The sequence below is a fragment of the Cucurbita pepo genome, chromosome 15, assembly GCF_057944985.1.
Source record: "Cucurbita pepo subsp. pepo isolate OVF chromosome 15, ASM5794498v1, whole genome shotgun sequence".
Lineage (NCBI taxonomy): Eukaryota > Viridiplantae > Streptophyta > Magnoliopsida > Cucurbitales > Cucurbitaceae > Cucurbita > Cucurbita pepo.
In genome coordinates this window covers 10,403,640-10,519,515 of record NC_141812.1, presented here as the reverse complement: position 1 = coordinate 10,519,515, position 115,876 = coordinate 10,403,640, and the positions used below count along the sequence as shown (strand labels likewise).

At 35.8% G+C, this 115,876-nt stretch overlaps 15 protein-coding genes and 3 pseudogenes across 20 annotated transcripts; 11 read left to right on the top strand and 7 right to left on the bottom strand.

The window, feature by feature from the left end:
* Positions 1 to 18,490: 18,490 nt before the first annotated feature.
* LOC147789348 (putative pectinesterase/pectinesterase inhibitor 7 pseudogene) lies at positions 18,491 to 18,910 on the bottom strand (annotated as a pseudogene).
* A 5,975-nt stretch (positions 18,911 to 24,885) lies between these two features.
* On the top strand, positions 24,886 to 25,451 carry LOC111776469 (auxin-responsive protein SAUR62 pseudogene; annotated as a pseudogene).
* A 2,917-nt stretch (positions 25,452 to 28,368) lies between these two features.
* Positions 28,369 to 32,057, top strand: LOC111776230 (lysine histidine transporter-like 8). The gene is made up of 5 exons (XM_023655627.2): positions 28,369 to 28,831; positions 28,911 to 29,047; positions 30,080 to 30,507; positions 31,142 to 31,273; positions 31,366 to 32,057. Exons 1-5 carry the CDS (start codon positions 28,488 to 28,490, stop codon positions 31,852 to 31,854), a joined length of 1,530 nt encoding a protein of 509 aa, XP_023511395.2. The 5' UTR covers positions 28,369 to 28,487; the 3' UTR covers positions 31,855 to 32,057.
* A 940-nt stretch (positions 32,058 to 32,997) lies between these two features.
* Positions 32,998 to 34,798, bottom strand: LOC111776236 (uncharacterized). The gene is made up of 3 exons (XM_023655633.2): positions 34,350 to 34,798; positions 33,621 to 33,806; positions 32,998 to 33,448 (listed from the first exon to the last, which is right to left on the bottom strand). Exons 1-3 carry the CDS (start codon positions 34,764 to 34,766, stop codon positions 33,146 to 33,148), a joined length of 906 nt encoding a protein of 301 aa, XP_023511401.2. The 5' UTR covers positions 34,767 to 34,798; the 3' UTR covers positions 32,998 to 33,145.
* Positions 34,799 to 36,646: 1,848 nt separating this feature from the next.
* LOC111776423 (signal recognition particle 43 kDa protein, chloroplastic pseudogene) lies at positions 36,647 to 37,988 on the bottom strand (annotated as a pseudogene).
* Positions 37,989 to 41,614: 3,626 nt separating this feature from the next.
* On the top strand, positions 41,615 to 45,232 carry LOC111811874 (L-ascorbate oxidase homolog). Its single transcript, XM_023698912.2, has 8 exons — positions 41,615 to 41,886; positions 41,978 to 42,087; positions 42,838 to 43,108; positions 43,198 to 43,300; positions 43,387 to 43,732; positions 43,852 to 44,217; positions 44,360 to 44,438; positions 44,548 to 45,232. Exons 1-8 carry the CDS (start codon positions 41,740 to 41,742, stop codon positions 44,758 to 44,760), a joined length of 1,635 nt encoding a protein of 544 aa, XP_023554680.2. The 5' UTR covers positions 41,615 to 41,739; the 3' UTR covers positions 44,761 to 45,232.
* Positions 45,233 to 45,287: 55 nt separating this feature from the next.
* On the bottom strand, positions 45,288 to 47,996 carry LOC111811875 (putative serine/threonine-protein kinase PBL21). Its single transcript, XM_023698914.2, has 6 exons — positions 47,560 to 47,996; positions 47,367 to 47,476; positions 46,485 to 47,241; positions 46,190 to 46,411; positions 45,944 to 46,093; positions 45,288 to 45,871 (listed from the first exon to the last, which is right to left on the bottom strand). The coding sequence occupies exons 1-6, from the start codon at positions 47,776 to 47,778 to the stop codon at positions 45,689 to 45,691; spliced, it is 1,641 nt and encodes a 546-aa protein (XP_023554682.2). The 5' UTR covers positions 47,779 to 47,996; the 3' UTR covers positions 45,288 to 45,688.
* Positions 47,997 to 49,161: 1,165 nt separating this feature from the next.
* LOC111811485 (uncharacterized) lies at positions 49,162 to 51,990 on the bottom strand. The gene is made up of 3 exons (XM_023698355.2): positions 51,353 to 51,990; positions 49,505 to 49,624; positions 49,162 to 49,413 (listed from the first exon to the last, which is right to left on the bottom strand). Exons 1-3 carry the CDS (start codon positions 51,908 to 51,910, stop codon positions 49,399 to 49,401), a joined length of 693 nt encoding a protein of 230 aa, XP_023554123.2. The 5' UTR covers positions 51,911 to 51,990; the 3' UTR covers positions 49,162 to 49,398.
* Positions 51,991 to 53,156: 1,166 nt separating this feature from the next.
* Positions 53,157 to 55,572, bottom strand: LOC111811482 (acetylserotonin O-methyltransferase-like). Its single transcript, XM_087117867.1, has 2 exons — positions 54,777 to 55,572; positions 53,157 to 53,661 (listed from the first exon to the last, which is right to left on the bottom strand). Exons 1-2 carry the CDS (start codon positions 55,539 to 55,541, stop codon positions 53,374 to 53,376), a joined length of 1,053 nt encoding a protein of 350 aa, XP_086973993.1. The 5' UTR covers positions 55,542 to 55,572; the 3' UTR covers positions 53,157 to 53,373.
* Positions 55,573 to 58,380: 2,808 nt separating this feature from the next.
* LOC111811483 (acetylserotonin O-methyltransferase-like) lies at positions 58,381 to 60,772 on the top strand. Its single transcript, XM_087117877.1, has 2 exons — positions 58,381 to 59,167; positions 60,229 to 60,772. Exons 1-2 carry the CDS (start codon positions 58,403 to 58,405, stop codon positions 60,523 to 60,525), a joined length of 1,062 nt encoding a protein of 353 aa, XP_086974003.1. The 5' UTR covers positions 58,381 to 58,402; the 3' UTR covers positions 60,526 to 60,772.
* Positions 60,773 to 63,540: 2,768 nt separating this feature from the next.
* On the top strand, positions 63,541 to 66,614 carry LOC147789347 (acetylserotonin O-methyltransferase-like). Its single transcript, XM_087117858.1, has 2 exons — positions 63,541 to 64,347; positions 66,121 to 66,614. The coding sequence occupies exons 1-2, from the start codon at positions 63,580 to 63,582 to the stop codon at positions 66,415 to 66,417; spliced, it is 1,065 nt and encodes a 354-aa protein (XP_086973984.1). The 5' UTR covers positions 63,541 to 63,579; the 3' UTR covers positions 66,418 to 66,614.
* Positions 66,615 to 68,000: 1,386 nt separating this feature from the next.
* LOC111776419 (acetylserotonin O-methyltransferase-like) lies at positions 68,001 to 74,635 on the top strand. Its single transcript, XM_087117869.1, has 2 exons — positions 68,001 to 68,645; positions 74,339 to 74,635. The coding sequence occupies exons 1-2, from the start codon at positions 68,037 to 68,039 to the stop codon at positions 74,633 to 74,635; spliced, it is 906 nt and encodes a 301-aa protein (XP_086973995.1). The 5' UTR covers positions 68,001 to 68,036.
* A 4,879-nt stretch (positions 74,636 to 79,514) lies between these two features.
* On the top strand, positions 79,515 to 82,021 carry LOC111811481 (acetylserotonin O-methyltransferase-like). Its single transcript, XM_023698352.2, has 2 exons — positions 79,515 to 80,361; positions 81,210 to 82,021. Exons 1-2 carry the CDS (start codon positions 79,606 to 79,608, stop codon positions 81,504 to 81,506), a joined length of 1,053 nt encoding a protein of 350 aa, XP_023554120.2. The 5' UTR covers positions 79,515 to 79,605; the 3' UTR covers positions 81,507 to 82,021.
* A 2,464-nt stretch (positions 82,022 to 84,485) lies between these two features.
* Positions 84,486 to 87,239, top strand: LOC111811480 (acetylserotonin O-methyltransferase). Its single transcript, XM_087117857.1, has 2 exons — positions 84,486 to 85,311; positions 86,781 to 87,239. Exons 1-2 carry the CDS (start codon positions 84,544 to 84,546, stop codon positions 87,075 to 87,077), a joined length of 1,065 nt encoding a protein of 354 aa, XP_086973983.1. The 5' UTR covers positions 84,486 to 84,543; the 3' UTR covers positions 87,078 to 87,239.
* A 2,869-nt stretch (positions 87,240 to 90,108) lies between these two features.
* LOC111811490 (acetylserotonin O-methyltransferase-like) lies at positions 90,109 to 92,829 on the top strand. The gene is made up of 2 exons (XM_087117814.1): positions 90,109 to 90,925; positions 92,309 to 92,829. Exons 1-2 carry the CDS (start codon positions 90,158 to 90,160, stop codon positions 92,603 to 92,605), a joined length of 1,065 nt encoding a protein of 354 aa, XP_086973940.1. The 5' UTR covers positions 90,109 to 90,157; the 3' UTR covers positions 92,606 to 92,829.
* A 1,844-nt stretch (positions 92,830 to 94,673) lies between these two features.
* Positions 94,674 to 97,082, top strand: LOC111811489 (acetylserotonin O-methyltransferase-like). The gene is made up of 2 exons (XM_023698362.2): positions 94,674 to 95,457; positions 96,539 to 97,082. The coding sequence occupies exons 1-2, from the start codon at positions 94,687 to 94,689 to the stop codon at positions 96,833 to 96,835; spliced, it is 1,068 nt and encodes a 355-aa protein (XP_023554130.2). The 5' UTR covers positions 94,674 to 94,686; the 3' UTR covers positions 96,836 to 97,082.
* Positions 97,083 to 99,611: 2,529 nt separating this feature from the next.
* On the bottom strand, positions 99,612 to 104,946 carry LOC111811487 (GPI mannosyltransferase 1). Of its 6 annotated transcripts, none has more exons than XR_015411973.1 (6): positions 104,640 to 104,946; positions 104,378 to 104,560; positions 102,809 to 103,356; positions 102,321 to 102,644; positions 102,195 to 102,241; positions 99,612 to 101,751 (listed from the first exon to the last, which is right to left on the bottom strand). XR_015411973.1 is itself a non-coding variant. In XM_087118127.1 (5 exons), the coding sequence occupies exons 1-4, from the start codon at positions 104,908 to 104,910 to the stop codon at positions 102,333 to 102,335; spliced, it is 1,314 nt and encodes a 437-aa protein (XP_086974253.1). In that variant the 5' UTR covers positions 104,911 to 104,946; the 3' UTR covers positions 99,612 to 102,241; positions 102,321 to 102,332. The 6 variants fall into 6 exon arrangements, 3 of the variants coding, with proteins under 3 accessions (XP_086974253.1, XP_023554127.2, XP_023554128.2); XR_002817549.2 differs by having other exon boundaries at positions 102,325 to 102,644; XR_002817550.2 differs by having other exon boundaries at positions 102,195 to 102,236; positions 102,325 to 102,644.
* Positions 99,673 to 101,446, top strand: LOC111811488 (acetylserotonin O-methyltransferase-like). Its single transcript, XM_023698361.2, has 2 exons — positions 99,673 to 100,431; positions 101,043 to 101,446. The coding sequence occupies exons 1-2, from the start codon at positions 99,673 to 99,675 to the stop codon at positions 101,346 to 101,348; spliced, it is 1,065 nt and encodes a 354-aa protein (XP_023554129.2). The 3' UTR covers positions 101,349 to 101,446.
* Positions 104,947 to 115,876: the final 10,930 nt, after the last annotated feature.

Sequence of the window (115,876 nt, the reverse complement as noted above, 5' to 3'; positions counted from 1 at the left end):
TTTTTTTTTTTTTTTCTTCATTTACCAACTGATGATAGCCTTAAATATTTTCTTTACTGGCATAATCTTCGATTTGAAAGATGAATTAAAAGTTATATATGGACAAAAACAGATCAAACAGTTCTAATATTGACAAAAACAGATCAAACGAGTCGAATGTCATTAAAAATAAAATTTAGTTTTAAAAGGTACAGTAGTTTCGATGTTTTGTGTTAGCACCAAGACCTCTATGGTTGAACTCAGCATAAAAGAGCTTGTTTACTGGCACTCCTTGCCAAAACATCCATCCCTTTGGTTGCACGTTGTCATCTAAAAACGACTCCATGAACACAACACTTGAGTATTGTCTCTATGGTCGAACACAATAGATTTTAATTTTCTAAATGCATCATCTCATTAATGAAACTAAGATGACCAAGATGGGCGGCGATGGGTAGCATGTCAGCTTGGAGGATCATGAAATAGGGAGAGTGGGGTGTGTGGATGCTTCATCCCTAACCTCTCCTATATCAAAAAGGAAGCTAAGGTTCTTACCTAAACACTCTTAAAAAATATTCTAAACACTTTTAGTCCATATTAATTAGGATTAGGGTTGTGGCCCTCTTCATCATAGTTGTCATTTGTCAAAAAATTATTACTACATTTACTCGAAAATTGAAAGGTTTGTTATAAAAAAAAAAAAATTGTATAATCTTTTTTTAGTGTTTTTAGTGTCATTAATTGTTGTTATATACTTGCGAACCTCTTAAATATATGCAATAGCTTACCAATTTTTTTTGGTTGTATTTGTTAAACTCAAGATAGAGAAATACATGTGGTGGCATTATCACACCTACACCTATAATTTTGAGACTCCATCCATCACTTCATGCTAATCCCTAATTACAAATACAAGATATGATGTATATTATCAATTAATTTTGATTTATAAGAATGTTGAATAATCTAATTAATTTTGATCTTCACTCTTCTCGAAAATCAGGAGTAAGATAGTCACTATAAAAAATAATAAATACGATAAGAATAATGATACTTTTAATTAATTACGGTGCTTGTAGTATATGCCTATCCCCGTTTGGGCATGTAGTATATGCATTATTTCCTCTTTTAAAATCATCCAAACACCTATCTAACATAGTTAGGGTGCATAGTTTGGGCATGTCTTTAAAGTTGCTGATGCTATGATTCACCAATATAATTAGAACACTTGTCAAATTTGACTTCAAATCTTTACGAAGATCCGAATCAATCTTGAGAATGCAAATCTTATACAATTCATCATATGTAAATCTGTTGCAAGTATCTTGGACAAATTCTTTTTGTTGGTGCTTCTATTCTCTTCTTCCGACGAACATAGAAGGGTTGAAAATGGATAGCAAAAGAAGGATAAACACACCCAAAAGTGGGAGGGAAGAAGAAATGTTCTTATCTTTGTCAATAATCATACGTACACACGAGGATATTTATAATGAAAACAAATTAATTTCGCAACAAAGTTAATGCATTGTTTTTATCCATTGATTAAATTCAGAAATTTACTCTTATTTTTTTGTCTTAAATACTTTTAAATTCTTTTAGAGGTTAAAAAAAGTGTGGCGTAAATATATTCAAATTTGGGACGTTTTGTTGGATGACATATGTCTTAAAACTCTACCTCTAAATGTATAAAAGAATAAATAAATAATTTTTTTAATCATATATATATATTTTTTTAAGTAGAATTGTGTATGTTTCAAATGAATATCATATCAAAATTATTCTTCATTTCGATTTTGATTTTCTAATTCGTTTTGAAAATAACTATTTTTACAAAATTTCATTAGATGTGACGGTGTAGTCTCATATATCGATTATTATCTATGTTCTTATTGCAAATGAATTTGTTCGTTTGATTGATTCTTGTCCATATGAATTTGGTTTTTTAATGTGTTTTTCAAGATCAAATAAAAGTTTTCTATTGACAATAATAAACCAAAGGCAATTTCATTAGGGTACACCGGTTCGGGGCAACCAATGAGTCCCATTAATAAAGTTATCTACGGTAAATTTTTTAGCTAATTGTTTGTTAATTACATGAAAACCTGGCCAATTAACTCGATGTTTTGTGTTAGCACCAGGACCTCGGTTATTGAACTCAGCATAAAAGAGGTGGTTTACAGGTACCCCTTGCCAAAACCTCCATCCCTCCGGTTGCACGTTGTTATCCAAAAACGACTCCATGAACACAACACTTGAATATTGTCCCCATGGCCGACCAAGATAGATTTTAACTTTGACCTTATTTGCTCTTATCTATGGTGAAACTATGACGGTACAGTTTTGAAAGGAGAAGTCACTATGGAGCAATGGTTTTTCTTTGGACCGTGTTGCGACTACAATTTTATTCCTCGATAACCGATCATATATATATGTTACAATCTAGGAACATAGCAAGTCCATGTCAAAAAATAAAGTCAATAGTTTCATAGATGTCAGCACTTCTTAAAAAATATCTTTTTTTTTAGGTGTCTTGAAAATCCAGGAATCTACATTTGTAATAAACAATGTATTCGGCCTTGTGTAGGACGGCCATAACTTGATTGTTTTGAAATCGTGCAGAGCTCAAATGTTGGGTCATAAAATTACATTTCACCTTTGAATAAAATAAAAATGAAGAGTTAGAGGTCTTGAATCTAGTATCTTGCTTCTATTATCGATAATAATGGTTGTGAATGCATTATCACCAATCAAAGCAATAAATTTCTTAGGAGATGGAATTTGAAAATGTTCATGGTAAGTGAAATTGTGTTTTGGAGTTATCTAGAACGTCTGTGGTTGCATCACTAATACTTTTGTAGTCTCCGATCCGTCTAATGATACTATTACATTAAAACTGACGGAGACAACCAGCGCCAGAAAGTTGAAGAAACAGAAGGAAAGAAAAAAAACACATAAACAACATTCAAATGGACAAATTTATTGTGACGAAGAACATGAGTAATAATCAAGGAATACAAGCCAACTCACGATTACATTTCATGAGATTACACGTACCTAAAATGAGTTCTAATAATTTATTTGAAGTGTTATAACGAGACTGCCATTCTGGTGGTTTAGGGACACCTTCAAAGTCGTCCACGCATTCAGTTACATAGCTAGCAACACTGAGAGCTGGCAAGCCATAAATGTCTTTCCCCGTTTCGGTTAGCAATACGTGCATTGATTGTTGCAAGTCAGTAGTTCCTCTTTCAAAATTTTCCAAACACCTATCATACATCTCTTTCGTTTCACCATTTAACTTTCCCAACTTTATCTCTCTTTGAAGGAACATAACGTTATCTTTGAAATTGCTGATAGTATGATTCACGAATATAATTAGAATACCTGTTAAATTTGACTTCAAATCTTCACGAGGATCCGAATCAACCTCAGGAATGCACAACTTATACAATTGTTCAAATTGAAATCTGTTGCACGTATCATGTGCAAAATTATTGTTGGTGCTTCTATTCACTTCCGCCATGACGAATCTAGAGGAATTGACAAAAGATAGCAAAAGAAGAGTAAAAGCACCCACAAGTAGGAGGGAAGGAGACATGCTCTTCATCTTTGACAACAATCATATCTACCAGCTGAACGAATTTATAGTAGAAAACTAATGAATTCCATAACTTTTTCTTTTTTTTTGTTAATAAGTTAATGTGTATTTAATTAGGAATCCTTTATATATCCATTCCTAACGGAAAATTTAATAAACAGAAAAGGACCGTTATCATTTTCTACATACATATTATAACCTTAAATTCTAATATCTCAATTGTTTTAACTTAGTCGAGTGCAAAATGAGATAGGCTCCTTTTAGCATACATCAAAATAGTTTTAAAAAAATTATACAATAATGTAGTTGATATATTTGGAAAAAGTAAATGATTAAACAAAAGACCCTATTCCAAAAACCTTAAAAAAAAAAAAAGAATAAGTGATTCATAACGGTAAATGCACATGGTACTAACTCGAATGTGGTAGACGTGTACTAGTTGTGGACGGTCAATATTAGTAACTATTTGAGTAAGCGAAAGATTTTAAAGGTATCACGAGTGCCACTCTCATTAAATGTAAGAACAAATTTGTCCGTTTGGTTCTTGACTATATGCATTTGTTTCAGTACTTTTAAGATAAGTTAAAAGTTATGTATTGACGAAAACAAAACAAACCAAGCTAATATCATTAGGAATGAAGTCCAACTCTAAAGGGTACACCTATTTTATGCAACTCGTTAGTTCGATTAATAAACTTTTCTACCGTAATTTTTTTTTTTTTGCTAATTGTCTGTCAATTACATAAAATCCTGACCAATTAACTCGGTTGGCTGTGTTAGCACCAGAACATAGTAGGAATTTGCTATAACTTTAAAAGTTCACCGTAATATTGACCTTAATTGTCTATTTAGTTTGACCACATGGAAATGTTTAAAATCAAACCATATTTTAAATTACCATTCTGCCCATTGTGTTCTTTTTGTAATTGCAGTAAAAGAAAGAAAAAAAAGGAAAATGAAACAAGAATGATAGATACGATGAGGATGGTTTATAACTATGGTAAATAATCTTATTAGTTTTGATATGCATTTGCTTTTTTATGTGCTTTTTAGATCCATTAAAAGTTATGTATTAATAAAAACAAACCGAACCAAGCCAATTTTATTAGGAATGAAGTCCAATTCTAAAAGGGATATCTGTTTCGGGCAACCAATCAGTCCTGTTGATGAAGTTTTCTACAGTAAAAGTTCTCGCTAATTTTTTGTGAATTAAATGAAAACCTGACCAATTAACACGGTGGGCTGTGTTAGCACCAGGACCTCGGTTTTTGAACTCAACATAAAAAAGTTTGTTTATTGGTACTCCATCCCAAAACATCCATCCCTTTGGTTGCACGTTCTTATCCAAAAATGACTCCATGAACACAACAGTTGAATATTGTCTCATGGCCGAACAAGATAGATCTAAATGTTTGCCTTATTGGCTGCTATCTCCGGCGAAACTGTGACGATACAGTTTTGAAAGGAGAAGCCGCTTTGGGACCTCGGTTGTTCTTTGGATTGGGCGGTGACTACAATGTCAGGACTCGGTAACCAAGCATATATGATGGGTGTTTGAAAGATTTTGAAAGAAGAAATGGTGATTTGCAAGAAACAATGTATATACTACTTACCCAAACGGTGATATATATCGTGGTCAGGCTCACGGTTCTAAAATGGATCTGCTAAAAAAAAGGTTTCCACATTCTTCTAAAAATGTTTCGTTTCCTTCTTTAATTTTTTATTTTATTTTTTTTTTATACATTTTGAGGGAGGAAATATATTTTTTATGACTTGAGAGTTACACCAACACTTAAATATCTCAATGTATAAAAGAATAAATAATTAATTTTTTAATCATATATATATATATTTTTTTTTTTTTGGGAGTAGAATCATACGTCATTTTCTATCGTGTATATGTTTAAAATGTATCACATAAGAATTAATTATTAAGAAAAAAGCATATTGAAATTAATTCTTCCTAAATATGATAAATTTAGTTATTTAATTTGTTGTGAAAAATAACTATTTTTACCTAAATTTCTACCACATATTTGATAAACATTTAAAACAAATAGAAAAATAAAAAAGTGCAACTATTACCAATTTTTTCCTATAGTAAATTTTTTGGATAATTAATTGTCGATTACATGAAAACTTGACCAGCTAATTCGTATGTTGTGTTAGCATCAAGACCTTGGTGAAATCAGCATAAAAGAGATTGTTTACTCGTACCTGACCACATTGTCCATCCCTTTGATTGCACATGTTCTAGATTAGAATTAAGATTGAGAATCAACACATGTCGTTGTAGCATGTTTTATCTATCTTAAAAGTATCATTTAATATAGGATTATCTAACTTCTTTGACTTTAAAATTCATGTAATTTAACCAACGAAAAAGATGATATACCCACGAGAAAAAAAGAATTAAAGGGGTTTTTTTTTTTTTTTTTTTTTTTTTTTTTTTTTTTGTGAACATAATTAGGAATGAGTACCCATCGAGTTGGGCCAAGTGTTTGAAACAAATGAACCCTTGGACTTTCAACCCTAATAGAATAGTTCGAGAATAGCTTGATTTGTGTCGATAAAAACCTTCCACTAATATTCAAAACATAGAGAAAACAAATACATATAGTGGATAAACTTATTCTTAATATGATCACGAGTAATAATCAAGGGATACATGAGGCTTCACGGTTACATTTAATGATATTAGACATTGATAAAATGAGAGACAATAAGTTCCATGAATTGTTATAACGAGTCTGCCAAACTGGTGGAATAGGGTCACCTTCAAAATCAAGAACACATAAATCTAAGTAGGCATCAATATTGATTGTCGGCAAATCATACACATCGATACCTGTTTGTGTCAGTAATATGTGCAATGACTCTTGCAAATCAGTATTTCCTCTTTCAAAATTTTCCAAACATTTGTTGAACATCAATTTCGTTTCGTTATTTAGCTTTCCTGATTTTAACTCCCTTTGAAGGAACACAATGTTTCCTTTGAAATTGTTGATGCTATGACTTATGAATATAATCAGAAGACCTGTCAAATTTGACTTCAAATCTTCTCGAGGATCTGAATCAATCTCGAAATTGCATACCTTTTGCAGTTTCTGTTCTGAAATTTTGTTACAAGTATCATGGACAAGGATATGGTTGGTGCTCCTATTCTCATCTGCCTTGACTAATACAGAGGAGTTGAAAATGGATAACAAAAGAAGGGTAAAAGTACCCAGAAGTGGGAGGGAAGGAGACGTGTTCTTCATCTTTGACAATAATCATATCTACAGATAGCACGAATTTATAGGAAAAAACTAATGAATTCTGTAACGTTCTTTTAGAAATTAGTTAATGCGATTTTAATTAGGAATTCTTATATATCAATTCATAACGTCATTTGTTTTTTTAACAAATTCAGAAATTGACCGTTTTTTTTTTTTTTTTTTCACATTTACCAACGATCATAGCCTTAAATATTTTATTTAATTAAAAAAATATTTTTGTATATTTTCATACCCTCATTGTGGCAGTTCAACGATAGTTCTTGCACGTCAATTTGGAGAGGCTCATTTGAGCATAAAGAATCGCATATATTATTTTTTGGAGTAGAATCATATGTATCATCTTCTTTTAATTGTGTATATTTTAAATGAATGTAAAATCGCGTTTTTGAGTTGTCTGGAGCAGCTGCTATTGCATCACTAATTCTTTTGTAGTGTCCCGATCCGTCTAATGCTACAATTGCATTAAAACGGACGGAATCAAGACATGCCAAAAAGTTGATGAAACAGACAAAGAAACATGCAACAAAGGAGAAAGATGCCATCTTGAAAGTTGGTTGGAGAAGCAGAGAACAAGAACAAGCAAGTCGAGAGGACAAACGAGAATTGTGTGAACGGAAAAGAACAAGGAAGAGGTGAGTAACTTGGTGTGTTTTTCACCGTGTGATGGAGGCAACATTTTATAGAGGGAGGTGTCATTTTCAATCTTGGGGAGATTAAGACAGTAATGGTAGAAAAAATTGGTAATCTCTCATAATGGCCTGTGTGTATGCTTCATCCCTAACCTCTCCTATATCTAAAAGGAAGCTAAGGTTCTTACCCTAAACACTCTTAAAAATAAAATATTCTAAATGCATCATCTCATTAATCAAACCAAGATGATGGATTATTATTAATCAACTTCAAAATATTTTCTCTAAATAGTTAAATATTTGTTTATTTATTCTCTTTTTTATTTTTTTTTCTTTTTTTTTTTCTTTATCAGATCACCTTATGAAAGTTCATCTTCCTAACTATCTTAACTCTCAACTCTCGTATAATTAAGTAAGTTGAATATTTTATTAAACTTAATTAACTCTGATTGACTAAAATAGTCTCTTAGTCTATATTAATTAGGATTAGGATTGTGGCCTAAAGGCATAGCTGATCATCATAATTGTCATTGTCAAAAGATTATTACTACATTTGCTTGAAAATTGAAAGGTTTGTTAAAAAAAAAAAAAAAAAAATTGTATAATCTTTTTTTAGTGTTTTTAGTGTAATAGTTGTTAAATACATTTGAACGTCTTAAATATATGCAACAGCTTACCAATTTTTTTTGGGTTGTATTTGTTAAACTGAAGATAGAGAAATACATGCTACACCTATAATTTTGAGACTCCATCCATCCCTTCATGCTAATCCCTAATTACAAATACACGATATGATGTATATTATGAATTAATTTTGATTTATAAGAATGTTGAATAATCTAATTAATTTTGATCTTCACTCTTCTCGAAAATCAAGAGTAAGATAGATAAGAATAATAGTACTTTTAATCAATTACAATGCTTGTTGTGAAGGCCATGGCAACCATTTTCTTGGTTTAATCAATTTTTTTAAAATTCTTGTTTAACAAGTTTTATTTGACATTTGAAATTTGGTTTCTGAGTTGGTTGGGATGCACAAAGGTTCCTAATTATTTGCGCATGAACTAATTGTTTTTCGAGAATTCATCTATTTTCCGCTCTAAATTCTTATTCTATATAATCCTATATAGATTGCTTCGGGCCAAACATATTTAATTTTAAATTTCTTATAGTTGAATCAACTAATAAGATGTTAGGACCCAAAATAATAATAATTCTTTGTGAATTTTTTTAATTTAAAAGTTTAATTATTTAACAGTTGACCAAAAAGTTGATTTGAATGAGTGAGGAGGGCAAGAGGTGGTTTTTTAAGGAGAGGGAGGATCACTCATAGACTATAAGAAAAAGGAAAGTCTTTACAATAAACACACTTGCAAATATTCTAAATGTGTTGGTCATTAATGAAGGACATAATAACGATGTGGATGGTTCATTAATGAATATTATCACCTTCTCCCTTAAATATTTTAAATTAATTGCTATATTTACCACATCTACTTAGTTTAAGATAATGAATCGTTTTTAAATACGTATAAACGATTTAAATATATGAAAAAATTTATATGGTTCGATTTGTTAAGCTAATGACAGAGAAATATTTTTGGTTGTGTTATCAAACGTTAACAGTAAGCTTGAAAACCCCGTTGAACACAATTATTTTGTAGAAAATGCTCACACTTACTAATGGAGAAGAGATTACCAGACATTCTATAGAAACTATTGCACTTTGTTTTACTTAGAATTGCTCAATATTTCTTGCGATGAAAAATTCAATAGGGTATTTATAGTGGAGGCGTGATAGTGTATATCAGATTTTTTCATAAAATATTTTTCTAAAATATGTAGATACGTTCATTCTAAATATCTAGATATTTATTCTTAAAATATATAGACAATTGACCCATAAAATTATTCAACATGGATGATATTTCAACAAATTCATCTTTGAGACAATTCTGCAGTTACCACAACTCCAAACAACTCTAATACACGATTTTACATTCGTGTAACCCCTGGTACTTACCATGAACATCTTGAACTTCCATCAGCCAAGAAGTTCATTACTTTGATTAATAAATTTGTTAATATTTAACTAAGGAACTTGAACTCACGTGACAATTATTTTCTCCTTTTCAATTAGTCTTTCTGTAGCACAATTTATAATATTGTTTAAATCCTTACTAATTTCTTCATTTTTATTTCTTGGTAAAGAGGACAAGGGTGCGAACCGCAGCACATCAAAACGGCGAAGCAGTTGCTGTCCTTGACCGTACATACTTCACTACCTATTACAAGTGTAGATTTTTTAGTTTCTAAGACACCTTAAATACAAAGAGCTGGTTCCAATTTTTTAAGGAGTGCAACATCTATAGAACCGTGGACTTCATTTTTGGAGATAGACTGGCTATGTTCCAAGATTGTAACATATATGCTCGGTTACCGAGCAATGAAACTACAGTCACCGGGCAGTCCAACAAAGAACCACGGTTGAAAATTGTACCGTCACAATTTCTCCGGAGATAGCTTCTAGTAAGGCTTTAGTTAAAATCTATCTTGGTCGGCCATGGAAACAATATTCAACCATTGTGTTCATGGAGTCATTTTTGGATCACAATGTGGTTGTACACGGATTGATATTGTGGTCAAGGGTACCAATAAACAACCTCTTTTATGCGGAATTCAATAATAGAGGTCCTGGTGCTGATACAACTCACCGAGTTAATTGGCCAGGTTTTCATGTAATCAATTTCAATACTCTTCCACCACCCTCTGTACCTACTAAGGTTCAAACGTGAGCACATAGAGTTGTTCTTGTTCTTGCAATCAGTTCATCCTCTTGGCCGGCAAAGCTACCACACCGTTTTGGTAGTAATTGCTCGTGTGTATCAAGGTGATCACTGGCTCGTTAGTCCGGCGTTGTACTATTGAAGGAAGCGGGTTTTTGTCTCACCGGAGTTTATATCTGACGAAGTAAACCGTTCGTATTCCATCACTTCTTAATGTCCGACGTCATTTTATCTCTTCTTCTTTACTCTCTCATTTATTTTAATTGTAAATAGAAGACTTATGAGAGCATGACCTTGAATTTTTTTTCATACCACTAATTTCTCAAACACTAAAGATCGAAGTTATAAAAAATTCAAAGAGATTGTCACAGTGTAAATATTGGACGTGGTTTCAAAAGGTCACTTTTGTAATTTCTCTTCTATACACCAAACGGTAAAATTAAAATGAGTAATAGTAGTTATCAAATCATTATAAACCATTCTATATATGAATGTGATTAGAGTAAAATCAAAATTGAGAATTAGGAGTAACAAAGATGAACTTTTTGAACTTCTACCTATTTAGAGTGCGAGAGAATAATATGAATTTTGAATATTATGTATTATGCAGCTTGTTAATAATGATCTGTCCTCATCACTCCTCTGCAGTTCATTAATGAACTGCTGTATTTGGAATATTATGTTGTGTTTTTATGGCAAAATCTTTCCCTTTTTAATTGTGATCTTGTGCATTCAAATAAACTTACTCCATTTTTAAATTAAAAAAACTTTGAAGAACTCATGCTAATTCCCTCTATAAAATCACCACCATCAAGCTCTGAAAACCACATCCTCTTGCTTGTTCTTTTAGTTTACACAGTTCTTGTTTGTTCTCTCAATTTGCTTGCTCTTATATTTTGCTTTTCAATTTTAAAGATGGCATTTTTCAGCTTGTTGCATGTTTCTTTCTCTACTTTCTCAACTTTCTTGTATTTGTTGATTCCATCCGTTTTAATGCGATAGTAGCATTAGATGGATCGGGAGACTACAAAAGCATTAATGATGCAATAGCAGCCGCTCCAGACACGAATGTTTACTGTAAGTGTTAGAAGTTACACGAATGTAAAATCGTGTATTGGAATTGTCTAGACCGGCTGCTATTGCATCATTAGTACTTTTGTAGTCTCCTTATCCATCTAATGATACAATTGCATTAAAATGGATGGACTCAACAAGTGTCAAAAAGTTGACAAAACAGAAAAAGAAACATGCAACAAGCTGTAAAAATGCCATCTTTAAAGTTGGAGAAGCATAGAAGAGCAAACAAATTGAGAGGACAAGCATGAACTAATCTTAGGTGCCTGCTGCTGTGTCAAACATAGGTTTTGGGGCAGAGTGGTAGAATGTAACGACCCGAAATTTTTAATTATTTTCTACTTAATTAAAGATTGCTATCGTTAGTATCAGAATAGAAAATTTTCTACTTCACTGTAACGATTTTAAATTAAGTAGAAAATTTTGAGTCGTTACAGTGCTCTGATACCAACTGCAACGACCTTAAATTAAGTATGAAAATTTCGAGTCGTTACATAGAAACTTTGCTGCTGTGTCAAACACAGCTTTGGCGAGCGGGCAGAATGGTGAGTTGTTACCTGTCGGCGAGGGCGCCAATGGGTAGCATGTCAGCTTGGTCGGTTTTATTATTATTATTATTATTATTATTATTATTATTTTGCCATAAACATGGTAAAGAGTATCAACTCATTAATTAAAAGAAGATATGGATGATGATGGGTTATATCATTAATGAACAGTATTAGTCTTTATCATAATTGTCATCGTTACAAATCATGTGCTACTGTTCTCTTCATTAATTTAAGCTTTAATTACTGTATTTACTTGACAAAACTCAAAATTTTATTATTAAAAAAAAACATTGAACAATTCATCCATCTTTAAATACGTATAAACACATATAAACGATTTAAATATATGTAAATTTTAATGGTTGTATTTATCAAGCGGTGGCGTTATTAGACCTGTAGTTATAAGCTTAAGAACCCATCTTTGAGTTCTTGATCGTCTGTAATTACCGATGCAAAAATATGTTGTACATAACAAAAGAAAAAATAAATCTATCAATATGAAAATAGAACGTTTTATAAAGACCGTAAATATTCCTATTAGTTTTGATTTCACTATAATTTTACTTGTAATGACTTTGAGAATGATTTTAATTCGTACCATGTGGTTAAATAGACCATTATGGTCAATTTTTAAGCTGATTTTGCTTTTTATTTTATTTTATAGAATACTATATAAGGTAATTTGTTTGGACAAACATTCAAAAAGAAAAAAGAACTATAGGGGTTTTAAGAGATTACTCTATGAATTTTTTTTTTTTTTTTTTTTTGTTTTTTCTATTAAAGTTTAGGTTAATAGAGAAAACGAACGCATATAGTCAATACTTAAGCAGACAAATTTATTATAAATAAGAATTAAGGGATACATGCAATGTCACGATTACATTTTATGAGATTAGACGTTGTTAAAATGAGCAACGATAAGTTCCATGAAGTGTTGTAACGAGACTGCCACTCAGGTGAAATAGGAACTCCTTCATAATAATCTACACAGTCGCTTACATAACTAGCAACATTCATCGTCGGCAACATATACACATCTATCCCCTTTTGTGTGAGCAATATGTGCATTCCCTCTTGCAATGCATTATTTCCTCTTTTAAAATCATCCAAACACGAATCATACATCTCTTTTGTTTTACCAATTAACTTTCCTGACTTTATCTCTATTTTAAGGAACGCAATGTTGTCATTGAAATTACTGATGCTATGATTCACAAATATAATTAAAATACCTGTCAAATTTGACTTCAAATCTTCACGAGGATCCGAATCAATCTCAGGAATGCACAACTTATACAATTGCTTATATTGAAATCTGTTGCAAGTATCGTGTACAAAGGTGCTTCTATTGACTTCTGCCTTAGCTAACATGGAGGGGTTGAAAATGGATAGCAAAATAAGGGTAAAAGCACCCAGAAATGGGAGGGAAGAAGACGTGTTCTTCATCTTTGACAATAATCATACTTAGACATAATAGAAATTTATAGTGAATTCCTCGACCATTTTTGGAAACTAGTTCATATACATTAAAATTAGGAATTCTTGTGCATATCAATTCATAAGGTCAAATAGAAATCTTAATAAAATAAGTAATCAACCCTTATTATTTTCTATATACCAACTGTAGCCTTAAATATTTTTTTTATTTGACCTTCTGTCCAACATGAGCTATGTTAAAACTAGTTTTCAAAGAATGAAAAATGAGATGTTAGAGATCATTTTTTCGATTCTTTCTGGTTTTTCTTATGATATTTGGTTTTGAAATGAGAAGCCGCTTTTCAACAAAGCTTGTTTCTTGGACTGTGTGGTGACTGTGGTTTCATTGCTCGGTAACCAAACGTATATGTTACAGTCTTAGAACATAACAAGTCCATCTCCAAAAATATAGCACAAGGGGCAAAATGGTAATTTAAAATATGGTTACCATGTTGTCAAACTAGATAGACAATTATGGTGAATATTTAAGCTGATTTTGTTTCTTTAGAATACTATATAAGGTAATTTGTTTACTTAATCATCCATGGTTACTTAATCTTTAAGAAATTTATTTGTGAACCTTTTTTTTTTTTTTTTTTCTATTAAAGTTCGGGTTAATAGAGAAAACAAACGCACGTAGTCAATACTTAAGCAGACAAATTTATTATAAATAAGAATTAAGGGATACATGCAATGTCACGATTACATTTCATGAGATTAGACGTTGCTAAAATGAGATACAATAAGTTCTCTAAAGTGTTGTAACGAGACTGCCACTCAGGTGATATAGGGTCACCTTCATAAAAGTCGACGTATTCACTTAAATAGCTATCAATATTGATTGTTGGCAAATTATACGCGTCTATTCCCGTTTAAGTAAATAGTATATGCATTGTTTCTTGCAAATCATCATTTCCATTTTCAAAATCTTTCAAACACCCATCGTACATCTCTTTTGTTTCACTATTTAGTTTTCCTGACTTTATCTCTCTTTGAAGGAATGCAATATTATCGTTGAAATTACTATACTATGATTCACCAATATAATTAAAATATCTATCAAATTTTACTTCAAATCTTCACGAGGATCTGAATCAATCTTACGAATGCATAACTTATACAATTGATTATATTTAAATCTGTTGCAAGTATCATGAGCAAACGTGCTTCTATTCACTTCTGCCTTAGCTAACATGAAAGGGTTGAAAATGGATTGCAAAAGAAGGGTAAAAGCACCCAGAAATGGGAGGGAAGAATGCGTGTTCTTCATCTTTGGCAATAATCATAATTAGACAGTAGAAATGTATAGTGAAAACTAATGAATTTCCCGACCCTTTTTTGGGATTTAGTTCATATACATAGTCAATTCATGCACATTTAATTAGGTATGTATATGTCAATTCATAAGGTCAAATAGGAATCTTAATTTTAGCCTTAAATATTTTTTAATTAATAATATTTTTTATTTTTCATAAGGTCAGATGTCATTCTATCTCTTCTCATTTACTCTCTTATTTATTTTAATTCTAAATAGAAGACTTATGAGACCGGACCTCCAATTTTTTCTCATATGATTAATTTCTCGAACACTAAAATTCGAAGTTATAAAAAAATTCAATAACTCAATGGATTTGTCACATCGTGGCTGCATCTTAATAACTATTGGATGTGAATTAAAAACTTTCACGTCCATAGTTTTTTTTTTTTTTTTTTTTTTTTTTTTATTTTGTTACAAACATATTTTTTGTATTGATATTTATGGATTGGCATAAACTTAAAGGTGGACTATCAAGTTTATAACATATTTTTTGTATTGATATTTATGGATTGGCATAAGCTTAAAGATGGACTATCAAGTTTATAACTATGAGTCTAATAACGTCACCAAAGATACCTCTAATCTTTATAGTAAATTTCTGAATTTATTAAAATTTCTATTTTATCGATATATACGAGGGTTCCTATGTTTTTCTTCTCCTCCCGCTTTAGTACTTGACCCGACTCACTTAGTATCGAAAATAAATACACTTTTCAAAGTTGGACTTCATTCGAAGAAATTGTTAAAGTTTGGGTTAATAGAGAAAACAAACGCATATAGGCAAATACTTAAAGCACACAAATTTATTATAAATAAGAACATGAGTAATAATTAAGGGATACATGAACATTCACGATTACATTTCATAATATTACACATCTCTGCAATGAGAGCAATTAAGTTCCATAAAGTATTGTAACGAGAGTGCCACTCAGGTGGAATAGGGACTCCTTCATAATCGTATACGCAGTCTTCTACGTAATTAGCAATACCAATCGTCGGCAACATAGTCACATCTATCCCCGTTTGAGTGAGCAATATGTGCATTCCCTCTTGCAAATCACTATTTCCTCTTTTAAAATCATCCAAACACGAAGCATATACCTTTTTTGTTTCACCATTTAGCTTTCCTTACTTTATCTCTTTTTGAAGGAACGCAATGTTGTCGTTAAAATTACTGATACTATGATTCACAAATATAATTAAAATACCTGTCAAATTTGATTCAAATCTTCACGAGGATCCAAATGCACACTTTATACAATTGATCATATTGAAATCTATGACAAGTATCACGTGCAAAGGTGCTTCTATTCTCTTCGGCCTTCGCTAACACGGAGGAGTTGAAAATGGATAGCAAAAGAAGGGTAAAAGCACCCATAAATGGGAGGGAAATAGAAATTTAGAGGGGAAACTAATAAATTCCCCGACCTTCTTTGAAAATTAATTCATGTAGGAAATTATTTCAAACGCATTTAATTAGGAATTCTTGTGTATATCAATTTATAACGTCAAATAGGAATTTTAATAAATTCAGAAATAGAATGTTTTTATTTTCCATATACCAACCATAGCCTTTGTGTATTAATAAATTCTTAGTTCTTTATGTATTAAAGTTTTCATCCTCTCGACTCAAAAAAAATAAATAAATAAAATAAAATAAAATCCAATTTTGAAGGATACACATGTTTCGAGCAACCAATCAGTCCCATTGATAAAATTTTCTACGGTAAAAATTTTAGCTAATTTTCTTTCGATTACATGGAAATTTGGCCAATTAACTCGGTGTGTTGTGTCAGCCCCAGAACCACAATTATTGAATTCAGCATAAAAGAGGTTGTTTATCGATACCCCTGACCACAATATCCATCCCTGTAGTTGCACGTTATCATCCAAAAACGACTACTATGTTAGCCACCACAAAAGAGAATAAAAGCACCAACAATCACTATGCCCATAATATCTACCCTTCTTTTTCATTTGCTAATTTTTATTTTCTTTTCCTACCATTACAAAGAGAGCACAATGGGCAGAATGGTAATTTACATTAAATCCCATAAAAGGTAATTAGTTTACAATTTTTTATTTTTTATTTTTTAAATGTTTTTCTTCTCCTTCACAGCTTTAGTACTCGACTCGACCGACTTAAGTATCTGAAATAAGTAAAATTAGACTTCATTCTTAAAGAAACTATTAAAATCTGAGTAGTCAAAATTTATTATAAATAAGAACATGAGTAACAATTAAGGGATACATGCAATGTCACGATTACATTTCATGAGATTAGACGTTGCTAAAATGAGAGATAATAAGTTCATTGAAGTGTCGTAACGAGACTGCCACTCAGGAGGTATAGGTTCACCTTCATAAAAGTCTACACAATCTTCTACATAATTAATAATACTCATCGTCGGTAACATAGTCGCATCTATCCCCATTTGAGTGAGCAATATATGCATTCCCTCATGCAATGCATCACTTCCTCTTTCAAAATCATCCAAACACCCATCAAACATCTCTTTTGTTTCATTATTTAGCTTTCCTGACTTTATCTCTCTTTGAAGGAACGCAATGTTGTTGTTGAAATTACTGATGCTATGATTCACAAATATAATTAAAATACCTGTCAAATTTGACTTCAAATCTTCACGAGGATTTGAATCAATCTCAAGAATGCACAACTTATACAACTGATCATATTGAAATTTGTTGCAAGTATCATGTACAAAAGTGGTTGAATTCACTTCCGCCTTGGCTAACATGGAGGGGTTGAAAATGGATAGTAAAAGAAGGGTAAAAGCACCCAGAAATGGGAGGGAAGAAGTCATATTCATCTTTGGCACTAACATATTTAGACATAATAGAAATTTATAGTGAAAATTAATGAATTTCCGAACCTTTTTTGGGAATTAGTTCAAATATATTTAATTAGGAAATTAGTTCATACACATTCATTAGGAATTGTTGTGTATATCAATTCATAAAGTCAAATAGGAATCTTAATAAAGTAAAAATCGATGTTATTATTTTTTTATATAGCAACTGTAATTAAATAATATTTTTTATTGGACGTATGCTCCTTTTAGCATACATAAAAATAGTTTAAAAGAAAATTATACAAAATCATAAAATTCATATAGTTTTATTATTATTTATATTGAAATCGTAAGAATTAGCAAAAGATAAATTTATTAGAAAAATAATTTTTAATTAACTTATGAATATTAGAAAAAAACAATCCTCTTAAATATTGGCCACAAAAATGTCGTTCGATGCTATGAACACATGATAATATTATTATGAGCGACTATCAAATTATGTGTCGTGAATATATTCAGATTACACCAACACTCAAACATGTAAATACATGTAAATGTATATAAAAATAATTCATTCACTTTTTTACTTATATATATAATTAATTCACTTTTTTAATTTATATATTAGTTTATTTTTGGCTTATTTTAGTTTAGTTAGGCTGAAATTAGCAAAATATAAGTTATATTCTAACAATTAGGTATTTTTTAAATTTAATCCCTAATTTTGATAGAAATTTTAATTTAATTTCTTATCTATTAAATTTTTTGGTAGTCACAACTCAAAAAAAAAAAAAAAAAAAAAAAAAAAAAAAAAAAATCAATCAAAATAAGGCAATTTCATTAAGAGTAAAGTCCGGTTTTGAACAATACACCGGTTTCAGGCAACCAATCAGTCCCATTGATAAAATTTTCTACAGTAAATTTTTTAGCTGTTTGCCTATCGATTACATGAAAACCTGGCCAATTAACTCGGTGTGTTGTGTCAGCACATTATCCATCCTTGTGGTTGCACGTTGCCATCCAAAAATGACTCCATGAACACAACGGTTGAATATTGTCTCCATGGCCGACCAAGATAGATTTTACTAGAAGCTATCTTCGGAGAAACTGTGACGGTACAGTTCTGGAAGGAGAAGCCACTTCGAATCGATGGTTTGTTCTTGGACTGTGCGGTGACTGTAGTTTCATTGCTCCGTAACCGAGCATATATGTTACAGTCTTGAAACATAGCAAGTCCATCTCCAAAAATAAAATCAACGGTTCCATAGATGTCGCACTCCTTAAAAAACATAGCAACGTCCCTTTGCATATAATAGGTAGTGAAGTCCGCACGGTCAAGGACAGCAACTGCTTGTCCATTTTGATTTCCGGCCGAATTTTCGAAACTCAAATGTTGAGCCATAAAATGGTCACCTTTGACCTCTTTTATCAAATAAAAATGAAGAACAATATTATATATATAAAAAAAAAAAAAAAAAAGCCTAATTGAATAGGAGAAAATAATTATCAGAACAAGTACGATGATGTGATTTTGAGAGCTTGATGGTGGTGATTTTATAGAGGGAATTAGCATGAGTTCTTCAAAGTTTTTTTAATTTAAAAATGGAGTAAGTTTATTTGAATGAATAAGGATCATAATTAAAACAAAACATAATATTCAATTAATGAAGAACTGCAGGGATGATTATGAAATAAATGGCACAATATTCTAAATCCATATTATTCTCTCATACTCTAAATACCAAAAAGTTCATAAGGGGATTGTTCATTTATTCACTCTCATCTCCATTTTTAGCTTCGGAGGTTTTATTTATTTCCCTTTTCCAACTTCATGGTTTTCTATCACTATCTAATGTCTTCTTTAATGGGACTCTCATCACATTCATATAATTCTCACCCAAGTTTTATTTATTTTAATTTTATCAATGCCTTTTACTTAGTAAAAAGATAACCTCTCAATCCAAAATAATTAGAAATGGGGTTGTGGCATTCGATTTTATCATAATTGTCGTAATTGTGGAGAAAAAAATTGGAGGTAATCATCATAACTCTTCTATTTACAATTAAAATAAATGAGATAGTAAAGAAGAAGAGATGGAATGACACCAGATCTTAAGAAAACAATGGAATACGAACGGTTTGCAACTCCGGTGAACCAAAAACGCTCTTCCTTCTATAGTGCAACGCCGGACTAACGAACCAGGGAACACCTTGATACACACGAGCGATTAGCACCAGAATGGTGTTGCAGCTTTACTGGCCAAGAGGATGAACTGGTTGGTAGAACATTGCTGGCCAAGAGGATGAATTAGTTCATGTATAGATCATTATCTTTTGTATTTGTAATTAGGGATTATCATGAGTTCATAGATGGACTCTTAGAATTATAGGTGTAGGTGTGATAATGCCACCACATGTATTTCTCTATCTTCAGTTTAACAAATACGACCCAAAAAAAATTGGTAAGCTATTGCATATATTTAAGACGTTCACATGTATTTAACAACAATTAATGACATTAAAAACACTAAAAAAGATTATACAATTTTCTTTTTTTTATAACAAACCTTTCAATTTTCGAGTAAATGTAGTAATAATTTTTTGACAATGACAAATATGATGAAGAGGGCCACAACCCTAATCCTAATTAATATGGACTAAGAGTGTTTAGAATATTTTTTTAAGAGTGTTTAGGTAAGAACCTTAGCTTCCTTTTTGATATAGGAGAGGTTAGGGATGAAGCATCCACACACCCCACTCTCCCTATTTCATGATCCTCCAAGCTGACATGCTACCCATTGCCGCCCATCTTGGTCATCTTAGTTTCATTAATGAGATGATGCATTTACAAAATTAAAATCTATCGTGGTCGACCATAGAGACAATACTCAAGTGTTGTGTTCATGGAGTCGTTTTTAGATGACAACGTGCAACTAAAGGGATGGATGTTTTGGCAAGGAGTACCAGTAAATAAGCTCTTTTATGCTGAGTTCAACAATAGAGGTCCTGGTGCTAACACAAAACATCGAGTTCATTGGTCAGGTTTTCATGTATTAGAAAAAAATTAGCAAAAAAATTTACGGTAGAAAAATTTATCAACGGGACTGATTGGTTGCCTGAAACTGGTGTACCTTTCAAAACTAGATTTTATTTTTAATGACATTCGATTCGTTTGATTTGTTTTTGTCAATATAGAACTTTTAATTCATCTTCCAAATGGTTAACTCTAATTGTATTTGTGCAACATCATAAAATTTATATTCAATGATACAAAAATATTATACAAGTAAAGAAAATATTTAAGGCTATCATCAGTGGGTAAATGAATGGTAAATAAAGAAAAAAAAAACTGTCAATTTTTTAATTTGTTTAAATTTAGATTTGACGTTATAAATTGATATATACAAGAATTCCTAATTAAATGCAAAAAAAGATTAGGGAATTCTTTAGTTTTTGGCTATAAATTCTACTGTTTTTAGATGTGATTACGTCAAAGATGAAAAACATGCCTTCTTCCTTTCCACTTCTCGCTACTTTTACCTTATTTTTGCTATCCATTTTCAATCCCTCTCTATTAGTCGAGAAGCATCAACAATAATTTTGCTCATGATACTTGCAATAGAATTCAATATGAGCAACTGTATAAGATGTGCATTCCCGTGGTTGATTCAGATCCTCGTGAAGATTTGAAGTCAAATTTAACAGGTCTTCTAATTATATTTTTAAATCATAGTATCAACAATTTCAACGACAACATTGAGTTTCTTCAAAGAGAGATAACGTCCGGAAAACTAAATGGTAAAACAAAAATGATGTATGACGAGTGTTTGGAAGCTTTTGAAATGGGAAATAGTGATTTGCAAGAGGCGCTGCACATATTGCTAACCCAAACGGGTAGAGACGTGTATGGTTTGCCGTTGATGATTGCTGGTAATCATATAAGTTCGTGGGTGGATGATTTTGAAGGTGATCTTATTCCACCAGAGTGGCAATCTCGTTACAAGAATTCATGGAATTTGGTACTTCTCATTGGAGGAATATCTAATCTTATTAAATGTAATCAACAATTCGAGTGTATGCGTTGATTATTACTCATGTTCTTATTCAAAATAAATTTGTCATATATACTTCAATGGTTAATTCCGTCATTCTATTTCTGGTTTACTCTCTAATTTAAAATAATTTATTTTAATTCTATTGTCTTTTATAATAAAATTCAAATCAAAGTGGTAAAATATATTCAATGAGAAACCAAAACGATTTATTGCCAAATGGATAATTTTTTTCTTTTATTATGTATAATATATTTTTTTGTATTGGTAATTATAGATTGTTTGATAACACGACCAAAGATATTTCTCTGTCATTAACTTAACAAATCGAACCATAGAAAAATTTGCATATATTTAAATTGTTTATATGTATTTAAAAACGATTCATTATCTTAAACCACGTTGAATTAAGATTATATTAATGTTTTTTTAATAGACCTCTAAATTATTTCATAAATATAGCCATTAATTTAAAATATTTAAAGGAGAACGTTAGAATATTCATTAGCTAAAAAATTTACGGTAGACAACTTTATTAATGGGACTCATTGGTTGTCCCGAACAGGTGTACTCTATAGCTTAGGACTTTATTTCTAATAAAATTGCTTTTGGTGTGTTATCGTCAATAGAAAACTTCTATTTAATCTTATAAAACACGATAAAAAAACCAAATTCATATGAACAACCAACCAAGCGGACAAATTCATTTGCATGCAAATTTATTTGCAATAAGATAATGATCGATATATGAGACTACACCGTTATATTTAATGAAATTTTGGTAAAAATAGCTATTTTCAAAACGATTTAGAAAATCAAATCGAAAGGAAGAATAATTTTAATATGATATTCATTTGAAACATGAACCGTTGTACTAAATATAAATATATATATATATATATATAGATGATTAAAAGATTAATTATTTATTCTTTTATACATTTAGGGGTAGAGTTTTAAGACATATGTCATCTAACAAAAAAACGTCAAAAATTTGAACATATTTACTCCACACTTTTTTTAACCTCTAAAAGAATTTAAAAGTATTTAAGGCTAAAAATAACAGTAAATTTCTGAATTTAATCAATGGATAAAAACAAGATGCTTAATTAAATCTTCATTAACTAATTTGTAAATAAAGGTTACGAAGTTAATTAGTTTTCCATTATAAATATCCACCTTGTGTACGTATGATTATTGACAAAAATGAAGAACATGTCTTCTTCCCTCTCGCTTCTCGGTGCTTTTACCCTTCTTTTGCTATCCATTTTAAACACTTCTATGTTAGTCAAGGCAGATGATAATAGAAGCACCAACAATAACTTTGTCCATCATACTTGCAATAGATTTACATATGATGAATTGTATAAGGTCTGCATTCCCGAGATTGATTCGGATCCTCGTGAAGATTTGAAGACAAATTTGACAGGCCTTCTAATTATATTGGTGAATCATAGCATCAGCAATTTTAACGACAACATTGTGTTCCTTCAAAGAGAGATAAAGTCAGGAAAGGTAAATGGTGAAACAAAACATATGTTAGATACATGTTTGGAAAATTTTGAAAGAGGAAATCGTGATTTGCAAGAGACAATGCATATACTACATGCCCAAACGGGGATAGGCCCTTATGAGTTGCCCGTGGTTGGTATTCTTAACTATATAAGAGATTGTGTGGACGAATTTGAAGATGTCCCTAAACCATTAGAATATCAATCTCGTTACAACACTTCGTGGAACTTGATGCTTCTCATTACATCAATGTGTAATGTCATGAAATGTAATCGTGTAATCGCATGTATTCCTTGATTATAACTCATGCTCTTATTTTAAATAAATTTGAAGATGGATTCATATAAGTTTGTGTGCGGATGATTTTGAAGGTGACCCTATTCCATCAGAGTGATAGTCTCGTTACAACGTCACTTCATGGAATTTAGTGTCTCTAATTTTAGAAACGTCTAATCTCATTAAATGTAATTGTGAAGTCTCACGTATCCGTTGATTATTACTCATGTTCTTATTCAAAATAAGAGTTTGTCTGCTCGAGTATTGATTACATAGGTTATTTTTTCTCCATCATAGAAACTTCAAAATTAAACGTCTCTTTTTTTTTAATTAAATTTTCTTCTATTTTTTATTAAGGGTGGGAGTGCCCAAAAAATAAGGGGCACCCAACTGTCTTCTTTCTCATGTCACATGGGTTTGCCTCCCCACGTGTCAAAGCCTTTTTTTTTTTTTTTTTTTTTTTTTTTATATATATATTTTTCAGACATAGACAGTTTACCTCAATAGACGGAAATTGACGAGAATAATAATAGAAGGAATTGCCTCCAATAAAAATCCCCATTTATTTTATTTTTAAAAATTAAAAAGCTAATGAGATATGAGGAAGAAGGAAACATTTCTTACGTGTAAACTTTCCTCTAATAGACCATTTTAAAAATAGTAAGATTGACGACTATACGTAACGAGCCAAAACAAACAATATCTACGAGTGGTGGTGGACTTGGGCTATTACAAATGCTATCAGAGCCAAATATCGGACAGTGTGCCAACGAGGACGCTAGACCCCCAAAGGGGATAGATTGTGATATGCCACCTCGGTTGGAGGAGATCCTTATAAGGGTGTGAAACATCTCCCTAGTAGACGAGTTTTAAAAACCGTGACGCCGACGGCGATACGTAACGAGCCAAAATAGACAATATCTGCTAACGGTGGACTTAGACTGTTACAAATGATATCATAGCCAGATACCAGGCCACGTGCCAACGAGAACGACGCTAGATCTCTAATGGGGGTGGATTGTGAGATCTCATGTCGATTGGAGAGGGAAACAAACCATTTCTTATAAGAGTGTAGAAACCTCTCTCTAAGATACAGCGATACGTAATGGGCCAAATCAGACAATATCTACGATGGGCTTGGGCTATGACAGACAGTCTCCTCGAACAAATTCTTAAAATCACTCGAATTTAAGCAACCACTCAAATATCTAGTCGTTTTCATTTTTTCAAAAAAATTTCGAATCCGTGAGACAAGAAAGAGGTGCAATTAAATTAGAACTTTTGAGATGAAAAGGTAGATATTTAGAATACAATAGAGCATTTAAAGTCATTTGTCACTACCCATATTAGAATTGAAATAATTGAGTAAGATTTCATGTGGCTACCATTTCTTGTAGTGAATCAAAATCTATGGACCCAATTTTGTCTTCAATGAAATATCAAGTGAACCCAATTTCAAGAACAAAAATTTTAAACATTTATATATAATTTAACACCAAATTCCTCCTCCATTGCAACACCCAACAAAAAAAAAAAAAAAAAAAAATGGTAACTCCCAAAACCCTAGCTAAAATAGCCCATAAGTGGCAGAAGGCGATGGTCTCCACCGGGCGGCGGCGGCGGCGGCGGAGGAGGAGGATCTCACTGCCAAGAACAAGAAGCTCCTCCAAGGTGGCCGACAAGGGTCATTTTGTGGTCTACACATTGGACCATAAACGGTGCGTTTTGCCGATAAGCTATTTGGGGAACTATGTCTTAAGGGAGCTGTTGAAGATGTCGGAGGAGGAGTTTGGGCTGCCGGCGGATGGGCCAATAAAGCTGCCGTGTGAGGCGGCGTTTGTGGAGTATATTGTGTATTTGATTCGACGACATGTCGACTTCGAAGTGGAGAAGGCTCTGGTTCTGTCGGTTGCTCCGGCGGTGAAAGGCTGTTGTGGTTCTAATTTGTTCTCGTCGACGGCAAGGGTGGCGGAAGCTGGCCGGCCGGTGATGATGGGGTTTGAGATTTGTATGGACCATACACAATTTTATTAAGGAATTTGGACTCCTACCGGTCATAATTGTTGGATGACGAAAGTCCCACGTCGGCTAATTTAGAGAATGTTCATCGGTTTATAATCAAAGAATACAATCTCCATTCAAATGAGATCTTTTGAGGAAACCCAAAACAAAGTCACGAGAGCTTATATTCAAAATGAACAATATAATACTATTATGGAAAGTCGTGTTCATTTAACAATAATTATAAGCTTATTTCATCAAGGTGTACCATGTTTAAAAAATACTCATAAAATTGTTAATTTTAAAATATTTATATTTTTTAATAAATTTCAAAATATTTAACCAAAGATTTAAGTTATTTGATTTTAACTTTGGTCAAAGTCAAGACAATTACCCCCATACCCTCCTAATTCCAACATCTCTTATTAAAAAAAAAGGAGAAAAAATGATTGATCAATAGTCAAAGGGGTATAATATGGAAAATATAACATAATTTGGTCAAAATATTTGGATTAATTATACTTGATTATCATATTGTTAAATTAATTATTAAAAAAAAAAAAAACAATAACTAGGCTAGTGGAATGTTTCAAAGGGCTTTGTTATAAATATTTATTTGTTCATATAATTATTTTTAACAAAAATTAACTAGTTTAAATATTCATGTCAAAAATTAAATTTATTTAATTTTAATGGTTAACGTAAATTTTGAAATCGAACTATAACTAAGTTGGTAAAAAGGCGTCAAATATAAACAAAATTTATTAAATTTTATATTTAACGACGAATTTTCAGTGACAAAACTTAATTTAATATTAAAAAAAATAATATAGGTCAATTAACGTAACCTTAAATACTAAATAGTTTTAAAATATTTAGTTTAATTTATAATTTTGATAATTAGCTAAAAATAAAAACGTATAATTTTTTTTTTTTTTTTTTTTTTTCTTTTTGGGGGGAGAAAGTCAATTTACATTTTTAGTTGACCAGCTTTCCTTAAACGTATTTTGAACGCCGTTGGTTTTTCCAAATATTTTAAATTTACCACAACATTTATAGCAACTTATTTATTTATAATATATATATATATATATATATATATATATATATTTAATTTAATGATTAGATGGTTTCCTCTTGTTTTGTCAAAATACCCATAATATTAATGCTAATTTTCTTTTTAATAAATAAAAAAATTAATAAAAAAAAAACGTTTATGAATCAAATGAACTTATTCGTTAGAATTGAACATTGATAATTTAAGTTATTCAAATCATTTATTCAAAGTACATAAAATATTATGAAAATGACAGTAACTTAACATATATATATATTCAAGATTTGAATGGTTTTGTTTAATTATAGTTTGATGTCATGTTTTATTTTATATAATTAAAAAAAATTATACTAACGACTTAAACCGTTGGTTTTTAATAATGTTTTGAAATGAAGTTAAAAATAAAAGTTTAAAGATATTTATTTCTTCGTGATTCAACTGATCTGGACCAATCTAACGTTCTACTTCAACGGTTCGGTCTAGTTTAGTTAAATTTGGTTAAGTTATAATTATTTTCGATATAATTGATTTAGGTTGTTGTTAGGAACTTTATATCCTAGTTAGAAGTGAATTTTGGATTGAGTAGGTTGTTCACTACTAATTGAATTGAGGTAAGATATTTTTCTTATCGAAAGACCTAGACGTAGCTAGATATGTATGCATTTGTTTGTTCTGAGATTTTGTGATACATTGAAACGCTTGTAAAATCGTTCAAGGGATCTCATGCATGTACTGAACGACACGATGCTTATGAAATAAAACTTGTGACAATTACTTGTCAGTGAATTAACCTACATTTTGATTTTCGATCATAGACTAGATGGGCAGAATCTTGACGTTTTGCTACAAGCTAAATGGTGAGTTTTACAGTGCTTATGCTCTATCTATGACGTTCGTTGAAGCATTACGATGAAACGCCCCAAGTATAAATTCTTTCTTATTTATTCGTTTTTATATAAGATAAGAACAAGCATCAACATTAGTAATTAAAAGACTTTATCATCACTTGACATAACGTTGACGTAGCGATGATGTTCCTTCCTAAATACTCATTAATGATTTTGTATGTTCTATAACTAATGTAGATATAGACAATAAGATATATATCACTTTCTTTCATTAAACTTTTTATTATTATTAAATTATATCAAATTCTCGACACTTTTTTAAGAAATTTAAAAAATTATTCCCGAAATAAATTGATGTGATAATTGATACGATAAAATAATTTTATTATTTAGACCGAAACAACGTGAAGGAGATTTTTTTTAAATATAAAAAAGATAACGTTACATATATTTTAATAATGTGTTTACAATTAATAAGATATATTATTTTATGGAATACTTTCATGTGAAAGAACAAGATATTTAATGGTCAATATACCAACTTTAATTTTTTTTTATTTTAAAAAATTCCCATTTGAAATCGTGTTAAATTTTGTATTATTTACCGTTCATAAATTAATAAAAATATTCATAAATTTTGTAATTTATCGTTTATTTCAACACTACCCTTGAACTTTTAATAATGTTTCAAAAATACATGTGAATTAAAAAAATTCAAAAATACTTTTACTGCTGGTATTTTTTAAATGTCATATTGCTTGTAACCTGTGATGTCCGACATTGGTTGGAGAGAAGAACAAACCACTGTTTATAAGGGTGTGGAAACCTTCCGCGAGTAGACGCGTTTTAAAGCCTTGAGGGAAAGCTCGAAAGGGAAAGCCCAAAAAAGACAATATCTGCTAGCGGTGGATCTGGGTCGTTACATAACCATTTTGATCTAAAACTAAGCGGAAAAAACCCGAGTCAAGTTGTACAAAAAGATAAGGCCAAAACTCAATGGTTTCATTGACCCAATTAATAATAAATTTAGCTTCCAACTATCTTCCTTGACCGGTAGCACTTAAAAATCACTACAAAAATGGCCATACCTTTCATGAGCTGCCATTTTGAATTTCAAGTTATTACAATTTTTAATTCAATTTTAAGTTTCAAGTTATTCCCTTTCAAACTTCATATATGTTTATATAAGGAACCCATTTCCATGTTTTGATCTACAAAAGCTAGAAGAAACTCATGGATGAAGTAACGGAAGCCGCCACCCCACGGGTCGTAGCTCCCCCGGCGCAATTTCACTCACCGTCTCTAACTCGCTCGCCTCTACTCTCTAGCGACGATCGGATCGAAACCGTGAGCAAAACTCCGAAATCTTCGAGCCCGAGACCGAGATTCAATATCACTCCGATTGGAAGTCCGATCAGAAGAGCCCTAAACTTAACGAGGCTCGACCCACATGATGCTTGGCTTCCGATCACCGAGTCGAGAAATGGAAATGCGTTCTACGCTGCCTTCCATACGCTTTGCTCCGGCATCGGAATCCAAGCCCTTGTGCTTCCGGTGGCCTTCACCATTCTTGGATGGTAATTTGAAAAGAACATTGATTATGTTATGTTGGGTTTAATGAATTTAATGGGGTTTTGATTGTTTGGTTAATTTCAGGGCTGGAGGAATCATAAGCTTGATCATAGCTTTCATTTGGCAACTTTATACTTTATATTTGATGGTTCAACTTCATGAATCAACTGAAACTGGGTTGCGTTATAGTCGATATCTTCAGCTATTTAGCGTAACATTTGGTGCGTATAGCTTCTATATAAACGTTGCTTGTTTTGCATTCCAAATAGTTGTTTGTAAGTCAACGATTATGATACCGCTAGCAGATATTGTACTCTTTGAATTTTTTGTTTTGAGTTTCTTCTCGAAGTTTTAAAAATGTGTCTACTAGAGATATATTTCCATACCCTTATAAAAAAAATGTTTTGTTCTCCTCCCCAATTATAACAGCTCAAGTCAACAGCTAGTCGATATCGTCTTTTTTGGACTTTCCGTTCTAGGTTTCCGCTCAAGATTTTGAAACGCGTCTACTACTATGGAGAGAGTGTAGCCCTATTTCGACCAGTGTGTTGCATGGTCCGATGACGGGCTCTGATATCATTTGTAACAGTCCAACCCTCTTTGGGTATCGAATTTCTCTGGCACTAGTCGGAGTAGGACTAGACCTCCTCCATAGTAGACGCGTTTTAAAACCTTGAGAAGAAGCCTAGAAGGGAAAGCCCAAAGAGGACAATATCGACTAGCGGTGGACTTGGACTGTTACAGATGGTACTAGAGCCGAACACCATGCGATGTGCCAAAAAGAAGGTTGAGCCCCTAAGGGGTGGGCACGAGGTGGTGCGCTAACAAGGATGTTGGGTCTTGAATGGGTGAATTGGGGGTCCCACGTTGATTGGAGGAGAATGAGTGTCAGCGAGGACGCCGGGCCCTGAAGGGGGTGAATTAAGGAGATCCCACATCGATTGAAGAATGAATGAGTGTCAGCGAAGACGTTGAGCTTCAAAGAGGTGAATTGAGGGGTGGGTCCCACATCGATTGGAGAAGGAAATAAGTATCATCTTGAAAGCCGTGCCTCTAACGGGTGGATTGTGAGATCTCACATCGATTGTGGAGGAGAACTAAACATTATTTCTAAGTGTTTGAAAACTTCTCCTTACGAAATGCGTTTTAAAGCCTTTGAAGTAAATCAAAGCTCAAAAAAGACAATATTTGGTAGCGGTGTACTTGAACAGTCACAGTAAATCACATTAAATAATTTTTTTATTATTTTACAGGCAACGGGCTTTCAAGGCTATTGGCGTTCTTCCCGATCCTATACCTATCGGCGGGGACATGTGTGGCTCTAATAATCATTGGAGGCTCAACCTCAAAGACCTTCTTCAAAGTGGTTTGTGGAACTAATTGCAACGCCGATTACTTGACACCCATCGAGTGGTACTTAGTGTTCACCTGCGTTGCCGTGCTCTTGGCCCAGCTCCCTAACTTGAACTCCATCGCCGGCGTATCCCTAATCGGAGCCATCACCGCCGTCGGCTACTGCACTTTGATATGGGTAATCTCCGTCGTCAAGGGCAGATTGCCTGGCGTCTCGTATGATCCGGTGAAGCCAAGTGCCCACATAGAAAGGGCCTTCGACGCTTTGAATGCTCTTGGAATTGTGGCTTTTGCTTTTAGAGGCCACAATCTTGTCCTCGAGATTCAGGTAACTCACAATACCATATGGTTCTTAATAGGTTTATCAACGTTTTCAATTGTGTATTATAGTTTAGTTTCGTGAATCGACACGTCATATTCAAACTTCTGATCGTTCGACTAAGATAGTCTTTGAAGTTTATTACCCCGATATTGTAACAGTCAATCACCAGATAGTGCTAGACACTGATTGGAGTAGGGCTAGACTTTCTCCGACACGTTTTATTGTGAGATCTCACATTAGTTAGAGAGGGGAACGAAGCATCTCATAAGGATGTGGAAACCTTTCCTTAGTAGACGCGTTTTAAAATTGTGAAGCTGACGGTCATACTGTAATAGTCAGTCATCGAACGGGTGCGAGACATTGGTCGGAGTATGACTAGATTCTCTCCCTAGTAGACGCATTTTGTTGTGAGATCTCATATTGGTTTGAGAGGGGAATTAAGCATTCCTCGTAAGGATGTGGAAACCTCTCCCTAGTACACGTTTTTAAAATTGTTAGACTGACGGCGATACGTAACGGATTAAAACAGACAATATATACTTATAGTAGGCTTAGGCTGTTATAGATACATATATAAAAATTTTAGATATCAAACTTGTATGACCTAAATCTTTGATATTTTTTATGATCGTCGTTGCAGGCAACTATGCCATCGAGCGAAAAACACCCCTCGCGAGTCCCGATGTGGAGAGGGGTCAAGTTTTCATATTTGGTCGTAGCCATATGTCTCTTTCCCCTCGCCATAGGAGGCTATTGGGCTTATGGTCAAAAGGTAAGTGATCTTCAAAGGGTTAAAACGAACATTTTTTAAAGTTGAAAAGACTATTTCTTATAAGACGACTAAAAAATGCTTAAAATTTGCAGATACCCAAAAATGGAGGGATGCTTACAGCTCTATACGCCTTCCATAGTCGTGACACCTCTCAATTCCTCATCGGATTAACAAGTTTATTCGTGATAATCAACGCAGTGAGCTCGTTCCAAATCTACGGCATGCCAATGTTCGACGCCATCGAAGCATGCTACACAAGGAGGAAGAAGCAAGCATGCCCATGGTGGCTACGAGTCATCTTACGAACAGTATTCAGCTTTCTATGCTTCTTCGTAGCGGTGGCGATCCCATTTCTCGGGAGCGTGGCTGGGCTGGTCGGAGGCATCGCGCTGCCGGTGACATTTGCTTATCCATGCTTCATGTGGCTGAAGATCAAGAAGCCTAAGAAATATGGTGTTGTGTGGTGGGTTAATTGGGTGTTGGGAGTTTTGGGGATGGGGCTGAGTTTGGCCATGATTGCAGCTGGTGTTTATGTGGTCACTAACACAGGTGTTCAAGCCAGTTTCTTTAAGCCTCACTAAAACAAAGTGAGCCAAAGCTTCCTCTAATGAATTGATATCATTTAGGGTTTGTGTCTTTATATATGGTTTGAGTTGTTCAATGTTCTTCCAAATGTATTAGTTGAATGTGAAGTGTAATCATACAAGTTCTTTAGTTTGTTTGTGTAGGGAGGAGAAATTTATTGAATGATCGATCAATAATTTGGAGACTATTTCTTATGTATAAGTGCGTTTCTCAGAAATGATGAACTCGAGAATGGCCAATCTGAACATAACTCAACTAGTTAAGGCATACGTCTTCAATCAAAATATTAGAAGTTCGAATCTTTTCATCTTCACTAGTTGAATTAAAAAAAATACTCTCTAATAGCCGCACTCCACCGCTAACAGATATTGTCTTCTTTAGGGTTTTCCTTTCGAACTTTCTCTCAACGTTTTCAAAATGAGTCTATTAGGGAGAGGTTTTCACACCCTTATAAACAATGTTTCGTTCTCCTCCCCAACCGATGTGAGATCTCACAATCCACCCCTCTTCAGGGTCGAGCATCCTCATTGGCACTCATTCCTCTCTTCATGGTCCATCGTCCTCATTGGCACTCATTCGCCTCTTCAATCGATGTGGGATCTCACAATTCACCACTCTTCAGCGCTCAGCGTCCGCATTGGCACTTATTCCCCTCTTCAATCGATGTGGGATCTCACAATTCACCACTCTTTAGGGCTCAACGTCCTCATTGGCACTTATTCCCCTCTTCAATCGATGTGGGGTCTAACAATTCACCACTCTTCAGGGCCCAGCGTTCTCATTGGCACTTATTCCTCTCTTCAATCGATGTGGGATCTCACAACCCACCTCTCTTCTGGGGGCCTATAAGGAATGTTTTGTTCTCTTTGGGACTAGGGAAAGGTTTTCACACCCCTCTCGTTCTCCTCTCCAATCAATGTGGGATCTCACAATCCACCACCCTTCGCGACCTATAAGAAATGGTTCGTTCTCTTTGGGACTAGGGAAAGGTTTCCACACTTTTATAAAGAATGTTTTGTTCTCCTCTCCAACCGATATGAGATCTCTCATATTCTGCTATTGTATGAAACTTGAAGAGTGCTCCAAAAAGACCAAAACTTAAACTAACCACGAACATAACACGTTCTTAATATATATATATATATATATATAAATTTAGATACAAACTAGGGAGATGACAAAAAAAGTGGTACAAGAAATTCAAAAAAGGCAACAAAAATTGCATAGTCGATAACATGAAACCTTACCCAAATTTTGTAAAGAACCTCCAAAAGGAGAACAAGAAGTTCAATTATAGGTGCAAGAATTATTGAAAGAGTGGGATTTTCGAAGCTTGTTGGTGCTAAGAGTGACCGAACATGTAATGGTTGTATGGAATGTGGACTTCACCAGCCTCCCTAGAATGTAAGCGCTCGACCTCACAGCCATCGTGAGGTTTAGCGGCACCTCGACCCCGACCCCGACCCCGTCCTGTTGTTGGTCTCGCCAGTTCCCAATCACTGTGATCCCACCGTAGAGCGGGACCTGGTGCCCCACCACCGATGTCGTTAACCTTCGAGAGCTCTGTCGTTTTTGGTAAAACTCCTTCATCTGATTATCCGTTTTCATATTTAGTTCAAAGACTAATACTCACGACAATAATTAGATTTCACACGTAGCTCTCGAACCCTCCCAAATCAAAATAAATTAATTAATTTCATAATTAATAGGCCATTTTTAAAATAAATAAATTAATTAATTAGAGCGTAATTAAGATTTGTACCTGGCCAGAGGCTACATGGAGCTGGAAATAGTGGAGCTGAAATAGTGAGGAGCTGACGTGGACTCCGTAAAACGTGGCAGGATTGCTGTACTTGATCCTCACCGTTGAATTTAGTGACATCAGATCCGTTGCCACGCCCCCCGGATCACTCCCTGCTTGAACGTTAAACTTCTCGAACACCATACTCTGAAAATTTACAAAAATGCCATTATGCTTTAAAAAAAAAAAAAAAACAAAATCTTAAAATTCCTCCCGATGATCCAAAACTTATGTCTTAATCGATTAAATTATACGTATCGAACTCAATCGGGTACGTACTTGCATGTCAGTTGAGATAGAAGATTCTATCTTTATTTCATACATTCATTAACTCGAACGAATAAAGAAAAAGTACACACGATCGTCCTTCTTCATTTATAACTGTTCGGTTAGTTTCGGAGCATTTCAAAACAAAATATGCAACCCTACTAAGTTTGGTTGCCAACCCATTATTTGTTAATGATTGATTATATAAGTTATGAACTTTTGAAGTGATAAATCAAACGAGAATAGTTTTAGAAGCTGATGAACAAAGGAAAGACGGTTTAAGTGGATTTATGACGCCTTGTAAAAGCACACAGCAAAGTCACTCGAGCTTATACTTAAAGTGGACAATATCATATCATTGTTGAAAGTCGTGATTCCTAACAAAAATGATACTAATAGGAGATAATAGAAAATGGGTTTTACCTGAATAAGAATTTGAGGGCGGAAGGACTTGGTAGCGCCCCAGAGGATGAGGAAGAAGACGGTGAAAAGAAGAAACAACAGAAGAAACAGAGACAAGTACAGCCGGAGATTCCGATTCCATTTGGGATTCCGATCACCGGATTCCTCCTCTTCTTCATTGGGATCCTGGGGGCGGTGGAGTTTTCTCCAAGCGGAGGGATTGCCGTTCCGGTTGATATTGTTCTTAAACGCGGCGGAGAATCGGGAACTCGACGACTCACGAGAATGGTAAAAATGGTGCGGCGGCGAACCCATTGGGCTGGAAACGTACGACATTTTTTCCACTTCGTTGGACGACGGGCTCTGTACGTAGTAGAATCGCCGCGCCGGCGAGAACTGGTCAACGCTCGTCGCCTCCGAGTAGGATCTTGCGTGCATCGTGAGGAACAAGAAACAGAGGATGAGTCTCTGTTTTTGTTGAATAAGAAACAGAGGGTTAGATTGAGTCTCACGCGCTTCAAAGCGCGTGTGCCAAGTGGGGAATGTATGTTTTTCCATGGGAGTGCAGGAATGTTGACGTGTCCCTCAGGCTGATGTGCCTCCTCATATGTCACACGTCACCTATTAATTAACCATTAAAGCTGCCAACTAATCGTTCATGCACACTTGGCCAATGCCGACAAGGCACCCATACAAATATCAGTCCATATATTCTACTCACGCTAATCTGATTGTCCAACCACCAATTTTTTCTTTCTTTTTTTCTTCGATATTTTTAAGTTTTTTATACTATGAATCGTAGTAACGTGCAAAAAGATGTATCGTACCTATCGAGTACTGTTGTCAACCTCTTTCGATAAAAGGTGATTTCTAAGTTACATTTACTGACTTTAGTTACATATCTGATGATGAATGATCCATTATAATATAGCATAACGATTGTGAGATCTCAAATCGATTGGAGAGCGGAACGAAACATTCTTTATAAGGTTGTGGAAACCTCTCTCTAGTAGACGCTTTTAAAAATTGTGAGGCTGATGGCGATACATAATAAGTCAAAGCGGACAATATCTACTAACGGTGAGCTTGAACTGTTACAAATGGTATCACAACCAGACAATGAATGATGTGCTAATGAGGACGTTAAGGCCACAAGGTTGGTGGATTGTGAAATCTCACATCGATTGAAGAGGGGAATGAAACATTTCTTATAAGGGTATGGAAACCTCTCCCTAGCTAACGGTGATACGTAACAAGCCAAAATGAATAATATCTACTAGCGGTGGGTTTTAGTTGTTACAAATGGCATCAGATCCAGACATCGAACGATATGCTAGCGAGGACGTTGAGGCCTCAAGGTTGATGGATTGTGAAATCTCACATCGATTGGAGAGGGGAACGAAACATTTCTTATAAGGGTATGGAAACCTCTCTTTGGCTAACGGCGATACGTAACAAGCAAAAACGGATAATATCTACTAGCGGTGGACTTGAGCTATTACAAATGGTATTAGAACCAGACACCGGACAATGTGTTAGCGAGGACATTAGGCCTCCAAGAGGGGTGGTTTGTGAAATCTCACATCGGTTGTAGAGGGGGAACAAAACATTTATTAAAAGGGTATGGAAACCTCTCCCTAGTTAACGGCCATATGTAACAAACCAAAACGGATCATTTCTACTAGCGGTGAGCTTGAGCTATTACAAATGGTATCAGAACTAGACACCGAACGATGTGCTAGCAAGGACGTTAAGGTCACAAGGTTGGTGAATTGTGAAATCCCACATTGATTGGCGAGGGAAACGTAACATTTCTTATAAGGGTATGGAAACCTCTCCCTAGCTAACGGTGATACGTAACAAGCCAAAACGGATAATATCTATTAGCCGTGGACTTGAGCTGTTACAAATAGTATCAGAATCAGACATCGGAGAATGTGCTAGTGAGGACATTCGGCTCCAAGTAGGGGTGGATTGTGAGATCTCACAACCATTTGGAAAAAAACGAAACATTCGTTGTAGAAGTGTGGAAATCTCTCTCTAGTTAGCTAACTACCGTGAGTAATAAATCAAAGCAGACAATACCTACTAGCAATAGACTAGCGTAATTTATGATTATATCATAAATTTATTAATTTAAATATATCTAGAGGATTAAAACTAAATGATTATCAAACATGCTTTAAAAAAGTATTTTTTTTTTTTTTTTTATTTTTAATGTACAAAATTTATCTAATATAAACCAACTTAAACAACTCAAATATAGATTTTTTTTTTTCAATAATAATTTTTTTTTTTTTAAATAAAATCTATTTTAAAACCAATAGGGAAAAAGGCTTTATCAAAGGCTACCATACTGGATTGGGCCTGGGCCTTCTCAGATTCCGTAAGGCCCACAATAGCCCGAGGCTCACGTGGCATCCTGACCATCCGTCCATTTGACAAGATACTCATCGTCCCAATTCCCTAAGCCTCTTCTGAACCACCGCCTCCGCCACCGCGCATTCCAACTCAGCTTCAAAATCCGCCACCAACTCCGCCGCAATCAACCCCACATTCACCCACTCATTATCCTCTCCGTCCTTCCATTTCACCAAATACTCCAAATCCTCTCCCTTCCCCCTTCTCCCCAGCAATTTCTCCACCTCCGCGTACTCAAAACACACCTTCTCCACCGCTCCGATCACTCTCTCCAGCCCCACTCTCCTCACGAAATGAACCCTCGGCGTCGCTTTCAGTATCCCTTTTGCAAGACCCAACGGCGTCCGACCCTTATCATCTTCGATCTCCGGATCCGCCCCCAAATCCACCAACAACTCCACCGTCCCTGGTTTCACATACCCAGCCGCCATATGCAGCGCCGTGAACCCACCGCAGTAGTCACGGTGATCGAGATTCACACCGACCTCGGCTAACATTCTCACGCACGGCTCTGACCCAAGCCCAGCGACGAAGAGCAGAGCGGTTCTGCCATCTCCGTCAACGGAATCGAAATCGCGGCCGTCGGCGGCGTTTATGAGGGATTTTAATGCGGATTCGTCGGCTTTCTTGGCAGCAATCCACCAAGGGGCTTCGTAGTCTGCGACAATGTGTTTAGCAATGAAATTGGAGGCGACCCATGTTGGGGAATACCCGTCTTTCCATTTGATTAGATACTCCATCCCGGCGGCGTCGGACCGAGCTCGGCTTCCGATGATGGCATCGACCTCGCCGTGGGATTCATTGTCCTCTGGTTTGTGAGTCCGTTGTGCGTGGTGCTTATTGGTTTGGAGGGCGTAGTGTGTGAAACATTTGAAGTTGCGGCGGAGATTGAGATGGGGAATCCGAGAGGGGGATGGGAGAGGTTGCTTGGGGCGGAGAGACTGGTCGTCCATGGGGAAATTCACGGCGGCGGTGCGGCGGGGAAATGTGGCCGTGATGAAGAAGAAGAAGAAGAAAGGCCACCGGATTCATGGCCGGAGGATTCCAAATTTCGTGGTGTTTAGTTTTTTCTGTTCAAGCCAGTTCAGGCCAGAGTTCAGGCCGTTGTGTTGTGACCATGGATGGTAGTGGGCTGTTAGGATAGGCCCAGCCTTTGAGCATGGAATTCTAGTACTAATAACCAAATTCAAATTCTTCCAACAATAAACGGTTCAAATAACATAAAATACAGTATAAAAATCTCTCGCTAACGTACCTGTTTTAAAATGTGATGTTGACCGTGATATGTGACGGATTAAAACGGACAATATTTGCTAATGGTGGACTTGGGTTGTTACAAATAGTATTAGAGTCAAACACCGAGTGGTGAGCCAACAAGAACGTTGAACTCCCAAGGAGTGTAAATTGGGTATCAGAGTCAAACACCGAGTGGTGTGCCAACAAGGACGCTGAACTCCCAAGGAGGGTAGATTGTGTTGGACTCTCAATGAATGTGGATTGTGAGATCATACATTGGTTGGAGGGGAGAACGTAGCACTCTTTATAAGAGTGTGTTGGACTCTCAATGAATGTGGATTGTGAGATCACACATTGGTTGGAGGGGAGAACGTAGCACTCTTTATAAGAGTATAGAAACTTCTCCTTAATCTTTTGATCGTCATCTACATGCCTTCAAATTTCATTACCTATGAAAAATTCTACCTGTAACGGCCCAGATCCACCGCTAGCAGATATTGTCCTCTTTGGGCTTCCCCTCAAGACTTTAAAACGCGTCTACTAGGGGAAGGTTTCCACACCCTTATAAATGGTGGTTTGTTCTCCTCCCCAACCAATGTGGGACATCACAATCCACTCCCTTTCGGGGCCTAGCATCCTCACTAGCACTCTTTTCTTCCTCCAATCGATGTGGGACCACCCTAAATCCACCCCCCTTTGGGGCCCAGCGTTCTTACTGACACACCGCCTCGTGTCTACCCCCTTCGGGGAACAGCGAGAAGGCTGGCACATGGTCCGGTGTCTCCAACTAATGTGGGACATCACACTACCCATTTACAAAATCGAGTCAACCATATTAATATAATAGCTCGAGTCTACCACTAGCAGATATTGCCTTCTTTAGATTTTCCCTTTCAAACTTCCCCTCAAGATTTTTAAAAATGTGTCTGCTCGGGAGAGATTTATACATCCTTATAAAGAATGTTTCGTTCCTCTCTCTAACTAACGTGGGATCTCATAATCCACTTCTTTCGGAACCCAACGTCCTCGGTGACACTCGTTCCTCTCTTCAATCTATGTAGGATTTCACAACGAACCTATACAACAAACATAAAAGCTCTAGATAGAAAGTAAAATAGATAGTGGGCGGAGAATATGATGCAAGCTATCAAACTCGGTTTTAAGTCAAACTTATCATGTCAAGTTGATCTACCAATATTTTAAAATTCCACTTTTTTGTTTTAAACAAATCAAATCAATTTCTCGACCTCAAGAATCTTTAATCCCTTTATTGAGAGTATATATTTTAATTAGTTGAATTATATTTCAATTTCATTTCTTTGCTGTCTACTATGTTCTTAACCTATTTTACATTTTTGTCCAAATTTTAGATCAAGAAGATACAAAATTTTCAACTAACAGTCTATTAGATATAAAATTTAAATTTATGCCTAATAGACCCATTAATTATTGAATTTATTATAAATTCGAAACTTGTAAAATAAGGATATTCACATGACATGATAATCCGACCAACCTAGATTACCCAACCCAACCCATAAAGGGTTACATTTTTTTCGAATTAGGTTGAGTTGAATTTTTGGAAAATTAAGAATTCGAATCGATATGCAGGTCAATTTGACCAACCGAAAAATAGGGTTACAACCTAACCTAATCCTACCTTATTTATAAGATTATTATGAGCGCTAAAATATTTGACGTCTATCATCAATGTTAGCGATGTTTTGTGACTTGTCAACGCTCGATATTTGAATTTTATGAAATTTTAGTTATTAATTTAACATGTATTATAGAGAAGTATAATTTTTTTAAAAGAACAACCCGACAAATCGGATTAGATAGAGTTATGAAATCTATTCGAATGGTTCGTGTCACCGACCCATTTATACTATAAAATCCTAAAAATTTATGACCTAAATCCACAAATTAATTTAGTTTCAAATTTTAGATCCCACCATTTCCATTGTGAACTCTTATCTCATCAAAACGACGTAGTTTTAAAGCAAAACCCACCAAATTTCCAAAAAACACACGGAAACTTCTGTCTCCACCACACTGGATCGCACCCTCTTCCGCGTACATACACACACAATAAAATTCAACTCTTTGACGTCTCTCCTTCGATCTGAACCGTCCATCAATCCCCGACCCCACATCCCAAAAAACAATCCCCACCGTCAGATAAGGCCAGCTGGAAAGAAGGCGTGTTTGGCTGTGAATATTGTTCCAGCACATGAAAATTCCGTGTGTCGCGTCACAACTCACGGGGTTTCCACCGTTACCATCCAACCAAACCCCAAACGCGGCTTTATAATTTATTTTCCTTTTTTTTTTTCTATTTCCGACGTGGCACTTTCTTATTGGCTCACACTCCCCACCGCTTCCACTAATCACTCTCCATTTTGACTCTCATTAAGAAAAATAAATTAATTATTATCAATAATACGATGTTGTCTGAAAAATAATTTAAATATTATTTAGTTGACCTTAAAACCTATTCATATTATTAATTCCAGATCTGAAATCTATAATAAATATAAATCTGTTAGCATGTGGTGGTCAAAATCAAAATCAAAATCAAAATTAAATTAATTAAATTTTTTAAAGAAATAAAAATTATAACCATTTATATTCACTCAAAAACCAAATTAAAAAAGCAATTTTGGAATTTTTTAATTGGGAAAGATATTATATAAATAAAAAATTAAAAAATTAAATTTTTACTCTAAAATGGGAAGTATAAGTTAATAAATACTATATTAAATTAAAAATTAAACCTTTAATTTTTTAACCTTGTATTTAATAAAATCATAAAACATCGTGATTATTAGATATAAGATCTAAAGTTTCAAAGCTTAATTAAAAAAATTTAAAATTTATATTTAATAGTATTCGGTTAGGTTTTCAATTTTGTATCTAATATATATTTATATTTTTTAAAAAATAAATAAAATTGATCGAAGACTTATTATATACAAAATTAATAATTAAGATTTATTTTATTATAAGAGACTTAATCATTTTTTTATTTATTTTTCTCTAAAAGTGATATATAATGTAAAATTTAAAATCTCGGGTTTGAATCAAATAAAAATTTAAATAATAATAAAAAAAAATGTAAGCATCAGACATTGTCTCTATTCTAGACAATATAAACACAACGAGTAAAATCACGTCGAAAAAAAAACAGACTTTTCTCGACGCTATAAAAAATACTCCAAATTTAACAATTTATCAGATAAAAATTAAAAAAAAATGGAAAGTAATTAAAGATTAAGACACCCATAAAAGATGCAATGTATTAAATAATTTTTAATATGGAATGAAAATAATTTTTATTTAATATATATTTTTTAAAGGAATTGAAAATGAGTTAATAGATTATTCAGATTATTTTCTAAATATTATTAATAATAAAAAGGAAATAAAATAACAGCGGAGTCTTTTTCCTACGTGGAAAACAGTTAAATCTTCGCTGTAATAACCGCGGCTACTCCACGCCACGCCACGTCACCAAGCTTCCCCTCTCTTTCCCATTTTCCATTTAAATTAATTTAATTAAATTAAATATTATAATGAATTAAAAAATGTATATAAATCTTTGGAAGTGGCGTTTGGGGTTATTATATAATACTCCATTTGTTTCTTCATCAGTTACCCATTTTCTGTAAACTGAAACCCATTAAAATTCAGTCCTTTTCTCTCTCTAGAATCCATTAAAGACTCCATTTTTTTTTGCTTTGAAGCTCCAAAAATGGCACCAAAACCAGCTCAATTATGGTGTTTTTATGTTGCTATGGCTCTGGGATTCATCGGCATTGCCATTGCTGATAGCCCTTATCGATTCTTCGATTGGAATGTCACCTACGGCGATATCTATCCTCTCGGCGTTCGCCAACAGGTTCGAGATCCAGTTCACCGTAACTAAATTTAGCCCGCTTAAGCTTTTGAGTTCAGTGGTGATTTAATTTTGTATCGTGTTGATTTTGTAGGGGATTTTGATCAACGGGCAGTTTCCGGGACCGGAGATTTACGCCGTTACGAATGATAATCTTTATATCAATGTTCATAATAGTCTCCCGGAGCCATTTCTTCTGTCTTGGTTAGTCTTCTTCTTCTTCTCTCTCTCTCTTTCTCTTTTTCAGAAGGTGGAATAGTTTTGTGATGAAGAAAGGAATGTTTACATAATTTATATTTTAATCGTTTTAAAACGCATCTTTGGAGCCCAGCATCCTCGCTGGCACCGTTGATGACTCACTGGTACCATTTATAATCGTCTAAGTCCACTACTCGTAGATATTGTACCCTTTAGAGGGATCGAGATTATAAATCTAAAATGTATTTAAAATTTTTAAAAATTAATTAATCTATTATATATATAAATTTAATTTAATGGGTTTTTCTTAATTTATTTTTGGAAAATATTTTAATTTTTGAAATGTGGGGAGGAATTTAAAAATATTATTTTGGAAATGTGTGATAAGGAAATAAAATAAAGAGGGAATTAGAAAAAAATATTAAAAAAATAAGGTGGAAAAATGGAATTTTAATTTAATTTATAATTTTATTATAATAATTAAATAAATTGGATTGTAATTCGGAAGAACAAGACAACACGTGAGAAGAGAATAAAATGTAATTTTAATTTTATGCTCCAAAGTCGCTTTAAAGCTTTATTAATTTTGCTTGTGGAAAACGTAACCGAGGAGGTGACGTTATCAACTCCCAGTAAAATAAGAAAAAAGAAAAAAGAAAAAGAAAATACAATTGGATCTTGGGCCTCTATTTTTTTAATTTGGGCCTACTGGTTCGGCCCATTAAAATTAACCGCGCTTTTATGAATCTTACGTAGGAATGGAGTTCAACAGAGGAAGAATTCGTACCAAGATGGAGTGTACGGAACAACCTGCCCAATTCCGCCGGGGAAGAACTTCACCTACAGAATTCAGGTGAAGGATCAGATCGGAACTTACTTCTATTTTCCCTCTCTTGCATTCCACAAGGCCGCCGGTGGATTTGGAAGTATTAGAGTACTCAGCCGCCCACTCATTCCGGTTCCCTTCCCGGAGCCCGCTGCTGATTACACCCTCCTCATCGGCGACTGGTACACCGCCAATCACTCGGTAATGAACGGTTCGAATTTCGTGGCTAATGTAGAAGTTTGGATGATTTCATTATTGTTTTCTGATTTCGAGGAATTTGTTTTGATTAGATTTTGAAAATCATCTTGGATGGTGGTCACAGACTCCCTAACCCTAATGGAATTGTCATCAATGGTCGTGGTCCGCTAGCTACCACGTTCACCGTTGAAAAGGGTAATTTGAGATTTGGATTCATTTTCTAATGTGCTTTGTGGAATGGAATGAGATCATTTATGGGATTTTTGAAAATTCTTTTGCAGGCAAGACATACAGGTTTAGAATAACGAATGTTGGGCTTCAGCATTCGCTGAATTTCAGGGTTCAAGATCATGAGATGACGCTTGTTGAAGTTGAAGGCACCCACACAATGCAGAATACTTATTCATCCCTTGATGTTCATGTGGGTCAATCTTATTCTGTGCTCATCACTGCGAATCAGCCATCTCGTGATTTCTATATTGCTGTATCAACACGGTTTGCTTCCAAGATTCTCAACTCCACTGCCATTCTTCATTACAGCGACTCCACCACCTCTGTTTCTGGTCCAATTCCTGGTGGACCAACCAATGAAATCGATTGGTCTCTTAACCAGGCTCGTTCTGTCAGGTATTGTCCATTGAATCCTTCCCTTTTTACTTCCTGTTTCAGAAACAAATGGTAATTGCTTAAGAATTTGATACTCTTAGTATAATGTAGCTTATATCTTTGTTTTTCTGTGTCTTTAGGACTAATCTCACTGCTAGCGGACCGAGACCGAATCCGCAGGGCTCGTATCACTATGGTTTGATAAATATTTCCAGGACTATCAAGCTGGAGAGTTCAGCAGCTCTTGTCGATCGCAAGCAGAGATATGCTGTTAACAGTGTATCTTTCATTCCTGCTGACACGCCTCTTAAGCTTGCAGATTACTTCAACATTGATGGCGTTTTTCGCATTGGAAGTATCCCAGATTTTCCATCTGGCAAGAAAACGTACCTTGATACCTCAGTCATGGGAGCTGACTATAGAGCCTTCATTGAGATTGTCTTCCAGAACCACGAGAACATCGTACAGAGTTGGCATCTTGATGGATACTCCTTCTGGGTTGTCGGGTAAGAACCATTTAATTGTTAAATCCAGCAATGTATGTCTTAAGAATGATCAAGTATATATATTTCTGGTAATGTCTTGTGGTATTGATTGAGCGAACTTCACTATTCCATAAATTACTCATTCAACACTAACTTGTTGCAGAATGGATGGAGGAGTTTGGACTCCTGCTAGCAGAGAACAGTACAATCTCCGAGATGCAGTTTCACGGTGTACGACTCAGGTATATTATCTCACCGTTCTATGCGAGAAATTCGAATCACATCGATCGAGTTCGGTATAAAATCTGATTGGAACTGTAAAGTAATGAAATTTTTATTGGTCATTTCTAGGTATACCCAAGGTCATGGACAGCCATTTATGTTTCACTTGACAATGTTGGAATGTGGAATATAAGGTCAGAGTTCTGGGCAAGACAATACCTTGGACAACAATTTTATCTCAGAGTTTACACACCAGTTAAGTCCTTGAGGGATGAGTACAATGTTCCAGATAATGCTCTCCTTTGTGGGAAGGCTGCCGGCAGAAGCACAGCAACTCCATAAACACCTGCCTATCATGATGAACAACTCATTCTTTCAATTGAGGTTTGGGCTCGCAAACATCCCATTTGCACCCGTCTCCAGTATTTTTCTAAGCACACTTCATTGCCATTTTCTTCATATTGTATTTGGCTTTCTTCCTCTGGTTTAATGTTGCTTCCAATTAACAAGTAAGTATACAGTAGAAAGAATAAGGAGAGGAACATTCTGCTGTGATGCTAACCTGTTTACAAATTTATAAACTATAATGATCTTGATAAGTCTCAGCATGTTTTCCTCTCTTTCTTCTTCGTTGCTGCATACTTTCATTGTAATTTGAACAAAATGTGAGAGAAGGAAGAAGGAAAAAGAAATTGTTTTAGTGAGTAGGATAGCAATTTTAGTAGTTCTTTTCCTTACTGTGAATTATTGTATCCCAATAAGAACATTGTTCGATATTCTTTATTTATTTTCAAGATCAGCCAGATTCCATATATCTCTCTCTCTGTCTACCCCCCCCCCCCCCCACACACACACACACACACAAGAAAAGAAGGGAATAAGAACAATATTGTTGGTCGTCATGTGCTCAAATTCTGCTATAATTTTCATCCACCTGTGCTCATTCTAATCTAGGTGGACGACTATCAAACTAGGCAAACAATTGATTTACATGAGTTTTGTAGATTACAACTTTTGTTGAGTACTCTGATATCTTTACTGAATATTACATTTCTATCAGTGGATTCATGTATACCATTCATATGTTAGTATCTATAATGTGAGATCCCACATCGGTTGGGGAGGAGAACGAAACATCCTTTATAAGGGTGTGAAAATCTCTTCCTAGCAGACGCGTTTTAAAAACCTTGAGGGGAAGCCCGAAAGGGAAAGCCCAAAGAGGAAAATATCTGCTAGCGGTGGGCTTAGGCTGTTACAACATATAATTTGTTTATGTGACGTTTAAGTTGTCAGAAAATCCATAGTTCTGGTCTATTCTTGTGGTATCTTGAAGGGCTGATTCTTCATTTTTCCACAATCCGATCTCAGCTTTGGGAGTCAGCACTGTAAGAAGATCCTTTCTTCCACTCTGCATTTTCTTCAAGTACTCTGGTTCTTCAAATAGCTTCACTATCTGCAATGTGTTCTATCACAGTGTTAGCTCTGACAGAGTGAAATTTTAATGCAGGGGAAGAGTTTTCTTTACAGTTTCCATCGTTGGTCGTCTTGATGACGAGTGCAAGAGGCAGAGGCGGGCGACAATCATCATCATTTCCATCACTTCATGGTTGTAGTCTTCCTTCAAATTTGGATCAATTAAATGTTCTGCTAAGTTACAGCCTAGTAGGGACCTTGCCTGTGGATTGGTATGATGAAATAGCGTAAATATCATGCAGATAAGGAAACTCCGGATTGAAAGCTACCCGAAATGTTCAGTTCTTTGTTTCCTTACCCAGAAAACTAAGCTTCTACGGTTTGTCTGCTCTGTCTGAATTGCATCTTTCCCAGTGATGAGTTCCAAAAGCACGACGCCGTAAGAATAAACATCGACTTTCTCGTTAACTTTTCCAAACATCAAGTACTCCGGGGCTAAGTAGCCGAACCTCCCAATCTCAACTTGTGTCGAGTCCTCTTGAACTTCCTGAAGTACCATTGCTTCGCCGAAGTCTGATAACTGAAAATGTGAGAAGTTACAGAACATATCTCAGAGATAAGACAGCTTAAAGAAAGGAGAAACGGGAACTGACTTGTGGTTGGCACTGATCAGAGAGCAGAATATTGGATGATTTTATGTTTCTATGAATAATCGGAGGGCTGCAAGAATGATGAAGATACTTCAATGCCTTCGCGACCCCGATCGCAACTTGCACTCGATCAGTCCATTTGAGTTTCCCCAAATGCTGCATCAAGTTTCCTTTCAACTGATTGTACACAACCGCTCGGATCTCCTCACGGTTACAACAGCCTACAATCTTAACAATGTTTTCGTGTCTCAGACCAGCCAACATTTCGATCTCTCGAAGTAGAACTTCCGACGAAAACTGTTTGGTTTGGACCTTCACAGCTACGAACTGCCCATCCTCGAGCTTCGCACTATACATTTTAAAGCACACACCCTCTCCAATCAACATCACAGGGCTGAAGTTCTTGGTTGCAAAAGCAATCTCTTGGGGTGTGAAAAGCCTAACAGAATGCTTCAAATCGACATGGCTCAGCTTCTCAAACGCAAATGTGGGGACTGGTCTCTGAGATCCTTCTGGTTGCACTGATGGTAATGGTGAGGAGGAAGAAGAAGAAGAAGATGATGATGATGATGATTCAGTCAATGGGTTTGGTGAATGATGGGCTGAAGATGACAGGGGAGCTTTGAGGATTGGCCTTGTGGAGCCTTCTTGAGAAGTGCCCTTCATTTGGACTTGAATCTTTCCTCTGTTGTCCATTACCATAAGGGTACAAGTTGGGGGCAGCCCTTTCAAGCATGTTTTAACAACTGAATCTTTGGGACTGCATAACTAATTACATCTCATGTGAGGGACTAAAATGCAAATATCTTTCGATAGTTTTGAAACGTTTGTGATAAGTCAGAAGTAATATTGCAACTTTTGAAGTAGGAAGTTAAAATTTCATACCCCAAAGTGGTGGTTCCGAGAACAAGAATGGTCGCAAAGTTGAGTCGAACTTGATGGGTCAATTCTAAAATGTAGGATTCTCCTTCACAAATCCGAACTTGAAAATCGACCTGAAAAATCATCATTCGATCAACAAAACAAAACCCCTTCAACTCCTATTACAAAAACGTAAAATTTATTCGCCATTTTCGACCTGTTTGGATTTGCAGAGATCTTCATGAATATGAAAAGTATTGGGATTGAAATTCTCATTCGGCTCTCGAACATGAACAGCCACCACATTATCCCTTGTTCTTACCACCACCACTAGCATTCGCAGCAGAATCTCTCTGCCGGAGTTTGCAGAGTTCAAGCCGACGACGATCGTTCTCTTCTTGGTCGCCGCCGATTTGGTTTTCACAAGAGACAGCATTTTTGTTTTTCTTTCTTTTTGAGATCAGCCGGCGGCGGAGAGAGAATCAAAAGCTGAAGAATTGCCATGGATTTAATAATAATGGAAGCTGATTAGTTGAAGTAATGGTGTGGTGGCTAAAACAGTTTTGAGAGTTGAAACACAGTGAAGTGGATTATTGAAGTAGCTGGAATATCTCAATCAAATTGGATGACCCTTCTTCAATGGGGCAGCCCTCCATTTATGAGGTGCCTTCGCTACTTGCCTAATTTAAAGAAGTGTTCTTAACGTCGTGCTTGTTATTAGAAACTACACAACAACAACATTGGTTCGGTGACAAATAAAATGAATTTTGGGGTAAGAACGGGTGGAGAAACTACTCGATAACCAAATGTTGAAGAACGAGATAGGTGTAGCTCATTTGATATTGAGTGAGTACTCGAAGTTGCTTTCACCCAAGTTCAAGTAGTCAAGGACAGGTATCTGTGAATTTATCAACTTCGAGTACTTACACGTCCTTAACTTTGTGAGCAAGATTCACCTCGTCCCCGAGCCAACGAGAAGACAAATAGAAAAAGAAGATAAAAGTACACAAATCATAACTGAACCACATCATGAAACAGCACATAACAGAGGGCATTAAAGCTCATCTTTTTCTTGCTTTTGTTCATTCACAAGACAAAGTAACAGCTCCCACCTTAAATACTTTCCAACAAGAAGCACTTGCATCTTTATACCCAAAGAGGCATTAAACACTTTTTCTAGCTCGAAAAAGATAAGAGGATAGAGTACAGATGTAACAATCCAAGCTCACCGCTAGCAAATATTATCATCTTTCGGGCTTTCACTCAAGGTTTTTAAAATGCGTCTACTAGGAAGAGTTTCCACACCCTTATAAAGAATCTTTCGGGCTTTCACAATCCATCCCATTTGGGGCCCAACGTCCTTGCTAGCACTCATTTCTCTCCAATTGATGTAGGATCTCACAATCCACCCCTCTTCAGGGCCCAACATTCTCACTGGTACACCGAAAACCACCCTGTGTCCACCCCCTTGGAGGTCCAGCGTCCTCGCTGGCACACCGCCTGGTGTTTGGCTCCAATACCATTTGTAACAGCCCAAATCCACCGCTAGCAGACATTTGTCCACTTTGGACTTTCCCTTTCGAGCTTCCCCTCAAAGTTTTTAAAACGGGTCTACTAGGGAGAGGTTTTCACACCATTATAAAGAATGTTTCATTTCCCTCTCCAACCGATATGGGATCTCACAATAAAACACCTTGAGAGAGTAAAAGACTACGAAAATGCAGCCTCTAAAACCTCAAGGATCCATCATCCGTGAGCTCCATTCACTTCAAATGCATATGCACCAAAATAAGACAACTACATGGCCTGAATGAACACATGACAGAAACCAAGGTCATAATATTAATACTTATTGTACAACACAGGACCCGAAACTATTTATATGCATTTACGAGAGTCCCGTGCCATAATATGCAGCAACAAACGAACGAAAGAACCATTAACAAACCAAAGATGATTCCAGGATACAACAGAAATGAAGAAGAAGCTTTAGTAAACAGGCTTAAAAGAATCAAGGGAAAGCTCGCCTGCCCCATGTTGATGGACATGGATCCACTCACTCTGCTGCAACCTACCACACAAAACATGAAAAAGCAGGCACGCTTTAAAGAGAGAGGGACAAGCAGGAATAACGTTTTTGAAACGTTTATGCATTAAGCTACCTGATTAAGAGGGTTGTCAGGAGACTTCTTCCATAGCTTCCATATCATGTCCTTGTACTGATTGTGGGTAAGACCTGGTTTTTCTTCCTTCAGCCTGGGGAGCTCAGCTTCTTCAAAAGCCTAATTATCAGAGCAAGAGGGGGAAAAAAGCATAAACTTTCAGCATGGGACATTATTTTTTTATAGGAAACAGCAGAATGTTCATTAACGAGATCAAAGAAAGCACATCAACAACATAAGGAAAGTGTAACCGCCCAAGCTCACCGCTAGCAGATATTGTCATCTTTGGACTTTCCCTTTCGGACTTCCACTCAAGGTTTTTAAAATGTGTCTGCTAGGGAAAGAATGCTTCGTTTTCCTCCCCAACCGATATGGGATCTCAAAATCCACCCCCTTTGGAGCCCGGCGTCCTCGCTGGCACTCGTTCCCTTCTCCAATCGATGTGAGACCCCCTAATCCACCCCCCTTTGGGACCAACGTCCTAGTTGGCACACAACTTCGTGTCCACCCCCTTTGGGCTCAGCCTCTTCACTAGCACATCGTCTGGTGTTTGGCTCTGATACTATTTGTAACAACCCAAACCCACCGCTAGCAGATGTTGTCCTCTTTAAGCTTTCCCTTTCGGGCTTCCACTCAAGGTTTTTAAAACGTGTCTGCTAAGGAAAGGTTTCCACACCTTTATAAAGAATGATTCGTTTCCCTCTCCAACTGATGTGGGATCTCATAGAAAATTTAGTTGAGTCGCCCCCAATGGTTACAAAAATCTGTGCATGTAGAGCACTCGAACACACCCTGGACAACAACTAAGAATAGATATATTTTCTTGCCTAATCTGCCTCTCCTTTTCCTCATCTCTCTGTTTCAATTTTATCTCCTCACATGGCTTCACTCTTATTGAAGTCATTATTTCCTTCGATATTTCGTGCAATTCCAACAAAACCTTAGGAACTACTAGATCACCTCAAGGATGACTTCGATACATAATGGGCCAAAGCAGACAATATTTACTAACAATTGGCTTGAGCTATTACAAATGGTATCAGAGCTAGGCATTGAGCGGTGTGCCAGGGAGGACACTGGGCCAAGTAGGGGGTGGATTGTGAGATCCCACATTGGTTGGAGAGGGGAACAAAACATTCACTACAAGTGTGTGGAAGCCTCTCCCTAATCGATGTGTTTTAAAACCATGAGGCTAATGACAATACGTAACGGGCCAAAGCAGACAATATTTACTAGCAGTGGACTTAGGCTGCTACAAATGATATCAAAAGCTAGGCACCGAACAGTGTGCCAACAAGGACACTTATCCCCGTAGAGGGTGGATTGTGAGATCCCACATTGGTTGGAGAGGGGAATGAAACATTCCTTATAAGGGTATGAAAATCTCTCCCTAGTAGACGCGTTTTAAAATCTTGAAGCTATTGGCGATACGTAATAAGCCAAAGTAGACAATATTTACTAGCGGTTGGCTTCAGCTATTACATAACATATGCAGCATTCATATGACCAAGAATGTAAATAGACACCAGTTAAAAGTCTAACAAAGCTTCTACTTGTGTATGCAATCACAAGTTGATCCTAGAATGAGCTTTCAATGACCCATTCTTCCGCTCAACCTATTACATCCAGATATCCATTTTCATGCATCCAATACTAATATTTTCGAGATAAACCCTCTTGAGTTCCCCACCAAGCACTAAGGAAATCTTCTAGCCTACAATTCTGGTTATAATTTGCAGCTGAAAAGGCTTAGCTAGCGATATGTTCCAACAAAAAGGATCATACAATCAACACACAAGCACACACAAACAGGGTTACAATTGCAAGCACAATGAGAAGCAATCGCACCTTAAAAGAGGCCTTAAGCCGTCGCTCAGGATGCCTATCCACCGGCAAATTATCCGCAACAGATATCTGAGCAATCGCATCTTCCAGCGTCCTGGCTTCAATAATCGAATCATCCCTATTAGTATTAGTAACCAGCACCATCCGCTCGTATTCCTCCTCCGCCGCCGTCCGGCTCTGCCTTTTCTTAGCCTCCTCAGCCTTCCTCTGAAGCTCAGCTTGCTCCTCCTCTCTGCGCTTCCTTAATTCAAGTTCGGTTACCTTAGGGACCGGAATCGAAACCCTATTCGCCTTTTTATCAGGCTTCTTCATCGCTTTCTCCAATTCCTTCTCCTCCTGTTCAGCCAAACGCCGTGCCTCCGCCTTGCGAGCAGCGGCCTCAGCACGCTTCTCCGATTCATCCTCCCGCTTCTTGGCTGCCCTGGATTTGGGACCCTCCGCTTCTTTCCAGTACTGATCCACCTTCTCCCGAGTCTCCCGCTCCTTGCGCTCCGTCTCAACGGCGCTTTTCCGTGCTCTCGCCGCCTCGGCTTTGCTGTTTACCCCCATCTTCTTCGGCATGGTCGCCTTTTCCGATCTGAGATCGTCTCCGGCGAGGGCGAGGGCGACGACGAAATCGAGTATTCCACCGATTTCTGTTAAAAAAAAGGCTTGCTCCACTTCGGCAATCGCTCTTTCCGCCACCACCCGCCGCCGAGCGCCACTTCTCTCCCCAGCCGTATAATTATAGCATCAATAAACAACTTAATTAATAATAGAAAAATAAATATTCATACATGGAACTCACATAAACATGCATACATACACAATTTAATTAAGTCTAGTTAGTCTTCTTTGGACCTGATTTCACAATCTCGAGCCTCAATTTTGCCATCCCGGGTCAATTAAACCCATCTTGACCTAGTTTTGTTGTGCCATTGATACGTATAAGTTAAATTAAATATTGAAAGACAACCTCAAACCAACATTAAAGTATTTAGAGACTCTGACCAAGAACAAACAAGTAGTTCAACGTTGGTTGGGTGAAAGAATTGTATAATGTATGATGTCACATGACTCGTGGCCCTGCGTTCTACAGTTGGCTAGTTGGAAGAATTGTATGACGTATGATATATGATGACCCGTGACTAGTGGCCCTTGCATGCGTCATGATTCAGAATGTTATGCTATGCATGTTATGTGATGATCTATAATGCTATATGGTATGTATGTATGCGATGTCTTATAATGTCATGATAGGTATGATATGAAAGTTATAAATCTATGACGAGTACTATGACATAAATGAAAGAAAAAACGAAATGATTCTTATTCTGAACCTCCTCCCGCTAAAATAATCATTTTTTTAAAATGAAAGTTTTATGTCTTTTCATAGAGGTTGCTTTCTTACTTTACTTTCCATTTTTAGAATTGCTTCCTTGAAGTTATTTGAAAATTTGATGCTTTCTTACTTTACTATCCACTTTTGGAATTAATTCGTTGGAGTTGCTTCCTTTTTTAAGAGATCCCACTCAAGATGTAGATGAGAACGAGTGCTAGTGAGGACGTTGGGCTCTGAAGGAGTTGGATTGTTAGATCTCACATTTTTTATAACAGTGTGGAAACCTCTCCCTAACAGACGCGTTTTAAAAACCATGAGACTAACGACAATACGTAGTAAGCCAAAGCGGACAATATCTGCTCGCGGTGGATTTGGGATGTTATAAATGGTATTAGAGCTAGTCATCAGACCACACGAGGCACCGGTTGGTGTAGAGCTAAACCATGTTCATAGTAGACACGTTTTAAAATCTCGAGGGGAAGTCTGGAAGGAAAAACTAAAAAAATACAATATGTGCTAGCGGTGAACTTAACAAGTAAATACAAATAAAATGCCGGGAACAAACATAATTCCTATAAACATGACAACACGTTTATAATCGAAGACTAAACCGAAACAAATACAAAACGTTAGGGACAATAATCAATGAGATGTTGATCCAAGAACATCAATTTTTTTTTTTTTTTTTTCTTTTGTTCTTTGTTTAAGGGAAGCATTGAATAATTGATTGGATAGCTTGAATGGGTGTAATGGAGTATCGACTATAACCAGCTGCATGAATAAGATATGCCCACTCTTCATGTGTTCTTTCCTTGCCTTTCTTGGTATAGGCCATCATCAATAGGTCAAACATCAATCCCACATCTGATTTTTCTGTGCCTTCAATTACTGCTTCTATGATTATCACTTTCCCTTTGTTTTTCGAAATCGCTTCCTTGCAGTTCTTCAAAATTTTAATACATTCTTCGTCGTCCCAATCGTGTAGAATACACTGTCATTTAACCACAAAAGTCACAAATATCGTAATACTAACTTAAAGTATGTTCAAACATTACTATGTCTTATGGGGTTATCGTAATTTAAATTATTTGAATACTTTAACACTCTCATCAGTTACGAGGTTGAAAATTCCTAGAAAAGTCGATAAGTAGTTAAGAATAACCTTTTTCATATTAAAAATCAATCCCAAACATGATTTTAATACTTTAAAATCAATTTTAAATGAATGAAAATCGTTCTCAAAAAGTCTTTAAAGGAGTATAATGGTTACAAGTAGTATTAGAGTCAGACATCCGACAGAGTGCTAGCAAGGACGCTGGGCCTAGAAAGCCTAGTGTGCCAGCGAGGATGCTGAGCCACGAAGGGGGTGGACACCAGGTAGTGTGCCAGTGAAGGGGTGTGGATTGTGAGATCCCACATCAATTGGAGAAGAACGAGTGTCAGCTAAGACGGTGGCCCCCGAAGTGGGTTGGATTGTGAGATCTCACATCGGATGGAGAGGAGAACAAAACATTCTTTATTTATAAGGGTGTGGAAACCTTACCTAACAGATAGCATTTTAAAACCTTGAGAGAGAGTCAAACCCCAAAGAGGACAATATCTGCTAGACGTGGCCTAGAAAGCCTAGTGTGTCAGCGAGGATGTTGAGCCCCAAAGGGGGTGGACACCGGGTAGTGTGCTAGTGACGGGGGGTGGATTGTGAGATCCCACGTCAATTGGAGAGGAACGAGTGCCAACGAAGACGCTGGGCCCCGAAGTGAGTTGGATTGTGAGATCTCACATCGATTGGAGAGATAAACAAAGCTATGAGATCCCACATCGATGGGGGAGGAGAACAAAACATTTTTTATAAGGGTGTGAAAACCTCTACCTAGCCGATAACATTTTAAAACCTTGAGAGAAAGTCTATAAGAGAAAACCCAAAGAGAACAATATCTGCTAGACGTGGACTTGGTCGGTTACAAAAACATTGTTTATAAGGGTGTGAAAACCTCTCCATGACAGACGGAGGAGAAACCCTAAAAAGAATAATATTTGCTAGTGGTGAGCTTAGTCCGTTATAAAATTAGAACCACCTACACACAAGACACAAATAGATGTACAAACCTTGAGGAAAGCAACGTCAGCTTTAGGGACAAAATCGAACATATCACCAGCTACATGCTGCACGTTATCGTACTCGAGTGAAGCAGACACAACATGTGGAAGATCAAAATTGATACCTCTTATCCATGGACAAGCCTTGACTAGAATACTCAAAGTGCTACCATTTCCTCCACCCACATCGACCAAACATTCAACTCCATCAAAAATATCACCACACCCTTCAAGTATAGCCGAAGTAGTGACCCTAGCAGAACAAGCCATGGCCTCATTGCACAGCACATTGTACTCCGGATTTGCTGCAGCATAACTCCATATATCCTTCCCATGAGCAATCTCAAATGGTGAAGTGTCGCTGTTCTTTAAGTGGGCGCTCAAACACTGCCATGGTGCAAGCATCACAGGGCTAATTTTAAACAGAATCATGGGAGCCATGCTGTTCTCAACGTTGGTGGCAAGCAAGCGAGACAAGGGTGTGTGCGCATAGCCTATATGGCTTTCATTGGTGGTTTCTTCCCTGAAAATTCCACGATGAACGAGGAACCTCATGATGCGGTAAAGGAGGGTGGAAGAACAGTTTAAAGTAGTGGATAGCTCTGCCAATGTCATGGGGCTTCCATTACCTTCGATAATGTCTGCAATTTTAAGGTCTATGATGCATTTTATTGCAGCCAATTCGGTGAACCCAAATGTGTATTTCCACATCTGGGTTATGGCTTGGCCATCTTCTTCCTTTTGGGATGAACATTTTTTGTGGCTAATTTCCATTTGATGCTATCTCTTACCTCTTACAAGTTTTGTGTGTATATATATAAATGAAGCTCGAAGATCTGGTCTCGTAATAAAAAAAATATGTCTTAATCAATCTAGATAAAATCGAAGTATAAACGCGATATAAAATAGTAAAAAAAAAGTTATTTGGTTTGTAGCATAAACTAAAAAGTTTTATGTCTTTTTCCCACATTTTAAAATTGCTTTTGGTTCGATTCTTATCCATTTTGGAATTGTTTTCGTGTAGTTATTTGATATTTTGATGCCCTTTTCCATAATTATTGTGTTATCTTTTCAATCATTATGATCGAATTTATAGCAAAAGATTATTGGATGGTCAATATTAAATTTATGCAAGATATTTTGAGAAGAAATGTGATTGGTAATGGAAATTTAGTTGTTTGCTTAAATTTAAATGTTTTTTTTTTTTTTTAATTATTACATCAAGTTTTGTTATTTGAGTTTTCTCCTTTTAGTTGTACGGATAGTACGACCCTTCTCGGAAACTTCTGCCTAACATATGCGTTTTAAAAAACTTGAGAGGAAACCTGAAACACAAGTTCAAAGAGGACAAAATTTGTTCGAGGTGGGCTTATGCCATTACAAATGGTATCAAAGCCAAACACTGGCCAGTGTGCTAGCAAAGAGGCTAAGCTCTGAAGGGGGTGGACACAAGGCGGTGTGCCAGCAAGAACGTTGGACTCCAAAGGTGGTGGATTGGGGGGTCTCACATCGATTGGAGAAGAAAACGAGAGCTAGCGAGGACGCTAGATCCCAAAGGAGGGTGAATTATGAGATCCCGCATCGGTTAGGGAGAAGAACAAAACATTTTTTTATAAGGGTGTAGGGAAAGTCTGAGACTGAAAACCCAAAAATGACAATATCTCCTTGCGGTGGGCTTGAGCCGTTACATATTCCTTACAAAACTATCCCCACAGCCTAACACGAGTCTTTCCAACATATTTTGTCCTCACTCACATGCATCATCTAACATAGAATTGCTCTCATCTTTGATTGAATCACCAAAAAAGAAGGTACACCTTATTTGTATAGGTAATAACTTTCAATTTTTTAAGCGTTTCTTAATTATCCTCTCCTCAGAATCGCTCTCATTTAGATGTGGTCTAGGTTCATTCATATATTCGGATGTCACAATATAATATACCAATTTTTCTGACATTATATCAACGTGGTTATTTGAATTTTCTCGGTTTAATTATATTGATTTTTGGTATACGAGTGTGGTTATAATTCTTAGTATATCTATTTACACAACTAATCAACTTTACTTTGATATATTTAGTTGTATAATTAGCATATCAAATATTAACTATATGAATTTGTATTTATATACTTTATATTAACTGATATTATAATGATATACTTTAAATTTACATTTATCTTACAAACTAATATACCAAATTTTAAGTATATTAAGTACCATAAATATTTCTATTAGAACTTAACTAAACTAGTTAAGTCATATTTCTCGATCAAATTTTTTAATATAAATGTGATTTATCTCGAACACTGTATTGATATATATTTGTAAGTTTTAATCATCGATATATGTTAGTAATGTGCATGTTTATTTTTGTCCCTTAGTGTGTTCTTATGTAGTGGTCCTTAAATATCATTTCACTGTGGCATGTGACACTTGTGTATCCTGGGGCCCGAACACTTGTGATACTTTTTCTTTTGTTCCTTTATTCTTGGACTCTAGTGTGTTGTTTCTTGAGTGCCCGACAAATTACTTATGACACTTCTTTATTCTTAGCTCTCAATGTGACACCCGAGTAAAATGGATACATGAATGAACTGAGATTACATTCGAATGAGAGCTATCCTGAAGATAGGATGATTAATAAAAGCTCGAAGGAAATGAAAGTTATTATCTATATCTATAAGAAACACCTTCTTTTTCAATGACTTAATAGCGTATTTTTTCTTGAAACAACAATTTTATATGGGGTGATCTGCTGATGCGAGCGATGACAAAGTATGATGAAATATGTGGGAATAATCTTAGAAGCAAAAAGTAAATAACGTAATCATATGGCAGGAGAATATGGTTTATTAAGATTTCATTTTGATCCCCCACCTCTTATTGTCTAGAGAAAGTCGTGCATAACAATTATTTCAAAACATTTTCCATCAATTGCAATCTCGTTTTTCTTAATTAATTTTTTTTTCCTTTTTTTAATCCAAAGGTCACCGCCATTCATAGATGACCCATTCAACTTCTACGTTCGATAATGGAGAGACTCATCTCGAAATGTAAAATCCAATAGAAAATGGAGTCATGGATATGGATTATATTCTTCGTATTCGTCCCCATCACCAACCCTGAGTTTTTAGAAATGATATGAAATACTGTATTTGTAACGGTCCAAGCCCACCGTTAGCATATATTGTTCTTTTTAATTTTTCCTTTCGGGCTTTTCCTCACAGCTTTAAAATGAAAAGGTTTCCACGCCCCTACAAAGATGTTTCTTTCTCCTCTCTAACTAAGGTAGGATATGACAATATTATATTTTTGTTTATGAATATTATTGAATTTATTAACATGTTTCTCAAATTCCAACAAAAATAAATCGAGAATTTGACGAGAACTAAGATTGAACTAGAGAGAAATAATTGGACGGAACTTTCTCCACCCAAAGTAGTATCCACAAGGTTTCCAATATCTTTTTTCTCTTATCAAACAAATAATAATTAAAATGTGTTTTAATTTATTAGAATTATTAAGTGGAAAAACTTCCATAAACCACTACCACCAATGGCATGCATTTTCCCTTTGGCACTATATATATATATATATGTTAGAATAGAACAAATTAAGACAATTTGAAGTAATAATGGATGATATTGGTAGCAAAGACTCCAAATTGAAGATAGAAGAAGAAGAAAACAATGATATCAAAGTCCAAGTATGGAAGTACATATTTGGTTTCGTTGAAATGGCAGTCATAAAATGTGCCATAGAGCTCAAAATTGGCGACACAATCGAAGCCCATGGAGGCCTCATGAAACTCACCGAGCTATCATCTTCCTTAAATTGCTCTCCATTGCTTCTACACCGCATCCTACGCTTCCTCATCCATCGAGGAATTTTCAAAGAAGAGCCCACCAAAAGCTACGCCCAAACGCCCATGTCTCGGCTGCTTGCCAGTAGCAGCGGCAGCAGCATGGCGCCACTTTTTCTATTCGAGAGCAACCCAGTGATGCTCGCACCATGGCATAGCCTCAGCGCGCGAATTAAAGGCAATGAGGCCATACCATTTGAGGCTGCTCATGGCAAAGATTTATGGAGCTATGCTGCAGCTGACCCAACACACAATGCAATGCTCAATGATGCTATGGCATGCTCTGCGAGGGTGATGACTGTGCCTGCGTTAATTGAAGATTGTGGAGAGATTTTTGAAGGAGTTGAATGTTTAGTGGATGTGGGTGGAGGGAATGGTACAAGCTTGAGCATGATAGTCAAGGCTTGCCCATGGATTAAAGCTATCAACTTTGATCTTCCACATGTTGTTGCTTCTTCACCACCACCCATTGGTGTACAACATGTTGGTGGCAATATGTTTGATTGTATTCCCAAGGCTGATGCTGCTTTCCTCATGGTTGGTATGCTTCAATTATGTCTATTTGGTCATTCGTTCTTTCAATTTTGTGTTTGATAGAATTTTAAATTTTAAACAGTGCTAATAGGTCGGTGTAACATCCCAAACCTCGGTTAACAGATATTATCCTGTTTGGCCTTTCGCTCAAGGTTTTTAAACGTGCCTGTTGCTAACTCTTTGGGCTTCTCCTCATGGTTTTTAAAACGTGTATGTTAGGAAGAGGTTTCCAAGCACTTATAAAGAATGTTTCTTTCTCCTCTCCAACCGATGTGGGATCTCACAATCCACCCCCTTCGGGGCCCAGTATCCTCGTTGGCACTTGTTCCCTTCTCCAATCGATATGGGACCCCCCCAATTCACCCCCTTCGGGACCCTCGTCCTTGCTGGCACACCACCTTGGGTCCAACCCCCCTCCCTTCAGCTCACAATCCACCTTATTCGGGGCTCAGCGTCCTCGCTAGCACTCGTTTACTTCTCCAATCGATGTGGATCACCTCAATCCACTCCCCTTCAGGGCTCTCATCCTTGTCGACACACGGTCTTGTGTCCATCCCTTTCGGGGCTCAGCCTCCTTACTGGCACATCGCCCGGAGTCTGTCTCTGATACCATTTGTAACATCCCAAACACATTACTAGCCGATATTTTCCTCGCTTTCCCTTTTGAGCTTCCTCTCAAGGTTTTAAAACAAGTCAATGAGATTTCTACATACTTGTAAAGAATGCTTCGTTCTCCTCCTAAACCGACGGGGGATCTCATAATCAATAAACTTTCAATGGTGAGTCTATTTAACCAAAATTTTTATAAATTGTCTAATAGATCCTTAAACTTTCTAAGTAGGTAAAGCTTTGATTTGTGTCTAATATAAGTGATGCATCTACATATTTTTAAAATTTAAATATCTAATAGATACTAAATTTGAAATTCAAAAACTTACTTGATATTTGTAAAGTTGAATAACCAATAACCTTCATGAACTAAATGAATACCGTGCAAACGAATATAGATGAGGTGAAATTTTTGGGATGAAAAAGAATATTAACTTTGAGATTATTTTTGATAGTGGGTTCTACATGACTGGGATGATGAGACATGTATCAAAATCTTGAAGAATTGTAGAGATGCAATCCCAGAAAAGACAGGAAAAGTGATAATTGTAGAAGCTGTTCTTGAGGGAAAAGAAGAAAATAACCTGTGGGATGTGGGATTAATGCTAGACATGGTGATGATGGCTCATACCAACGACGGCAAGGAAAGAACAGCTAAAGAATGGGCTTATGTTCTTCATCAAGCTGGTTTTACTCGACACACCATTACACCCATTCGAGCTGTTCAATCTGTTATTCAAGCCTTCGCTTGATAGATCTTTATCCCAAAGGACTATTTGAATGTACTTTTCTCTTGTATGTTTGTCAAGTCTTTTTATTTCAAAAATAAGAGATTTAAATCTCAGATAAAATGGCCCGTTCGTGGTACTTGCGTGTGGGACTTGCGACTAGCCTCCTTCCCGGTGGGTGGAGGCACGTGTAAGTCTGATTGTGACCCGTTCAATTTCTATTTGTCCAACTTTTATCCTGATTCGAATGTTAACCATATTTTTATGTGAAATAGAACATAATGGAAGAAAATCTATATTCTTGAACACCCTAATTATATAGAAACTTTAAACGAAGGGCACGTGTCAACCATGTAAGTGGCCTCACTATAGGATAGGTTGGACGACTTGTTTGATGTATGACTACATGTGTCTAGTGGCGCATGTACGTGTCATTGTCATTTATGTTTGTAATTATGATGTATGACGTATGATGTATGATGTATGAAGATGTGACTGAGTTACATGATGATGTTATATGATGATGTATATGATGATATGAGATGATGATGCATGATAATATGGTGACGTAATATTGTATGATGATGAGATGAATTAACATGACGCTATTCCATATCGAGATGAAGTGCATGTATTGAATACCACGATGCATTATGGCGATGTTATTTTCTAAGGACAACCCTAATTGAAGTTAATGATGATAAACATATGATGACCAACATCTACATAGTGCTTAGTGTAACATATAAACGGTGTATAGGGTTGTGTCACGAAGATAATTTAAAGATGAAAGTTATAGGGACCTCATGCATTGTGTGTGTACATATACGTCGGGATACTTCCCCATTTATGATGATGAGTACAAACACGTACGCTATGATGATGATGATGATCATGCCTCGCATGACACTCAGGGGTCTGCTGACCTTCGGATGTCGCTACAAACAGCTAACTCGATTATGATGGGTCCAGGGGGTGCGAACTGCTTGGAAATCCACACTCGCACGTGTGGGTCGTGTATAGGAAAGTACTACACATCCAATTTTTGTCTGAATAGGAGGCCACCACTATGATAGTTTTTAAATGATAGGTCCCTGTATCATAAGCTACATGTGTTTGCGTTCTATGACCCAATTGTGGGGCCAGTTAATGAGTATTTCTTAAATACTCAAGTTGTGTGCTATTTCTTTTTCAGGTAAAGACAAGACATTTTTGTACCGTTGACGATGACATCGCAATTCGAGACCATGACACATGCATATACATAAGGTAGCTGTATTTATTTTCTTAGATTTAGGTTAGATTAACTTTAACGTTATTTATTTTATTCAGTTTTTTGTTGTGTCGTTTAAAAATGTTTTCGAACACATAAATACATGACACCGTCTTAAGAAGAAGTTTTAAACATTTAATTTAGCATATGAGTACCCACATAAATGGAAAATTTTCTCATAAACCATGTCCATAAAAATAGAGGGAGAATTTTAGAGTAATGAAAATTGAAATAGGAGATAAGGACGAGCCACCGACATCTAACTAAATTTATTAAAAATACAATAAATGTCAACTTTTAATTACATAACTAATTATGCATTTTTAATAATAAACTATTTATCGACTAAAAGACTAAAGATTTAGTGGCAAATGGATCTTTATATCATATTCAATATCAAATCACTACCGTCTCTTTCTACAAGTTTAGAATCAACGTTCAACATTACGATGTTCACTCTATTTCGATGTATATCCATGTCATAAGATCAAATAGATCAAAACCCCTCACGAGTTAAACTAAGAATAGATATCTGGTCTCTGACTCCATCTTCGTCCCATTTAATTTTGTTAATAGAAATTAATTTTGCATATTTATTAATGTGGGCATTGTCCATCTTTTTAAAATCTTGCTAGGGTGGTGTGTGCATATTTATAAGAATTAAGTTCCTAGAGACGTATCTTTAATAATAATAATTGGTAGCTTTAATGGCATTGGCATTTAAGATATTTCCTTTTTCAATAAAAAAAATTAAAAATTTTACTCTTAGATATGAAATTCAACATATGTCTAATCAATTCAATTAGGCACAAAATTTTAAAATTCACATCCAACACGAAACTTAATAATTTAAGTCTTCTTTCTTTTTTTTCGTGTTCCAACGTCACAGCCTTCGATGTTTTGATACTCAAATTGTTGTATTAGAAGTGAAAACAAGATCGATCCGACTCACACACCCACAAACAGAAATTAAACAAAAAGACTCAAAGATTTACATGGTTTGGAGAGAAGAAAGTCTCCTCCATCCACGGGGTGGTAACCAATCACTATAACCAAAATGTTTAAAGTGTATCTCTCCTACTCTCACACTACACAGTCTCTCAACAAAATTCAATTGGGATGTCACAGATTGGTTAGGGAGGAGAACAAAACACCCTTTATAAGAGAGGGAAAATCTTCCCCTAGCAAACACGTTTTAAAGGTTTGAGGGGAAGCCCGAAAAGAAAAGCCCAAAGATGACAATATCTACTGGCGGTGAGCCTAGGTTGTTACATCCTCCCAATTGCCTCTAGGCAAGTACAAAATGACAATGACTCTGCATCTAACCCAAATGCCACTCGACGTACAAATACAAAATTACAATGACTTTATGTCTAACCCAAATGTCACTTGACAAATACAAAATAACAATAATTTCATGTCTCAAAACAATGGCAGACAAGCTTTTATATATGCATAACAATACTAATTCTGATAACTCTTATCAACTTAATAAGAGTTAGGACAATACATATTCATGACAACTTTAAGTTCCCGTGTAACTTTAATAATGATAATTGGTAACTATTTAATGGCATTCGCATTTAATATCTTTCATTTTTTTGATCAATATCAAATTAAACATATGTCTAATTATGTTAAATAAGTTCATTAATGATAAATGATCAAAATTTTAGAATTCACATCCAACACAAAACTTAATAATTTAACTCTCCTTTCTTTTTCCCTCTCTCCCAATCTATATATACATATGGATGTGAAAGAACATTGATATCATCCCAATTGAAAAAGATACACAATCCCTAATGGACTTTGCTTTGAAACAATCCATTTCAAAGAAGGAAGAGCATGAACACGCTCGTCTTCAAGTTTGGCAATACATATTTGGTTTCGTTGAAATGGCAATCATAAAATGTGCGATAGAACTCAAAATTGGTGACACAATCGATAGCCATGGAGGCCTCATGACACTCTCCGAGCTATCATCTTCTTTAAATTGTTCTTCCTCACTCCTACACCGCATCATGCGATTCTTGGTTCATCGTGGAATTTTCAAACAAGAAATCACAGGCGAAAATCTCACACGCTATAGCCATACACCTTTGTCTCGGCTGCTTACCAGTGGCAGCGAAAACAGCATGGCTCCGTTTGTTCTATTGGAAAGCAACCCAGTGATGCTCGCACCATGGCATGGCCTCAGCGCGCGAATTAAAGGCAATGAAGCCATACCATTTGAGGCTGCTCATGGCAAAGATATGTGGAGCTATGCAGCAGCTAACCCAACACACAATGCAATGTTCAATGATGCTATGGCATGCTCTGCGAGGTTGATGAGTGTGCCAGCGATACTTGAAGATTGTGGGGAGATTTTTGAAGGAGTTGAGTGTTTAGTGGATGTGGGTGGAGGGAATGGTACAAGCTTGAGCGTGATAGTCAAGGCTTGCCCATGGATTAAAGGCATCAACTTTGATCTTCCACATGTTGTTGCTTCTTCACCACCATACATTGGTGTTCAACATGTTGGTGGCAATATGTTTGATTGCATTCCCAAGGCTGATGCTGCTTTCCTCATGGTATACATGCATGATTAAATTATATATATTTGGTGGTTCATAAGTGTCTAATAATCTTTTAATTTTGTATTTGATACGTTTTTAAATTTTAAAAAATGGCTAATAGGTCAGTAAACTTTCAATCGTGAGTCAATTTAGTCTAAAAGTTATAAAATTTATCTAATAAATCCTTAAGCTTTCTAATTTATGTCTAAATTTTTTATTAGATTTGTGTCTGAGGTAAGTCATTGAATCGTTCTTCATTGCTTCTGAATCTTTTTCTCATCTTCTTTTCCGCCACCACTGCTGACTTTAACACGGCAGAGGCAATCGTCATGGCTGTTGCAGGCAGAGCCAATTGATTACTCTTCAGCTCCATCTTTTTAGCTTCCAAATCATCCTTTGCAAGCTCACCTTTCACCCTACTGTGTACATACAACCTCAACTTTCATTTTCTTCCCTATCGGCCCTTCATCCTTCATAGAAACTCTAACCTCAAGATCCTTATTAGTGTTCTAATCGGAAATATACAAAATCTTGACATACCCATCGACTTTCTGCAGAGACTTACCTTCGAAATCTAGGTGTCGGCTTTAATTGCCAACTCTTTAGGCCAGGCTTCGGGCACCGCAGTGGCCTCTTTGCCAACCAAGTCGCCTTCGGCCTCCTCGTCAAAATCGGCTCCTTGGCCCACTATGGCGACTCCTCCGGCTTCAACACCGTCTTTGTACCCAGGGGGTGTGGCTTCATCTCTGTCCATTAGAACTTCACCACCCACTGTGGCGCCGATTATTTCTCCAACCAGCGTAAACTCCAGTTGCAAAATATGCTCGAGATATTCTTACTCGTTCTCATTTGCTCAATAGAAAACCAGTCCACAAGGCGCAAACCTCACTCCATCTCCACCCATCTCTTTCTTTCTTCGTCTAAAATACACTGCATTCTCAATTTTTGCCCTCTTCTTCTATTCCTTCTTCACAGCCACCATCGAACCCCTCTCTCTATCTCTTGCCTTTTTATCAAAATAGAGACATTGCCCTAATTCTAAAGCCTCTCCCTTGAGTCTCTAGAGTCTACTCCATCGTTGGTTCTCAACACCTGATTGCTAATAGTTCTTCTTTCTCTTATCCTACTCTCTGTCCATCTCTTGTTAACGTCTTTACTTTCTCTTTGACCAGTGAATTTCTATTTTTCCAATTTCTTCCTTCTTCTTTCTCCATTTCCATATTCTCTCTCTCTCTCTCGTTTCATCCCCATTCCATTTTTAACTGCATCTTCCAAGGTTGGATTTGCAGAAATTCTGGTGGGAATTTTCCGTTCTCTCTGTTTTTTTTCTCTCTACGCCGCTCGACTAAGGCCCTTCCACTCCTCAACTATCTCTCTACAGTTTTTGATGGTCATGCCACCCAACTAGACGCCTCCTCCTAACCAAGTTGATGACATTCACAAAAAGTGTTTCAAGACCTACTTTGAATTTTTAAAATTTCAAAAACAACTCTCAGCTTGCGGGATTTAGTCTTGAATTATGAGTTACCACATATATCATATTTGATTCTTTATAGACAAATATCTCGTATGATTGAGGATATTTTGTCTTACATTATAGTTTACCATAATTATCATATTTGACTTTTTATTATAAACTGTTTAACCTATAATTTGTCATAATAGGCAAATATCGTAGATTCACTATTACTTTTAACTTATAAATGATTATAAATAGAGAATTTTACTGTCATTCAATCAAAATATTATCACTTCCCTTCTTTTATTGACTTTGAGATTATTTGATAGTGGGTTCTACATCTCTGGGATGATGAGACATGCATCAAAATTTTGAAGAAATGCAGAGAAGCAATCCCAAAAAAGACGGGAAAAGTAATAATTGTAGAAGCAGTCCTTGAGGAAAAAGAAGAAAATAATCTGTCGGATGTGGGATTAATGCTAGACATGGTGATGATGGCTCGTACCAACGACGGCAAGGAAAGAACAGCTAAAGAATGGGCTTATGTTCTTCACCAAGCTGGTTTTACTCGACACACCATTACTCCCATTCGAGCTCTTCAATCTGTCATTCAAGCCTTCCCTTGATATATCTTTATCCAAAATGAATACTTTTCTCTTGTATGCTTGTCCTTAGTTGAAAAATAAAGAGATTTAAATCTCGATTTTTTAATAAAAAATTAATGTCTTAGTCACTTGAGCTACGCTCAAATTGTGACTTGTATGAATGTCGTTCAGTATGTAATCCCGTTCATAAAAATAAAAGTGGCTTTATTTTCTTAGAATTTTTCTGTACACACAATGATTTAAATGGAGTAATGTAAATGAACCCATACCACATTTGAATGAGATCCTAAAAATAGGATAGCTAATAAAGATTTAAAGAAATTGAATAGAAATTTCATGGTTAAACCTGATTTTGGTTAGAACAGTTCTATGTTGGGTGACCACGAGAGAATTTTCCAAGGATACATGTAAATAAGGACAACGCATGCTGGAGATATATGTAGAGATAATCTTCACTTTTAGAAGAGAGTAAATAATATGACCATGTCATAGGTCAGAACCATCTAGTGACAAATCTGTATTTTGAATCCTAATTCAAATTCTGGTAATGAATCATTATCGTCATAGTCTTATCGCGACCATTAGTGATAACGAGTATGCAAGACCAGGGACATAATTTCCATCACCTTTAGGTTGTTTCTTAATAGAATAAAATATATTAGTCTGCACTTGATTTTTAAAATGATATATGTATAAAACTTAACTATTTTCTATAGAAATGTATGAGTTTGTCAGTGAGATCTCACATCGTTTAGGGAAGAGAATGAGAATGAAATATTCTTTATAAGAGTGGGAATCTCTCCTTACCAGACAGCGTTTTAAAAACCTTGAGGGGAAGCTCGAAAGGGAAAGCTAAAAATAGACAATATCTACTAGCAGTGGGCTTAGGCCGTTACAAATGGTATCAAAGCCATGCATCGAGTAGTATGTCAGCGAGGATGTTGGGCCCCGAGGGAGAGTGTATTGTGAGATCTCACATCAATTAGAGAGAGGAACGAGTGCCAATGATGCAATGGGGATTCCTAATAAAAGTAAATGGAAAATTTGCAAAGATAGGGATGGAAAAAGTTTTCTCCATAGATATTTCTAAACGAAATAATTGGAAAATTGAAGGTAAGTAATTGCTTTCTAACTTAATGAACTTATATATAAATTAAAATGAAATCAATTATTAAACACAATTAAAACGAACCCTAATTTTAAACATAAGCTCTCATTGACTCACTCCCAATAATCCTCAACAATCCTCCCCTCGAACAAAGTTCACTATAAGGCTCCCCTTAACCGAGGCTCGACTCCTTTCTCTGGAGCCCTCGAACAAAGTACACCCTTTGTTCTACACGTTCGAGACTCACAATTCTTTATTTGATATTTAAAGATTCTATTGACATGGTTAACTTTAGGGCGTGGCTCTAATACCATGTTAGAAATCAGGACTCTCCACCATAATATTGTTCACTTTGAGCATAATCTCTCCTAGCAATATTCCTCACTTATAAACCTATGATCTTTCACTTAACCAGCGTAGGACTCACTCTCAATAATCCTCAACAATATATATCTAATTTCACCGAATGCAAAGGGTAAAATGTGCCTTTGAACTCAAAATTGGTGACACAATCGAAAGCCATGGAGGCCTCATGACACTCTCCGAGCTATCATCTTCTTTAAATTGTTCTTCCTCACTCCTACACCGCATCCTGCGATTCTTGGTTCATTGTGGCATTTTCAAACAAGAAATCACAGGCGAAAATCTCACATGCTATAGCTATACACCTTTGTCTCGGCTGCTTGCCAGTAGCAGCGGCAGCAGCATGGCGCCACTTTTTCTATTCGAGAGCAACCCAGTGATGCTCGCACCATGGCATAGCCTCAGCGCGCGAATTAAAGGCAATGAGGCCATACCATTTGAGGCTGCTCATGGCAAAGATTTATGGAGCTATGCTGCAGCTGACCCAACACACAATGCAATGCTCAATGATGCTATGGCATGCTCTGCGAGGGTGATGACTGTGCCTGCGTTACTTGAAGATTGTGGAGAGATTTTTGAAGGAGTTGAATGTTTAGTGGATGTGGGTGGAGGGAATGGTACAAGCTTGAGCATGATAGTCAAGGCTTGCCCATGGATTAAAGGCATCAACTTTGATCTTCCACATGTTGTTGCTTCTTCACCACCATACATCGGTGTTCAACATGTTGGTGGCAATATGTTTGATTGTATTCCCAAGGCTGATGCTGCTTTCCTCATGGTTGGTATGCTTCAATTATGTCTATTTGGTCAATAAGTAATTAATCTTTCAATTTTGTGTTTGATAGAATTTTAAATTTTAAAAAGTGCTAATAGATCGGTGTAACATCCCAAACCCTGTTAACAACAGATATTATCCTCTTTAGCCTTTGGCTAAAGGTTTTAAAACGTGTCTATTGCTAACTCTTTGGGCTTCCCTCGTGGTTTTTAAAACATGTATGTTAAGAAGAAGTTTCCACACACTTATAAAGAATGTTTTGTTCTCCTTCCCAACCGATGTGGGATCTCACAATTCACCCCCTTCCGGGCCAGCATCCTCGCTAGCACTTGTTCCCTTCTCCAATCGATGTGAGACCCCCAATTCACCCCCTTCAGGACCCTCGTCCTTGCTGGGACACCACCTCGGGTCCAACCCCCACCCCCCTTCGACTCACAATCCACCCCCTTTGGGGCCCAGCGTCCTCGCTAGCACTCGTTCATTTCTCCAATCGATGTGGGACCCCCCAATCCACTCCCCTTTAGGGCTCTCATCCTTGCCGGCACACCGCCTCGTGTCTATCCCTTTCAAGGCTTAACCTCCTCACAGGCACATCGGCACATCGTCCGGTGTCTAGCTCTGATACCATTTGTAATATCCCAAACTCATTGCTAGCAGATATTTGTTGGTGACAACAAAAAACTGAAGTGAGATTGAGAGGAGGAGTAATTTGAATGATGGGGAGGGAGCTTTTATAGGGGATTCCCGGAGTTGGTTGGGATTTTTGTGGATGAAATTGAATTCACCTTCTCCTTCTATTCGGTAGTAACTAATTTCAAATTACTATTATTAGCTTCAACACCCTCTTAAACTGAATTCTGTGGAAATCAGTTTAGAACTTCACTTCATCTTCTTGATATACATCTTGGATTCTGCACATCCCCATATTTCTTCAAAGCTTCTCGAACAATGGTTGTTTCAAGGGCTTTGTGAATAGGTCTGCGATTTGTTCATCACTTCGGCAAAAGTTGAGTTCAATAATGCCTTCTTCACACAAATCACGCAAGAAATGAAATCGAACATCAATGTGCTTACTTCTTCCATGCAACACAGAATTTTTAGACAACTTAATAGTTGACATATTATCACAATATATAACTGTCGTACCTGGTTGCTTCTGATTAAGAATTTCAAGCATTTTTCTTAACCAAATTGCTTGGCACGAGCATGCTGCTGCTGCCACAAATTCTGCTTCTGTAGTTGAGAGTGTTACAATAGGTTGCTTCTTTGAAGACCAGCAAATAGCTCCTAAACTCGTCATGAAAATACTTTCTGAAGTACTTTTACGATCATCTATATCACCTGCATAGTCGCTATCTGTATAGCCAACCATCTTCGGATCATCTCCTTTCTTGTAGAATACCCCCAAATCAAACGTTCCTCTCACATAACGAAGTATCCTTCTTGCTGCATTTAGATGTTTTTCTGTTGGATGCTCCATGTAACGACTTATCATACTAACTGCATACATGATGTCTGGTCTTGTTGAAGTTAGGTACATCAAACTTCCCACAATTTGTTTGAAGTACCTATTATCAACCTCTTGCCCTTCAATATCCTTGTGCAACTTCAAACGTAATTATGATGGGGTTCCAAATGTGCGCTCATCCAATTTAAATCTTTCAAGTAATTCTTGAGCATATTTCTTCTGACAGATAAAGTTACCTGCGGGAGTTTGAGTAACTTCTACTCCAAGAAAATATCTCATCAAACCAAGATCTGTCATTTCAAATTCCTTCATCATGCTTTTCTTAAAAGATTCAAACATTTCTTCATTATTGCCTGTAAATATTAAATCATCAACATATAAGCAAATAATGATAATGTTACATCTCTTTTCAGTTTTCACATAAACGTATGTTCATACGAGCATTTAGTGAATCCCATCTTTTCAAAATGAGAATCAATGTGACTGTACCATGCCCTCGGAGCTTGCTTCAAACCGTACAAAGCTTTCTTCAACTCGTATACTTTTTCCTCTTTTTCCTTTTTGAACAAAACCTTCTGGTTGCTCCACATATACCTCTTCTTGAAGCTCTCCATGTAAGAAGGCCGATTTCACATCAAGTTGATAAGTAGGCCAAGATTTCTATGCTGCAATAGAAATTATGAGCCTGATAGTATCTTGACGTGCCACTGGTGCAAATACCTCCTTGTAATCAATTCCATACTTCTGCTTGTATCTTTTTGCAACGAGTCGCGCCTTGTACTTATCCACCTCACCGTTTTCATTCAACTTGGTTTTGAAAATCCATTTTACTCCGATTGTTTTCTGCCCTCTAGGAAGATCAGTGAGCTCCCAAGTCTTGTTCTTCTCTATGGATTTGATTTCACTGTCCATAGCTTCCTTCCATTTCTTCTCCTTTACTGCTTCTTCATAGACAATTAGATCACTATCCATAAAGAATGCAAAATAACCACTATCACTTGATTCATAGTCCATCTCATAATCAATCATCCAATTTGGTCTCTTTCTTGTTCTTGGATTTCTTTGATTATGATCATGATCTTCTTCTACTCGTTCTTCTTGTTGAGCTTGTGATGAGCTCTCTCCATGCTCATAGTGAGGCTGAATAGGGGCTTCAGTTTGTTCTTCTTCAAGATCTACAGGAATCTGCTGATTCACAGTGATCTTTTCTTCCCATGTCCAAGTCTTCTTTTCTTCAAAGACTACATCACGACTTACCACCACCTTCTTTGTCAAAGGATCATAGAGCTTGTACGCCTTAGAGGTCTCACTTACTCCAAGGAACACACACTTCAAACTCTTGTCCTCAAGTTTCTTCCTTTTCTCATCAGGAACGTGTGCATATGCTATGCACCCAGAGATTCTAAAGTGGTCTACTGCAGGTTTTCTTCCGCTCCATGCTTCTTGTGGAGTCATATCTCTAACAGAAAAAGTAGGGTTCCAGTTGAGAATGTGAACAGACCACACGACAGCTTCTGGCCAGAATTCCTTCGGGACTTCTCCTTTATCTAGTAAACTTCGAACCATGTTGACTGGTCCTGTTTTTCCTTTCGGCCACACCATTTAGTTGTGGTATATATGCTGTTGTTAACTGCCTCCTTATGCCCTTCTCTTCACAAAATTTAATAAACTCGTTCGAGCAGAACTCTCCACCTCTGTCAGTTCTTAAAGCCTTGACTCTTCTTCCAGTTTCCGTCTTCATAGTAGCACAAATTTTTTTGAAGCAATCAAAGGCTTCTGATTTGGCGTGCAAGAAATAAGTCCATGTTTTTCGACTAAAATCATCGAGGAGGGTCATCAAATATTTCTTGTTACCATTTGATGCTGGAGAGATGGGACCACATATGTCTGAATGAATCAACTCCAAAATTGCTTGAGCTCTTCTTGATTTTTCGGATGGAAAAGAGTTTTTTTTTTTCATGTTTTGCTACTACACAGCTCTCGCAAATTTTCGTTGGTGGAGTAATATCTTGCAACCCAGTTACCATCTTCTTTGAGGACAACGTCTTTAATCCTTTGAAGTGTAGATGACCATACCTAAAATGCCAAAGCCAGGTGGTATCTTCTTTCTTCACCATCAAATTTTTGGCAACGATATTTAACGTCAACGGATATAGACGGTTGGTAGTCATCTTCATCTTAGCAATCGATTCTCTTTTGGAGTCATAAATCTCACATTCATCATTTTGGAATGTGATCACATACTCCTTTTCTTGTAAGGGACCGATACTAAGTAAGTTGGCCTTCAGATCACGAATGTAGAATACATTAGAAATAGACTCTACAAAGTCATTTCTAGTCTTGATATCTATGGTTCCTTTCCCCATCACTTGGAGAGTTGAATTGTTGCCAAGAGAAACCGATATCTATGGTTCCTTTCCCCATCACTTGGAGAGTTGAATTGTTGCCAAGAGAAACCGTAGTATGAAAATTTTCATCCAGAGTTGAGAAGAATTCCTTACAACCTGTCATATGGTTGCTGCATCCAGAGTCTACGACCCATACACCTTGATCTGCAACCTTCATAGCATGGAATGACATTAATAATGTTTCTTATTCTCTTTTCTCCACAAAATTGGATTGATCTCTTATCTCCTTTTGGAGCCTGGTATAGCATTCATTTTTGTAATGTCCAAGGCGTCCACATCTGTAGCATTCCACCTTAGACTTGTCAAAGTGTCTCTTGCCTTTGTTGTCATAATCGTTTCTGACTAGGTCTGCTGACCTGCCAACATCTCCACTTCTTTCTCGACTGCCTCTCCCACGACCTCTGCCTCTTCTTTGCCCTCTACCTCTAGAGGTTGAAGTTTCACTTGGTGTGGATATCTTTAAGGCTGTCATCTCCTCTATTGCACTTGTACGATTGAGTCTCTGCTCATGTACTAACAGGGAGCTTTGGAGTTCATCTATTTGCATCTCTTCGACATTATTTGCTTCTTCGATAGAACATACAATGTAATCAAACTTTGGAGTTAGTGATCGCAAAATCTTTTCTACGATCGCAACCTTCGTGATTGAATCACCATGCATCCTCATTTTACTTGCAAGACTTATAACCTTGCCAATATAATCATTCACCGTTTCTCCCTTTTGCATTTGGTGAATTTCAAAGTCTCTTCTAACTACTTGAAGTTGAACACGCTTTACTCTCGTTGAGCCTTGATACTTCCTCCTCATAGAATCCCAAATTTCCTTGGATGTCTTCTTCTGAAGCATTGTTTCCAAGATAGTCCTATCAATGGATTGAAATAAATAGTTCTTGACCTTCAGGTCCTTCAACTTCAATGCTGCCAACAGTTGCTGTTGACCAGCTGAGAGTACCTCGCCTTCATTTGGCTCTTCATAACACGTGTCCAGCATATCAAAGAACTCCTTTGATCTGAGAAAATTTTCCATCAACATCGCCCAATGATCATAGTGACCATCGAACCTCGGGATGGCGGGCTGAACGTAGCTCTCAACTTGTTTTTCTGCTGCCATTTTTGCTGCTGCAAGATTGCTCTGGTTGTTGGTGACAACAAAAAACTGAAGTGAGATTGAGAGAAGGAGTAATTTGAATGATGGGGAGGGATGTCCTTTTATAGGGGGATTCCCGGAGTTGATTGGGATTTGATACCAGTTGTTGGTGACAACACAAAACTGAAGTGAGATTGAGAGGAGGAGTAATTTGAATGATGGGAAGGGAGGTCGTTGGAGTTGGTTGGGATTTTTGTGGATGAAATTGAATTCGCCTCGTCGGTCGGTAGTAACTAATTTCAAATTACTATTCTTAGCTTCAACAATATTTTCCTCTCTCGCTTTCCCTTTTAAACTTTTTCTCAAAGTTTTAAAATTCATCTTCTATTGGTGAGGTTTCTACACAGTTGTAAAGAATGCTTCGTTCTCCTCCCAAACCGACGTGGGATCTGACAATTGAATACGTAAAACTTTTATTTGTGTCTAATATAAGTGTCTACATATTTTTAAAATTTAAATATCTAATAGATACTAAATTTGAAATTCAAGAACTCACTTGATATTTGTAAAGTTCAATAACCAATAACCTTTTAACCTTTAGAATAGAGATGGGAAAGTTTAGAGATTTATTAAATATATTTTAAAGTTCATACGAACTAAATCAATACCGCTAATATTGACGAGGTGAAATTTTTGGATGAAAATGAATATTAACTTTGAGATTATTTGATAGTGGGTTCTACATGACTGGGATGATGAGACATGCATCAAAATCTTGAAGAATTGTAGAGATGCAATCCCAAAAAAGACAGGAAAAGTGATAATTGTAGAAGCAATTCTTGAGGGAAAACAAGAAAATAATCTGTGGGATGTGGGATTGATGCTAGACATGGTGATGATGGCTCATACCAACGACGGCAAGGAAAGAACAGCTAAAGAATGGGCTTATGTTCTTCACCAAGCTGGTTTTACTCGACACACCATTACTCCCATTCGAGCGGTTCAATCTGTTATTCAAGCCTTCCCTTGATACGATAAAGCCTTCCCTTGATACGATAAAGGAGGAGTATATGAATGTACTTTTCTTTGTATGCTTGTCGTCTTCTTAATTCAAAACCAAGAGATTTAAATTTCAGATAAACGGCCCACGCGTAGTACTCGCATGAGGGACTTGTGACTAGCCTCCTTAATTCCCTATGCGTGGAGGCACATATAAGTTCGATTCTGGCCCGTTTAATTTTTGTTTCTCTGACTTTCATCCTAGTTCTAGTTATAATCATGTTTTTATGTGAAATAGGACCTCATTGAGGAAAATTTGAATTCTTAGACACCCTAACTGAGTAGAAACGTTAAACGAAGGGTATGCGTCAACCATGTAAGTGACCTCACTATCGAATAGGTTGGACGACTTGTTTGATGTATGACGACACGTGCCTAGTTGCTCATGCACGTGTCATTTATGTTTTGTAATTATGATGTATGATGTATGAAGATGTGACTGAGTTACATGATGATGTTATATGATGATATTATATGATGATGTAATGATGTATATGATGACATTAGATGATGATGAATGATAATATGGTAATGTAAGATTGTATGATGATGAGACGGATTATAGTATGACGTTATTCCATATCGAGATGAAGTGCATGTATTGAATACCATGATGATTATGACGATGATTTATTTTCTAAGGACACGACCCTAATTGAAGTTAATAATGATGGATGTATGAAGACCAACACCTACATATTGCTTAGTGTAACATATGAACGGTATATAGGGTTGTGTCACGAAGATAATTTAAAGATTGAAAATTATATGGACCTAATGCATTGTGTGTACATATACATTGGGATACTTCCCCATTTATGATGATGAGTACAGACGCGTACGCTATGATGACAACGATCATGCCTCGCATGACACGTAGGGTCTGCTGACCTTCAAATGTCATTACAAACAGTTAGCTCGACTATGACGAGTCCAGGGGGTGGGAATCACTTGGGGATCCACACTCGCATACACATCCAATTTTTTTTTTCGGAGAGGAGGTCACCCCTTGATGGTTTTAAAACGATTTCCATACATCATGAGTTGCATGAGTATGCATTCCCTGGGCTCAGTTAATGAGTATTTTTTAAAATACTCAAGTTGTGTGCAATTTCTTTTTCAAGTAAAGGCAAAGCATCCCTGTAGATGACGGTGACATCGCAATTCGAGACCATGACACATGCATATGCATAGGGTAGCTGTATTTGTTTTTTTAGACTTAGGTTAGATCAATAGGGTCTTTTTAACTTTAACGTTATTTATTTTATTCAGTTTTTTGTTGTGTCGTTTAAAGATGTTTTTGAACACGTAAGTCCATGACACTGTTTTAAAATGAAGTTATACTTTTTGATATGAACCACGACCAAGGAATTTCCCCAATTACAAGGACGAGAGCCAAGAAGCTACAACAAACCTTATACAGTTATATTCAAGCAATGGTGAGCTCATAAAAAAAAAAAAAAATTCTAGAAGACGTTGGAGACCTCCCTTATATGTTGTGTAAAGTTGAGCTTCAAGAAAAAGATGAATTAAATGCACTTTAAGTTGCATTTAATGAACTCCGTTGAATTTATGAAACTAGTCCAAGGATGACTAATAAGCACATTTTATTCATTGCACTGTTTAATTATAGTTTAACTATTTGTTTGTCATATTTAAGCTAGTTTTAAATATAGGAGGTAAGGTTATATTGTAACCAACCGAGATAAGTAAACATATTCCACCATTAACTAGCCATTTTAATAGGGAGGTTATAGGTACTTCTCATTTACTAGCCCACTCAATTTGGGAATTATGTATCACATATGTTAAGTTGTAAAGGCTCCTCCTTTTGTTTCATTAGACATCAGATTTTGGAATTAAGAGTGAATTTCTATTTTAGTTTTGTTGAGAGCTAAATTTTTCTTTGCAAAATCTTGTGTTTAGAACTTGCATGCCAAAGTCATTCAAGTGGTATTGATCAAACTTCTGGTGGAGTGATTCGAATCATGAGTTTAGAAACGAGTTTTCTTTACTCTTGATCTTGATCATCAAGATAATTCATTCCATACTTTCCTTTGGGTGATTTCCATATCACTTTTTAAACATTTAATTTCACATATGACGACTCTAAGTAAGTACAAATTTAGGGTCGTTGCAAAGATAAAGATCTAAGTTTAGAGAATTTTGGAGAAATGAGAATTGAAATAGGAGATAAGGACGAACAGAAAAGATATCCCTAGAGCCACCGAGACCGTGGACATCTCTAACTAAAATGCACCCTAAATTTATTAAAAATACAATAAATGTCAACTTTTAATTACATAACTAATTATGCATTTTTAATAATAAACTATCTATCGACCTTTTAGAAGGCTAAAGATCTAGTCACTATCGATCTTTATATTAGATTCAATATCAAATCACTTCGGTCTCTTTTTACAAGTTTAGAATCAACGTTCAATATTACGATGTTCACTCTATCTCGATGTATATCCATGTCATAAGATCAAATAGATCAAAACTCCCCACCAGTTAAACTAAGAGTTAAACTAAGAATAGATATCTGGTCTCCATCTCCGTCCCATTTAATTTTGTTAATAGAAATTATTTTTGCATATTTATTAATGTGGGCATTGTCCATCTTTTTAAAATCTTGCTAGGGTGGTGTGTGCATGTTTATAAGAATTAAATTCCTAGAGACGTATCTTTAATAATGATAATTGGTTGCAAAAGAAATAAACCACTAGCTTTAATGGCATTGGCATTTAATATGTTTCCTTGTTTACTCAAAAATTAAAAATTTTACTCTTACATATAAAATTAAACATATGTCTAATTAGACTGTAGACTTGTAATTTTATGTTAAGCAAGTCCATTCATTTTCACAACCCTCGATGCTCTCAAACCACTTATTGTATTGTAATGTCACAATCTTTAATGCTTTGATACTCAAATTGTTGTAGCAGAAGCGAAACCAAGATCGATCGCACTCACACGCCCACAAACAGAAATTAAACAAAGAGATACAAACATTTACGTGGTTCGGAGAGGAGAAATTTCCCTAATCCACGGTTGGTAGTCAGTCACTGTAATCAAAGTGTTTACCTGTGTATTTCTCTTACACTCTCACACTACAAAGTCTCTTAACAAAATTTCTTTTAATTGTCTCGAGACAAATACAAAATAACAGTGACTCCCTTACCTAAATGTGACTAGACAAATACAAAATGACAATGACTTCACGTCTCAAAACAATGCTAGACAAATCTTTATATAGGCATAGCAATACTAATTCTAATACATGAACAGAATATGAAACAAAATGGTTATGAACTAAATGAGAGTTATGCCAATACATCTTTATGACAACTTACAACAATCTCCACCCTGTTCGAAGATCCCCAAACAGATAACTGGATCCCCGAGTAGATAATCGGTTTGGTTGCCATCAAGTCAATAGTTATTTCTTCCCTCTAATGTCGATCAAATCCAAGCAATGCCAAAACTTTTCACGAGCAACTACCTTTGTCACCATATCCGCAGGATTATCATCAGTTCTAATTTTCAATAAATGAATGTGCCCTTTAAAATGGACATCAATATGACTGGTACGAGCATGATGGACTTGGTTCTTTCAGAAACAAATAACACTCTGGCTATCACAAAACCGGTTCTATGTGTTCCTAAGAAATACCGAAGTCATTAACCAAATCATGTATTCAAGTAGCTTGTTTAAAAGCTACCGTGACTGCCATATACTCCATTTTGGTGGTAAACAATGCAACAATAGACTGCAATGTCATACAAAGATTTCTTCAATCTACATACCAAATGTTGTTGCCCGACCGCTCGAAAATCAACTAGTTGTGTCATATGTATTTCTTTTTTCAAATCTTCATGCAAGAAAGCAGTTTTTATATCTTGTGCAAGCTTAAGATTAAATTAACCAACCAATGCCAACAAAATCTGAATGGATGGAGATAATCACAATTCTTGAAAATATCATTTTCAAGAACAAATAAGCAAGCTTGCAAAGAGAAAATTATCCTCGATAATTGATGGTGAATATGAGCACGTCTCGTGGTCGATGAGGTTAAATCTTTCATAATGCCCCAAATGCCATAACCTGGCTCTGATACCCCTTGTTGTGCACCTAGATGCCAAAACCAAATTGTACCCTAATGCCACAACCAAAATGTTCGGATACCCAATTGTTGTAGCAGAAGCAGAAGCAAGACCAATCGCACTCAGACACCCACAAACAGAAATTAAACAAAGAGACCCAAAGATTTATGTACTTCAAGATGAGAAATTCTTCTACATCAAAGGGTGTTAGCCAATCACTATAACCAAAGTGTGTACAGTGTATCTCTCAACTCTCACACTACAAAGACTGGCAACAAAATTCCTCGCAATTGCCTCCAAAATATAAAATGACAATGACTACACATCTAATCCAAATGTCACTAGACAAATATAAAATGACAATGGCTCCACGTTTCAAAACAATGTTAAACAAATTTTTATATAAGCATAACAATACTAATTCTCATACATGAACCAAATGAATGAGAATATGAAACAAAATGGTTATGAACTGAACGAGAGTTAATAACCGAAAGTATGAACCTTATGAATTAAATGAAAGTAATGACAATACATCTTCAACTTTAAGTTCCTATGGACGAATCTTTAATAATGATAATTGGTAACAAAATTAAAAATCGATATCAAATTAAACATATGTCTAATTAGACGGTGGCCTTGTAATTTTATGTTAAATAAGTTGATTAATGATAAATGATACAAAATTTTAAAATTCACATCCAACACAAAACTTCATAATTTAACTCTCCTCATTTCTTTTTCCCTCTCCCAATCTATATATATATATATATATATATATGGATGTGAAAGGACAATGATATCATCCCAATTGAAAAAGATACACAATCCCTAATGGACTTTGCTTTGAAACAATCCATTTCAAAGAACGAAGAACATGAACACGCTTGTCTTCAAGTTTGGCAATACATATTTGGCTTCGTTGAAATGTCAATCATAAAATGTGCGATAGAACTCAAAATTGCTGACACAATCGATAGCCATGGAGGCCTCATGACACTCTCCGAGCTATCATCTTCTTTAAATTGTTCTTCCTCACTCCTATACCGCATCATGCGATTCTTGGTTCATCGAGGAATTTTCAAAGAAGAACCCACAAAAAGCTACGCTCAAACGCCCATGTCTCGGCTGCTTGCCAGTAGTAGCGGCAGCAGCATGGCTCCACTTCTTCTATTCGAGAGCAACCCAGTGATGCTCGCACCATGGCATGGCCTCAGCGCGAGAATAAAAGGCAATGAAGCCATACCATTTGAGGCTGCTCATGGCAAAGATATATGGAGCTATGCGGCAGCTGACCCAACACACAATGCAATGCTCAATGATGCTATGGCATGCTCATCGAGGGTGATGAGTGTGCCTGCATTACTTGAAGATTGTGGAGAGATTTTTGAAGGAGTTGAATGTTTAGTGGATGTGGGTGGAGGGAATGGAACAAGCTTGAACATGATAGTCAAGGCTTTCCCATGGATTAAAGCCATCAACTTTGATCTTCCACATGTCGTTGCTTCTTCACCACCATCCATCGGTGTACAACATGTTGGTGGCAATATGTTTGATTGTGTTCCCAAGGCTGATGCTGCTTTCCTCATGGTTGGTATACTCATACATTGTTAAATTATGTCAATTTAGTTGAGTATTAAATTTTTGTTTGATAGGTTTCTAAATTTTAAAAAGTGGTTAATAGGTCGGTGTAACAGCTCGTTCCCTTGTTCAACTTTTTAAAACGAGTCTGTTGCTAACTCTTTGGGCTTCATCTCATGGTTTTTTAAACCCATATATTAGGAAGAGGTTTCCACCCAGTTATAAAAAATGTTTCGTTCTCCTCCCCAACCAATGTGGGATCTCACAATCCACCCCCTTTAGGGTCCAGCATCCTCGATGGCACTCGTTCCCTTCTTCAATCGATGTAGGACTCCCAAGTCCACCTCTCTTCAGGGCTCAATCTCCTTGCTGGCACATCGCCCGGTGTCCGGCTCAGATACCATTTGTAACATCTCAAGCTCATAGCTAGCCGATATTATCCTCTTTGGACTTTTCTTTTTAAGCTTCCTCTCAAAGTTTTAAAAATTCGTCTGCTAGGGTTCCACACACTTATAAAGAATGTTTCGTTCTTCTCTCCAACAGACCGTGGAATCTCACCAGATGTAAACTTTCCATCATGAATCTATTTAATCCGAAAATTATATAAATTGTCTAATAAATCCTTAAACTTTTTAATTTATGTCTAATAAATCTATAAAACTTTAATTTGTGTATTCTACTTATATACTAAATTTAAAATTCAAAAACTTACCTTTAAAACTGCACATAAGTGAAGTTTTAAAGGTCTGATCTATTGAATATATTTTAAAGTTCATGAACCATTCAAATGAATATAGGTGAACTTTAGATTAGCTTCTCCGTTGCAAACATATATTGACTTTGAGCTTATTTGATAGTGGGTTCTACATGACTGGGATGATGAGACATGCATCAAAATTTTGAAGAACTGTAGAGCTGCAATCCCAAAAAAGACTGGAAAAGTAATAATTGTAGAAGCAGTTCTTGAGGGAAAACAAGAAAATAATCTGTCGGATGTGGGATTAATGCTAGACATGGTGATGATGGCTCATACCAACGACGGCAAGGAAAGAACAGCTAAAGAATGGGCTTATGTTCTTCATCAAGCTGGTTTTACTCGACACACCATAACTCCCATTCGAGCTGTTCAATCTGTTATTCAAGCCTTCCCTTGATACGTTAAAAGGAGGAGTATATGAATGTACTTTTCTCTTGTATCTTGTATGTTTGTTGTTTTGTTAGTTCAAAAATAAGATATTTAAATTTCAGATAAATGGCCCGCACGTGATACTCGCATGTGGGACTAGCGACTAGCCTCCTTCCCTGTGCCTGGAGGCACATGTAAGTCCGAGTTTGGCCCGTTCAATTTTTGTTTGTCCGACTTTCATCTTGGTTCAATTATAATCATATTTTTATGTGAAATAGGATCTCATTGAAAAAAATTTGTATTCTTAGACACCCTAACTGTGTAGAAACGTCAAACGAAGGGTCTTCGTCAACCATGTTGTGGTCTCACTATCGGATAGGTTTGACGACTTGTTTGATGGATGACGACACGCGTCTAGTTGCTCATGCACATGTCATTTATGCTTTGTAATTATGATGTATGACGTATGAAGATGTGACTGAGTTACATGATGATGTTATATGATAATATTATATGATGATGTGATGATGTATATGATGACATTAGATGATGATGAATGATAATATGGTAATGTAAGATTATATGATGATGAGATGGATTAGTATGATGTATTCTATATTGAGATGAAGTGCATGTATTAAATACCACGATGCATTATGGCGATGATTTATTTTCTAAGGACAACCCTAATTGAAGTTAATGATGATGAGCATATGAAGACCAACACCTACATAGTGCTTAGTCATATAAACGGTGTATAGAGTTGTGTCACGAAAATAATTTAAAGATGAAAGCTATAAGGACCTCATGCATTGTGTGTGTACATCTACATCGAGATACTTCCCCATTTATGATGGGGTCTGCTGACCTTTGGATGTCGCTACAAATAACTAGCTCGACTATGATGGGTCCAGGGGGTGCGAACCGCTTGGGGATCCACACTCGCATATGTGGATCGTGTGTAGGGAAGTACTACATCCAATTTTTGTTCAGATAGGAAGCCACCTCTATGATGGTTTTTAAATGATAGGTCCCTACATCATGAGTTGCATGTGTTTGCATTCTCGGACCCAATTGTGGGGTCAGTTAATGAGTATTTTTTAAAATACTGAAGTTGTGTGCTATTTCTTTTCAAGTAAAGTAAGGCATTTTTGTACGGTTGACGATGACATCGAAATTCGAGACTATGACATGCATATGCATAGGGTAACTATATTTATTTTCTTAAACTTAGGTTAGATCAATAGGATCTTTTTAACTTTAACGTTATTTATTTTATTCAGTTTTTTGTTGTGTTGTTTAAAATGTTTTCGAACACGTAAATCCATGACACTGTTTTAAGATAAAGTTTTAAACATTTAATTTCGCATATGAGTATAGATGATGATGGTAACGACTCTAAGTAAGTAGGAATTTAGGATCATATCCAAAGCTAAAATGAATAAAAGCTAAACCACGAAGTAAAAAAAGAAAAAGAAAAAAAATTTAAACCCATGGAAATTTTTCTCATAAACCATATCCATGGAGAAATTTGGAGAAATGAGAATTGAAATAGGGGATAAAAGACGAACAAAAAAAAGTATCCCTAGAGACACCAACGTCTCTAACTAAAATGCACCCTAAGTTTATTAAAAATACAATAAATGTCAACTTTTAACTACATAACTAATTATGCATTTTCAATAATAAACTATTTATCGACCTTTTAAAAAACTAAAGATTTAATTGCAATCGATCTTTATATCAGATTCAATATCAAATCACTACGGTCTCTTTCTGTAAGTTTAGAATCAACGTTCAACATTACGATGTTCACTCTGTCTCGATGTGTATCCATGTCATAAGATCAAATAGATCAAAACCCCTCGTGTTAAACTAAGAATAGATATCTGGTCTCTGTCTCCATCTTCGTCCCATTTAATTTCGTTAATAGAAATTAATTTTGCATATGTTTTAATGTGGGCATTGTCCATCTTTTTAAAATCTTGCTAGGGTGGTGTGTGCATATTTATAAGAATTAAGTTCCTAGAGATCGTATCTTTAATAATAATAATTGGTAGCTTTAATGGCATTGGCATTTAAGATGTTTCCTTTTTCAATAAAAAAATTAAAAATTTTACTCTTAGATATGAAATTCAACATATGTCTAATTAGGTCCATCAAGCACAAAATTTTAAAATTCACATCCAACACGAAACTTAATAATTTAAGTCTTCTTTCTTTTTTTTCGTGTTCCAACGTCACAGCCTTCGATGTTTTGATACTCAAATTGTTGTATTAGAAGTGAAAACAAGATCGATCCGACTCACACACCCACAAACAGAAATTAAACAAAAAGACTCAAAGATTTACATGGTTTGGAGAGAAGAAAGTCTCCTCCATCCACGGGTGGTAACCAATCACTATAACCAAAATGTTTATAAGTGTATCTCTCACATTCTCACACTACAAAGCCTCTCAACAAAATTCATGTGTGATGTCCCACATTGGTTGGGGAGGAGAACAAAACACCGAGTGGAAATCTTCCCTAGCAGACGCGTTTTAAAGATTTGAGGGGAAACTCGAAAAGGAAACCCCAAAGAGGACAATATCTGCTACGGTGGGCCTGGGTCGTTACATCCTCCCAATTGCCTCTAGGCAAGTACAAAATGACAATAACTTCATGTCTCAAAACAATGGTACTCCGTGTCTGACCTAAATGTCACTTGACAAATACAAAATGACAATAATTTCATGTCTCAAAACAATGGCAGACAAGCTTTTATATATGCCTAACAATACTAATTCTGATAACTCTTATCAACTTAATAAGAGTTATTCATGACAACTTTAAGTCCGCGTAACTTTAATAATGATAATTGGTAACTATTTAATGGCATTGGTTCAATATCAAATTGTTAAATAAGTTCATTAATGATAAATTATCAAAATTTTAGAATTCACATCCAACACAAAACTTAATAATTTAACTCTCCTTTCTTTTTCCCTCTCTCCCAATCTATATATACATATGGATGTGAAAGAACAATGATATCATCCCAATTGAAAAAGATACACAATCCCTAATGGACTTTGCTTTGAAACAATCCATTTCAAAGAAGGAAGAGCATGAACACGCTCGTCTTCAAGTTTGGCAATACATATTTGGTTTCGTTGAAATGGCAATCATAAAATGTGCGATAGAACTCAAAATTGGTGACACAATCGATAGCCATGGAGGCCTCATGACACTCTCCGAGCTATCATCTTCTTTAAATTGTTCTTCCTCACTCCTACACCGCATCATGCGATTCTTGGTTCATCGTGGAATTTTCAAACAAGAAATCACAGGCGAAAATCTCACACGCTATAGCCATACACCTTTGTCTCGGCTGCTTACCAGTGGCAGCGAAAACAGCATGGCTCCGTTTGTTCTATTGGAAAGCAACCCAGTGATGCTCGCACCATGGCATGGCCTCAGCGCGCGAATTAAAGGCAATGAAGCCATACCATTTGAGGCTGCTCATGGCAAGGATTTATGGAGCTATGCGGCAGCTGACCCAATACACAATGCAATGTTCAATGATGCTATGGCATGCTCTGCGAGGGTGATGAGTGTGCCTGCAATACTTGAAGATTGTGGAGAGATTTTTGAAGGAGTTGAGTGTTTAGTGGATGTGGGTGGAGGGAATGGTACAAGCTTGAGCATGATAGTCAAGGCTTGCCCATGGATTAAAGCCATCAACTTTGACCTTCCACATGTCATTGCTTCTTTACCAGCAGACATTGGTGTTCAACATGTTGGTGGCAATATGTTTGATTGCATTCCCAAGGCTGATGCTGCTTTCCTCATGGTATACATGCACGCTTAAATTATATCTATTTGATCGTTAAACTTTCATAACGGTCTAATAATCTTTTAATTTTGCGTTTGATACGTTTCTAAGTTTCTAAATTTTAAAATCTGGATAATAGGTTGGCAAACTTTCAATCGTTAGTCAATTTAGTCTAAAAGTTATAAAATTTGTCTAATAAATCCTTAAACTTTCTAATTTATGTCTAATAAATCTGTAAAACTTTGATTAGATTTGTGTCTAATGTAAGTGATTGATCGACATATTTTGAAATTTTAATAGATATTAATTTGAAATTCAAGAACTTCTAAAGTTCAATAACCTTTGAATGGTTTGGAGATCTATTAAATATTATTCCATATTTGAATCATAGAATCATTCATTTCTTCTTCTTCGAAAGGAAAGAATCAAGATTCATTCGAGTTTACCGACTTCACTCCTAAACCTTGTTGAACTATAAAGTAGCTTCACTTCTCTTCCTATCGATCGAGTTGGTTTGTGTTAAGGAAATTTAATCTTGTGGTTTACCATATATATCATATTTGATTCCTTATTACACTCAAATATCTTGTATAATTGAGGATATTTTGTCTTTCATTACCGTTTACCATAGTTACCATATTTGACACTTTATTATAGGCAAATATTTTGTATGATATTTAGTACGTTTTACCATAGATATCATATTTGTCATGTATCTATTAATTGCTCTTTCCCTTTTCTGTGTAATTATAAATAGAGAACCTCACCACCATTTAGGGGTGGTGGTTCTAGCAAAATATTATCATGGTATCATAGCTCATTCGGTTTAGCAACCCCAATCTTTCTTCTCCATGGCTTCTGAATCCTCTTCCATATTCTTCTTCGCCACCACTGCTTGTTCTGACGCCGATTGATTACTCTTCGGCTCCACCTTTTGGACGCCAAATCATCCTTCACAAGCCCACACTCCACCATACTCTATACATACAACCTCACCTTCTCCAACACATTTGGTTTCCCGCCAACATAGCCTATTTCATTTTCTTCCCAATCGGCCCTTCATCCTTCAAAGAAATTAACCCTAACCTCAGGATCCTCATCAACGTTCTCATCGAAAATATAAGATGTTCAGCTTGAAGATGGGTGTTAAGGATATTTAGTCATGAATTATGGTTTGTCATATATATCATATTTGATCTTTTATTATAGACAAATATATGGTATGATTGAGATATTTTGTCTTCCATTAAGATTTAACATGGTTACCATATTAGGCAAATATCTTGTATGATTGAGATATTCTGTCTTCCATAAAGATTTAACATGGTTACTATTAGGCAAATATCTTATGTCCATTTATGTCTCGTCCCAATTTCTGTATAATTTATTTGATTCGATAAATCATTATAAACAAAGAATCACACCACCTGGTGTAGTTTTAGCAAATATTATCCTCTCTTTTTATTAACTTTGAGATTATTTGATAGTGGGTTCTACACGACTGGGATGATGAGACATGCATCAAAATTTTGAAGAATTGTAGAGATGCAATCCCAAAAAAGACAGGAAAAGTGATAATTGTAGAAGCAGTTCTTGAGGGAAAACAAGAAAATAATCTGTCGGATGTGGGATTGATGCTAGACATGGTGATGATGGCTCATACCAACGACGGCAAGGAAAGAACAGCTAAAGAATGGGCTTATGTTCTTCACCAAGCTGGTTTTACTCGACACACCATTACTCCCATTCGAGCTCTTCAATCTGTCATTCAAGCCTTCCCTTGATATATCTTTATCCAAAAAGGAGTATTTGAATGTACTTTTCTCTGGTATGTTGTCAGTCTTTTTAGTTAAAAAAATAAGAGAGTTTTTAATAAAATATTAATCTGTAACCAGTTGAGCTATGTTCGACTTGTGATTAGTACCAATGTCGTTAATTAAATAACAGTGGTTTTGTGTATCAGTCCCAAAAATAAAATTGATTCTCTGCATTCACAGACAAAATAACATCCACACTGGGTTAGGTATATAGTTTTAACAGACTGTTGTCTCCAACAGGCTGTGTCTCGTGAGTAAATCCAAAACTGCTGAAGAAATTGTTGGGAGAAGAAAAACAAAAAAGCTGAAGAAAATAACGTAAGAGAGAAAGAATAGGTAGATTTGGGATTTGAGGAAAAAAAAAAAAAAAAAAAACCATTTTCCATATATAGTTTTAGTAAAGATTGAATAAACCACGGTAGGCTCCATATCCCAATAAGCCAGAGGCTTGGTTATACGTCGTTAGGTCGAAGGTGACACGATTTCGAGTTGGCTGACTTACTCAATGGTGAGAGTGAGTGTTGTACAATCTCTCGCAAACGGACCGTAGGAGTACGTTTGTGACAACTAGATTTGAAAAAAGTTTTATAAAAATAAAATCATAGTGTAGACAAGAAGAGTATGATATATTCTAGTAGTACTATAAACTTTTCAATTAACATAAAATAGACTTCCAACATAAATTTCATATTACAATACTATGGAGAATAGCTCTTATTCTCCATAACCATTATTATAGAAACGAAAGTAGAAGGATTATTGATGTATTTGAAAACAAAGAAGCCATAATTATTATGTGGAACAAAGGCAACAATGCGTGTAATGGTGTATCGACTCAAACCAGCCTTATTAATAACTAGGTTTGCCCATTCCTCACTTGTTCTTTCTTTTCCATTTTGGAAACGACTCGTCGTCAACAGGTCCAATGTTAACCTCATACCTGAAAGCACCTTATTTTCTTCTTTTTCATCAATCACTTAATCTATGATTATCATTTTTCAGTCTAACCCAAACCCCGCTGCTAACAGATATTGTCTTATTTGAGCTTTTACTTTCGGGTTTCCACTCAAAGTTTTTAAAACACATATGTTAGCGAGAGGTTTCCACACCCTTATGTAAAATGTTTCGTTCTCCTCCCAACCGATGTGGATCTCATAATCCACCTCCCTTCAGGGCCCAACGTCCTTGTTGGCACACTGCATCATGTCCACCCCCTCCGGGGCTCAGCCTCTTACATCGTCGGGTGTCTGACTCTGATACTATTGATAACCATCCAACCCCCACCACTAGCAGATGTTGTCCTTTTTGGGTTTTTTCTTTCGAACTTGCCCTCAAAGTTTTTAACATACTTTCTAACTTAATGAACTTTTTTTTTTTTTTTAGAAATATGTTAGTATAACATTATAATTTCTAAATAAGAGGGTGAAAAATTAAATGGAAGTAAATGTAGAAGGGTAGCCAATATAATTGCTTTCTAACTTAATGAACTTTTATAGAAATTAAAATGAAATCAATTAATTAAACACAATTAAAAAGAACCCTGAATTAAATTAGAAATACAATAAATTTCCATTCAATTTAATTATATAAATAATTATTATTATCAATGGTTCAAGATCTATCCACTATCGATTCTTGTAAAAGTTTAAGATCAAACTACTGTGATCCATTTTCACAGATCTAAGATCCTCGTTTAATATTAAACTGCTCACTTTATCTGAACAAATATGTATATCTCATTAAAAAAAAAATTCTCATAAGGTAAAATATTCACGGTGTCTACGTTATAATCCTATTTTTCATATCAAAATTATTCTTGGATAATCTTATGAAGGTAGTGTATGCATATTTATAAGAATTAAATTTTTAGAGCTGAATCTTTAATCGCAATAATTGGACTCAAAACACATAAATTACTACTTTAATGGTATTTAATTTTTTTTTTTTAATTAGACTTTCATATTTAAGCTTAAAAGTTGTGATATTAAAAAGTAATGAATTCAAACATTAATTTTTTATCTAAATATTTTAAATTTAAAAATGTTTAATAAAACTTTAGATAATAAATTTTGACATATTTAATATTTTATAGTTTAATCTTTTTATACTATAAAAAAATTTAAAAAATTTAAGTTTGTAATTTTGAAATATATTAGTCACACATTAAACATAAAATTTAAAATTCAATCACTTATTCTACACCAAATTTAAAATATAAAAATAAATTAAAATGTGAGAGTCCACCGGGATTAAACATTCTTGGGTGTAAAAATCTCTTCTAGCAGCTCATTTTAAAAATCTTGAGGGGAAGTGTGAAACAAAAAATCCAAAGAGGACAATATCTGTTGGTGGTGCCCTTGGGCTGTTACAAATGGTATCAAAGTCAGATACCAGGTGATATGCGAGCAATGAGGCTGAGCCCCAAAGGGAGTGGACATGAGGCAGTGTGCCAACAAGGACGCTGGCCTCCGAAGGGGGGAGGATTGAGAGTCCCACATCGATTGAAAAGGGAATGAGTGCTAGCGAGGACGCCGGCCTCGAAGGGGAGTAGATTATGAGATCCCACATCGCACGGAGGAGGATTGGGGTCCCACATCAATTGGAGAAAGTATCAGTGAGAACGTTGGGTCTCGAAGGTAGGTGGATTGTGAGATCCCCATCGCAAGGAGGCTGAGCCCCAAACGGGATGGACATGAGACAGTGTGGCAGCAAGGACGTGGGCCCTAAAGGGGGTGGATTAGGGGTCCCACATCGATTGGAGAAGGGAATGAGTGCCAGCGAGGAAGCTGGACCTCGAAGGGGGTAGATTGTGAGATCTCACATCAGTTAGAGAAGAACGAATCATTCTTTATAAAGATGTAGCAACTTCTCTCTAGCATACGCGTAAAACGTTGAAACTAAACCCTAAACAAAAAGTCTAAAAATAACAATATCTACTAGCAATCTGTTTCGGTGATTCAAGTTTCCCTCCTCCCAATCTATAAATATATATGGATGTATAAGAACAAAGATATCATCCAAATAGAAAAAAAGATATCCAAATCCTAATGGATTTTGCTTTGAAAGAATCCATTTCAAAGAAGGAAGAACATGAACACGCTCGTCTTCAAATTTGGAAATACATATCTAATTTCATCGAAATGCAATTGGTAAAATGTGCTATTGAACTCAAAATTGGTGACACAATCGAAAGCCATGGAGGCCTCATGACACTCTCCGAGCTATCATCTTCTTTAAATTGTTCTTCCTCACTCCTACACCGCATCCTGCGATTCTTGGTTCATCGTGGAATTTTCAAACAAGAAATCACAGGCGAAAATCTCACATGCTATAGCCATACACCTTTGTCTCGGCTGCTTGCCAGTAGCAGCGACAGCAGCCTGGCTCCGTTTCTTCTAGTGGAAAGCAACTCGGTGATGCTCGCAGCATGGCATGGCTTCAGCGCGCGAATTAAAGACAATGGAGCAGCACCATTTGAGGCTGTTCATGGCAAGGATTTATGGAGCTATGCTGCTGCTGACCCAATACTCAACGCCATATTTAATGATGCTATGGCATGCTCTGCGAGGGTGATGAGTGTGCCTGCAATACTTGTAGATTGTGGAGAGATTTTTGAAGGAGTCGAGTGTTTAGTGGATGTGGGTGGAGGGAATGGTACAAGCTTGAGCATGATAGTCAAGGCTTGCCCATGGATTAAAGGCATCAACTTTGATCTTCCACATGTTGTTGCTTCTTCACCACCATACATTGGTGTTCAACATGTTGGTGGCAATATGTTTGATTGTATTCCCAAGGCTGATGCTGCTTTCCTCATGGTTGGTATCCACATACTTTGCAAGTGTCTAATAATGTACTCGATCATGCGGAAAGCCCACAATTAACGGATATGGTTCTTTTAGACTTTTTAAAAAAGTTTTTTAAAATGAGTCTTTAGATAGAAGTTTTCACACCCTTATAGAAAAATGTTTTGTTCTCCTCTCCAAATTATGAGAGATCTCACAATCCACCCCATTTCAGGTCCAGCATCCTTGCTGGCACTCAATCTCTTATCTAATCGATGTGGGACCCCTCAATCTATCCTTTTTGGACCGAGCGTCCTTGCTGACACAAGGCCTCAATCTACCCTTTCTGGACCAAGCGTCTTTGCTGGCACAAGGCCTCATATCCACCCTCTTCGGAGCTCAGCCTCCTCGATGGCACATCCCCCAGTGTCTAGCTTGGTTCGTTGTTTTCCTTTCCAACTAATGTGGGATCTCACAATCCACCCTCGTTCAGGACCCAGTGTCTGGCTTCGGAGCTCAGTCTCCTCGCTGGCAAATCGTCCAGTGTCTGGCTTCGGTCGTAGTTTTCCTCTCCAACTAATGTGGGATCTCACAATTCACCCCGTTCAGGGCCTAGTGTCTAGCTTTGAAGCTCAGCCTCCTCGCTGACAATCGCCCAGTGTCTGGCTTGGGGCGTAGTTTTCCTCTCCAACTAATGTGGGATCTCACAATCCACCCTATTCAGGGCCTAGTGTCTGGCTTCAAAGCTCAGCCTTCTCGCTGGCACATCGCCCAGTGTCTGGCTTGAATCGTTGTTCTCCTGTCCAACTAATGTGGAATCTCACAATTCACCCCGTTCAGGGCCCAGTGTCTAGTTTCGGAGCTCAGCCTCCTCGCTAGCACAGAGCCCAGTGTCTGACTTGGGTCGTAGTTCTCCTCTCCAACTAACATGGGATCTCACAATCCACCCCCGTTCAGGGCCTATTCGAAGCTCAGCCTCCTCGCTAACACATCGCCCAGTGTCTGACTTGGGTCGTAGTTCTCCTCTCTAACTAATGTAAGATCTCACAGTCCACCCTCGTTCAGGGCCCAGCGTCCTTGTTGACACTAATTCCCTCATCCAATCAATGTGAGACCCCTCAATCCACCCTCTTTGGAGCTAGCCTCCTTACTGGCCCATCACCCAGTTTCTAGCTTGGGTCATTACACTTATATCTTTCAATTTGGTGTCTAATAAGTTTTAAGACTTCAAAAAAATGTTTTATAAATCCCTCAACTTTCAAATTTGTAATTATTTTGCCTATAAATTTTAAAAGTAAAGTAATAATTTAACCTAAAATACATAACTACATAGACTTTAGATTAACCTCTCCCTTGCATCTATATATGTATGATGAAGATGAAAAAGAAGATTTAACTTTTGAGGTTATTTTGTAGTGGGCTCTACATGGCTTTGATGATGAGACATGCATCAAAATTTTGAAGAATTGTAGAGAAGCAATCCCAAAGAAGACAGGAAAAGTGATAATTGTAGAAGCAGTTCTTAAGGGAAAACAAGAAAATGATCTATCCGATGTGGGATTGATGCTAGACATGGCGATGATCGCTTATTCCAAAAATGGCAAGGAAAGAACAGCTGAAGAATGGGGTTATGTTCTTCACCAGGCTGGCTTTACCCGACACACCATTACTCCCATTCGAGCTGTTCAATCTGTTATTCAAGGTTTCCTTTGACATGTTCATGTCCAAAAAAGACAATTTGAACTTACTTGTGTTTGTAAGACTATCTTATGTTTAGTTCCTCAAACACTCGAACTAGTTCGAGTTGGGATTGGTATCAATGTCGTTAATTATAATAACAGTGGGTTTGTATTATAATAACGGACACTATCTCTATTGTCCGTTTTGATCCATTATGTACGTCACGGTTTTAAAATACATCTGTTAGGGAGAGGTTTCCACACCCTTATAATAAATGTTTTATTCTGTTTTATTCTCCTCTCTCACCGACATGGGATCTCACAATCCACTCCTCTTAGGACCCAGCATTCTCGCTAGTACACTACTCGGTGTCTGATTCATACCATTTGTAATAGCCCAAACCCTCCGCTAGCAGATATGATTCGCTTTGGCCCATTACGTATCGTCATCAGTCTCACAATTTTAAAATGCGTCTATTAGGGAGAGGTTTACACACCCTTATAAGGAATGTTTCTTTCTCCTCTCCAATCGATATAGAATCTCACAATTCATCCTCCTTGAGTGTCCAGCATCCTCGTTGATACACTGCTCGGTGTCTGGCTCCTATACTATTAGAATCTAAAGTATTATTTAATTGAATTAGAAACTCAATCTTAAGAACGATACTCAACACTCGCATCACCAAAATTAAGCTTGACACTAAGCGCCGCTAACTATGGATATGATGTCGGAAATAGATCGATTTTATATCACCCTTCAATTCGAATTGACTTACGATATTGCATGGTACAAAATCTATAGAATATAGATAAAATACCAAGTAAAATTATAAATACTAACTTGTTTTGAAACCGTTATAAATGATTTAATTCAAATTGTTTAATAGGCTTGTTAATGAGAATATATATATATATATATATATATATATATATATATATATATATATATATATATATATATATTTATATATTTATTTAAGATTTCATTTTGATTCCCCACCTCTTATTGTCTAGACAAAGTCGAGCACAACAATTATTTCAAAATATTTTACAACAAATGCGATCCCTTTTTTTCTTAATTAAGTTTTTTTTCTTTTTTTTAATCCAAAGGTTTCCACTAGATGCCATTCAACTTGCAGAACATGGAAACTCATCTAGAAGTGTAAAATCCCATTTAAACAGAAAATAAGGAGGAGGTAGAAAGAGATTTCTCACATTAGCTAAATCGAACAAGTTCGTCTTCGAAGTATTTTTCTCTTCCAATAAAAAAATATTGAAGATATGGAACATAATGATGCGAATCGTGCTTTAATGAGTTCTAATATGCAACGTCAAACAGTACCGCTTTCTCGGTCCGAAAAGTGCATTGTTGGAACAGGGTTGGAACGCCACGTGGCTCGAGATTTAGGGGTTGTCGCTATAGCCGAACACGAGGGAAATATCATGTATACCAATACTGACAATATCATTTTTTCGGGCAATGTGTATACTCGAAGAATTCCATTAGTTCTGTATCAACGTTCTAATAGAATCAAAAACATGAATTATATTCTCTGTATTCGTCCCCACCACCAACTCTTCCCAAATCTCTAACTTACCTCACTTAGTGTTAGTATGTATATATATATATATATAATTATATTGTAAATTTGACTTTAGTATTTTTTTTTTTTTTTTCTTTACAAATATTATTGAATTTATTAAGATGTTTTACATTTTTTTTTTTTTAACCGAAAGTATATTGAAAAGGGAAATTATCCATTAAATTCTTGCAAATTTCTTAATTCATTTTTATTCAAACTGGTTCGAGATTTCTTGCATAAAATCTCGAATCCAATCTCAATAAAAATAAATTAAAATTTTTGCGAGAATAAAGATCGAAATAAAGAGAAAACTTCCATATCTCCGCTCTAAGTAGGGTTTCCAATAGATTTTTCTTTTATCAATAAAATAATTAAATTGCTTTTTCTTTAATTAGAATTATTAAGTGGAAAATCAATCATAGAACTAAAATATTTGGCCTTTACTCAACCACTACCTCAACATTTTCCCTTTGTTCATATATATATATATATATGTTAAAATTAGAACAAATCAAGGCAATTTGAAGCAATAATGGATAATATTGGTAGCAAAGACTCCAAATTGAAGATAGAAGAAGAAGAAAACAATGATATCAAAGTCCAAGTATGGAAGTACATATTTGGTTTCGTTGAAATGGCAGTCATAAAATGTGCCATAGAGCTCAAAATTGGCGACACAATCGAAGCCCATGGAGGCCTCATGACACTCACCGAGCTATCATCTTCCTTAAATTGCTCTCCGTTGCTTCTACACCGCATCCTACGCTTCCTCATCCATCGAGGAATTTTCAAAGAAGAGCCCACCAAAAGCTACGCCCAAACGCCCATGTCCCGGCTGCTCACAAGCAGTGGGGCGCACAGCTTGGCTCCCATGCATGTGTTGGAGAGCAGCCTTGTGATGTTGGCGCCATGGCACAACTTGAGTGCATATCTCAAAGCTAATGATGGGGGGACTCAGCCATTTGAGATGGCTCATGGGAAGGACTTGGGGAGGTATTGTGCAGCCAATTCGTCGCATAATATGGTGATGAATGAGGGCATGGCTTCCTTTGCTCGGGTGGTTATTGTGCCGGCTGTATTGGAAAGGTGTGGAGGGGTTTTTGAGGGAGTTGGAAGTTTGGTGGATGTTGGAGGAGGAAATGGGAGTTGTTTGAGTGTTTTGGTGAAGGCTTTTCCTTGGATTAGAGGTATTAATTTTGATCTTCCACATGTTGTGTCTGTTTCACAAGAGTTCGAGGGTGTTCGACATGTTGGTGGGAATATGTTCGATTTTGTCCCGAAGACTGATGCTGCTTTCATCATGGTTCGTGCTTTATTTGTGTCTTTTAACACGTCTCTCATAGGTTCTTAAGTCTCTAAAATTGTAACTCACGGTTTTTTTACTATCGTTTTCGTCTTTCTTACAAAAAAATATTTTTGTTATTTTCAAAATTTAAGATTGAATTTTGATGACGTTATAAAGTAGATAACAATATAAATAAGCTAATAGGTGAAAGAATAGTAAGTTTTCAGAAGTCAAATAGTTAACAAACAGTACTTAACCTATATGTCCACCGCTAGCTGATATTGTCCTCTTTAAGTTTTTCCTTTCGAACTTTCACTCAATGTTTTTAAAATGCGTCAGTTAGGGAGAGGTTTCGACACCCTTGGATCTCACAATCTAGCTCCTTCGAGGCCCAGTGTCCTTGCTGACACTCATTCCCCTCTAGAAAAAATGATAGTAATGGAACTCTATCAAATATACCGATTTGCTTCAGTGAAAACTTTGGCCGAAAAACCCCTGATATTGTGAGAACCACCTTAGAATCCCAAGATGAACGAAAAAGATTCCTTAGCTTAAAAGGAGCTGGTATAGCGTTCAAGGACCTTCCATTTCCCTTTCTACTCTTGTGCGGTATCGTAGAGCTAGGCGTTTTGCTTGATAGGGTCATGTTACGTAGTCGTAGTCTGACTACTATGCATGGTGCATCCATCTTATGGGATTTCAGGTTCGATAGTGTCGAGAAGGCATTAGCCTGCCCAAAGTTTCCTCCCAATTTCATTCATTTAATATCTCTATGGTGTCATTGAGATAAGAGTGGGATCTCACGCTGTGACATTGAGTAAAAGAGAAGTACATAAATGAACCAAAACAACAACCGAATGAGAGCAATTCTGAAGATAGGATAGCTAACAAAGGCTTAAAAGAGCTGAAAGTTTGTCTATAGTAACAAGATGCATCTTTTTTTCAGTTGCTCATCAACAGTCTTTCGATATTGGTAACCTCTTAGGAATTTTCCTTCAACCTATATTGATCTCAAAAATCTACTATTTCTATTGAGGTTCATTCACAGTAGGACGATGAATATTAACCATTTGACTTTTGAGTTCGAACGTTGTTGCAGAATGCACTACATGATTGGGACGACGAAGATTGCATCAAAATTTTGAAGAATTGCAAAGAAGCGATCCCCGAAAAGACAGGTAAAGTGATCATTGTTGAAGTAGTCATTGACGAAAAGGACGAAAGCATGGTGTCCGATATAAGGTTGATGTTGGATATGATAATGATGGCTCATACCATAAAAGGAAAAGAAAGGACTCGAGAGGAATGGGCATATGTTCTTCGGGAGGCTGGTTTTAGTCGACATACCATCACTCCTACTTCTACTATCCAATCTATCATTCAAGGTTTCGTTTGATATCAATCCAAGAACACGAAATCAAGTTTATCCGTTTGATCTATGTCTTTTTCAGTATAACAAGTGAGTCTCTCGAGAGATTTAAGCCCTCAACTTCATAAAAAAGTAATTACTGTTGAGTTATTCTCGTATTGACACCCAAGTTTATTGAGTATTGCTTCTATTTCGTATATCTTTCGTCTTTTGTTTGTCTTGTAAAAGCTTGTAACGATGATTCGAAAAATAAGAGCGGTCATGCTTTAAATATCCTATTTCGTTTGGAGTAATATTTTGACATAGAACATTGTATCATAATGCATACAATATCATAAATTAAACCAAACGTTTTGCTTGGGAATCGTTAAAATGTATAAAGATTCATTTCTTTTGTTCTGTATTTGAGTTCGTGCGTCTTAGACTAAGCTTATGTGCGTATTAAAAAACGTTCGAAAGAATATGTACATGTAAATCTAGTATAATTTTTTATTGATTAAAGAGTATATTCTCGACTAGCCAGTAAAATGTTTGAATGTTACTCTCACGAGCCTAACTCATTTAAATATATCATCAGAAGTATAGTAAATTAGGGTTTAGTTGCAAGAAGAAAAAACTTGAGAGGTCGTGCTTAAACTACGAGATAAAACTATTAAATGTTATAGATGAGAACCGTCTATCATCACTCCAATGATTATCTCTAAACTTTTATTTTTTTTTTTTTTAATTTTTTAATATATCTATTAATTCCTCTACTTTAAAAAATGTTTTTTTAAAAACCCATTAACGTTTATTCAATTTTTTTTTAGGGGTAGTTTTTTTTTCTTTTTCCAAAAAGACCCATTAACATTTCAAAAGGCTTGTCTTTTTTCAATACTTTTTTTTTTAAATATTAAATTTTTTTTTTTTTTTTTTTTTTTTTGGCAAAAGTTTACTTAAATAAAGGCAATTATGGAAACTCTATAGTTTTAAAAGTTGTAGCCATTTACTTTTCTTTTATTTTTTTAATTACGAATTTATGGAAACCCTTGTACATTTAATAAATAAATAAATAAATAAATATTGTGGTGGCGGGAGATTGAGATGGAGAATAAAATCTACGTCCCCATTTTACTAAACGGGATAAAACTCTCCTTCGCTCCCTCCCTCTCTAGATAAACCGAAATTCCCCATCGACCCGTTCTGCAAACTAAATGGACATATCCATTTTAAACTCAATATTCTTGCTTAATTATTTTGTTTTATTTTATTTTCAGACCAACAATCGTTACTAAAAGAAAAAAAATTTGTTCCGTTTTATAACGACTCATACCCAAGATTCGAAGTTCGGATTCGGGACTTAATGGCCCTGACATTCTCCTGCATGTGACATGATCACTTTGTCTATGCTCTTCCCTTCTTAAGAGTGAAGACTATCCCCTATAAACCAACACGAGTTAGTCCACTATTCTTTATCTTCACTCACATGCATCCTAAGAAAATTCCTAAAATATTACCCAACATAGAATTGCTAAGTAAAATACGTTTAACCATGAAGTTCCTATAATTGAGTCACAAAAATTGAGCCACCGAAAACAAAGGTGCACATTGTTGGTATAAGTAATAACTTTCAATTCTTTAGCTGTTTTTAGTCATTTTATCCTTAGAATCGGTCTCATTAGAGTGTTTTAAAATCTACATGTCAACTCGGCAATGAAATAAATTTAATAAATGTCGATTATCATTATTTCACTACATACCCTAAACCCTAGTACTACATTAAATCAAATTTCAATGACCAAAAATATATTATTTTCATAATTTCAGTATTTAAATATATATATATTTTTAAATATTATCATAACTTAGTATTAAAGAATTTACACATGGTGCATGGAATTTTGTTAAAATTTTATAAATATAAATAAAATCAACGTTTTAAAAGTATAGAAAAAGATTAAAAATAAACCAAATTGAAACTAATATAAGATATAAACCTACACGAGTAGATATCATTTTAATTGAATTAATTGAATTATTTATGTATAATAAAGGTCATTTATGATTTAATTTATGATAATAGGTAGAGATGCTCATAGGGGTGAAGACAGAAGACAGGGAAGTCTTCCCATCTTCATCCGTGCATCATATTCTTAATTCTTATTTCTACGAAAATTTTTGGATTCCCTACCACAACTTTTTATCTATTTTTTATATAATTTTTTAGAATATATTTTATTTTTTAATATAATTTTTATTTAAAAAGGATAAAATATCTTAATAACTCAATTTTCAATATTACAACTAGATCCCACATCCGTTGGGGAGGAGAACGAAATATACTTTAAAAGAGCATGGAAACCTCTTCCTAACAGACCGTTTTAAAAATCTTAAGAGGAAGCTCTAAAGGGAAAACCCAAATAGGACAATATCTACTAGCAGTGGGCTTGGACTATTACAGTTGGTATCAGAGCCAGACACCGGACAATGGTACAACTGGTATCAAAGTCAGACACTAGTCGATGTGCCAGTAAGGACGCTTCCTCGAAGGAGATGATTGTGGGGGTTCTCGCATCAATTGGAGAAGGGAACAGATGACGCTAAGCTCTAAAAGGGGTGAATTATGAGATCAGAAAGCCCAAGAAATGCAATATCTGCTATCATTAGGCTCAGGCTAACGCTGAGTTCCAAAAAGGACGGATTGTGAGATTGGAAAGTCCAAAGTGGAAAAAGCTCAAAAAAGACAACAACCGCTAGGGACGTACTTAACGCTAGGGGTTACAAAGCCCATTTGCTCAAAGCCTTCATATATATAATATGCATGTATAGAATCATATTGTATTAAGAACTTGGAAGACATTCAAGTAAGAGATAATATCACATCAATGGAAATTACGTCAAAGGAATCTTCATGGAAGAAAGAAGAAGAAGAGGCAAAGATCCAAATATACAAATACGTATTTGGGTTCGCAGAAGCAGCAGTAATCAAATGCGCCGTAGAGCTTAAAATCGCTGATGCCATTGAAAGCCATGGAAGACCCATGACGCTATCACAACTCTCCTCTGCTTTAAACTGCTCTCCACCACTTTTATTCCGCATCTTGCGCTTCCTCGTCCACCGCGGCATCTTCAAACAACAAACCACCGCTGAAGGCCCCATAGCCTATTCCCAAACGCCATTGTCCCGCATGCTCACGACCATGGCTTCCTTGCTTCTGCTAGAGAACAGCCCCACAATGGTTGCACCATGGCATAATCTAAGTGCTAAGGTCAAGGCCGATGCGGCAGGTCATAGTAATCTATTTGAAGCAGCTCATGGTAAGGACATTTGGAGCTATGCTGCAGCAAATCCAGCATTCAACGTGCTGTTTAATGAGGGATTGGGTTGTAATGCTAGAGTGGTTACTTTGCCTGCAATACTTGGAAGTTGTAGAGATATGTTTAATGGAGTTGGGAGTTTGGTGGATGTGGGAGGAGGAAATGGGACTACTTTGAGCGTTTTGGTAAAGGCTTGCCAATGGATGAAAGGTATTAACTTTGATCTTCCAAATGTTGTGAGCACTTCACAAGAATACGAGGGTGTGCAACATGTTGGTGGCAGTATGTTTGATTATGTCCCCAAGGCTGATGCTGCTTTCTTCATGGTAAGTATAGCTTGTAGTTATGTATGTAATAGCTCAAGTCTACCGCTAGTAGATATTGTCCTCCTTTTACTTTTCCTTTCAAGCTTTCCATCAAGGTTTTTAAAATGAGTTTGCTCTATTTCCACGCCCTTGTTAAGAATATTTTGTTCTACTGCCTAACATATGTGGGACCTCACAATCGGTTGGGGAGGAGAATGAAGCATTTTTTATAAAGGTGGGGAAATAGAGAAGATGCGTTCTAAAAACTTTGAGGGCAAGCCCGAAAGGAAAAATCCAAAAAGGATAATATCTGCTAGCGGTGGGATTGGACGGTTACAAATGGTATCAGAGTCAAACATCAGACGATGTACCAATGAGGAGGTTGAGCCTCGGAGGGGGTAGACATGAGGCAGTGTGCCAAGAAGGACGTTGGGCCCCAAAGGGGGGTGGATTATGAGATCCACATTGATTGAGGAGGAGAACGAAACATTTTTCATAAGGGTGTGGAAACCTCTCGCTAAAAACTTTGAGTGGAAGCTCGAAGGTGAAAGCTCAAATAAGACAATATCTATTAAGCTTGTTTGATAACATTTTTATTTCTTGATTTTCGTTTAACATGAAATGAATTGCAGTGGATTCTACATGCTTGGGATGATGAAGAGTGCATCAAAATTTTGAAGAACTGCAAGGAAGCTATTCCAGAAAATACAGGAAAAGTGATGATTGTAGATACAGTGATTGATGAAAAAGAGGAAAATAAGTTGCTTTTGGATATAAGGTTAACTTTAGATATCATGTTGATGACTCGTTTTCGAAAGGGAAGAGAAAGAACAGGTGAAGAATGGGCAAACCTACTTAAGAAGGCTGGTTTTAGTCGATGCATAATTACACCCATTGTTGGAGTTGTTCCATCCATCATTCAAGCTTTTATTTCATAAACAACAAAATGGGATTTTAGTACTTTTGGGCTATGGCTTCTTTCATGTACTTTGGTTTCTAAAATAAATGGGTATCCTCTATAAGAAGTTTATCTTTACGATATATTTCCAAAGATGTTGACGCTTAATACCTAAAATTTTCGCTCAAAACTGTAACAGCACAAGCTTACCGCTAACAGATATTGTCTTATTTAGGCTTTTCCCTCAAGACTTTAAAACTTATCCGATAAGGAGAAGTTTCCACAACTCTTATAAGGAATGTTTTGTTCCCCTTTCCAACCGATGTGGGATCTCACAAAAACGATCCTTTTTTTCCTTCTCTTTTCTTGATTTTTTTTCTATCCTCACTCGACTACTAGCCAAATCTTTGTGGTTTCTCTATATAGCTCCAAATACTTGATTTCTACGAAACAAACAAGAGGTGTAAAATTGACTAATTAAGCATTAAAACCAGTAAGAAATAAGCCTTAGAAATAGCTCAAAATGTGACTTAGTTCCAAGTTTCAATCACTAATCTCCCTATAAGAATGCCTTCAAACAGAGTTTTATCTCCAAACTTTTACTAACTTTGACACACTCACTACAAATCCACTACAACAGCTCTTACGCTTAGTAGTTTAACTTCTGTATACTAGTCAAACGTACGAATCCAAATCACTTAAGGGTACCCTAACTTAGTCTACTAGTCAAAAATACGAATTCAGATCATTTAAGGGTACCCTAATTTATGGAGGTAGCTCTTTCTATGAAAAGATTAAGAGATAGCAAGACTATTCTTCAAATTGCAAATATTTGTTCATATTCTCCATTAATAACTTAATGATTAACAAATTGCTCAAGACTGACCTCCCCTGCTCCAAAGTTCATTTCTGAAGAGATTGCAAGAATCTACCCTGACAGAGCAAATTAACAACAAAATGAGAGTTTGTTGACAATTATAAAATTAGAACTATCAATTAACTCATAAAATACCTACATAATGCATCAGTTGGATTTCTTTGTATTGTTAGCTGTGTTTTCAAGTAGCGTGAAAAGCGCAGAGAGCTTGTGTTGGTTGATGATTAAGCTCAAAACGGCTGTGTTTGCAGCCAAGAACAAGATGCTTGCCATCCACAGTTGAATCAACACATTCTTTCCCTTGAACTCCAGCAAATAACCCCACATCAGCCAATGAAGCTGTGCTCCCGTCCAGATCGATATCGATAATGCACCTTTCCATTTAAGCTTCATCTTACTCCATGGAAGAATCAAAGGTAGAAGACAGAAGAACCAGACAAAATATTGTGCTGTGATCACCTGTTGATCAAAAAAAAAAGTTTTTCAAAAGAATACAAATGTTCAAACCATGGTGTCAAGAAACACGGTTCTAGCAGAATTAACTCGAAAAAAAACCATGTATTAACAGGAATCATAGCTCTAGCTCTAACTTTTTTGGATCAAAAATAGATTTCAATGCAAACCTTGTTGAATGCCACAAATGCTACAGTCTGTGCAAACCAGCAGAATGGAAGGTCTTGAGCAAACGAAAAAACGAGAACGAGCTGCACTACCAACTGGGGCAGAAATGAAATGAGCTTCTCCATGACCGAGAACTCGTGTTCATGGTGCAGATAGATGTGGTAGAAATAAATCGAGAAATTGTGCCTTGGGTCGGTACGTGTAAGATGATAGAACAGCGCCTCGTGCAGAAATTCCCAACCATATAGATAATAGAACAATCCAGTGCAGAAGGTGAAAATCGAACCAGAAATGAGGCCAAAAAGTATTCTTTCCTTCGTCATTATGGTTCTTATAAGAAACCATGGACTAAAACTATGAGCCAACCGCAATCCTAAATTGCTCTGAGGAGCCTCTTCATCACGCTGACTCCATTTCTGAAGAGCGGGGCTCTGATCAGATTTGAAAAGATTTGGATTGAGAATCAGAAGTATTGGAAGGGCATAGATGATCGGGTAGATTCTGAAATGGACGACAAGACCATACCAAAATGCAGCTTGTAGCAACTGGCCTGTTACAGGGAAAGGGAGTTATACTAGACTACAGATGGGTAATCTACTAACAAACGCACGAATATCCCAGTAAACAGCTACATCCCATTATCTAAACAGTAATCTTTCTAGGCTACTGCATATTTCCATCAATTATATACACTACATGGCAAAGTTTTTTTTTTTTTTTTTCTTGATTTTAGTTCCACAACCCCAGTCCAAGCCCAGATATTGTCCACTTTTGCCTGTTAGTATCGTCGTCAGCCTCACGGTTTTGAAACGTGTCTAAGGAGAGGTTTCCACACATTTATAAGAAATATTTCGTTTCCTCTCCAACCAATGTGGGATCTCACAATCCACCTCCTTAAGGGACCAGCGTCCTCGCTAGCAAACCATTTGGGAATCTGGCTCTGATACCATTTGTAATAGCTCAAACCCACTGCTAGCAAATATTGTCCGCTTTGGCCTGTTAGTAGTGCCGTCAGCCTCACGATTTTAAAATGTGTTTGCTAGAGAGAGGTTTTCACTCCCTTATAAGGAATGTTTCGTTCCCCTCTCCAACCAATGTGGGATCTCACAATCTACTCCCTTTGGGGGCCTAGCGTCCTTATTGGCACACCATTCGGAACCTGACTCTGATACCATTTGTAACAGTTCAAGCCCACCACTAGCAGATATTGTCCGTTTTAGCCCATTAGTACAGCCATTAGCCTCACGGTTTTAAAACGCGTCTGCTAAGGAGAGGTTTCCACACCTTTATAAGGAATGCTTTGTTCCCTTCTCCAACCAATGTGGAATCTCACAAAAGAATTCGAACATATAACCTCATAGCATATGTATTGCCTCAACCAATTGAGTCATACTCAAATTGACACTAAATGGCTAAGTCACTTGTTATGCAAATAAGTTTGAAAATTAGCCCAACTTGTCATGCAAACTCCTACCTATTCTTCCAAACTACAACTTTGAAGAATTAATTTTAGCAACTTCACCTAATTGACACAGTTCCAGCTGTAACTGAGAGAGAAAAGAAACTTACACCGTTCATCAGACACAAAAGGATCTTCAGAACCATTGCACAAACAAGAGGCTCGCAGTTTCCTCTGGTGCCAATGGTAAACGTAAACGGGTTAAAAAGCCAAACCATAACAGAACCAATGCACAAATTCTCTGGAACACCACGTTTCTTCAAAATAGTACGTATAAAGAAGCCGACGAGCAAATCTAGACAGAATCAAGACAACCGATTCAGAAACCAACAGAAAATCATAATTCAATGAATCGAATGAAAAGGTGAAGATACCTGACGCTGAAAATAGAAATTTTCCCCAACAGCGATGGAAGATAGAGTTCGGTATGAGCAAAAATGCGATCAACGGTGAGTATCTGTAAGTGGATCTCAGATAAGGGGACTTTCCGGACGCCATTAGAGAAGCAGCGTCTGAGAATACGATGTAATCGACATCAGTGTATCTAACTTCCATGTGCGCATCCTGCCACTCGCCGTAGATGATAAGTACCGACCTGAAGATCTCTGAGAGCGTCAGCAGGGAGCCGAAGCTAAAGGACGCCATTGCTGTGCTGCAACAAAAATGGCTGACGAAACACGGGACGACGCGGGGAAATGGAGGAGACGAAGGAGGCCTTGGGCTTCTAAGGAAATTGAAGCCCATGGGCCACGTATATTGGGCCCAGCAATCTGGGCCCAACCACTTCCGAGGAATGTAAAATCTTTTCCAAACTATATTTCTTAAAATGTCAGTTTTTATGAAAATATTTAAAGACTGTATTAATTATCTATTATTATTTTAATTAATTTCTTTTTATGGCCAGCTTGATGATCTCCTTCCTTGCATGATATTGTCCTTTACTTATAATGTTCTTGATTATTGTCCTTATTTAATTATTGTAATTAATTTCTTTTTATTATAATATAACGACATTTATGATATTATCGTGGCCACGATGTTGCGGTCAGTCTGATGATTCAACTATCCAATACATTCTATCCGGTTGAAGTCTTTTCGTGAAACTTTCAAATATAAGGGAGATAGTGTTTCTTACTTATAAATGTAACATCTCAAGTTCACTGTTAACCGATATTGTCCACTTTTTTGACGTTTAGTTCTCCTTTTCAATCGATGTGGAATCTCACAACCCACCCACCTTTCGGGGCCAGCGTCCTCGCTGGCACCCATTCCTCTCTCCAACTGATGTGGGATCTCACAATCCACCCACCTTTTGGGGCCAGCGCCCTCGCTGGCTCCCATTTATCTCTCCAACCGATGTGGGATCTCACAATCCACCCCCTTCAAATATCGTCTTCTTTGGGCGTTTTGTTCCCCTCTCCAACCGAGGTGGGATCTCACAGTCCACCCCTTCAGATATTGTTCTCTTTAGGCGCTTCATTCCTCTCTCTAACCGACGTGGGATCTCACAATTCACCCCCTTCAGAGTCAATGCCCTCACTGGCACTCGTTCCCCTCTCCAACATATATGGGATCTCACACTCCACCCCCCTTCGGGGCCCAACGTCCTCACTGACCTTCATTTCCCTCTCCAATCAACGTAGCATCTAACAATCCACCCCCTTTCAGGGCCCAGCGTCCTCACTAGCACACCGCCCAGTGTCTAGTTTTAAAACCATTTATAACAGCCTAATCTCACCACTAGCAGATATTGTCCTCTTTGGATTGTCAAGAAGTTTCAACACCCTTATAAAGAATGTTTCGTTCTCCTCTCCAACCGATGTAGGATCTCACATATAAATTCACGATCTTCCCCCTTAATTAGCCAATGTGGAACTCCTCTCCCATATTGGCTTGACTTGAGAGATTGCAAAAGCCTTCGGGATGAAGCGCTTCAAGCAATCGAAACTAATCCAAAACCGAAAGACATTACTTTTGGACAGGTCCAATATGAGTGATGCAGGATTATTATCTCACTTGAGAACCTTGGTTACGACCTCACTAGTCTCCTTGTCTATTAGAGGTTGCAAGAAGCTTGTCTAACGCTGCAGTTTTGCAACTGACCAGAAGCAAGTTTGCGATATCCTATGCATCAACGTACGCTCATTGGTGATGTCTCGGTCATGGCATTAGCCTCCATGCAAGGAGTTGGGAGCCAACCGGTTCGATATCTCGAACGTGGTCGATGCACCACTACGACGAGGTGAATGAATTTGAACAATAGCTCTTTGATGGCAAGGTAGAGATCGAGGACGACAAGGATACTGATGTTGAAAATGAAGCTAAAAACGTCTTCTAGATCTTTAAATTTTCGATTTTGTGTCCAATAGATTTTTCAATTTTCAATTTATTTATAGCCCGTAAATTCATGAATTCACTCTACACAAAATTTAAATTTATACTCCATAAATAAATTGATTTTTAAAATATTTTCATACATAGTATAAATGGAATTCATTTTTATATTCTCAATTATTTTATTACTGAATTAAATAATAATAATCATTTCTATAATTGGTAGCTTAGCATAATAATAATACTCCATTAACCATATAAACTACTCTTATCTTATATAATTAAATTGATTATATATATTTTTTTAATATGAAATTTGGCTTTTTAATTATTTTTTTTAAATATTTGAAATATTAGAAAAAAAAAAAAAACAAGGAGATAACCCAAATTTGGAATCACAATCCTCTTTGACCAGCTGACCTGGCATGCTTATCAGGAAAATTACGTGGACAAAGAAATGAAACCATTGAAAGTGATTGTTTAAAATTTCCATTAGATAATAAGGAATATTTTGACATCCAATTAGGTAAGTAAAACTTCACCGACCTATAGTTTGACCGGTAAAAGTACTCGTAAACTTTTAAAATGTCTATTTTAATTTTTAAATTAAAAATAATAATTTTTTAAGTATAAAATCAAGACATATGGGCCATCAATATCTACTAGTGGGCCTGAGCCGTTACAATTAGTATCAGAGTCAGGTGTCAGACGATGTGCCAGTGAGGAGGCTATTCCCTGAATGGGGTAGACACGAGGTGGTGTGCCAGTAAGAACGTTGGGCCCTGAAGGAGGGCGGATTGTGATATCCCACATTGGTTGGGGAGGAAATCTTTCCCTAGCAGACGCGTTTTAAAGCCTTGAGGGAAAGCCCCAAAGGGAAAGCCCAAAGACGACAATATCTAATAGGGGTGGAAATGAAGTTTTACACAAACTAAGAAAGAAGAAAAAAAAAAAAAAAAAAACCCAACAACAACGTTTATGATTTGGGTTGGATAGTCTAGGTTGGTCGAGTCAACTTTATAAATAAGTTCCTAAGTTCCTAAACTTTCGATCTTGTGTCTAATAAGTTCTTAAACTTTCGGTCTGTGTCTAATAAGTTCCTAAGTTTTCGACCTGTGTCTAAAAAGTTCCTAAACTTTCGATCTGTGTCTAATAAGTTCCTAAACTTTCGATCTTGGGTCTAATAAGTTCTTAAACTTTCGACCTTGTGTCTAATAAATCCCTAAACTTTTAATTTTAGATTTATTAAATCTTTTAAAATATATAAATCTATTAAACACGTAATCGAAAGTATAGTGTTTTATTGGTTTCAAAATTTAATTTCATGCCGAAAATTCGAAGTTAAAAATCGATGTTTGAGGGATGATTTAGACATTTTTTTAAAATTGAGAGGCAGAAAAATAAATAAATGTGGATGAGGGACTAAATGTAAAATTAAAAAGAGCAAGAAATAAAAAGTAAAAAAGAAAAAGGGTAGTTGTGTCCAAGAAAGAATTCCACTAAGGGTATCAAAATTAAGAAAACAAAGCCACGATTGAAGAAGCAAGAACTGGTGGAGGCTGATGCGAACAACAAGATTACCGACAGACATAGACCCAAAGTTTTGTTGGTTTTTTTTGGACTTTTTAAATTAATTAATGTTTAATTAATGCTTTGCCTTTTCATTTACCATTTTAACCCTGGTTTTCAGCCAATAATTTCGGATTTTGTCTAATTATTATTATTTTTTTTGTCAGAGTTTGTAAAAGGTTTTCAATTTTGGTTTTGATTTATGCTATCTTATCTGTGGGTTTGACTAACCTCGTGATTTGAAAACTCTCACGATCATTTTTATTGAAAACTAAAATCTCATATATATTTTTGGTCTGGTTTTGTGGTTTTGTCGGACCTTAGGAGAGCTTTGTCTTTGCCAACTGAACATAACTTGTGCGAAATCCAAGCTTGTTCAATCACACACGTTGCCTGCGCGTGCATGTTCAATCGTATGCGACACAACCGACTTGCCTCTATACAAGGCCAAGGTCTCTCAATACAACGTCATATCTCATCTTGTCATCTTGGTTCCAGACCCACCGCTAGCAGATATTGTCCTCTTTGAGCTTTCCCTTTCGAGCTTCCCCTCAAGGCTTTAAAACGCGTCTGTTGGGGGAAGGTTTCCACACTTATAAAGGGTGTTTTGTTCTCCTCCCCAACCAATGTAGGATATCACAGTTTGGGTCGGTTCAAATTTTTTCAATCCGAACATAACGTTACAACTCTACGTTATTTTTAAGATTAAGAATATTTTACGTTTGTCGCTAGTGTTAATGTTGCATTGTGACTTATAAATATGCGATATTTGAATTTTTATGAGATTTTAGTTATTAATGAAATACTATTTTTTTTAAATAATAAAAAATAAAAAAGAACCACCCACAACCCTAACTGCACGCTAACTTAGATCCCACTAAGGGTGATTCCATAGCATGGCTCAACAAAGCAACCATGTCGTTCTACCTATTTAAAGTTTGAGAATAGGTCGAGGGCGTTGCGCCCCCGATGCCTCTAATCATTAGCTTTACCCATCGCTCAGTGGGAATTGAGCTACAAAGCAGCCCTTGAGACTCCTCCGTCACATGGGCTTAGCCAACGACACGTGCCTTGAAATTTCATCGTGACGGAGATAGATCACTGCAATTGTTCGTCAAACTCTATTCAGATGATTCGAATCATCAATTTAACTAATTCGAAATTCTACGCTAATCCAAAAGATTTTTTCGAAGCTCGACTTATTAATAATAAACATTAATGGTCAAAATTAAATGATTTTAAGATGAGATTTGAAGAATTGTCCCCCAAATGGCATAGCTTTAATTAATCATGGGTAAAATTCCATTAAAGATGAATGGTCACTTTAAATTCAAATTTCTTCCATGTAATCATTACCGATTATGGAAATTGATTTTCTTTTATTTATTTATTTATTTATTAATAAATATTGTATTATTATTTTTTGGCCAACAAATGCCACGTCACACCAATGGTCTTTGTCTTTTAAATACAATCAACAAGCTTATCTTATCTCAATCTTAATTGGCCTTCTTTATTGATAGAAACTATTCATACCTCTACACAATTAATTTAATATATACGTTCATATGATAATAATTTTACGACCGATTTTTAATTAAAAAGTAATTCCGTTAAAAAAAATTAATGACTTAAAAATTTTGACTAATCCAATTTTATCTGCGTCGTTTGGATTGAATTATGAACTTATTTGAATTGAGTTGGGTTCAAATAATTGAAAATTTGTATGTATTGACGTTCAGTTGAATCGAATAAACCTAAATTTATTGTTGATTTTAAAATATATATTTTTAGTTACAGTTATATAAATATATTTATTAAATAAAAATATTTATTTAATTTCACTACTATTCTTTATTATTATTTAGAATGTGATTTCTCAAAATATATACTCAATTTTTTACTTTTATTAAAAGTAAAATTCGAATATGACTTAAACAACTCGAGCTGTTCCAAAAATTTATAGTTGGGTTGGGTTTATTATTTATTAATGGTTGTTTGGGTTGAAAAATTTTACGACGAGAATTATTAGGTTGGGTTTAAACAATGTCGTAGCTCGATCCAACCTAACCCACGAATACTTCTATTAAAAATTTAGATATTCAAATTTCTCGTGTTTTTTTTTTCCATTTTATAAACAGGATAATATTTTATTTACAAAATGATGGAAAATAACTCGATTTTTTTCCCGAGCTACAAGAGCTAGGGCACCGTTATTTCATCCTAATAAATTAGAATTTGCGTAAAATATCAACCAAATAAAACTATTAATCCATTTTGCTTGGACCATTTATAGTTTTCAAAGTAACAAATTGCCTAAAGCTAATGAGCCTAAATTATTTTTTGATGTGATGGAACAAATAAATAAGATATTGAAGTATTTTAGGTTAAATTTGGAGTTAAGTTCTCTAATTTTTATATTTATTGCTATTTGTCCTTAAATTTAAGAAAAATAATGTTAATAATCCTTATATTTTGATTTTATGTCTTTTATATATGAATAAAGAAATAATCGTTGAAAGATTGTGAAATCTCACATTGGTTTGAGGAGGAACGTAGAATTGCTTATAAGTGTGTAGAAATCTCTCCTTAACATACGCGTTTTAAAATCGTGAGGCTGACGGCGATACGTAACGAGACGAAGCGGACAATATCTACTAGCGGGAGACTAAATCTATTACAAATGGTTTCAGAGTTAGACACCGAGCAGTGGGCTAACAAAGACGCTGATCTCCAAGGATGGTGGATTGTGGACTGTGAGATCCCACATTGGTTGGAATGAAAAAAGGTGCGGAAACCTTTTTTTTTTTTTTTTTAACCGTGAGGGTGACGGTAATACGTAACGAGCCAAAATGGACAACCACATTGATCGGAGAGGAGAAAGGGTGTGGAAATCTAAAGAAAACTGTAAGGTTGACGGTAATACATAACGGGCAAAAAGCGGACAACTACATTGATTAGAGAGGGGAGAGGGTGTCGAATTTTTTTTTTTTAACCGTGAGACTCGTACACAACTTCTGCTAGTAGTAGCCTCTATTCAAAAAATTTCCAAAATTTATATATTTATCGGACATTTTATTAGATATAAAATTTAATACATCAATTATTTTTTAAAAACTTATATATTTGACGTTTTTTTTTTTTTTAATTTTTAATTTAGGGATTAAAATATAAACTTAAAATTTAAGAATTAAATTTGTAAATCTAGTGAATTATTTTTGATACAATGAACCTGGACGCATTTGTTGGTCGGCGGTTCTTCAACCGGCTTAGCCTTCACATAAGCTTTCGGCGGCGTTTTACGATGAATCCCGTGATTTTGTTTGCCAACGGGTTGTTTTAATTAGTTGGGAGTTGGAGTTGTTTTACACTTTAAGATAAATTGTAATAAATTCTTAGAACTTTAAAATATTTTAAAATTAAAAAAGACGACTAAATTTATCATTTCATCAATTATTTATCATGTAATGAACATAGACGAGCTTGTTGATTCATTGAACTTGGTCGTAGCTGATTAACTTTTGATTTTTGTTTTCGTTTAGACCCTACATTTCAAAATGTTTAACTTATTCTTAAGTTTTGAGCTCAATTTCAATCTGATCCTTAGGTCCCGACATTTTACATTTCTACCCTTAAATTTGAGTTTTGTTTTCATTTAGTGTTTAAGATCTTTTGCATTGGTTTCCGTCCCCGACAAGTCCTTTTTCTTATGGTTGGCTCTGAGAGATTATGACGTGAGATACCACATCAGTTAGAGAAGGAAACAAAACATTTCTTATAATTGTGTGGAAACGTCTATTTAGTGAACACATTTTAAAACCTTGATGGAAAAACTTAAATAAGACAATATTTGTTAGCGGTAGACATGCTGTTATAATCACGAGAGTATTATCTCGAGCGAGTAGTTAAAATATCTCGATAAAAAAGATTAAAAGAAAGAAAAAAAAAGAAAAAGCAAACATTAATGATGGGGCCATTTTTTGAAATCCTAGGATATTTTCCCTGGGTCCCACCTGGCCAATGTTCAAAGCGTAATCAACGGTAGAAGATCGACCTTTCTACTAGATTTGAAATCTGGTCCATTGATAGGGCCAGATCAGCAATAAACTAGATCCCACCCAATCTTGGAATTCCGACAATCCAGATCAGGGCCAGGTCAGCCTCGGTAGCTCCCCATATTGACTTGTCTTACTTGGTCGTAAATAAAAAAAATTAATTATAAAAAAGGATAATGTTTTTTATTATAATAATAATTATTATTATTATTTGTTATTAATTTAATAATGGCTATATTCTAATATTCCTTCCTAAAAGCATGCGCTTTTATTTATTTATTTATTTATATTTTATTTTTAAAAAATTTTCTCGGGCTGTCAAATGTTTACCAATTCCATTTCCTTTCCCTCGGCGATTCCAGCGGCTACCACTCGCCGCCTCGCTGGCAAACCTCGTGCTTTCCTGACATTCTACTTTTTGGCTCTTCCTTACTTCCAAAAGCCACCCTCTGCCACCTCAGACTCTGTGTCCCCACTCCACGTCGTCGCCACGTCATACTCCACCCACTGCCAGGTCAACACCCGCCAATCTGTAGTTTACTCTTATCCCAAGATGCGGATCCCCGGTCACCATGTCTGCTTCGTGCACCTCACCTACCCTTTCTTCACGCTCCACTTGCCGCCACGTGGACCACGTTAACACTTTTCTTTTATTTTAAAAAAAAAAACACATTTAAAATTTAAATATCGATTTTATTTTTTGTTTTAATTTTAACTTTAAATATAAATATAAGCTTAATTTTGAATTTCTTTTAAAAATTTTGAAATTAAAATATTAATAACTTATCGAGTTAAATGAGATTTAAACCTTTTTAAATATCTCGTTGACTTTAGTTACCTATTTCATTTTGATTCTTCAACTTGTAAATTATATTACTCGTCTTTGCCGACCTACAAACACCTTGCCCAATGAACGATGTTTTTTTAAGTTTGTTTATTATGTTAAGATATTTAACGATTATTTTATTTTTAATTTTTTAATTTTTTTAATTTTAAAATATTTTATTTTAGTTAACAATATTTATTTTAATCCTTCATATTTTAAATTTTAAAAATAAAATTATTAAATATTCAAAACTCCACGATATACTCGACTTATTCTTATTGTTCAATTAGAGCTGTCGATTCCCGATTTATTAATATTATCATCAAAATTTAAAACGAAAAAAATATATTATCGTCGATATACATTATTATAATCTGAAAGCTTGCCTCTTAGTGAAGTGGCTATGGCACGAGCAGTCATTATATCATAGGACGTAGGTGCTATTTGAGGCAATGGTGCCCTCGTTTACATTTTAAAAATATATATTTGACTTATAGGCTTCGTATATTATATTAAGTTTATTTCATTTTTTAATGTTATCAATCAATCACATGATCGCTTGACTTAACAATATTTAAATTGAATTATTTTGGTAATTTCTAGGATTATAAAAATAAAAAACAATTAAGACTAATGTAATTTAATTTTATATAAATTACTCGGCCAAATACCTGAGTGCTACGCTGGTTCGACGGACTTATTTGACATTTTTGAAAGCTCATAAACTAAATCGATCCAAAACTCGAAATTTATAGGCTAAACTTTTTAGATTATGGGTCCACGAGAATATATCGCGGATTAGATCGAACCATGTGGCAATTGAACGTTTGAACGACAACGACTTGGATTCCCATACAGCTTGGAGAGGATAGAGCTCCGTAATTATTCTCAAATGTAGACAAATTCGAGCATGTCAAATAAAATAAATATCTTATTTTGGTCCCAATATTTTTAGGTTATTTTACAATTTTGGGCCTCAAACGTTTGAATGGGTTTCTATTAGCTCCCGTTTCAGACTCCTTAATGCCTAAATGAATTAGTTTATTATGCGACTGCTTAATTTTTTTAAAATTAATGTATTTAATAATAACAAGCTTCCAATTTTATAATTTAAATCGAAATTCTGTGTAAATATATTTTAAAATATAAAAATTAAATATTAGAGGCTTACAATATATTTTTTTTTTAATGCCAAAATTAATAAATAATTTTTGTTTTTTTATTGACTTATTTTTAGCTTTTACCATAATTATTTTTCTACAAGGGAGCTGCATGAAATACACGTTTATTCATTTACGTAATTAATGGATTAGATAAGTGCATGCAAAACATGTGAAATAACGAGATAATATTATTAATGTGGAACCGTTTTTATAAAAGTCAACAAATAAAAATAAAAATTATTTTTTAAATTATTATTAGGATAATTTCCTTTCATAATTAGGTATGTAAAATATGAAAAATGGAAATTAAAAAAAAATAATAATAAAATAAGAAAATAAGTGGGCCATCCCTTTTCTTATCCTTTGAGAGTTTGAGGTTTCAAATTCCACCTCAAAAGCTTGCATCAACCCCAAAAAAATGCCACCTCATCGTCCCTATCTCGTTCACTTTTCCTCGTGTCTTTATTGCCACGTAATTTAATTATATTTATCTATAATACATGTTACATTAATAATTAAAATCTTATAAAATATTTATAAGTCACGATACATCAGTAACATCGATTACATAATTAAATATATATATTTTTTTTAAGTAGGGTAGGTTGGATTGTAGCTATATTTTCGAGTTAGTCGAGTTGACTTGAAAAAAAAATATCTTGCAAATTGAACTGAAATTTTCAATTTTTTAAAAATTTACCCGTACCGTTAAGAATGAGAAATAGAAATAGAATTGAGAAGGTATTAGTTGCTAGCTTGTATCCTATTTAACGCTTATGAATATCAATGAGTATACATACTTTCGATTCCAATTCTATTTCTCATTCTTAACATGGTATCAGAGCATGGATCTTGATATTCTTAAATATCAAAATTTCGTCTTTGAGTTAGGGTTTGGTATTCCTAAGTATTAGACTAAAGCCAAACCCTAACTCAATCAGTTAAGCCTTTACAACCGCTGATCATCCATCGTTATAAGCATCTTCAAATTTCTCACCAAGTTCAAAGGTGACATATTCAAGATGTTCGTATTTTCTTTGGAGAGTGTAGCATCTCAACACGTACCCAAATCGAGAAGAAAAAATTAACCCAACCCAATATTTATAGGTTAGGTTTGCGTAGTCTAGTTGGTTCGGTTATTAGGTTATACAAACACACCCAATTCAACTCAATATTATGACTAGAGTTTACGATTTTAATTTGTTAGAAATAAAAACATAATTTTTGTAATTAATAATTGCAAAAATTTTTATTTTCTTAAAAATTTATATAAATTATACCAAAATTTTAATTATATATTATTTTTTTCCCTGGCATGCTAACTCGCGTGGAAAATATAATTATTTGTTTATTAATAGAATACAAAAAAGAAATATACACATAATTAATTGTATACATGAAATTTAAAAAATATATTAAAGGAAAATAGCGTGTTTTTATAAAATTAGAAATTTATAAAGTAATGAAATATTTTATACATTAATGTTCCGTATAGTTATTTTTGGGATGTCAAAAAGATATTCGATCAGATTAAGTGAATAAAAAAAGCACCTAATTTGTCAACTATAAATGTTGTTGACCCACGTGCCTTATTCACTTAATATTAAAATAATGACAATAATTCCATTAAAAAATTCGTTTAGTTCACTTGGAATTAAAATAAT

Coding starts and splice junctions, on each gene's coding strand:
- LOC111811482 (XM_087117867.1), bottom strand. CDS start 55,541: ATGGAAATTAGCCACAAAAAATGTTCATCCCAAAAGGAAGAAGATGGC. Junction 53,662..54,776: donor CTGACGTTGCTTTCCTCAAG/GTTTGTACATCT, acceptor GTTAAATGACAG/TGTATTCTACACGATTGGGA.
- LOC111811480 (XM_087117857.1), top strand. CDS start 84,544: ATGGACTTTGCTTTGAAACAATCCATTTCAAAGAAGGAAGAGCATGAA. Junction 85,312..86,780: donor CTGATGCTGCTTTCCTCATG/GTATACATGCAC, acceptor ATTATTTGATAG/TGGGTTCTACACGACTGGGA.
- LOC111811487 (XM_087118127.1), bottom strand. CDS start 104,910: ATGGCGTCCTTTAGCTTCGGCTCCCTGCTGACGCTCTCAGAGATCTTC. Junction 104,561..104,639: donor ATTTCTATTTTCAGCGTCAG/GTATCTTCACCT, acceptor GATTCTGTCTAG/ATTTGCTCGTCGGCTTCTTT. Junction 103,357..104,377: donor CCTTTTGTGTCTGATGAACG/GTGTAAGTTTCT, acceptor TCCCTGTAACAG/GCCAGTTGCTACAAGCTGCA.
- LOC147789347 (XM_087117858.1), top strand. CDS start 63,580: ATGGACTTTGCTTTGAAACAATCCATTTCAAAGAAGGAAGAGCATGAA. Junction 64,348..66,120: donor CTGATGCTGCTTTCCTCATG/GTATACATGCAT, acceptor ATTATTTGATAG/TGGGTTCTACATCTCTGGGA.
- LOC111776230 (XM_023655627.2), top strand. CDS start 28,488: ATGGATGAAGTAACGGAAGCCGCCACCCCACGGGTCGTAGCTCCCCCG. Junction 28,832..28,910: donor GCCTTCACCATTCTTGGATG/GTAATTTGAAAA, acceptor GGTTAATTTCAG/GGCTGGAGGAATCATAAGCT. Junction 29,048..30,079: donor GCTATTTAGCGTAACATTTG/GTGCGTATAGCT, acceptor ATTATTTTACAG/GCAACGGGCTTTCAAGGCTA.
- LOC111811489 (XM_023698362.2), top strand. CDS start 94,687: ATGGATAATATTGGTAGCAAAGACTCCAAATTGAAGATAGAAGAAGAA. Junction 95,458..96,538: donor CTGATGCTGCTTTCATCATG/GTTCGTGCTTTA, acceptor ACGTTGTTGCAG/AATGCACTACATGATTGGGA.
- LOC111811490 (XM_087117814.1), top strand. CDS start 90,158: ATGGATTTTGCTTTGAAAGAATCCATTTCAAAGAAGGAAGAACATGAA. Junction 90,926..92,308: donor CTGATGCTGCTTTCCTCATG/GTTGGTATCCAC, acceptor GTTATTTTGTAG/TGGGCTCTACATGGCTTTGA.
- LOC111811483 (XM_087117877.1), top strand. CDS start 58,403: ATGGATGATATTGGTAGCAAAGACTCCAAATTGAAGATAGAAGAAGAA. Junction 59,168..60,228: donor CTGATGCTGCTTTCCTCATG/GTTGGTATGCTT, acceptor TATTTTTGATAG/TGGGTTCTACATGACTGGGA.
- LOC111776419 (XM_087117869.1), top strand. CDS start 68,037: ATGACACTCTCCGAGCTATCATCTTCTTTAAATTGTTCTTCCTCACTC. Junction 68,646..74,338: donor CTGATGCTGCTTTCCTCATG/GTTGGTATGCTT, acceptor ATTATTTGATAG/TGGGTTCTACATGACTGGGA.
- LOC111776236 (XM_023655633.2), bottom strand. CDS start 34,766: ATGCACGCAAGATCCTACTCGGAGGCGACGAGCGTTGACCAGTTCTCG. Junction 33,807..34,349: donor GCCCTCAAATTCTTATTCAG/GTAAAACCCATT, acceptor GTAAATTTTCAG/AGTATGGTGTTCGAGAAGTT. Junction 33,449..33,620: donor TCCATGTAGCCTCTGGCCAG/GTACAAATCTTA, acceptor ACGGATAATCAG/ATGAAGGAGTTTTACCAAAA.
- LOC111811875 (XM_023698914.2), bottom strand. CDS start 47,778: ATGCTGTCTCTTGTGAAAACCAAATCGGCGGCGACCAAGAAGAGAACG. Junction 47,242..47,366: donor CTCGGAACCACCACTTTGGG/GTATGAAATTTT, acceptor TTAGTTATGCAG/TCCCAAAGATTCAGTTGTTA. Junction 45,872..45,943: donor GACGACCAACGATGGAAACT/GTAAAGAAAACT, acceptor AACACATTGCAG/ATAGTGAAGCTATTTGAAGA.
- LOC111811481 (XM_023698352.2), top strand. CDS start 79,606: ATGGACTTTGCTTTGAAACAATCCATTTCAAAGAACGAAGAACATGAA. Junction 80,362..81,209: donor CTGATGCTGCTTTCCTCATG/GTTGGTATACTC, acceptor CTTATTTGATAG/TGGGTTCTACATGACTGGGA.
- LOC111811488 (XM_023698361.2), top strand. CDS start 99,673: ATGGAAATTACGTCAAAGGAATCTTCATGGAAGAAAGAAGAAGAAGAG. Junction 100,432..101,042: donor CTGATGCTGCTTTCTTCATG/GTAAGTATAGCT, acceptor AATGAATTGCAG/TGGATTCTACATGCTTGGGA.
- LOC111811874 (XM_023698912.2), top strand. CDS start 41,740: ATGGCACCAAAACCAGCTCAATTATGGTGTTTTTATGTTGCTATGGCT. Junction 43,109..43,197: donor GGTACACCGCCAATCACTCG/GTAATGAACGGT, acceptor TGTTTTGATTAG/ATTTTGAAAATCATCTTGGA. Junction 44,218..44,359: donor TACTCCTTCTGGGTTGTCGG/GTAAGAACCATT, acceptor AACTTGTTGCAG/AATGGATGGAGGAGTTTGGA.
- LOC111811485 (XM_023698355.2), bottom strand. CDS start 51,910: ATGCCGAAGAAGATGGGGGTAAACAGCAAAGCCGAGGCGGCGAGAGCA. Junction 49,625..51,352: donor GGCTTAAGGCCTCTTTTAAG/GTGCGATTGCTT, acceptor TCTGATAATTAG/GCTTTTGAAGAAGCTGAGCT.